Here is a 143,062-nt window from a genome sequence, read left to right on the forward strand (position 1 = left end):
CTATAAGGAGATAGGTCATTTTAGGCTCTCAAGGTTTTTATCACCCATAAGCTGCTCAAATAATAAAGCCACACTAGTCCCTTAAAGGAGTTTAAATCATGAAAATTTAACAAGAGAAGAAAGGAAGCCAATTTGAATTATTGGAGTTGCTTTTTTCCTTTCAGTTTGCTATTCCCATACAGGTTGGAGGCCCCAGCATCTGAAGTCATGCTCAGACTGACTTCAGGCATGGAATTCAGCACAACTAACAAACCAGACTGTCACTGAGAAATCCAGACCTTGGGACTGGATGGTATTTAATTTTTTTTTTTTAAGTAGTAAAAACTGAAGCATAGCAAGGCAAATTCTCTGTGTAAATAGCTCCTCTGAAGTCAAAACCAATTTATAGGAAAAAGAAATATGGCTCATTGTTCTCTCTAATTCATGTTTTCATCCTTTACTGTCCCCAGACTTAGACTAATTATTCTCTCCAGCAGGTTGTCAAAAACCTTCTTATTTCTTCTTGCAATTACTGTTGTACATTTTGATAACTATCTTTTCTGAGCAAATCAGAGACCCTGAGCTATTCATGCCCTGACACCTTGCAAATTCCATGTGGAACAGGATGAATTTTTCTGAGAATAACAAAGTTCTCAGCAAGCAGCACCATGGCAATGAGCTCCAAGGAAGGTGCTCCATGCACCAAGGGATGCTGCACCTCATCTCTAAAGGCCATTAAAAGTACAGACCATCAGCAGCTAAAGCAGGTGGAGATGGTCATTGACCCCTAACTCAGAGTTAAGACCTAAGAGTAAAGCTTGGGATTGTAGTACCATTGTCCTCAATTTGTGTTGCAAACAATCCTAAGTATCTGGTGGGAAATGGATTTAACTCTTTTCTGATGGGAAAGAGAAGCCAAGTGGGGCGGGGTCCCTGGTCCCACCATGACTTCATGGATGTGCATATGCCATTACCATCCATGAGCAACTCAGTTCCTCAAGGACAGGTTAAGCCAACAGGATGCCTTCCCATCCTACCAATAGCCTGTTCTCCAGCAAACACTGGTTTGGGGCCATGCAGAAACTGCCACACCATTTCCCCTGGGCTTTACAGTTCTGCATCTGCAAAGTTCTGACTAGGGAAGGGGATTGGTGAAAGGAATTCCTGTTTTCAGCAGGTTATTACATTACTCGGGCACAGAGGTGCCAACATTATTGCAGCATGCTGGAATTTTCAGCTCTCCTGCTGAGCTCTACCCTGGCTGGGTTTTGTGTTACTTTTGAGTTTAAGAGCAGAGCCTTGCCCAGAGAAAGGGTCTGACTTACCCAAAAACTTCCCGAGTGATCAGAGGCAAAGGGGAGAGTAGAGGACAACTCAAAAAAAAGGGTGAAAGCCCTTCCAGTGGAAAGGAGAAATAATCAGCCAATTACACACAAAGAGAACCAAACACACACCACAGCTTTCCTCAACTTTTCTTCATTTTTGTTCATTAGAGAAATTTTCACTCTGAAGCAGTAATTACTATAACAATCAGACACTGTTCTGTCCTTGACCAGGGCAAATGACATCTGGTAATGAAAGGTGTGTCTTGACACAGCAAACAGTTTGCAGGTAGCACAGCCTGATTATTTGGGTTAGTCTCACAGGCCCTTCTCCAGGTCACACGCTGGATAAGGAGTGTGTTATCACCCTCCCCTCAGCATCAGGGAACTGGGTCATGCCATGCCCCTCACTGGGGACCCACCAACAGGACTGGGGATGGAGAGCTCCAGGTCCTTCCCAGGGGGTGCTGCATAAACACAGATGAGAGGGGGAGCAAATAACTCCCTCTGCCCCAGGAATAACTTAAGGTCACCACAGTTCCTCCAGTGGGCTGAGCCAGAGGGACAGAAGCAGCCTGCTGTGCCATGGGGATGCAGTGGGAGCCCATGGAGGAAGCTCCAAGCCTGGCTGAAAGCTGCAGGCCATGCTACATCCCACCACACTCACTATTCCATTAACTGCCTGCTACCCTGGGAGCACAGCACAGAACACAAGTTTCACCAACAACAGAGGAGCTTTCCAACTCAAAATGAAGAGTCCTTAAGCTCTACATTAGAACTAGAGATGCCTTTATCTCACAAAATATAAATACTTTGTGTGCTTGCTAGGAGTTCCCACCCCTGCCATCTACCCTGTGTTTGTACTGCTGTCAGTTATTTATATTCAGTTTTTGCTGTTGAAAAACCCCAGACAAACATAATTTTCCCCACAATGTTTGACCTGCTTCAAAAACAGGACAGGAAAGCAGTCGATGGACCCGGTGTGCTCATTCCCTTCACACTGGGGCTGCTGTTCCCACACTAACTGTGGGTTGCTCCCTGATTGCATCATTTGTTTATTTTGGGAGTGCTGCAGCCCCCAGCCAGAGCCTCGTGTGCTGATGTAAGGCTGATGGGCATAACATCACCAGAGCCAAGGAATGAGCAGGGGTGAGCCCTCTGCACCACCCAAAACCACCTCAGCACTGAGACCTCCCAGAGGTTCCAATGGATAAAGGGAGCTGCAGCCCTGTACTGCTAAATAAGAGAGTCAAGGACTGAGCCCTAATGCCAAATTAGGGCTCAAGCCCCTGCTGCTTGGGACTATCCCCTCCTATGGGAGATTTGTTTTGAAGAGATCCACGTCAAGATACCCAAAAAGGTACCTGAGTGTGAAACAACAGATCTGTAGCCAGCTGTTCATGCAAAACCAAACACACTGAAGCACACCCGTGGCTGCTGGAGACAGGTGATGCTCAAGGGCAAGAGGCACAAGCCAGGAACACAGACATGGGTTTGGTACCTGGTGCAGCAGCACCTTCTGCTCAGGCTTTGACCAACTCCCTTCACCACTTTGCTCTCCGAAGGTAAAATGGAGAAAATGAAACACTTCCTTTCTCACACAGGGAAACCATCAGGAAAAATGTAACTACTATTACAAGGCTGAATACTACAAAGTTTGAAAGCCTATAATTATTTTTAAAAAGCTCATTTTTTGAGGCTAAAATGGGATTTCAAAAGTATTAGTGTATAAAAGAGCCCTTGTGTGTCATTATTTTAATCCACTTCCCAGCTTAAGGTGATGCCAACATCCCTTTTGAAAGCAGTGCCCTGGCACACAGCAGTTCCTGCTGCTACAAGGCTCTGTAAGCCCTTGGGTAGGTCACACTCATCATGTGCTGGTCAGTGCAAGCATACACACAAATGGCAACTTTTGCTTGCCAAAAGGCTGGTGAAAGATGGAAATATATGCAAATAAAACAGATTGCCACGTAAGCTTTCATGGAAGTGTCAACACCAAAGCTTTTGGAAACAAGCTGATAAAAATCAAGAGGTTCAGTCCAAGGGAACACCCCTCAGGTGGTCACTCACAGACCACAAATAATCATCAGCACAGCCCAAGGAGAGCAGGTTCCAAAAGCAGCTTCTCCACAGGTCTCTGGCAGAATTCCAGGGGAAAAGTTGGCAGAGTTGGTTTGCCTTGCCAAGCCTTAGTCAGTGCTGTGAACCCCCTTCATCTTCAGGAACACAAAGGTCACCCAAACACTCTTTCATAAAGTAAGTGCAAAGTGCCAAGTCCTAAACTGTGACATAATTCATTTCATTAGGTGGAATGTATTTACCTTGGGGGAGCAGTGTGTTGTGTTTCTTCTGAATAAGGGAAAAATTAATCCAAATTAAAAAAATAGAGAAAATGCAACAAATCCTCCTTTAAAGTTAATTGACTGATGTGATCACCTCAGAATGTTACACCTCAGCCTAAAAGGGGACCTTTCTAGAGAATGAGTCATTTTAATTAAGGATATTAATTCCACTATTCTCATTTAATCCCCTTTTTCTTTTTTACCCCTAAGAAATGCATTTCAGTTTCAAAGGAACAGCTGAGTGACAGCCTTTGTTTAACCTTTCCCATCCAGGCCATTGGTGACTGTGCCTTGGAGAGGACCTTGCTGACCAGCAGCTGCCTGGGAGGTCATAAGGAGATGACAAATTTGGTCTTACCAAACATCTTTTACACCTGGTCCACAGACACCTTTCCTAGAATCAAGCATGGCTGATTTCAGTGGCTGCAAAAATAACCCCTGATTCTTCCTGTCCCTGTTTTGAGTCTGGTCCTGCCCATACACGTGTCTGATGAGGGATGGGAGATCCCATGGAAAACCTCCCTGATCATCCCTGGGGCAGGGATTAAAGCAGATCAAATAGTCATCTCTGCAAACTAGATAAACCAATATCAGAATTTGGAGTATTTGGGGAGGAGAATGAAAAAAGGTAGAGGTTAGTGACAGGTAACAAATAGAAATGATCAGCAGGTCATTCCCTCTCCTCTCCCCAAAGTGCAGTTCACAGCCTTCTTTTCAGGCATCTCTAATGCAAGAAGAATTTCACCAAGGAACCAGCAGTTTGTTTCAAAGCTCATCTAACTCATCAACTGGCCCAAGTGCCTGATGTCAGATGAACTGTGGCAATCTGCATTTTTGCCTGTTGAGCTCTGAAGAGCTCTGTGCCAACCAGCCAGGAAACAAGCTGAACGGGAAGAAAAGCAGTGTGCAAGAAACCTCCCATCTGCCAGGAGCTTCCAGGCCCACAAGGACACACGGGAAGCTGCTTTGCTGCTGCAGAGTTAAAAACAGGAGGGCACCTGCTGTGGGTGGTGTTCCAGAAACAATGGCATTCTGTGGCTGTGGTTTGTGAGCCAAGAGTGTGAGTCACACCTCGGTCACACCTCACCTGGCTGAGGACTCTCAGCATCAATTCTCCCCCTGCTCATGTCCTGCTTAATATAAGTGCCTGTCCAAAAAGTAGAGATAGCATAGAGAGCATCATTCTTACTAAAGGACAGCTACTGCCTTTGACAGATGTATTCCACCAGAGCAACAGTGAATCACAGAGAAGCCTTTTAAAGGTAAGTAGAACTGCCACCCCCCTCACCACCTCCAAAATTCAGGGAAAACACAAAGGACCAAAGAACATTTAATTCCTTAAAAGCACTCCACCATACAGCTGCTGTAGAGCAAGGATTATTTTTTGTTTCAAAGCAGAAACTTCTAGGAAAGATGGACATTGAAAGACATTTTAGAATTGTTTTCATAGGAAAAAAGATATCCAGACTTGGAAGAGCTGCTGATTTAAGTTCAGATGTAATTTTATGTCACTTAAATTTAGTCTTTCTAAGTAGCTCTACTTGATTGATTTTTACTTCTTTCTGAGTGCAAGCAGTCAGCTCACAGGTCAGCAGACACAGGTAGTGTGGCATCAAGGGCTGGTGTTGACAGGGGTGGAGGCAGCATTTAAGGACTTTAATTTGCTATACATAAACAAAAACAAATATTGATGAGAAAATACATCACTACTATGTTTTTTCAATATTATCTTGCTTTCCTCTGCTAATACCCACACCACTCAGTCTCCATGTGGTGCTTCCCCAGCAGAGTGTGACATGCTGGTGGGATGCCTTGAACAGATAAAGGCCTCTCCACAGCTTGTATTGACTGAAGCTGCACAAGAGACACTAGAGATAAGCAGTTCTGAGTCCAGTGGGCAGGGAACTGTTCAGAGAGTGGAGCAAAAACATGCCTGAATTCCCAGAGGGCCACGAATGGTCACAAATCGAAGCAGAGTTGAGTTACATTTTCAGCCACAGCAAAGAAGTGACTTTGAGCAAAAGCACAAAACAAACTAAAAAAACCCACATTTACAGCAAAGCCATTTGGGCAGAAAAAAAAACAAACTTCTCAGCTGCTCCTCCAGCGCTTGAGAGCACTTAAAATCCTGCCCAAACATTCCAGAGACCCTCAGAAATCCCAAAAGCCTGAATGGAAACAACACCCTCAAACCCACGACAGAAAGCTCTTCCACTGCTCGAACCAACACCTGCCAGAAGGAAAGGGATTTCCTACAGAGAGGAGAGAACCACCACAACTTTGGGGTTGTGAGGAGCTAAAGCACAGCTATGGGGCTACAGGAAAAAAAAAGAGCAAAGGAAGGAAGTAGTTTCTGGCAGAGCAGCAGCCTCTCCCTCCACACCGGCAGCCTCCACGCACTGAGACACAGGCAGACTGTGGAATTCCTCCTGGCTGCCCCACTCCAGCCTAAGCCACCCAGTTTAAGTAGGTTTTAAGGCCAAAAGGGTGGTGTTTTCATGGCAACATAACTACTAGGCAATAGCAATCTTGCTGTTAAATCCTGGTGGAGTAATGGCAGCTGGAGAGGATTTCCTCTGCTGCTTTGTCAGTAAAACACCAGTTTCCAGTAATATAGGGGTTTTAAGACAGATTTTGCCATTCTGCAGAGTAAAGACCCTGTTTTTATCACTGTTAAAGATAAACCTGCAGAGCAACTGTTCTTTCAGATGTTGCACAAAGACATGACTTTCAGAAGAATTAAAGTAACACTCATTTGGCAACCCCAGCATCACATTCCTTCCTACCTGTGAGCTTCCTTCTCCCAACCCCATGCTCATTCCTTCCAGCCACATCCTTTGCTCTTGCCATCACTGAAATCAGTGTTATTAACTTGAAGACTAAAGCAGGGTACATTTTAAGCCCAAATTCCCCAAAACAGAGTCCCTGTCTTAGTTCCAGCATTGACAATGATGATGAAGGTGAGTTTACCCTGCACAGAAAATAGTCCATAATAAGGCTTGGGAATTCCACGGCTTCAAATCAACCCTATAAATAACACATTAAGTAAGAGTATTAATTCCTAAGTTAAGATAGGAGGAAATTGCACCCTGTTCATATAACACACATGGCCACAAAGAAAAGTGGCAATACTTACAGGTAATAAAACACACTCACAATTTGAAAACAGCTGCACAAACCACTATTGGAACTGTTTCTCTCAAAGTATTTTTCCTTCTATGGAAATAATTTTGCCTCTGATGGTGATGTCTCTCTACTAGACAATTGCATTTCAAGGCTTCATGAGCTGAGAGAGGCACCAGCCCTTCTCCCTCACCCACTGCAGCAGCCAGAGCCCCTCTACAGGGTAGAAAAGGGCTGGTTTTCACTCCACAAAACAGAGGTGACTTCAGGGGGCACAAGCCCCAAGAAGAAGGCCCAGAGAAATGTCAGAAGTACGAGCAATTCTGGGGAAAACTCAGAGGCCTGTGACGTGAGTTGGGTGGGAGATAAGCAGAGACAACATGGAGCAACCTTGGATGCCTAGATGAGAAGATCCCAGAGATTCACAGTATTAAGCTCAACTCAGCCCAGGAGCCCATTCTCCCACAGAAACATGGCAGCATATTTTGGAAGTTTGTACCACATCCAGCCTCCAGAATGCCTGTGGACACTCAGCACTTTTTAGGGAAAATAACCTTGACATTCAGCAAACCACCTCAGTGATGGGAATGCCCTCCCAGGCTCCCAACACAGATTCATCTCCCCCTCTCCCCCAGTCAAAGATTTTTCTCGTCACCCCATTTCTCCTGAGTTAACAATGACACTCAGTGGTCAGGAGGATTCCCTGCAGTCTATACTCATGCTCCAGCATCCAACAGTTAATATTCATTATATACTGCACACAGCAAATGTCCTCTCTGAGTTTCAGGATCCTTAAGGCAGGGCTTAAGCTATACAGAAAGATCAGGAAGGAAAGGCTTAAGAAAAAGGTGAAACCATAACCTCTTTTCCAATTTGTGCAGTGACCTGGGAAAAATTTTCCATTGATCCAAATCCAGGCTATTAAAAAAAAAAAAAAAAAAAAGAAGGCAGACCAGGAGGCAGAGGCAGCTCTAGATCAAATTATTAAATAGAGAACATGTAGTCAGAGCAAGTCACACTGCTACCAAAGAGATCCAAACCACAAGCTAAAGAGTGAGGTACTTATAATGGGAAACCTTTGTTCTGTTCTCCTCTCCCACCCCCAAGGATGGATGCAAAACAACTGCACAAAGTACAGCTCAAAACTCTGCCTCTGGAGCTTGGTCCTCTTGCTTTCTTGACACAATAGAATTTCTCCTGTGTTTTAGTTCTGATAAGTCACAGTGTGATGGATAACCAGGAGAGGATCAAAAGAAAATGCTGTTGTGCGTGGACATGATGAATAATTAGAGTCCATTTCCAAACAGCATTTAATCAGCAGATTTGAAGGACTCCTATGTCTCCAGCATTTGTTGGATGCCTTTCAGTTTTGACCTAGACACAATATAGCTTTCAATGAGTTAAATGTTTAATTTACAATGTTCCTGTGCTGAAAGAAAAACAAGCAATTAGATATCACACTTCAGCCACTGTAACATTTTGTATATCCTAGATTCTCTTTCTTAGTAATTATCCCCTTCCCTATAGTGCTGTGCTTATTATTTTCCAGGAAACAGTCTGACACTTCTTTCAATATATCTGGACTGTAACTTAGGCAAATGCACAAAAAGCAGGAATTATTCTTTCAAATTATTTTACAATGTAAAGCCCAGACAATTAATCTTAAGTGTATTCATACACTGGCAGAATCCTAAGGCATGTATTTTACTCTTTCTAACAATAATAATTCTGTTCTTTTAAGATTGTTCGCTTCTCTAGAACATTAATGTGCCACAAAGAAAAAGCGTTTCCACCTCATTTATTTGCAAAGGGAATTCATTTCAGTCTTAGACAGGGTTCTGTTTTTTCTCTTACCATTGTGGCTTAACTGTTTTCCATCATTCCAGTGAGAGCATCAGTAAGATCTACCTTATTATTAAACATTATTACAGCTGCCAATTCAAGCACTGAAGAGACAGGAAATGCAAGAATTCACATTTGGCTCCCAGCATGTATACATTAAGATACTAACTCTATAATAAGATCTGCCTCCGAGTTCTCTGAGTTTTTTATGCTCAGAACTGCACCCACTGAGCATAATTTAGGCTCCCTAAAGGCACCCCTGGCAATGCCAGCATCCTACAGGCACCTTCAGGGACTAACCTGACTGCACTCAGCAGTTGGGAATGTCCACCACAGACTACTGCTGCAGGAACATCAGCAAACAAGACACCAGAATATCAAACAGAGCCCTTAAAATAAGGAACTGAAAAGCATTTGGAAAAGCCATCCTTTAAGCAACTTCCTCAGCATCTCATCAGAAGTCAGTATAATTTGGAGGGGAACTGAACCAGCACAGGGGCTCCCTGCAGTGAAGCACCCTGAGGTCACCGTGCAGGGACATCCCATGTGCCATCTAGCCCATGGTAAGAGCTACAGAACACTCAAATACATTTAAGGACAGAATTTTAGAGGCTAAGGTTGAAGAAGTCTCCTCTGGGTTGCACATACTCAGAATAAACAAGCCCAGTTCAGCACTGAAGAGCAGATTGCAATGCCCTCACAACCTTTCTTAGCTAAAGTCATTTCATAATTAGCTCCATGTCTTTAAGATGAAGAGCAACGCAGAAATTAGCACCCTTTAGCCTTGCCCTTCCTCCTTGTTTATCATTCTAATGATGGAAGGGTAAATTAAAATGCTCCAGACAGAGGATGCTACCTCCCATAAAACACTAATGAGATTCACTGACAAAAAAAAAAAAAATAGAATTCTGATTATTAAACAGACATTTAAATTACAACTCAGAAGGACTACAGCTGCCAAAATAAGAGAACTCAATTCTGCAAAGCTCTGACACAATAACATAAATCCCTGCCAGATTAATCAGCTCGGGAAGCCAGCGAAGTGACCCAAAGTGGGACTGACACCCCCAGAACTCAGCTCCCCTTGTAAGACTCCTGCAGGACTGGCACCAGTCAGGAATTCAACTTAGAGAGGAACTCAGCTTTTAACAAACATTCACTGGTGGAATGCCCTGCCCATAAACCCACTGCCTCAGTGACACAGGACATATCAGCCAAGAAGGTCACTTTATTCACATGGCAAGTGCTGAGCATTTAATTAAATTGCAAGACCATCCTATGCAGTAATTACAGGCTACTTGCCAGCTAATTATTTCTTCCCTTTCCCCATCCTCAAGCCTGCAGCTGCTACATAACAGTGATCACACTCTGACTTTATTCAAACAACCTACAATAAACACACAGTTAACCAAGAAGTCCAGTTAGTAAATAATAGCTGCTATAAATATTAATAGCAGCTATATTTGCATATTGCTGGGAAAATTATTTACTTACTAAGACCTAGGGGGCTGTTGGAAAGCGAATGAAGGTTTGTCAGAGATTAAACTCATTACAGGACTTCCTTAGCCAAGGTAACCCAGCAAATAGTTGCCTCAAGCTCCAAAACCTCCTGTGCAGGTATTCCATGATGCACCAGATCTTGGGGAACCCACACCTCAGCCAGGTGATTACAACAGAAAAACCCAACTTTCAGAACAATAGAAGCAGGAATGCTCCTAAATCTCCTGATCTCTTCCCCCACCAGCCCTGATGCACAACAGAGCTTTTATCCAAAGCCCAAGCACCATCATACAACCAGGATGTGGGGGGAAATTCTCTCCAACACCACCTTTTTCAGAGGCCCAATTCATGTCCTGAAAATATATCAAATTTAACCCCCTCCCTTCTAAACTATTTTTGAAAACTGCACTTTGGGATCTTGCGTCACATCCGAGGGAAAATAAAGGATAAGCAGAAAATAAGAGAGCATCAAAATAGAAACTCTAAGTGCTGAAGAGGTAAGAAAGGCATATTTTGTAACAGGATAATAAAAAGAATTTATTCCTGACATTTTAACTGGAGAAAACAAAGCACTTCACAACAGTGATAAACATTATAATTCTGTTTACAGCAAAGAGACTGAGGCACAGCAAAGAATTTATCCAAAATCCCACAAGGCAGTAACAGCATCAAGAATTGCATCAACCTCCCAGCAGCGACTCCAGTGCTCCCACCCAACCCTGCCTCATGCAAGGACATCAAACAGCTGAGAGGTGACTAGAAAAACTGAAACACGGGGAATGAGGAGGCATAAAAGGGAGATTTGTATTGTTCAGTCACCCTGCATGACATTGAGCTCTGCCAGCTTTAAATAACTGCAGTAGGTACATCTTCATCAGAGCTATTCAGAACGAGGTGAATCAAGCCCAAGAAGTGCCTTTTTCCTGCCCTCATTCTCAGTGCAAGTTACCTGAGCAGTCCCACTGACGCACACACTGACCCTGCAAGTGGGGCAACTTCAGGGGGTGAGTTTTGTGCCAGACCTCTGTGTTTTTCCCTGGGCTATAACCACACCAAGACAATGACTACAGCTCTCAAAGTCATCCCTATTGAGACAGAACTGGGCAAGGATTTGTCCAAACTCTAACTCTTAGATGTCCATATTAGATACAAAAGGTATCCTCTTCGTATGAAAAATCTCGTTGCTATAGATGGAAAAAAAATATCCTATTTTTCTGGTTTCTGTCAACCAAGGTCTCTTTTTGAAGCAAAGTGTTGAAAAGAGACACTTTTCAGCCAAATGCTACAAAAGCTCATATTTGGCAAAGAACATCCTGCTCTTAGTTCTCTGAGAAGCTACAAGGGGTTGGGGATATGGATTGTCTTTAAAAGTAAAAACATCCAGTACTCCATCAGAAATCAACAGCCCACATTCAGGGAAGTGCCATGTGCTGTCACCCCACAGCATTGTAGTGGGAAGGAAAGTGGGACAGAGATGGGCTGGAGGTGGCACTCACTGCAGGTTCATAGCACACCCAGGCAGGTACACTAACTTGTCTGAGGTCCAGAGCATGGTCTTGGTTACAAAAAAAATCAACTTCTTCTCCATAGGCAACAATCTGTCCTTCAGTCTCTTCAGTGCAGCAACGTGGCCATTTAAAAAAAAAAATAAATAATATATATACATATATGCAGGACCATCTAAGCATTAAAAGCTCTTTGTTTTGACACACAAACACAAGGCTGTGTGGAGCACTGCAAGCTTACACCTATCCAAAATCCCACACACCCAAAGCACCCTCGGGCAGGTCAGGGGTGTCCTGCCAGCCAATGTCACCGAGGAGCCAAACACTGACACCCTCACAAACAAGTGACTCATCTCCCAGGCATCGCTGAGCTCCAGTTGCTCCAACATCATCACCACAGAACCTGCCAGAACATGTGAACTGGCTCGATACAAAGATGATTTCAAGACATTTCTGAACCATCCAAGACTGCTTGCACACCCAGAAGCTCAGTGAAGTATCACTTTACTTTTTCCTTGGGATCACACTGATTAAACTGTCTAATCCCACTCAAGGGAAAAGCTGTTCACACAAGTGGTTCCAGCCGTGGCAACTGCCCAGATGATTATTTCACTGGGGCACTGAGACCATCAGGATGCTGAAGATGTGATCCAGGCTGACCCAAATTTGGCAGCACGTCCAGCTGCCACAAACCTTCCCCAGCTCAGCTTCCTCAAGACACTGGCAGCATCCTCACAGTTTTGTCACATCCAGGTCTGGGCTGATCATTCCTGGACACCCTTCCCCTGTCACACAAACTTATGCCAGGTTTTTTGTAATTTGTAGGAAAAAAATCTCTAGTGGGATTGCAGGGATTTGAGGCAACAAATACAATTCAGTGAGGAAGCAAACATGGGCACAGCTTTATGGCCAAAACAGTGACAGCTTTTGCTGTGGAACAGCGATTAAGCCCAGAAAGAGTTAATTACAGCTGAACTTCCTCACTGCCTAACCTGTAAAGTAAATAACAGACTTTGTGCACTGAGGCATCTCCTGTTACCAGCCTGGAGGGGATTTATATCCTTGAGTTAAGCCATAAGAAGACATGCTTATGTAACAGAACAGTGTACATGGCCCCAAAGGGCTCCAGGCACTGCTCTAATGCTTCATAAACTTCCAGACTATGGGGCACTTAGTATTTACACTCCCCCACTCACTACTTTCAAGACTTCCTGAGATTTTAGCATAGCACTGTTGCATTGTCATTAAAAAAAATCCAAATGTCATTTCATGCCATGTTGGCAGGTGACTTCATTACTTTGTCCAAACTAAAAAGCAATAATGTGTCATGTTCCTGTTCACTGCCTTTGTCATCTATATGAAGTTTCTTTTGTTAAATAAGGGCTGAAAACCACAGCAACCCAGAAGTGGCTGCAGGGCCAACCTCACAGCCAAGTGATGTGCCCTCGTTGCCCCGGGATGTTTTGTCATTTCACTGATTCAGACAAGCAGAGAGCACAAGGCGTAGCTGCTGCAGCACCTCAGGCTCCAAGAACCTGCAGCTCCTCCTGGGCAAAGTGCTCCTGGCTGCTGATCCACCAGTGCTGGCTCTCAGAGCACCCACCAAAACATCTCACACAACGTCTTCTTGTGGTTAAGATGGACTGAATTTGGAAACAATGTGCTTTCAAATGAATCTATGTAGCCCAGTAAAACATTGATGTTATTAGGGCAGCTGCATAACAGACCAAGAACCTCGATTTTAACACTGATGAGGGTCAAGCTTCAGGGTATTTTACCTCTGCAACTGTTCAGTCTTTGACCTCTGAACCCAGTTTTCTCTCTAAATCCCACAACTCTTGTGCTATACAGAGACACATGACCAAAAGAACAGATCTGGAGACCTTGTCTTGGCTGTCATCCAGCAAGGGATGAACAAGGGGCACCTGCTCTGCCTCAAGCATCCCCCCTGCCCTTGGCTGTCCCAGGGCCAGGATCAGCAGCATCCACGTGGCAGCAAGCCCAGATCAGCTCCACATTTACAAACCCACATCAGTCATCTGGGGAAGGATCTCCAAGGGCTAAATGTCATGATGAGAAAGTCTTTGGTATTCATCCAAAACCAAAACAAATCGGTCTCACTCAAGCCAGGACACCTCACCCTTGAATTCCCTCCAGGCAAGATCAGCAGCAGATGACACAGTGTCATGCCTTATAAATGTCACAGAGCAGGGCCAAAACTGCTCCTGCCTTCACTGAGGGAAGAGAGGCTGTTGTGCTCATCTGCCCTGGCCTCCCGTGTTACACAAGCCAGGGAGCTCACCAGGAGTCACTCCAGGTGAAAACTGTCAGGAATTATCCCTTTGCTGCTCCAAAAAGCTTATTTTTCCAAGCTGCTTTCCTTTGGAAAAGGTTGCTTTATTCATACCAATTAAGCATTCTTTTTTGCATCCCTCTGGAGTTTCAAAAACCAGCATTTAATGCTGATGGGAGAGAGGAGAAAGAGTCAGGATTTTTTAATCGTGTCTTGGCTAAAGAGCCCAAAAAATCAACTGCTAAAACACCTGTGGCTTTAGGATATTCCTTTGCAGTTGGAGGGTTGTAGTTGGAGTGGCACAGCTGAAGAAGGAAACCTGCAGTCTGCCTGGGCAAGCAGGAACAGATCAACAAGCCAGGGTGGAACCCCATCATGTGATGGGACAATCCACTTCCAGACACTGGAGAAGAACTGGATGACCTCAGCAGTCCCCTTCCAACTTTACCCACGCTGTGAAATCCTTTCTGCTGCTCTTCAGGTGCTCTCCAGCTGACCTGAGACCCCTCTCCAGGCATCTCTTACTGGCACTGGCATCAAACTAGTAGGAGTGGGATGGATTAAGGTTCCTGTTCCCTGGCAACTTCAAATTAAAGTCCTCTTAGTGTGTTAATTAAAAAAGGTGATATGTGTTTTTAAATGAAAACCACAGGGAAATTGTGCAGTGTATTTTTTTTTTAAGGTCTGAAGCCAATCGAAATTACATCCTTTATAAATGCACATGACTCATTCAGGCATCTTTGTTGAAATAGTGGATTTCTTTCCACTAATTTAATAGCTGAATGAGTTTATCATGAAAAAAAAAAACAAACCACCGTCATTGATATTCACACAGAGAAACAGAGAGATTTCACAAAGTCTACTTGCATCTGACATTTCTCACAGCTTCAAACGACGAGTACTCATTCCATGGGACTGTTTGTTCCTGGAAAATGCAGCCCCAGCTCAACTTCATCTATCAGTTCATCTAGAACAAACATTTTGTACTTGCAAACAACATCCTAATTGGCTAAATGAAAAAAGCAGAACATTCACTCCACATAATTGATGGGGATGCATTTTCTGTGTCTCCTGCCACATTTCCAAAGATATACAGTAGGATGAGGAAAAAAAAAAATACTTGAACACATCGATAAATCCCACGCGTCAAAACTCCACAAAGTAGTCACAGTTTTCATGCCTGGATCTTCACCCAGGTACTGATGAAACCCGACTTTTCTTCTGGCATGAGCAGAGTAGTGTGTCTAGACGGACACAGGCTGTGAATCAGAGCACTGTCACTGGGCTCGTGGGACTCTCCAAACTGAGTTATGATTTAATGCACATCTTTGACTTCACGCCTGCTCCTTAACCCTTTAACATTTTTGTCATGCAAGACACAGCATGACGCACATTTCTGTATTAAAACTCCAAATCTCTTCAGCGCTCCAGGCAAGCCTCTGAAAATTTGCTTGAATTCCAAATTTTCAGCCTGCGAATGAGTTTCCAGTGATGAGGGCAAAAATCATTCTCTCGTCATACCAGAATTTCCAGGTAGCTCCTATTTACTCACAGCTCCCAGCAGAAGTCAAAGATGTTTGAATTAGGGGATTTTTTTTTTAAGGATTGGCAGAAGGTACCAAAGTGTCATTATTAAGCAGCAAAATTAATTAAAGTTCAACAGGCTGGAAAATAATTTTAGACTTCCAGTGCAAAAATGTTAATTCCCAAAAGATGTCATTTCTCAGTCCTGTCCTGGCTTCTTTGCACCAAAATGATCAAGGGTGGAAGCATTTACAGTACACACTTCAAAGTGAAAAGAAGTGCTGAGGAGGAGTCCCAAGCAGTCAAGCACATGAACCAAGAGGTCCCATTCAAAATGGGTCTAACAATGGGAGACACCTCATTCTGCCAAAGTTAGTGACAACTCATGCAACTGAGAGACCCCTCAATTTTAGTTTAAAGCTATTCAGTGCAAAAAGAAAGCCTCTTCACAGTGCAAGTTACACAACTATTATGTTTTCAGACAAAAAAAATTACATTAAAATTGGAGTTCCCTGCCTGGAAGTGTTTTCTGTCCCTTGCCTCGTCTTTTCAGCAGACCTTGGGATGCTTCATTGGACTGGGACAGGTCAAGAAGTTTTCTCCATCACCACCTGCCACTTGCCACTCCCTGGCCTATGCAGGACACCAACTGAGACACAAAGTTATTCCCAGAGCTCCCAATCCCTGGGGCAGCACCACTGATGGAAGTGTCCTTGGGGCCAACTCATCCATCTGACAGAGCAACTGGAGGTGGTTTAATGGAACCAGACAAGGACAGGGCCATGTGGAGCCTTCTTTCTTCCTCCCTCCACATTTCACCTTGGTTTTTGTCTCTGCCACACACCCAATTCCCTGATTAATTATGCAAGACTGACACAGAGCCCTCTTTTTCTGACACTCTCATCACTTTTTTATATACATATATAAAGCACTCTCCAACTTTTATTCATTTAAATGAATAAATTCATTTAATTTATTAATCCCTTCAAAGTACAGCCTCCAAGAGCCTATTCTTGTGTTTATGTTGAAGCACCAAAGCTGCCAAACCCACAGAGCACCAGTGTCCAAACTAGCAGCTATTTTGGCAGTGTACAGAACTGCATGTGATGTATCCAGCACAACAGCAAAAGCTCCAGCAGCTTTTTCTGATCTTTTTGGAATGGAACAGGAGGTATTTTTCTTAAGTGCAAAGCATTTAATATTGTAACAGCCGCTAAACTCATTAAACCAGCCCAGACAATGATCACATCATTATCATAATTCCATTTAGAGCACTTGCCTCCTGTAAGAGGACCCACACAACACAATCATTAGAGCTTTTTTCTGGCATTTAGCATCCTTATTTGTTGTGAGGGTGAGAAGTGAATTGAAGCTTCCTCATTTTTCTTTGATTAAGACCTCAATTAGGAAATCAACGACTTATTGAGGCCGCCACAATATTTCAATGTCCCCATTTTTCCACTGAAGACCACAAAAATTTCACTGGACTTCAAAAGCTGAGCAAATTGACTTCCTTGCTTGTGAGCCAGCAACAACATGGACTTTACTAATCACCTCCCTCCTGTTCAGAATAAAATTCATGAATCTGATGAGCTGTGGGTGTTTTGCAAGTGCAGTAAGAGAATACTCACGTGGTTTCTATGGAATGCAAATGCAACACCTGAGAAGAGATAATCCCTTGCCACATCTCAAACCTGCAGGAAGGCAGAATATTCCCTACAGAGCAGCATGGAAAAGAAACTCATTGTGAAAATCCCATTATACAGCCCTAAGCTGGAGTGCCAGGAATTCACCCCCAGTGCTGCTGCCCTCGTATCCCACCCAGCTCCTGCAGGGAAGAAGTTGCTGTGCAGGTGATGAGAGAGAAAGATCTTTTCTGACAGTCTGACAGCAGACTAAAGCCACCCAAATCTGAAAAATGACTGCCAGAGAACAGGCTGCTGATCAGACATCCAGTGTCAGCTGAACCTTGCATTCATTTCCGACCTAAAAAGACACTAAGTAGCATTTTTTCCATTAAGGAAAAAAAGCTGCCAGGTGAAGGATATCAGTGGATAACTCCATGTCAATGGGAAAAGTAGCTTCCAACCATTCACTGTTTCCTGCAATTCATCAAGTGAAACTGCAAGGCAGAAGGTTTTAAACAAAGATGTGGCAATAAATACTTTCTACCCACAATTGTGTAATTAAACTGGGGAAGGGTCTGTCCCAGCATGATGTGGTCAAGAGCTGGTAAGGAGCCAACACTGCCCGTGCCCACATCTCCCCCTCTCTGATGATCTCTGTGCAGTGATCTTTTTCTCTCTTACTCTTGGAGATCCACACAAGAAAAGCAGTATCAGCTTGATGCCATTTCCTCAGGATCCTACAGCAGTAAATCCAGAAACAGCATGAACTTTATCAATAGAAGATCTCCCAATTTTCAATCTTCTTGGTTTGTCTCACACTAGTGATTTTTCTTTCCTTTCACACAAGAGTCAGGGCAAGAATTAAAGGCTACAGCCAGAGATAACATGGTTCACATCAGCTCACATCATCCCTGACAGAGGAAAAGCTGACAAGCTGTCCTGCACATCACTGGAACACATCCCATGAGCTGCAGGAAGGCACGTGGGCAAATGGCTTTGAATGTCATCAGGAGCTGGAGCAAGCCTTAATCACATGTACATGGCTACATTTCTCTGATTTCAGACTGTGGAGCAGGCTGACACAGAAGATCCAAGGAATAGCATGGAAAGGAATGCAATTAGTGAGCTGGAGAGGCACTGGGAACAGCATGAGTGAAGGGCTAAGGAAGAAATGCAGTCCTAAAACCAGGAGAAAACACTAAGCAAAGAAACAAATAAAACCTATACTGTTAGAGTAAACAAGTACTTCAAATGTTGCCAAAAGTCATAAATCACAATGCCAGAATGGTTTGGGTTGGAAGGGACCTTAAAGATCATCCCCTTCCACCCCCCTGCCATGGGCAGGGACACCTTTCACTAGACCAGGCTTCTCCAAGCCCTGTCCAACATGGCCTTGGACATTTCCAGGGATGGGGATCTCCATTTGCAATGGTCCTGCAGCTCCTGTGTCAGGGTTCTCCTTCCCACCCACCAGAGAATCCAAAGGGGAGCGAGTCCCTGCCTTGTGCCTTCTGCTGCACCAAACTCCTCCTCAAGTTTTCCCACAGCTGGGGGAATCCCTAACACCTCCATCCTTTGTAGATACCTGCAAGCCTGGTAAAACCATGGACTCACACCTTTGTCCCCCCCTCCATGAGTCCTATAACTGGGTTTTCCTCAATTGCTGTTTATATTTACAAACTTGGGATTTCTCAAGTTTATTTGCTTCAGCTGAAATTGGCCAAGGAACTCAAAATTAATGGGGGGAACTGTCAGAAAAGCTGATGTGCACAGAGCAGGCGATCATAAGGGGTTAACTTTCTAATAAAAAACGGCTAAAATGTGCCATTTTTCTGGCCATTGTGAGAACGTGTTATTTCGAGGAGGAGATGCACGATTAATGATCAGAACACTTTGATATTGTACATTCTGGTTCTTTTCCTTCTGGGCTGCAAGTCTGGATAGCCTCAGACGGAGAAAGTGAAAACTGTGATAACAAGTAATCTGTCCTGGGTGTGCTGCTTCCTGCCCGTGCCAGCAGCTGGGAGCATCTGCTGCCAGAGAAATTCTTTTATTAATTTTTTTTTGTTTGCTTGTTATGAATCAGTCTCTCTAAGCTCCTTCCAGAATACACAGATTTCTATTTTGCAACACTTCTCACTGAGGAGTCTTCTCCCCCTCCCATCCCTCCATTCCAGCTGTAAATTTGAAGGCTGTTTAGTTATAGTGGGACTGTCAGCAACAGGGAAACACAGACTGTGCTGGATCATCTGCAACTTAAAAGGACCAGAAAAAAGAATTACTGCTACCTCTCCATACCCTCTACTAAGATATTTTTGTACTAAAATCACGATAAGAACAAAAATTACACTGAAAGCAGCTCAGGCACCAGAGAAATGTGGGAGTTTGTTGCCTCATTACGACTAGATGAACATTTATATAGCAACCAAGATATGCATCAGTGTCAGCAGCAACAGGGGGACTTTTAAGGGAATCAGGACTTGCTGCAAAAGAAATTATGTTGTCTTAGATGAGGAACATGGGAAGGGTTTGCAGGGCATTTTACAGGTGTATCCCCACACCTTGGTGCTCCTGCTTGGGTCTGTCCTACCCTAAATGAGGTTAGTTGGTCTTCACCCAGAGCCTGAAGTTTCCCAGGGGAAAAGCACTTGCACCAGAATTGCACACAGAGATTCTGGGTTTTCTGCACAGAAAAAGGGATGGAATGCTTTTCCTCCGGGTGCAGAGTGGATTTTAATGCAGGAGTGAAGTGCTGAGCTGGGTAACTCCTGCTGGCTTCCCTTCAAGATCCTTCCAGAACGGATTAATTTTTAAAAGATGTTTCTCTCCCTGAACAGCAGTCTAAAAGGAGTGGAAGAGAGGAAAGAAGATGAATTAAAAGCAAAAGAACCTAAGGCACAGCTCCTGCTCTCCACAGGAACAGCTCTGCAGTGGATGGAGGCCATCAGTGTCCTCAAGGATGGAAAGCAAAGCTGGCCCGCTGGCAAATTCCATGGGCTCTTTGCACAAATCTCAAAGCACTCAGAAAAGCAGAGTTTCAGCAAAATATGTGCTTATTGGGCTTTGGTATTTATACAATTCCTTTCTCTGGCCAGACAGAGAATCTTGTCTTAATAGTATCCCATTGGAGCCCCTCAAAACACAACACACACTCACTGACATTGAACTGACAATCTAATGCTGTAGTAAAGGAAAACAGCTGCTTCCCACCAGGTATTGGGGATTGCTGACAATCCTCACTATTAGCCTTAAATTGTTGATGACTGATCTGAAATGCCTATTTAAACGAGGAATTTTTGAATGTCAGTGCTGCACATTTTTCTGATTAATTTAGCCCTTTAAATTTGGACTAGCCAAAAACACACACTTTTAGACTTAATCAGCTTCTACTGGTTCTCCTGAACTGGTGGAAGATTGAAAAAAAAAAATAATAAAAAATCCAATATTTTAATTTCCCTAAAGAGAGTTTTATTTTGAAATTTTGGTCTCAGTATCATGATTTCTTGATCATGATCAAGAAATTTCATCAGATGAAAATGATTTTGTGCAAACTAATTACTCTGAAAAATTCACATGGAAAGCTCAGGTGGAAATTCGAGCTGCAAAAATACTTATATTTTTCTAAGCAAACATTTCCTCACAGAAAACAGATTCTCCAGTGAATTTTCAGAATGATTTTCAAAATCTTTCAAGTCTGCCACCTAAAAACAAGAACACCAACATCTCTAGACAGTTTTTTTTGACATTTGGGCATTGATTCACACAGACAAGTAGTGGCATATACCAAACTTATTGATCCTGTCACTATATTAAAAGCTGCTACACGGCAAAAAGACTAATCCAGGCAAGTCTGAAGTGTGAATTGCAAGTAAACTGAACGAGATTTCCTCACAGGAACCAAATGGTTAAATCTACTCCTCCACTTAACAAAAATCAGATTAAAACCAACAACATTGCAGTATAATTTCTGTCTCCATTCACATTCTTTATCTGACCAGCACAGAGACAATTTAACCCATTTCCCAGGAATCTTGCTGCCTGGCATGGGAATACAAGAAGTCATTTAGACTCTTTCAGCTGTTAAAAAGAGAACATGTCCATCAAAAACATAGTCCATTAGGTCAGAGAGAGAATTGGATTTAAGAGATAATCCTTGTATTGGTGTGTTATGCTTGTAAGTATTCCCACCACAAACAGTAGTCCTTTAAACAAACAGTGAGGATTACACGTGTCATTGCAGTTATTCTCACAGTGAATTTCATGCTGTAGCACGTCCTAATGAAGGATTAATGAGCACAAACAACCATAGGGTGCCACCTTGCCCCAAGCCCACCCAATGTCCTCAGACAGACCTGGTCCAGTCTATCCCAAAACCTGAAATTTAATTCTTGGCCTCACCTGCACTAGAAAAGCTTTGCCATTGCTGTTTTAAATACCCAGCAATCTCCAGCCCTGCAGAGACAGCACATGGCTCTAAGTGATGACTTAGACCAGGGTGTCAAATAAAACCATCAGCCTCACAAAATTACTTTTGCCACTGCAGCCACAGGGAGGGTTCTGGGATCCCCTGCACTTCCAACTCCCAAGAGATGCACTTACACCAAATTTCACTCCTAGTAAAGTTGGCAAGCTCCTGGCATGACTTCTTTATCCCTTTTCAAGATTTCCTACCAGAGCAACCCTACCTGCCCTCAGCACACCCACCCCCAGTCCCACCTCTGCAGGAGGCTGTGGCCGTGCTGCTGGCAGGGACCTTCCTCTGCCAGGCTCTCTCACTACTCCACCATGATAAAAGGAGAACCAAAAATGAGAAATTAAGCAATTCTTTGTTGCTTTTCCCAATTACTGTGATAAATGCCAGAGGGGAGAGATTAAAAACAAATATCCATGTTCCATCACAACACACCCTCCTCCCTCCCCAGAAGTCTCCACTTGGATGATCACCTAATATTTCTTGACCCTGATGTCTAGAAATAACACCTAACATCCATTTCCAGAATACCTGTATAAATTCCAAGTACAGCACACATGCACCCATCAAGGACAGAAAATTAAAAATATATACATATAATTTGAAGCAAATTAAAGATCTCGACACCCTCAGCTGTGTCAGTGGTGGCGACCAGGTACCAGTTCATCTATTTATGTGCAGCAATAGTGCAGAGCTCTCTGCACTCAGACCTTCAAAACCATTAGCACAGGCTTTTATCCACAAAAATGTGCATTGTGCTTCTTTAAAAAAAAAAAAAATCCTGAGAAGCTATAAACTAAAATGGACACATTTCTCAGCAACTGACACCCTCTTTTGCTGACAGGGCTAAAACAATCAGTGCTAACACTTTGTTTCTGAAACACAGCTTCTATTGTCATCACAGTTTGACTCACCAGCACAGAGTATCAGCCTGTAGCTGGCAGTTTTAATTTCCTGCTGGTGCAAACACAGGGCCCTGTTCCAAGCCCACAACTTGTCTACCAATGCAACACGTGAAGTGTCATAAACTTACATTTCAATTAAATAAACAGTCCACGTTCTCTGCTCTCAAGGCCTATGTGATAACCCTGAGTGAAGTCCTCAGTTTTATCATGATGAAATGCAAAGTAAAATCCAAAATGGTGATGTTACAAATTTCATTTTATTGCTCTCTTTTCACAATATAAGTCAGACAGAAGAAACCTGGAGAAATTTGGGATGGTTGCTAAACTGCTGCATCAACACATTTATTCACATGCTGCTGCCACTGCTGCAATAATACTGCAGGTCTTGTGTTTTAATTGCAACAAAGAAAGTGCCTCAAATTCATCAGCCTGGTAGAACTAACTTGCCAGGAGCTTTTCCCTGCACTAATCAGGAATCAACACCATTTCTCCACAAGAGTAGCTCACAGTGCCAAAGGTTAATTTTTAAAGCAATTGGTTAAATGATTAGAAATTACATGTTAACATCATCAACCTGACACCTCAAAGCCTGCTCTAATTAGCACAGAGAGCAGGCAGAGGGCCAGGGTGGGAAAGATCACCTCCTGATGAACAGAGAGGAGGGACCAGGTTTCTGCAACAGCGAGATGCTCAAGTTTCTTTTACACTTCCAGACATTATCTGGCTTGAGATCTACCTTGAGCTTTGACAGAATCCTCATGGACTGCAATACAAATGGGTTTGCATGAAGCTTTTCACACCACCTAGAAGCTGGGGGTTTGTAACCAGCCCCCCAGGAAAGCTTTCTGCTGTGCTAAAGCAGATATTTCCCTCTTGGTGCTGTTAGGAGGCTTTTCTTGCCTTTAAATTGCAGGATGGAAACAAGATCTGTGCAAGAGAGGCTCTCAGGTTCCAGCTCTGTACACCACACAACACTTGGCAGTCCTTGGTTGTGGTGACAAGGTCCCCAAACTGTATGGTGGGACAGGAACAACAGATTAGAGACAGGCTCTTCAGTCTCTAGTCTGGCCTTTGGTGACATGACCCTGTGAGAAAACCTCCTCTTTTCTCTCTCTCAGTATTGTTTTCTGAGAAACAAATAACATCACTGCAGAAAAAGAAATACTCGTGCTCATATATCAAAAGGCAGAGCACTGAGATGAGGCACTTTTCACACTGCCATGCAACCCACAACTCCTCTGTGCCCACAGCTGCTTGGAAACATCACTCCAGCAGCCCAGAAAGCACAAGGCACCACCACCAGTTAATGTTCTCTCTAATGATCTGTACAAGTCCGGAAACATCTGGTAGGTTGAGCTTTTTAATCAGGATATCCTCTGGAGAGCTGTGAGCAAAGGAGGTGGGATGGGATTACCCCTTCAAACACCAAGAAAATGAAGATGTTGTTCCTCCACCTTTTTTTTTTACCTCCCACAGGTCTGTCTAAGATTTTGAGCAGTTAAAGAGGTAAACATTTTGTCCTCCAGGGAGGATGAGGTGATATTGAACCAGCAAAAGGCTTTGCCTTTTCTGTAGATTGATTCTACCTATTGATTTTCAGAAGTTAAAATCCATTTCCCTGGAGGCCTGTTCACAGGCTAATTAGAACCACTTTCCCCCTCAGTTAAAGCTGCCAGGGAATGGCCATCGTGTCACGTGGGAGATGCTTTTTTACATATATTGAACTCATAATCAGCTGCACTGCCTTGGTTTATCCACCTGTTCTGCTGTTTAAAAATGCAGCAGACACAGCACTCAAGTGCCACTGCATGTGCTGCCATCAAATCAGCTCCAGAATCATTTCTCACCTTCTGGAAGATCCTCTTCCATCACAGTCACACTGGGGTTTGACACAGAAATGGAGCAGATCTGCACTCCTGCAGGAAAATGCTGGATGCTGATGCCTGAGCACTGCATCACATAAAAAACAAATCCTGTTCAGCAGTGGCTGTAAGGAAAAAAACAGGAGCAAAAGAGGAGGGAGGAACCCCTTTATATTGACAGCAGTGTCATGAGAAGGCATGTGAGGCATGTGAGAGACGAGGAGACTCCTGGAATTTCAGAAAGGATTTTGTACTCCAGAAGACATGTCAGTCATTGCAGAGAGGAAGAGGAACACAGAGTGCTGGAGGAAGAAAGCCAAATCCAAAGGACCACGAGAGAAGTGGTATCTCCTTAACATTTATGGTTATTGCTTCTTTTCCTTTCTAATCCTTCTCTCCCAAAAAAGTTTGGCTTTTGCTGGGTTGTTTGCTAATAGACCCCTGTAACAAGGAGCCTTGAAGAGAACTATGAGACTTAACAGCTTAATTTAATACCTGAGGGGCAATTTTCAGAGAAGGAGGTTAAAGACTGCAAGTCCTGTATTAAAAAAAACCTCCTGTCAGCTCAGATTGGATTTGGTCTTCAGCATGGACTCCAAGAGAGGTGAGACTCTGCACCCTTAAAAAACACATCTCCCTCCCTTGTCTTCCACAAAAAACAACCAAAAGCAATTTCAAACCACCTTTTTTTTATTATTTTCTTCCAAACCAAAATTCTTTCTCAAAGCATTCTGAGCATCAAAGAACATCACAGCCAGACAGGCTGGTTCCAAAGTTTTTCCTACAGACTTGTCATGCCCATTAGCTCTGGAAACCTCTGCAGTGATGGAGTGTTGACTCCCAAGACCTGAGGTCTAAGATTCTCCAATTCAGACCACCACAGAGCTCCATCATCTAAGAACAAGCAACTGCAAACTACAGCTTCACTGTTTCGGGGCAGTTTGCCACAAAACCTTAGCAAGGTTTTATGTAGCTTTTTACTGCATTGATTAAAATTTGCAAATGCCCATGTTTCAAGGTTTAAACACTAACATTTCTAGGATTCAGAAAGTCACAGTGAGGCTCTAGTGCACGAAATGTTCATACCTTAGCTAAAATAATCTTAATGTTAACTAATTATAAAAACTTAACTGGTTATCTCAAATAGCTTTGCTCCATAAAATCATGGTTGTGCCATAGAAATATTTATATACTGAAGCTACTAGACAGTGGCTGAATTTTTTAATGCCCAGACATTTTGCCATCAGAAAGATGTGGTTTTAGTAAAAGAAATATTTTTACATGGAAAGCAGCAATTGAAAGGATACTAAAAACTATATTCTTAATAAATTAACCTTCATGGAAAACTGAATTGACTTCTGTTTTTAATCTGAGAACATAAGCACTCCCTTGGGGAAAAGGGAAGCAACTTAAAAGGTGAAAGGAGACAAAATCCAGGGAAGGAAAATGGAAAACTCAAAACTTGCAAAGTGGCACTGGAAATTTATAGCAGGCTTTTGTTCAGGAACTGCTCTGGGGAGTGCAGAAGGGGGAAGCATTTGGTCCAAGCTTACAGAGTGTGTCAGAGGATCAAACCCTGGGAAGGCTCCTCTCCACTGGCAACAGCCACCAGGAGGAATCAGCTTCGGAACAGGAAAGGTCTGGAGCCAGAAGTGGTTCCTCTTGCTCAGTGCAGAACTGTTGCACATCAAAACCTGTGCTCACAGACTCTGCCACAGTGGCATCACACACATTCCCCCAGCTCTAAACACTCACCTGTGCAAGCTGGGGGACTGAGTTCAAGGTGGTTTCAAACCCCAAAATGAAAAGTGAGGGGACAAAGTGCACTGATACCAAACTTCTAGCCCACATGGACTCCTTAATGCTCAGAGGCAGCAACACAGAAAATATTCAGACCTGGGCTGCAGTTTCTCCTCACTTCTTCCTCTGAGGGTTCATTTATGCTGGATTTCATCACTGCACTTGGACAACAAGGAGCCAAGCCTTTGGCTCCACTCTAGACTGCACTGCTAAGATTGTTGGTGGCAACAGTCTGGAAACAGAGCAGGGGGGGACCTTGAAAAGCACCAGAACACAGAACACCTCCATGAGCTGCTGCTGTTTATCCCCTCTCATGGGCTCCAGAACGTACTGGCTCAGTCAACAAGAGGGTGTTACAAGCAACAAGCTTTTCCTGTCAGCCCTGACATCTTTGTGGTATCTGTAACCCAAGCTCAGCCCTCCCTCACTTCTAGAACATGACTGCAAGAGGGACAGGACAAATGTGTTCCTAAATACCCCTTAACTAATATTAAAATTCAACCTTGTGAGGTCAAAGTCACTCCCAGTGAGAATGAATCAGCCAGATTTCCCTGATTTGCCAGCCAGGGAATTAGAGGACAGTTCTTGTTTGTACACAGCAAAACAGCAGAGCACAACTATTGAACCACAGTCACTTTTTCCAAGGCAAAACCACACTGATTTCTACATGATGATGATTCTGCCATTCATGGGAGCTCACTCATCCCGCATTCCCACATGGCAGTGCTGAGAATAGCTGTAAATCTTGATACCTGTCCCAGAAATTACTACACTTGACAAAGTGCACACTGAAGTGAAAGGATATCATTTTTCCTCTTTTTCTTAGGATTGTTTTCTGGTTTATCCCTTCCAGGACCAAGTTTCAACAAATCCAAGCATTTCTGACAGTGCAATAGCTCATTTTCCAACCCTGCCCTCAGATTCTTGGTGAAGGTTTCTTTACAAGCTCTGTCCTCCCAGCCTTCTCAAGTTTAAAGAATTTGAATGGAGATGTTCAAATGCACAGCTTTTGGAAGGGGATGGAGGGAAAGAAAAATCAAGAGCTATCTGCTCTACCATTTCCTTTCATTCAGAGACACTGCAACACATAATGAATTTTGAGTATCAGTAACATTGCATAATCCAGCCACCCACTACCAGGCTGCTTAGCACAAATTTGGCATACATTTTTTCCCCTTGCCAAAGTGTTCCTGCAGCAGGCCCCTTAATTGGCAGAAATGCTGCTGCTATTCTGGCTGTAGAACACATTTGAGGGGAACACTTTGTTCCACTGTGTCAAATTTATACTCAGCAAACTCCTTCCTTCCTGCTCATGGTGTTCCCTACTCTGGAAAAAGCCACTGACACCAGAGCGTGCCCAGCCTTGTTCCTGGCTCATCCATCATCCAGTGCCACAACTCCACCACACCACCTTTTGTTGAGAGTCCTGAACAAGCATCAGAGCCCTGTTGATGGAATCACCTGTCCTGAAATATCTCAAAAAAGAGCATGAAACACGCTCAGCACAGGACTCGTGTCACACGGAGGGACAGGAGCTGCATTTGGAGGCTCATCTCCAGCCCAGACTTGGGTTTATTTACAACTGCAACACCTGTGTCGTTCTTCTGCCCCAGTTCCCTCAATACAAACTGCAAATAACAAAGATTCCTGTGAAAGGGGCTTCTGGACAGAATTAATGCAGAGTTTGCTCTAATTTTTTCCTTCCCCTCAGCCCATCAGGCCTGGACACTGATGTAACAACCTACTCTACTCCTTATCACAGAGTGGTTTGGGATGGAAGATCATCTCAATCCAACCCCCCTGCCAGGGGCAGGGACACCTTCCACCAGAGCAGGTTGCTCCAAGCCCTGTCCAACCCTTTGTCCAGAAGGAGACCACGAGAGACAGTAACAAAAGCTTTCCTGAAATCCAAAAACATTACACCAACTGGCTTCCCTTGATCAACCAGGTGGGTTACCTTGGCATAAAAGGAAATAAGTCCCCCATAAGGACAAGGGCAGTTGACTTGGAAGTGTCCTTTAGGTGAATAATTAGACACAGTGACTAAAAAGGCTGCAGGAGGTGTTTTGAACCCAGACTTCTCCAAGGGACAGAATCAGGATTGGGTTTTTTTTTTAACTTATGAGAAGTACCCAATAATTCCACTGATGCTCATTATTCCTCCAACAAAGCTAGAAGGCAAAAACTTAATTACCTCAGTCCTAGTACCAGGCTGCAGGCCCTTGAAATGCCCAACAGAAAAGCACAGTCAAGTACCCCACCCCCAAACTCAGAACTCTTCCACAAGACCAAAACTTGCATTGAAATGAAAGCAACAGATGTTCATTGCCACAGAAAAAAAATGTAATTACACAAGTTATAACATTACCATTGATTATATCTAACTTTGGCTTAAAATCATTACCTTTTACAGCTTGCTTTGTGGGTAAGCACTTTCTATTCCACATGATGTCCTTCTGAATACAAAAGCACTCCCAAGTGAATTTAGCCTAATGAGAGAAGTCTGCAATGACACTTATCATCCATTTATCTTTTGAAAAGAAACAACATAAGTACATTCCCCATACTCACAAATTTGCTTCAAGTTTCTTTGCTGGAGTGAACTCAATCCCAGGCCAGCTCCATTAGCTTCAGCTTTGGTGGTTTTATATTGGGCTTGGTTGTTCTCTGGGGATTGGTCTGAGATCCACCACCTGCTTGCACCAGAGAGCCATGGGACAGGAATTAGCTCACAATTAAGGTCAGCTGGGCTCACAAACCAACAAGTGACTCAAAGGGTGAAGGGGCCACATCAATTCAATGTATCCACAGGGACACTGCCTCAAGGTGATTGATTATCAGTGATTAATTTGTGTGATGAGCTGGCACAACCTGATACAGGCAAATGCCAGATCTGTCCTTCCCTCTCTCGATGGCAGAGAAGGGAGAGACCTTCCTGCCTGATGCATAAATATATAATTCTCCTACTGCATCATCACCCCGTTTTCTGAGCCTGGCAGAACACAAACAGCCAGCCTAAGGTCTTTAAGCCAAAAACCTACTGAGGATGCAGAACTATGTTTGGTATCTACAGTAGTCAAATATTTTAACACCCCCATCATTTTACATGTGTACCAATGGGTGAAGAGTACACTTGTGGCTGCTCCTGATTCTGCCACCCAGACTGGATTTCACCCAGAGCCATCTAAACTGAATTTCTAGTAAGATGGCTTTTCTTACTTTTTAATATACAGCAAAAAAAAAAAAAAAAATCTTGCTCTTAGGAATAGCAAATTTGCATTTCTCTGTTGAGAAATAACATGATCAAGAGAGCAAATAACACCAAACTGAATACCCAGCCTTCCTATTCCTAGTTATTAGGAGGGGGAAAAAAAAAGGAGATGCAGTAACTTTAAAGGAAGCACAGAGCCATTCTGCCAAACAAATGTCTTGACTTGAAAAATTAGAATAATTACTACTCCTCTCTTACCTTTTGATGAAGTCTCAAGTGAGCTTCACATCTAAATTGTCCTATAAATATAACATGGCTTGAGCTCAGACAAGCACCTCAGGAAAACACTGCAAGGGAAGTGCTTGAGCTTAGTTTCATTATATAGCACTGAGGATAAATTGGGTTGATTGGTTCCTGAATGAAACCAAATGAGCTGAAATAATGCATTTAAGGTGTCACCAGCTCCAGAAATTAAAGGTGAAGACCCTGAAAATCAGTGAGCCTGATTCCTAAAAGTGAGGTGGAACAAAGTAAGCAGAAGAATGGAAAGTAAAACTTGAACTATCCTGATGCTGAAACTCTCCTGTGGTGCAACAAGTAACCAAGTTATAGGTACTTTAAAATAGTAGCAAAGCACGAATGTACTTATTCTTAATAAGTTTCAGCCCATTTCTGGGTTGTGTGGAGTTTGGAGACATTTCTTGTGAGAGCAAATGCATCAGAGCTGAGTAACTACTGAAACAACATGAAAGAATTATTGAAGAAGTGTTCATATACACAACAGAGGCTGCAGGAAAACCCTTAATTCTGTCTCTACCAAACTTTTGACCTGGGAGCTCTTAGAATTTTTTGTAAAACGGATTTTTTTCTACTCTATTTCTTAAAATATATATATACATAAAAAATGAGGGGAGAATAATTAGGCATATCCCAGGGACTCCCATATCAGCTGTTGGCAGGACCCAGCCCCTCCATCCCAACCCAGGGAAGCCCAGGGTTAATCCCATCCCTGAAGACAGCCATCAGCTGTCATCCTCATCCCTGTCTGCCAGCCAGGGAACAGGGCAGGCTCCTCTCCAGATGGTTTTGCAGCTGTTTATGGACAAGTGCTGAAACAGGGATTCCAGAGTCCTGGATAAGGAGCCAGATACTGGAGGTGAACGTGCCTTGGGAGCTGCAGACCCTTTTTGGGAACTGTTGGCTTAGGCACTTATGCTACCCCAGACCTCGCTGCCCTATTCCAACTGCGCAACATTTCAGTTCTTAATTATCCCCCTCATTCCTCCTGCTCTTACTCCAGCCCTGGCTTCCCCCTCCTTTCTGCTGGGGACACCAGAGGAGCACCAAGAGCCCAGCACTGCAGATGCTCCTGGGATTTGGGTGGTTGGAGGACATTCCCAGGAGGGTGTCTCAGCCCTAGTCCTGTCCTGGCCTTCCTGCAGTGGATGACAGAGGTGCCTGATGTGGTGGAGCCCAGCGAGAGTGAGTGGGTGCAGAAACAGAGATGCACCTCCTGCATCACCAGATATCTTGCCCAGATCCTGCCTGGCCAAAGCAACTCTTTAATTAGCCTGTTTTTCCATGAAGGAAATAGCTTCCAAGGCAAAACACAATCAAAAGCAAACTCCCAGCATGGCAAAAGTCTGGAAAACACCCCCACAAGCCAAAACCCGGATCTCATGGGAAGTGCTGAGCTGTCCTCAGTCCTCAGGGAGCACAGGACTGCTGTGCAAGCCTGTCACTGTAAGGGTGACCAGTGACATCTGCATTTCAGTGCCCTGCTTGGCTGCACTCTGCAAGCCTTTCCATCTGCTCATTATCAGAGTAGGCAGCAGCAGCACATTCAGCTAATTCAGCTTGGACTTGTCCCCCCCAGGTCTATAACACAGCTCTAAACTAGCAGCACAAACTTATATTACAGATGGAATGCACAAAACCCTGTTTCCCTCTCTGGCAGCAGCAACTTTGAATGTTTCTTAAATCAGAAGCATCAAATCCTCTCAGCCTTTATGGGGGCTTTGATTCTCTTTCACAGAGTTTCTGAAGATAAAGCAATAGAAGACATCCTGCCAGAGCCAAACAGCTTCAGCCTGCACAAAGACAGACAGGGTTTCCATCAGCCTACCTGGATTGCCTGGCTGGATAAAGCCCGAGTAAACCCCTCAACCTCACAGGGTAAAACTTAATAAATTTGCACATTTTGTGATGGTTAAAAAGCAACTCCCCCCAGTGTGAACGGCTGGAAGCATTAATGTGAACTAATACAAAAGCAGTCAAATACATTATAATGATTGCCACTCAGTCAGCAGGAGCTGTGTAATATGAATAAGGAACACATTAAATCTGTTCCAAATAATTGGCACAATGTGTTTATATAGGGCTAGAGTTGCATATTAAAACACACCTGATTTATTCTTCATAAGCAATGAGTATTTACTACATCTGTGATAGCTGTATAGATTCAGATGTCATTTTTTAAAATGATTAATTGGTATTTAATTAGCATTCATTACCATACCAGTTATATACAGCCTAGTTGGGAATGCAAATATAATTCTAATAATTACATAACTGGTTATGCTTTCAAGAGCCTACTACATAATGCAGTGCAGATAGCTTCCCTTGGCAGAGAAACACAGAGTAACATTTAAAAAATGGCTAAATCCTCTTTTCAAAATGGAATTTGATCTAAATCAAGAATTCTTAGGCTTCCTGGTGCTCCAGTGCAAACTTTACGTGCTGCTGCCTTTCCCAAACCTCCTGAGCACTTCTGTTCCTGCTCATGGGTTGTTGGTGCTGTACCTCAGGCTGATCCCACGAGGACCCAAGGCAGGATTCCTCCCCCAAGCACTCCTGTCAGTGCTGTCCAGATGGGCATGTGCAGCCTGGGGCAGGTGGGACCGTCCATCCCACCCCGGGCTCAAACACTTCCTTGGGCATTTGCCTTTCTGCTCACTCCCCTCTGGGTCTGGGTCACAGCAATGGCCCTGAAGAGCTGGGATCCCTGCAGCAGATCTAACTGTGACAGCACAGAACAGGGGGGTTCACAGCTGACAGCCCAAGCAGGAGGAACTAACACCAGTCAGGACATGCTGCTGACAAGATCATTGTGATAATGTTTGACCCCTTTCCTCCCCTGTCAGCGGCAGCTCCTTTTTCAGCCACTTTCTGCGATAAATACACAAACCTCCACCCAGGGGGAGCTTGCCTGATGAGCCTGAGCACTGAACAAGGAGCTGGGAGCTGCAGAGGGGCACTGGAGGGTTGCACTCTGCATTTGTTTTACAGCTTGGACCCTCAAAACTGTTCCAGTGCCTAAATCCCAGTGATTTTAAATCAAATTTGTGACCCTACATTTCTAAGTCCTTTTAAAAGAACAAGATATAGGTTTTTTTAAAGCACATGCAGCAGCTTAGACAGACTTTTGCCTTGACATCTTTCTAGGAGTAATGGAATTCCCTCTCTGAGGACTATCATCACAGGGTTTGAAGAGGCTCTTTCCTTCACCAAGATAGGCCTTTCTTTCACTACTTGCAAAGCAGAAGCTTCTTTCAAAAGCTGAATTGATATGTGAGGCTCTGGAGATGTATCTTTGAATCTCAGCTGAGTAGCAGTGCTGTGACACCTCAAGGACTGAGCAGAGGTGGCATCTCCAGCCAACATGCCCTCACAACTGCCAGACACGAGTCAACATCCCAGCACTTCCCTGGGACACAAACATTCCCACAGTCTCCTTCCCTCCAGTGGTGTGCTAATTCAGTGTCAGTGCAGAGAACAACCCTGGGGCCACTGGCAACATGAAGATTAGGAGAATCAAGTAATAACAGCCAGTGCTTGCATTCATCACTTTACCAGTATCTAAGAGAGTCTTGAAAGCCCACCCTGAATCCCAGTGGGTCTGTCAGATACTCTCCTACCTTCTTTCAATTCCATATTCCCAACAGGGAGATGATTCTGAACAGGTTAAGAAGGGGTGGGGGGAACAAAGAGCTCTTTGGGAAGTGAAGAACAACACATTTTCTGCTCTTTCTCCCACCTGGGGAAGATGCTCCAGCCCACAGCTCATCAGCCTGAATCCTGAAAGAGAAAAGCTGATTATACCCCATAGCAGAGAACCTGTCTTTTACCTGTTTCTCATCCACACTGGCTGGGGTACAATGTAGGGCTCTTTTTCAGCAAGCAAACCTCCCCTGGTGCTGACAGGTAAAACTGCTGGTGTCCCCACACATCCACCCTCTGAGCTCTGAGGAAGGCAGAGAAATCCCGGCCCCTTTTCTGCACTTCAGCAGAAAAATCCACCCCCTAATTGGTGGCTGTGATGAAAACCCATCAGGTCCAACTCTTTACTCCAACACCACCTCCAATCCCTTCTTTCCAAAGTCCCACACCTCACACACAGAGGCTGGTTTTGCAGACCTCGAGATATTTCTATTTCTACCTGTTGCTCAGGGTACAGGAACTCTCCTGCAACACTTGGTAAGACTAAGCAACCATCCTGCAATTTTCTTAACAAGATGAATGCACTTGCTGTGTCCCTACCAGAAGCTACAAACACAAATTTCTGTACATTAGGCCAGAGACACACAACCTCCTCTCACCCTCCGTGCTGTTGGGTGTGAGTTTGCAGCTCTGTGAGAGGAGGAGGGTCCCGGAGCCGCAGGTCTCAGCGTGCCCCAGAGCATCCTACAGCTGCAGTTCATGGGGGCAAAAAGGCTGCATTTGTCACCCTGATAAAAACAAGCCCGAGATGTGGCATTTTCCCTGAGTTCAGTGACTCCCCGTGCAGAGCTTCCCCTCTCCTGAGCAGCCCTTTATCCGGATCGCTTCGCCTCCCACCGGCAGGAACAAAAAGCCCGAAGCTATTCAGCTGCAATGACCAGCCTCCCCTCCCCGGACTCTGTGAGAGTGATGTTTATCTTTCATTTCTCCTGTTGAGCCCAGTGCGGGAAAATCCTTCTGAAGATAAATCCCCTCTTTTTCAAAGGTTGAATTTTAAAGGCAGTAGTTTGTAGTTGATGATTTGCTGATCGCTCGTGAGGAATAATAAAGCCTTTGGTTTATAAACAACTGTGCCTGTATCATCTGGTCTCTCTTTTTGTCATGCCTTGCTTTTGACCTTGAAGGGGTCACTAAGTGCTCAAAAGAACCTTTTGATTGTGCCTGTCCAATGCAGCCACACATCCCCATATCATCACTGAGAGTCATCACCGAGTCGGTGCCTGACCATCACAGGCAGCAGCAAATTTACTGAGGGAAGGGTGACAGAGGGTTGGAAAGCTCTTTATGGGCTCCACACTAGCACTGTACCAGTCACCCAAATGGGAAAAAGGGGGGTTCACCCTATTGTGGCACAGCTGACTCTGCAAATCCCAACTTACCCTTAGAGTTTTGTTCTTCACATCAAACCCACTGCCTGGGGAAGGGTACATCAACAAAGTGTCTCTCCTGGACCTGTCTCAACAACAGCAGGACCACCAATGCTCCCTTACCAATCCCAGGTCATTTTATATTTAAAGGAAGCATTAACATTGCATGCTTTGACAGCAAATACTTACGACTTATTGCAGACAGTTAAAGCAAAGGCACAAATTCCCACCAGGAAGCAAGGAATAGTTTTCACGGCTGTGAAGCTTTGTGGAGCCAGGAACATGCCCACTGCAATGTGAGCTGATCATATGGCCCAGCAGATTTTGACTTTCTCTTTGCCGTGTGTCACGTCCTTCAGAGCTGTCGTGCCAACTGCCAGGAGACAAGAAAAACATACTGTTATTAGGGGAAAATCAAATATTCCATTTTCTGGGCAAACTGTAGGGGCCTGAGCTCTGGCCTGTCTTCAGTAATAAAAGTATTAGCGTTTTTACATAAATATTCTGATCTAGTCCCAGCCTGATTAGCAAAGAATTGCAAATGTACCTGGCTTTCCACAGCCTGCAGGGAAAAAGCTGTGCTCCTAATGCTTAGTTCTTAAGGCTTTGAGTTTCTGAACACTGATTTTCTGATTATCTACAAGTTGCTGTGAGTTTAATAAATTAGTCCAAAACCCCCTCCAATAAACAAACAAACATATCCCTGTGTTTTACCATTCCCCTCCAGTGCTCCTGTTTATCCTCATCATCCATGGTGAGGGTACAGTGAGTGACATGCAGGAGAGAGACCCTGGGGACAAACCTCTGTGTGTCAGTGTGACCCAGGAGCTGTCAGGAGCTGGTGGCACATGGCCATGGCACTGTGCAGCTTCTCCAGGCACAGCCCAAACAAACCCCTCTGCCCCCCCAGGGGCTCAAGTAGCACAGCCCTGCCCTGGCCCTGGGTGGGAAAAGGACTGTTCTGAAGGTGATTTCAGGACTGGAAGTAGAACACACGGAGTAAACCCTCTGCTCCACTTGGTCAAGGCTTCTAAAATCAAGTTTATTGCAAATCTAAAGAGAGACAAATTCTGATCCAAAGGCAATGGAAAAACCAGAACAAAGAGGACTTCACTGCTCTCACCAAAGCCCATGTAGGTACCCACACAGCTGGAGTTTCCACCAGTCGAAATCCCCTTTCAGCAGCAACATCTGACATTGATAGACTGACACATACCCTCACATAATTAAGCCAGAGCAGGATTAGAAAGAAAATATGACAAATGTTTCTCAGCTTCCCCAGAGGCACCAGAATCTGGAGGCAAAAGTCAGCTTCTGGATAAAACTGGTAGTGATGAGATTCCCTGCCTGGTGCTGCCAGGTTGGGGCACAGTCTCCTTTTCTGCAGAACATCCAGACCTGCACCAAGTGCCTCTCTGAGGAGCTCAGGAGGAAGAAACCTCTAAGAGAAGGCAGATAACGAGGAGAGGAATGAGTAAGCAGAGGCTTTGAGTCCCACACAGAGCTATCACCCTCACCCCAAGAGCTGTGCCAGGAGTCAAAGCAGTGCTGGAGAACTCTCAGTGCTGCTCTGTGATGCACCAAGTGTGGTTGCTGCTGGAAGAGGTTTAAATAATCTACCTTTAAAAGGATGCCATGCTGCCAACCTCCAAGGCAGAGTCACTGCTCAGTTCAAACACCCCCAAAGCTGGACCCAGCTCTGTTCTTGTTTGGTTTTTAGTCACTGGCTTTCTCCAAAGCCCATTGAAATGTTCCTGCTGACTCAAGTGAGCTCTGACCCAGACACCAAGCATGAGGCTTGACTGGGAATTGTTTCTTTGGCAAAACAGATTCCTTGGGCTTCCATCCTTTTATCACATCTGTCAAGAGTTTTTATATAATTCTTATAAAACCAGTATGAAAAAACATCCCTTCTATTAATCGTTCCTCCAAAATCAGTGCAGGAGTTTCCCTCTCCACTATGAAGGATGCACCATCCTTGCAGCTCCTCTCACAGTTGCTCTTATGAAATGCAGATGGTTCACCTGAAGGTAATTTCTCTGTGTGGACAAAGAAATATAACAGAAGTCAGGAAATAAAAGAGGGTTTCCAGTATCTTTATTAACAACAGGTTGAGTTGAGGGAATCAGTGTGCTGTAGGTTTTGCATACTCCAAGTGGAATTTAACCTGCAGAATGAGACAATCCCTCTTTGAGGGAGAAATTAGCAGATACAAATGCTGTAATTTTTCCAGTAGAATAGGACTAAAAGCCTTCCCACCTTGAACAAAAACAAACCAAGCACCAAAAGCAACACTGCACTGAGCATGCGACTTCCAGAGCTTCTTCAGCGAGATAAAAGGTAAGTCAGGGTGCCAAATCAAACCTGCTGCTCTCCCTGGCTCTACCCTGTGCTCTGTGGCCCAGATCTCTGCCAGCTGTTTGGCACCATCACTTCAGTGCACAATCTGTGCAGATGCCCTGTTGTATAACAACAAAACTCTCCCCGGAGCCAAGATTGTCTCCTGGACACTTTTATGCATGGTGAAGGAAGAGGATTCTTTTTTTTTCAGTGTAAAGTTTTGTCTTTCAGGGGAGAGACAGAGTTCAAATCAAAGTGTAATAGTGGTTTGAGTTTCCACAGGAAATGACTTGGGGTTATTAGGATGTATTTTTTTCCATTGTAAAATGATCTCAAATGCTTTAACACAAGGAGAGGGACCTAAAAATCCTGCCAGAGCCCGTACTGCTGAAAGTCACTGTAATAGCACACAATTTACATTCTTCCCCTACTGCAAAAAACAAGGACAAAGCCTTTGATCTCCCCATCTTTTCACGTTGCCACTGCAGTCTCTGCCAGGTGTAATCTGCAGCACTGAAGGTCTCGGGCTTACTGCAGCACTCCAAGGACGCTTTGATGACTTTGGATGGAGGAGAGGTGAGGAGCAGATTTTCTGGACTCGTATCTATAACACTGGTGCTTGAAATGACATGGAATTGGACTCGGCAACCCACATGGTGCCCTCCTCTAGCCAGGCTGCAGCTGTCCCCGAAGGGAGATCCCCTGCAGGCGCAAATCCGTGCGGCGCCTCCGCCCTCACGCTGCCGGTGACTCTGCTCTTCCCACACGGCACCAGGGACCACAGAGCAACGCACTTGCTCATGAGCACCGTGATTAAGAGGTACGAGGACAAGCCCCTCCTATGTTCTTTATATCTGGGATGGCTTTTAAAAACCCACTCGACCACATTCCTGAAATAATGCTGACTGAAACCTGTCCCACAGCCCTCTGTAGAGAGTCTCTCCAGTGACTCCTCCAGGACCAGGACACTTGTCTTTCAAACATCTGGGTGGGGAGAGAGAGCTCTAACCTTAAAATAAAGTATACCTGTAAATTTAAATTTAAGGGCACATTCAACTCTACCTATAAACACAGATGTTAACAACACTCTTTCAGAAGTGGGGGATCGAATTTGCTTTTGCTCATAGCTTTGTAGCTCAGGAGTGACCCCACTGCAATCAGTGTGCAAAGTCCATGATTTTAGATAATCCTTTGCACCTGAGTGACAATTCTGGTTCAGAAACAATTTCAAAGAGAGATGAAGCCCTGTGTGTATCGCAGGGCACAAACGTTGTTCTGATGAGATTTGATTGCCAAGCTGCAGGGTTATATATTAGTGTGCTGGTAACTTGAGAAAAGGATCTGCATGGTGCACACTATCGAGTTAGCAACACAGCCAGATCAGTCTCTGGCTGTCCCATGGGATATTATGCTGCAGTTGCTTTCGATACCTCTTTGTCATCCACTTCCACTGCAACACTACGTTCCATTTACAGGCTCTGCACCAACAGATGGTAACTTCAAGCCTCTAAGTTTAGGATTAAGAAATGAATGTGTGGATCTCATCTGACAGCACGTGCTTGGGATCTAACAAACCTCACCCTTGGGCTTCTCCAGAGACATCCCTCTCTGCCCTTCTCACGTGGATGCTGTATCAAGACCCCTCCGAACTTGGCAAAAGCAAAGTACTTTCCTGATGCTTTGGCAAGAGATCAGTTAAGTTTTTCCACTTCCTGCTGAGTAGGAATCCAATGGGAAGAGAGTCATCCACATGGTGATGACAGGGCACAAGAACATCTCAGGAAACATCAGTGCTCAGCTGGCCAGGAAGAACTAGTACAACTAAAGTCCATCTCACCCAAAGGCTGGACCTGTGCTCCACGGCATCACTACACTCACAGCTGACATCAAGGACACATTTCACATGTTCCCCACCCTGAATTCAAAATTCACTCTCAACAATAATATTCCACCCAAAAGGTACTTCAGGAGGACAACAGGTTACAGAGATGGTCCCTAAGCTTCCAAACACTCACTGCCTACCTTTTACCCAGCCAGCACTTAGTTTTGAAGCCTGAATGGAGCAATGAGAGCTGCCTTTCAATTTGCCAAGGCAACAGCCTTCGGCTGCCCACCATATATACTGTGACCTTCACAGCCAGACAAAGCAGTATCAGCTATTCACTGAGATAAACAAGGGGTTTATAAAAAACAGACATTGGACATGGCTGCTCAAACAGCCCTCACCACGTAGACTGCTACTATCTGCTTCCTAACATGAAGACAGTTTTGTTAGGAAATTTTAAAATTAGGCATTGAGCACCTGGGGGGAAAAAAAAACTATTCAAAGCAGAAATAAAATGCCAAATGGAGTCACTTTTTAAGATGGCTGGGTATGGTTTTGTGCATTAGCACAAATGCCCCTGGAGGAGAAATTTTGAACAAGAAGTACATGTGCAAAGAGTTGCCCAGAGAAGCTGTGGCTGCCCCATCCCTGGAAGTGTCCAAGGCCAGACTGGAAGGGGCTTGGAGCAACTTGGGCTAGTGGAAGGGGGTGGAACAAGATGAGCTTTATGGTTCCTTCCAACCCAAACCATTCTGTGATTCTGTTAGTCTATGATTCTACATTATTAATCATTTTCATGTGAATACTTTTTAGAATATTACAAGAAAAACACATGGGGAATAACAGACTTTGAGATTCATAAAAGACAGTTTGATCCTTGATGACTTGGCTTTGTGTGCAATAAGTCCCCGAGGACTTATTCTGACAGTAATTCTGCACTGAGCTCCCTACTCTTGTTTGATGAAAATACATCCTCCTGCACTTGCAGTCCTTACTTAGACATCTGGAGAAATGGAAAATTCACCACTCCTTGTGGTAGCTTGTCACCCACACTGCTGAAAGATGTGTTCCTTGTGTACAGAGACAAATGGGAAACATCACTATTCCAGACTCCTGCATCCCCCCCTTTTTAATTCTGATTGATCACGGTTCTCACATGCTCCAGGCCCAAGTCCACCCGCTATTGAGTGCTCTGCTAATGCTTGTGGGTGTGCAGAAGAGACTCAGTGCATGGTGAGAGCACAGGGCTGGAGGGGAGAAGTGTCTCTTGCTCAGAGAACAGGTTCTGCTGTGCTGCAGAATGACTTCAGGCAGCAAATGATTTTTTAAGGGTTCAACAGGAGTAAGTTCCCATGGGTACATGTGTGTATCCTACATGTTCAAGGAAACAAGTGTCTCACAGACTCACTAATGCCTCATGTTGCTCAATTAAACATTTTTGTGCTGGAAGGAAAAAAGGGAAGTTGAAATCAGTCATTTACTAAACAGATGAAGTAACTCTCTGTCCAGTAGAACCTATTGCTCTGCTTACCTGTACCATCTCGTGTGATCACCCAAAACAAATCAGGTAACAGAACAGATGACAAAAGTATCTGTTCTGGCTTTTTTTGCCTTCTGTCCTGGCCACTAAATGAAGACATACAAAACCAGTGAGAGAACAGCTTCAAAATAAACAGGAGACAGGACTGCAAAAGTTGCATGCAACCTAATTCTCAGAGCTGATCTATTTATGCCAAACCCGGATCTTACTTGAAGTCTGTGGCAGTCAATCCCCTTGACTGCCATGCAGGCAGGATTTGGCCCTCATAAAGTATCTGCCTGCATTCCCAGCTGCTTGGTCCAGCTGCCACAGAGGAATGCAGGGCTACTGAGGGCACTGGCATGGGATGGAGTTCAAACTTCCAGTGAAAAAAAAACCTCCACCTCAGCGCTTGGATTTAAACTTTGTTGGTGCGATGGTTGAATCTGACAAAGTAAACCCCTGCCTGACAATAATTGAATTTAGATTCTTCTCCCTCACCAGCATTCAAATCGTGCTTGAGCCAGCTCTTTATTGAATATAGCTTTAAGCATTTGGAGAGAGACACAAACATCGATGAAGGAAAGCAGAGTTATACCTATGTGTGTGTGTTCATTTCACAGCAAATTACAAACAAGTACTCAAAACAGTATTTTTACGGGGCTGAATCCTGCTCCTACAAGTCAAAAAGACTTTCACCACTTCATAGCATGCCCCAGAGAATTAGTTGACAGTTTGCACAAAAGCACTTTGAGTAGGGATTAAAACAAGCAAATAAACACATGGCACTCATTTTAGCACTCTGGTTTAAACGGAAATGTTTGCAGGCTTAAAAGCCAGTTAATTCCTATTGGAAATCAATGGGAGCTGAGGAAATACAGCACTCCGGTAGTCTTGAAAAGCTGTGCCTTGACTGTGGATTGCACTAATCTCTGCTTTCTCTAAAATAAGATTGAAATGTAAGGTGCTTATCGATTTTCAACTGTCCCCAGATTTCCAACCTAAGGGGAAAAGTTGTCTCCGTGAACCTCATTCATCCCACTCTGTGCTTCCCCCTCTTTAGGAGAATCAGCCGTCACTGACGCTCGATTTTAAACCTTACTACAGCATCGCCACGCTTTTCAGAGCAAGATTCAAAAGAGGAGCTATTGCCACGGCGAGAAGAGGCTGTTCCAGCCCCGGTTCCGCATCCACCTCCCTCTCAGCCCCTCCGGGCGCATCTGGAGCGCCGTGCGCCGGGCACCTGCCGCTGCCTCTGGCTCTCCCTGTTGGCCGCTGACATTTCTTTTGCCTGATGACTTGAAAGCACAGCACCGAACCCCGTCGCCAGCGATGCCACCGGGGGAAGAAGGCAAAGCCAGATTCCAGCGGAGCGGCCAGGAAAACTTTTCCGGGCGCTCCCGCAGCGCGCCGCTGCTCCGCGGGGCTCGTTCCGCGGGGCGCTCCGGACCCGCTCCCGGCTCCCCCAGCCCCGTTCCCGGCTCGGGTCCCCGGCGGGGCTGAGCGCGGCTCTCCTCGCCTCGTTGCCCTCCCCGGGCCCGGAGGGCACCTGCCCGCCCGCTCCGCGCCCCACGGGGGTGCGGGGGTCCCGCGGCCGGTGCGGGGCAGCCCCGGGGCGCGGGGGCGGCCCTTCCCCGGGGCACGGCCCTGCCTCCCGCGGGGCGGAGCGGCCGCCGGCGGGGCGCGGAGCGGCGGGGCCGGAGCGGCTGTGCCGGGGCCGCCGCCGCCGCCCATGGAGCCCAACGGGACGGCGGCGGCGGGGGCGGGCAACGCCTCGGCGGGCGGCGGGGCTGCCCCCGCGGGCGGCCCGCTGCTCATCCCCTCGGCCTTCGGGACGGTGCTGTCGGTGATGTACGTGGCCGGGGTGGCCGGCAATGTCTACACGCTGGTGGTGATGTGCCACTCGGCGCGCTGCGCCGCCCCCATGTACAGCTCCATCGTCAGCCTGGCCCTGGCCGACCTGCTCTACCTCTCCACCATCCCCTTCATCGTCTGCACCTACCTGGCGCAGGACTGGTACTTCGGGGACCTGGGGTGCCGCATCCTGCTCAGCCTGGACCTGCTCACCATGCACGCCAGCATCTTCACCCTCACCCTCATGTGCACCGAGCGCTACCTGGCCGTGACCCGGCCCCTGGACACCCTGAAGCGGTCGCGCGGCTATCGGAAGGTCACGGCGGGGGCGGTCTGGTCGGTGTCGCTGCTGCTCACTCTGCCCATGATGCTGATGGTCACCCTGACCGAGGGGGGCAAGGCGGAGGGCAAGGTGAAGAGGATGTGTGCGCCCACCTGGAGCGTGGATGCCTACAGGACCTACCTGACGGTGCTCTTCAGCACCAGCATCATGGCCCCGGGCATCATCATCGGCTTCCTCTACACACGCCTGGCCAGGACCTACCTGGAGTCCCAGAGAAACCCCCCCCACAAGGAGAAGAGCAAGAGGTCCCCCCGGCAGAAGGTCCTCATCATGATTTTCAGCATCGTGCTGGTCTTCTGGGCCTGCTTCCTGCCGTTTTGGATCTGGCAGCTGGTGCGGCTCTACAGCAGCTCCCTGCAGCTCACCACCCAAACCCAGAAGTGCATTAACTACCTGGTGACCTGCCTGACCTACAGCAACAGCTGCATCAACCCCTTCCTCTACACCCTGCTCACCAAAAACTACCGGGAGTACCTGCGCAACAGGCACCGCAACTTCTACAGGTTCACGTCGTCCTTCCGCAAGCGGGGCTCCAACCTGCAGTGCTCCTGGGGACGGTCCATGTCCTCCAGCAACCAGTACGACTACAGCTCGGAGGCCCTGGGCATGGCCACGCTGAAGGACAAGTGAGGAGGAGGAGGCGCTCCGGACACACCGGGACCAGCAGAGCGTCTGGCCAAGGTAGGGCTTCGGGACACCTTAGCCCTGAAGGGGCCTCAAAACTCATTTCTGGCTCGCTCTCTCTGGTGAGGGGCAAGAAGTTGCCTGAACCTGAGTACTATGAGATGAGCCTGAATTCCCATCTGGCTTAGGGCTGTTGGAGGGGTCCTGCTGGGAGCCAGCAGCCGTTTGGGACAAACCCTGCAGGGTTTTGGGTGCAGAAGTTGAGGTGGATACTTTGTTCAGTTCTGACACAAACTCTTTCCACGCTTTGCTGAGTTTTGCCCGGATCCAGCTCCACACACCATTTCTCCTGTGTGGTTTCTCAGTGCTGTCTTCAGGCTACAGCTGGGTCAGAGCTGCAGAAGTCTGAAATTGGCCCAGTATTGCTTCAGTTTAGCTGCAAGCCTTGGGTTTGCCCTGTGTGTTACCACTGTCTATTTCTGGAGTGTAAAAAGAGTCCTTTAAGCCCCCTTTCCTATTTCCTGTTACATTACGGTGCACTACAGTTTCATCAAGCTTAAAGTCTCTATTTTAAAATTCATTGCAGCAGCACTTCCAACTCCAAGCATTCAAAAACCACAAGGTAAGCTGTCAGAAGCCACAGGATTACCTAAAAAAGACCCTTGTAATTTTTAAAGGTTTCCACCTAAGGTGATTTGAATTTGCCACTGTTTTTTTTTTTTTTTTAAGTTGGTCCCTTTCTTAAAAGTCAGTAGGGCTTGAAAAACCTGAACGTTTACCTTGGAAAGAAAGAAAAAATGTCTTCTAATCCTATCACTCAAAGACCTGAGGCTAAAATAAAAATGACTGAATCCTTTATCAGGAAACTCATCATAAAAGAGACAATTTTTTTCATGACATTTGATCAAAAGCATTTTGCCTCAATGTATTCTACTCATTTTCTCCCTACTTGGCATCTCACAGTAAACCTTCACCACAGATGCCTGTAAGCATTTAAACAATTGTAAAATGTCAGTTTATAAAATAAATGGTGATTAAAGATGGACCATCATCAGGCTTCCCCTCGCCTGGTCTCTTCACCCAGCTCAGGGGGTTGTATTTGTCAGGGCAGAAGCTGCTGTTCCCAGCTGTGGGGATGAAGTTTGGTTCAATATTCCTCTTCCTTGTTCTGGGACAGACTCTGGGGATAAGTAAAGCAGGATATGAGTTGCATAAACCATTGTCAGCAGCCAGTGATGCCCGGGGACTTGTGAAGCAGCAGCAGTGTAAGGAACTGTCATTCCCACTTTTTTATACACACTCCAGCCCCCATCTGCCTGAGCAGAGTCCCACTCCAGCAGGGCCACTGCAATCCCGTGTCCTTGGATGATCCTCTCGTGTCCCACACCAAACTTTGGGGTGTGCTTGTGCCAAAGCAGAGACACAAAGCACCAACAGCGCAGCAGGGACTGGGAGCAGAGAACACGGCACAGCTACACGCTGGATTTTATGCACCCAACCAACAGAAAAATGAAGCCTGCAGGGCACATGTGGGATGCAGAGTGAGGGAGCACATTCCTGTGCCTGGCACCAGGCGTTCTTCTTAGGGGTGCAGTTGCTGGAGTGCTTTCTGGGGACAGGGGAATAAGTAACTCACCTGCTCATAGTACTTTTAGCCCCAGGGCTGTCTATGAAACACTGGGGACCACTTTGTCGTGTTCCAGTATTGCACTGACTACCAAGCTGGGCAGCTTAAATAGACCTAACAGTGCCCACTCCTTATAAAACAGGGGGACTAGCACACAGTTCAGGCTGGGAATTTTTCAGAAAATAGTGACTTTTTAAATTATTAATTCTAAAGTCACTGTTACTTTTCCTTCGGTTCCCATTTCCGAGGCTGGAAGTCACTCCCATATAAGAATAACAAAGATAAGGCTGAGCTCAGGAGGTGGTGTGGGAAGGCTGGAGTACATGCATCTTCTGTGGGGTGTGTTGGGCTGTCCTGCTCCCAGGGAGATGTCCTGGCAGGGCCAAGCATGGCTGCATCCCTTCCAGGTGTTGCATGTGCCATTTGGATTCTTGACACAGAGCTGATGTCTCTTGATGTCTCTTGCTTGGCCCGAGGAGGAGATCCTTGGGAGGTCACTCACAGCATTAGGAGGCTGATAAAGGATGGGGATTACCATGTACAAAATAGTTGCAAGGCACAGGGTGTCTCTCTTAACAGGTATGTCAGGGGAAGCAGATGATGGAAGAGCTGGATAGGTATCAAAACGAGTTTTAAAGGAATGTGCTTTCTGCTTTAAAAAAAAAAAAGTTAAAAACCCATCCAGCCTGAAAACATATTAATAACAAGGAGAAGCTGAAAAGGAATTCTGCATAGAAAAGAAGAGATAAAAATGCAGATCAGGTGAGGTCTACAGTTCTAACCTCATGTGGGCATAAGCAAACAGAAGGGGTTGATTTGGGGGACACGTCCCAAGACACCTCCTCAGCCCCCAGAAAGGATTCTGTTACTCTGCTCAGTGCTGTGAACAGTGTGTCGTGGATGTGCCTTCTGTGCCACATGGTTAGAGCATCAAACATCAAAGGGTTCATGGAGGAGCATGAAAGGCAAAATGCTGGATATTTCAAAAAAAGTGTGCCCAGCAGGTCAGGGAAGGTGGTTTTCCCCCTCCATTCTGCTCTGGTGAGACCCCACCTGAAGAGCTGCCTCCAGCTCTGGAGTCCCCAACAGCAGAAGGATGTGGAGCCGCTGGAGCAAGTCCAGAGGAGGCCACAGAGGTGCTCCAAGGGCTGGAGCCCCTCTGCTCTGGATCCAGGCTGGGAGAGCTGGGGGTGTTCAGCCTGGAGAGGAAAAGGCTCCAAGGAGACCTGAGAGCCCCTTCCAGTGCCTAAAGGGGCTCCAGGAGAGCTGGAGAGGGACTGTGGACAAGGGCTTGGAGTGACTGGACAAGTGGGGATGGCTTTAACTGAAAGAAGGCACAGTTAGATTGGATATTGGGATTAAATTCTTCCCTGTGAGGGTGGGGAGGCCCTGGCACAGGTTGCCCAGAGAAGCTGTGGCTGCCCCATCCCTGGAAGTGTCCAAGGCCAGGTTGGACGGGGCTTGGAGCAACCTGGGCTGGTGGAAGGTGTCCCTGCCCATGGCAGGGGGTGGAACAAGATGAGCTTTGAGGTTCCTTCCAACCCAGACCAGGCTGTGAGTCCATGATACTTGTCTCTCACCAGGTTTTTCAGCCAGTGTGTTTCATCCCGGCCCCATCCCAGCCCTGCTCCTCTCTCCCATCAGGCTCTGATAAACCCTTCCAAGGTTACTCTATCCAGAGAACCAGTCCATTGGATGATGCCCACAGAGCACCTCACTGGGGCTGAGGGGAGCCTGTTTAACACACAGAACTGGCCAGCAGCCCCAGGATGCTGCTGTGTGTGATGAATGATGACTCTGCAGCAGCACAGGGAGCAGGCACAGTTCAGACCTTCACAAACACGACTCCTCAGGAGCCTCTTGTACTCCCGGGGATCAGAGCTCAATTTAAAAGATGAATTACATAAACAACATCCCTCTTATTGTCCCATCAGACCAGTGAAACTGCCAGAAGTCAGTAGGTTTGATCCACTTCATAAATATCCTGCAAGAGCAGATGTTCTAACTGAGTTCCTCTCTGTAACTGGGCAATCCTTGGCTGTTCTTGGTGTGCTCATGTTTTGGGAATGAGGAGACAGTCTTCATGTATCTTCCTTTAAGAACAAAACCAAATTAATCTGGTAGCTCGCTTTGGAAAGGGATTGCTGCTGCCTGTCTGGAGCACAGAGTCCTGTCTGGGGCTGACACAAAGCTACAGGGGTAGTTTTACCTGCTGTGTTTTACCTGTACCCAGAGAATTTTGGGGAGGGTGTTGGTTTAGCTTTGGGATCTCAGCATTCCTAAGCACATTTCCCTGTGTGCAGGCCATGCAAACCTGCTGTAAGGCAGCTCAGGCAATTTCCCACATGAGGGAGAGGTGTTACCTGTCCTCAGCACTGAAAAGGATGAGTCAGGATTCCCAAAATCATGAGATTAGAAACATCTTGTGTCCACAACCACAGAAGTCACAGAAGTGTATAGCAATTGAGATAGACACATAACCAGAATCTGGATGATGAGACTTGGCAAATTCTTTGTATTTTTGTTCCACTTCAGGTAAATCTGAATCATCTCAGGCCAGGACTGAGTTACAGGGTCAGTTGGGCTGTAACTGGACAACACATGGAGAGTTCCTTGAAAACAATTTGACTTTGGCTGTTCTACATTCCAGGAAATCAAGCTCTGTGTAACCTGGGATCATTTGTCATACCCAAATCATTGTAATCCTGTGGTTCTTAATGCTTTGGGGGGTTTTATTACAAATGTAAGGTTGCTGCAGGTTCAGTGACACAGCTGCTTCTTCAGCAACATGGGAGATGGGAGTTTTAGCAAAGGCAACATCCTATTTCTTAATGGCTGTCACTGCAAAACTCCCTACATGCTTTGCAGGAAAGAAAATAGTTTAATCACTAGAAAATATTTTCCAACACCCTTTAGGATTTAGGGATTTATAACAAAAAAAGGAAGCCCACCTAAACTGTGAAAGAAAGGCAGTTTCATCTTGAGTCTGTTCTCTCTTTCTTTGATCTCAGGTGGTATCTGCTGCTGCAATGGCAATTTTTCCACTTTCACTTGAAAAGCCAAAATGCCAGTGCTCTGTGGGACAAGTGAGAATCCATCTGAACCTTATGGAATTGTTGCAGCCTTTACCTTCAGTCACACATTTTCTTATCATCTTTCTCCTCACTTTTTAAAACCAAATTGGCAATCAATGCTCAGAAGCCCCACGTTACAATTCAGTCATAAATCTGAGCAAATAATTAACTTTTTCACACTCCTGTTTTAGCAGGCAATTTTGGTGTTGAGTGTGTGACTAAATACCAGGGAAACCAGTGAAAGAAAGGGCACTTCATGAGCATTTTGTACCTTCAGCTACCAGCAAGATGCACAACTTGCTGCCATTGCATTAACCAAGGAGAACGAGCAGGATGACTGAGTGAATAATGTGTTATAAACTATTCATAATCACCAGTGTGATGAGAGGAGAAAGTGCATAAACCTCACATCAGAGCCCAGCCCTCAAGCCGTGGGAACAGGTAATGCAGAACCTGAGAAAGCCTCAGGGCAGCCCCAGAAAGTCAGGCAGCTTTGCTGGGAAGTTTGTCTGAGGAGAGGGCTCCCGGCTTTCCCGTCGCATTCCGGAGTCCCTCTGGTGGCAGCAGCGATCTCCCATCCCGAGGTGTCGGGAAGACAATTTGCTTTTTAGTTCAGGCTTTAAAACACAACAGTTGCACAGAATCAGGACACAACCCGACTACATAAGAGCATTTAATAGCTTTGAAGTGGAATGTTGCTGCAACTCCTGGAGGGGGAAAGAGTGTTGAGAAGAGAAAAGCTACTTCCAAGCACTAACTTCCCTCTCCCACATTTCTTCCTATGCCAAACCCAGACTAACTTGATTCCTGTCATTTTGCACAGCATCCTCCCAGCCAGCACCCACAGAGACACCCAGAGCTGGTGATTAACTACAGTTTAGCCCAGCTGGGGCTTTTTGCCTTATAATATTGGGTTTTGCTGCTAGTTTCAAGATTTTCTGGGGAATAGAGAGACTCGGAGTTAATTGCTGTGGCTTAGAAGAAATATATTGCTTTGTCTTCAAAATAGTAGCCACAGCTCCACAGGATATAAGTACCCTTCAAAGTTATTGTTATTATCATTATACAAGTTTTTTGCCCTTGTTTGGGAATGTGTCTAAAGCTCAGCAGAGAGAAAGGATGTGTCAGTCGGTGGCAAAGTACTGGGTGGGGTTGGATGGCTCAGGCTGAGCTTTGTGAAAGCAGACAGAGCAAAATCGCTGCCACTCACTCAGCCAAACCTCTGGGATGCAACAAGTTTCTGTCAGACACCCAACACTGGAAAAAAGTTATTAGTACATTAATATTATATTAGATATTGGTTGTATTTCAAAAGGGGTTTTTTAAATCATAAATATTTCTGCTCAGGAATGCAGCTTTCTGCCCACACCGAGTTTCTGGTTGGCATATATCACCTTTGGGGGAGACTGATTTCATTTTAGAAGGTTTCAAATGGTTAAAACTGGGTTTTGTGATCTGTGGTCCCAACCAGAGCCATCTTGTCCCCAAAGAAAAAGTTCCCAATGGAATATACCATAGCAAAACTGTAACATTTTCCTTTAGTTCCCCACCCAAGAAACAATTAAGAGAGTAAAGGGAGAAATTAATCCTGTAGAAGTCTTCTGGCATTTGGGCTCTACTTTTCTGGTTCTCTCCATTTATAATTTAAATTTTAATTTAAATGGAACACTTTGGTAAGCATCAGGAATGCTTCTACAGTGAGAAATGAGGTGCAGAGTTAAGAAGCATTCGTTGAATTTATTAGGGAAGGCTGAACGTCAATACTATGGAAAATCCCACCCAAACCCCTCCATCAAAATACAAGTAGTAAATAAGTTTGTGCAAAATCAAAGCACCAGTGATATCAGCTGTGCTTGGCAGAGGAAACAGTTCTAAAACCAAAGTGGGGCTAATGCTGGAGAAGTAAAATCTGCCAAGTTTGTCCCAGCTTGTTTTGGCCAGTCTCTGTTAGTCTTTCCTTGTGCATTCCCGTTAGGATCTTGAATTAGGCTCCTGAATCCTTAACTAGAACCAAACATGATTTCATCCAAACAAAGCAAGGGAGATTCCTGAAGCTAAATGTGGTGTGTCCATAAACACAGCCTGTTAGAGACAGTTACCCCTTCAGCTGTGTGCTCCTGCAAACCAGGGATGTCCATCACAGTCACAGCAAATTCACAACCCCTTCTATGCCTGTTGTTTTCTTAAGTATCAGCCTGGCATTTGAGAAGCACAGGGCTGGTTCTTGCATGGAGCCTCCTGGAAAAAGGCACTACAATTACTTCTCGGGGTGCACTGAACCCATCTTCCAAATATCTGAAAGAGTGGAGAAGGTAAACTAACTGTGATGTACAAATGCTAAACGAGGAAAGGCAGCAGCACCCCTGGAGACACTCATGGAGAGGACACCTAAACCTCCAGAGAGATGCAGGTCCCACCAGACAAGCTGTGCCCAGCAACAGGCAGCCCCATTCCTGTGCCAAGCTGCCACAGCACCCTCCCTTTGGAGAGCATGGGCTGGCAGCCAGCTCCCAGCATGACACTCCTCAAAATCCCAGTAACCCCCAGCTTTAAGCTGAGTTTCTGCTTTTTCTTTGTAACAGATTTTGTGGTTTTTCCTTTCATTTAACACCGTAGAAGGGAATATCTTACGGAAATGGCATTATTATAAAATCAGCTGGAGCCCTGGTTACCTCAGGCCAGCACATTTTGAAAGCAGCTTTCTGCCCCTGGGCAGTGTCCAGAGTAAGGACTGGTAGCAGGAACACACAGGGAGTCTGCAGCCCCCACCTGCCCCGTGGTCACTGGGGTTACCTGATCCCACTGAAGGGATCAGTTTATCTCCCTTCACATCACCTGCTGGTGGGGGCTCTGAGGGCACTCATCCTGAAAGCACTGACACTGCTGATAACTCAGGCAAGGCTTAGAGCAAGACAGTGAATAAAATCCAGGAGAGATTTACCAGGGGGTTGGTGCTGGAGATGCCTGTCGAGGCAGTGCTCCTGCTGGAGCTGAAGAGAAGGTTCACTGAAATGGGGGGAGCTCAGAAGTCCTGGATTCTCCTAGAAAATGACCTCAGGGAAGGCACTTCTTGTGCTGCTGTTCACTGAGTGCCTAGAAAACAGTGACATTATTTCCACTGTCTGTATATGGGTGTTTTAGGAGGTCACTGATTTGTGTGACAGGTTCTGAAATCCTTGGATGAGAGATGCTGTGGATGGAAGGGAAAATGTCTCCTTGCAGGGATAACTTAGGGTTCAGGTTAGCTGTTCATGGTTGGACAGAGGAAATGTCTGTGCCCCAGAACTTCTCTGGATTTGATTTATGGAGCTGGTCAGTGAAGATGATGGTTCACCCCCAGCCATGGCAGCTGAAATCAGCCTCCTGATAAAAGCATCATCATTTCAGTGCATCGGTACCCCCTCTAAAACCTTCCTCGGGTGAGAAACAATAGCAGCAGATACAGTAGGGAAGCAAAATCTTCCTTCTTTACCTCCTGGGAGCCTCTTCCTCCCCACATTACAGGCTGGGAGCACTGGGGTCAGTGGAGGTAAAAGGCAGAGCCTGTGCCTCAGGCTGCTCTAACAGCAGGTTATCCATGCAGAGGAGGCTGAACAGAAAGAATTATCCCAACACTCATTACCAACTGCTAAACACAACAGAACTTCCCTGTCATTTTGTTGTTGGCATCTTTTTAGAATGATTAAATCTGTCGAGGAACCTCCGCCTGCCTGAGGCACAGCACAATTAATTCCCAACAACAGAAGCAGAGGAAATAACAACTGACTAACTTTGCGTGGCTGCTTCAATGTGTTTGTTTGTTTTAATACAAAGGCGAGTTTATTGTGGCAAACATCTCTCAGACTTCAAAGCTCTGCCTCAATCTTTGCAAGCAACTTCTCTTAGGCTGGATGAGAAAGTGAAGCCCCACAGCCTACAGTGCCCAGTGGTAGAGGAAAAGCTCCTTGCAGATCTGGTTTAAATGGTGGGGGAACCACAGGGATGGGGACAGGGCTGGAGCATCACTTGGGCTTTTATCTCCATCCATATAAATGAGTATTTTCTCTCCTGGGCATTGTGTGCTCTGGGTATTCACTATCTATGTATGTTACTCAGGAAAAAAAAAGTAAGAAGTTTTGGGTTCAGCCCAATGAAAGGCAAGAAAAAAACTTTAAATCTATAACTCTGTGGTGTGGGGAAACTGTTTGTGTCCCCCCAGTTCTAGTTCTTGTGTTCACAGTCCCAGAGGGGCCCATGGGAGCAGGACAAGAGGGGCCTCAGGCGTGGGGAGAAAGGATTCAACAGCTACCTGCAAAATGGTGAAATAATTAACGTGTCACACTGAATTACTCATTAATGAGAGCACAGAGAAATGGCTTTAGGCTGAGAGCAGCCTGAGGAAGGCAATGCTACATCAGCTCCACGCTGACCCTGGTAATAAGGGTTTACACCTGGTGTGGAAGTAGGAGGGGGAGGAGAGATGGGCACCCAAGGGGCTCTGGGGGAAAGCATGTGCCCAGGCACTTTTAGCTGCCCAAGATTTAGGGTTTCCTAAAATCTCACCTCCTATGAGGATGTCGGTGCTGAACCAGCCTTGGTGACAGCCACGTGCCCATTCCAGATGCAGCCAAGCCCCAGCCCGACTTCCTTGCAAGTGCTCCTCCCTTCTTGCCCTATTTGCTGTGCTCACGAGCAAAGCCAGTCACTCCAGGAGCCCCCAAACTCCACTACAAGCACCAAACCCACCTGCAGGGCGAGGAGTTACAGAGGCAGCAGGAGTGGGGTGTCCCTGCCCCTCTGGCAGTGTCAGGGCACAGAATGAAATAGAAAAGCTCACTGGCAGGAGCACATTAGCTTAGAACTCAAAAAAAATCATCAAAACAACATCTAAATAGACATTTTTGTCTCCTGTCACATTCTCCACTAAATGTTTATCTCAGGAGAGCTCCAAGGCATGTGTTTGAGACTCAGTCTGTGGAGGGTCTAGGTACAGTTACAGACCTTATCCCAGAGTCTGCCTGAGCAATGTGCATTCCCATCACTCACTAAAGATGGAATCTCCTGCCTGTGTTGGAAAGAGCTTGAACAGAAAGATCATGGATCAAAAATGACTGTTTAGGTTATTTGTGCAGTAAAAATACGTGTTTGTTTTTAGCATATTGCTGTCTTTGCCATTCTTATTTTAATCCTATCTTTTTTTTCCCTGTCCCTGCGTGTTCAGTCCTTTCTTTGTGTTACGTTTCCTTCTCAGCAACAATCCACAGCCTCTCCCAGGACTCTGCTCCACCCTCGCTTTGCTCCACAGCTAAAACCACCACCCATCACACTCTGATACCCTGGGAGAGTTTCAAGGCTTTGGGGAAATTTCTTACCTCCTGCATTTCAGAGCTGTTTCAGGTTGCCCACATAGAAGGCAGAAGCCTCTACTGATTTCCACAACCTGATCAGAAAGCTGGCACGTTCCTGCAAGTGGGACTGCTATAAGCAAATCCTTCCACTCCATTAGACAAGTTCTGTGTGACAGCCAGGAATATGATTTAGCTTTACTCCACCTTCCACTCCTCTGTCCCCTCAGTGAAGCTGGTACATCTGGTTTCACAGCCTTGTAGTTTTAAAGGATTAAGTCATTTTACTTTATAGCGCTGGGGGTTTTTGGGGTTTTTTTTCCAATCAAAAGTAATTATTTCGTGTCCTGATCAGGTTCCCTGCCCACCTCCAGGCAGCTGAACTGATGCAGTTGATGAGCCGTGAAAAGAAGTGTTTGTGAAACACCTTCAAATGTGTTTTAAAAATCACGGGCGAAAAGCTTCGATACACCCGAGCTCGTTCTTGTTTAACAGACCAGTCAAACCAAGACCTATAAATGGCTGAATTCACAATCCAAACAACTTCTACCCCGCTGCAGCTGGAAATATCTTGTGTTCTCAGAGGGCTTGGGCTTTGCCTTCTGCTTTCCCCTTTCTGGTCAGTGAGTAAGGTGGTGGTTTCCCCACCTAGACTTGCCCATTAGCCCCCAGGGAGGCTCTGTGAGGCTTTGTGAGGCAGAACAACCATCAGGAACACTGACATCCTTGCCAGAGCACCCATGAAAATGTAGTCCTGCAGCTCTGACCCACACTGATGATTATGATGGATCTTCAGTCTGGAAGGGCTCAGCAGTTACAGGCTCAGCATGAGGGAGTTTTCCTTGGACCTGTGGGGTTTTTTCCTGTTCAGTTTTCAATTATTTGACTCACACCTGATGCACTTCACTCCCAGCTGGTGGGTTCAAAGGCTGCAGTTGGTGAGGGCAGTGCCTGGAATGGATGGTAATTATGTACTGAGCTCATTATAATTGTTCAGTTATTGAATAATTTGGAAAGGCGAGCGGGAGGAATATTTGGTTAATTAAGAGCTCGTTTAATCGCTGCTAAATTTAGCCTTCCAGAACAGTGCTCACCTTCCCCACATTTGGAAACCTTTGCCTACCTGCACTGCCAGGGGAAGCAGGAACACTCTGCTCCTCACCTCGTGGTGTCATGGCTTTGTTCCCTGCCAGCTCTGCCCCTCCACATTTGGCTTCATGTTCATTAAGATCCCTCTGAAGCTGCCATCAGTCTCCAGCAGGATGTTTAATTAGAAACAACTCACCTGGAAGTGCTCAGGTACTTTTGGGACCAAAATCTTATCCAGTTTAAAAAATTGACTGAACAGCAAAGTCTGAGCAGGTAACAGAGCTCAGAAAGTGTGAGCAGGAGAAAATCCTCAACATTTTTCTGTTGCTGCTGGTCTAACACAGTTGCTGTGCACGTGTTTCTTCTGTTTGAGGTTTTTGACAATTTAGAGAGCAGGTTTAGCACCCAGGGGATGCTTTCTGGAGCTTGGACTGATTTCCAGAGGCTCTGGGGAGTCTTCAAGACAGTGCTCAAGACAAAAAAAATAAGTGTTTACAGCTTAATGCCATGTCTCTACTATTGTCCCAAGAATGTCAAATATCCATATGCAAACTCAGGGAGGCTTGTAACTGAGGACTTTTGGGGAGAGTTTTGAGGGAAGGACTTAAGGGGGAGGTAGCATTTGACTCAAGACGAGCACAACTTTATTTAAAACAATGACTTAGTGGATTTAAAATAATTCTTTTGCTTTGGGCTTGTTGCTTAAGTGCTTTTATCCTTTACCTTAGATTATTTTAATACATTAGAGTCCTCGTGCACAGTCAGTGGGGTGTTAAGTGCTGCTGCAGATGGGATGTGGCCACCAGCTGGCACATGCTCATGAAAAGGGGACCCTCCTCCCAGCACGGAAGTCAAGGGCAGATGTTCAGAAAGAAGAAAAAAGAAAAAGCGAAGCCCCTTTGCACTCCCAAGTGACAAATGGTTTAAAGACTCCAAGAGGTCACGGCCCCTCCACTCCTGTCTGTCAGAGGAAGGAAGGAAGAGTCTGTTCTGAACCTCATCCTTCATAATACACTTCAGAACAAAGTAAACTTATTTTTTTCTGTTAGGGAGAAGACATTAGAACAAGCCAGATCTCGCATGTCTGGCAACATACCAGTGTTTTTCTGCAAAGGTATCCATGAACAACTTCTATTTTGCTTTCAGTTCAAATGCTGCAAAAAAAAGAGGAAAATAATTTTTAAACGAGTTTTTCAGAGCAGACTCCATAAGGTCAATGCTGCAGAAGAGAAAAGTCATCAAAGCAGGTTGATTTTAAAACCTGACAACCTCGACAGCCTCCTTGCAGCAGCACGGAGCCACATCAGTTGTGCTGTTACCCATGGTTACAAAATTGTTGAATGAAATGAAATGGAATCCAAACCTGTCAAGAGTTGTAGCTCTCACAGAGGCAGGACAAATGATGTGGAATGGTAACTCCTCGAGTACTCCACTGGGGCCTCAGCTGAATATTTTGTCAAACTGCTCTAAATTAACAGAGCTCATCTGTTCTGAGTCTGGGATGCTGAGGAGATGAGGAAGCTCCTGGTGGGATCTGGTTGATTGTAAAAAAATCCCTTTTTCTTAACAAGAGGCCAAGGTATAAGGCAGGTCCTCAAGAGACCCTGTGATTTCAAGTAGAGAAGTGTTACAGGATATTCTCTCTTTGCCCCAAAGGAAAAAGAATCAAGGTGAAGTCTGGGTTAGAATTAGTGTTTTCTCTTCAATCAGTCATTTCTTCTAAATTAATAAGGCAGAGACAGCTGCTTTAGCAAAACAATTATACAGTACATCAATAAAGCAGCTGCTTTGCACCAGGCAAGTGACTTCCCAGTGGGCATCTCCCAGGTTTCTGTGGATGTTGGGCACTGAGGCAGCCACAGACTCCTCTGTTCCCCTAAGTTCTCTGCTGGATTTTGGGGGTACTGTGCTGGGAGGAGGATGACAGCAATGCTGTCAGGATCTTTTCTTCCTGCTAAGTGTCCCTGTCAAGGCATCTTTCCGTGGCACACCAGGGCAGCATGAATTCCCATCAGCCTCCTTTCCTTACCCAAGAAGGGACAAAAAGTCAACAACTACAGAGCCCTGTCAGCAAAGGATGGCTGGAGAAGGGCTGCAGACTGATCTCAACTCTCAGTACTGTGTGAGATGTCTCTACAAAGCTATTCCAGTCTCTGCTGGTGAAGGGTTCCCACCCTCTGCCAAAGTCCCTGAGCCAGCAGTGAGTTTACCTTTCCCCATCCTGTTTATCCATGTGATATCAATTCCTATCAAGTATCATTTGGGATGTCAGACCTTGTTCAGCACTCAGTGTTACCCACATTTAGCATCTGCTCCTTCTCAGCACCTCTACAGCAGCAGGAGGTCTCACCCTTCCCACCACCTGCAATGTCCTGCCGAGTCCCACAGAAAATCCCAAATAATATCTCCCAATCCCCCCATAGGGTCTCTTTCTGCTGCCACCACCTCTTGGAGCCTCCAGATGTGTCCTCCCCATCCCAGCTGTCACTGCCTTTTGTATTGACAGCCGGAGCAAACCCTCCAGCCCTCACCAGACCCCAAACCTGCTCCTGGGGTGGTCCCCAGGCCGAGGGGAGGGAGGGTTTTCTTGGCTGGAGCGGGTGCAGACAGAATTCTTGTAAGCATCAGTTTTACTGTCTCTTCCCAACATAAACTGGACAAATTGATGGAGTCCTGGCCCCAAGGATAAACACCACCTCCAGTGTTTAGAGTAACTGTCTCTGGAGAGGAGCCGTGCGGCTGAGCCGGGAGCATCCCCGGGCACCGGAGGGGTCTGGTGGCACCGCCCTGGCAGGAGCCTTCCCTTGCTCTCAGATGTCCCCAGGAAGGATAAAGACTAGAAAAAGTCTGCAGTTCACCCTGGGACCATAATAACAACCTGAAACTTATTTTGCAGGGTTACAGAGGAGTAGCAGTCAGCACCTGAGGCTCCTGCAGAAATCCCTGCCTGGGCTGGCTGAAGTGCCCAGCACAGTAGTTCCAATACACCAGTGTTGCAAAATACTCAGTTTTATGGAGTTTTCATACTTCAGATTAGTTTCAGCTTTTTAGCTGTTTAGGAATGGTAAATCCTCCTGTGGTTAGGAAGCATTCCTGGCTATTATCTCTAAAGAGAACTTTAATATTTACAGTCAGGCTAGTACGTCTGGAGGCGACTGAGATTAGATAAGCTCATTAAGTCAAGCATTCTTTCCACACCTGCGTTCTTCCCAACAAAATGGTAATTCTGCAATTTCAAGGCTGTTAATTTAGAGACAGATTTTATTTGTCATGCTGATGCAAACCTGAACCCCTGGCACGCTCCATGACTAAAGCTGGCTCAGATGTACACAGGCTTGTCCTCCCCTTTCAGGGCCTTGAACACAACTGTCTCCTCAGTGACACAGCCTGGTGCAGCTGGACTGCTCAGAATGCATTCAGCAAGTGTGGCATCAGTGTTAGAAAACTAAAATCATATTTATTTAATAGATTTGGAGTATCCTAGTCCTATTCCCACCTTTGTCTCCTCTGCAGTACAAACAAGCCCTCATCTGCACTTGGGAAGTAGCTGTGGGTGTCTGGAGCAAGCAGTGACTGAGTCTTCTTCCAGCTGCACATCCAGCCCCTGCACATCCATCCAAGCTGGAAGGAAATAAAACCAAGGTCATTAACCCTGTCCAGCTGATGGGCAGGGGAGAGGCAGACAATAACAATGGTTTTAAAGTTAATTGACCCACTGGCTTATTCATTGCATTTCATTCATTAAAAACAAGGTTTTAAGGCTCAAAGATTCCTGGGGTTTTTTGCCATTCTGTCAAATGGTCTAACAAGAGGCTGCTGCTGTTCCTAATGACCTTGCCCTGTTTGTAACTTTATTGCCTTGGAAGTGCACCCACAATTACAAAACCATCACACCTCCCACTCCAGGGTCAGGCCATCAAACACCTTCCCTTCTGCCTCGCCCAGATCCTACAAATCACAAAGCCTGACCAGAGGACAGAATCATTAATTTAGCCCTGAACATCTCAGAAATGTCTCCCTGGACAACTCAGCTATGGAGAGGCTTTTGATTGCTGCCCTTCCGTGCATGCTTTATGGCTGAAGTATTTAATCTAAGGAGAATGATTAGGAGCACAAGTTCTCCAAAGCCTATGTGAAAATTTAGCTACAGAGTCAAAAGGTGTTTAACTTGTATTGAAAGTGATAATTTTTGCAGGATGCTGGAGTTCACTGCCTCACAGCCATCTGGAGGTGCTAAAAGCATTGAGAAAACAAAGCCCAGAGGTCTCAAGTTCCAGTTGTTGAGGGGAAAAGGCTCAGAGGCAGCAGCTGAGATGATGGAAGACATCAAGGCACTAATAAATGTGACAGGAGTGAGTCTTCATCTCTTCATCCCGAGCTGTGCTTTCAGCTGGGCACTCTGAGGTGGGAACAGCCTTCCTGAGAAACCCACAGGCATTTATTCTGTGCTGCTGCTGAGGCAGAGAAGTGCCTGCTCGTGGTCTGAATGGATCAAGATCTCCATCAAAATGTGTAACTGGAAAGGGAAAATGAGCAGGGACAGGACTGGATTTCCAGGTACTGTTTGATCATGGAAAAGCAGAGTAGAACCTCAGTGGAGAGTACTGAAGAGCAGGTGCATATTCCCTACACCCCAACTAAAGGATTAACAAATCAGTAAAACTCTGTTCTTTTTTAAGAGTTCCAAAAAACCCCAAATCTTTCAAACCTTTTTTTTCGCCCCAAAGAGAAACTTTCTGTAGGTGTCTTTATATTTATTAATTCAGTTTTAATGTCGTCTTGGATTATTTCTTATTTACAGGTCTAAATTCTGCCTAGTTTCAGAAAAAGTAAAATAAATGCTATACATATATCACCTGATGGCCAAGACAAGTAGCTGAAGTAAATGGTACTGAGGAAGAGGTCCTGTTGAAAGTTTTATGGAAGGTTTTACCAGCAAGAGCTTTGCTGCCTCAAAACTCTCAGTTTGCAGCTCTTTGTCTGATCTTCTAATGAAGCAATTCAGCAGAGTGAGGAGGAGAAAATGTCAATTTAAATTGACACAGACATGTCAGTGTTGGAGAAATTTCCTGCAGCTGCTCCCTGCCTAACACAGTCTGAAATTTAACTTACCCCTCTGCTTGACTTACTTCTGTTGTATTTCTGTTTCCATACCAGTAAAGCACAGATTATTTTGATCATATTCATCCCTGTGGAAAGGAATGACTCCCAAATTAATTTCTTATTTTCCTTTAAAATAAAGAAACCAATAAGAAAACACACATTTATGGCCCCTAGTGAAGTCGAAATCATCCAAGTGCACCATCCCTTCTCTCACTGCTTTTGTGTTGAGAAGTGCAAGGACTATAAACAGGCTCAAGGTTTGTTACTTCACAGCAGCCTTTTTAAGTTCTGAATCACCTGGTAAAATGTGGCCTTCTTTTTATGAGGTTATTCAGTGAATCACAATTAAAGCCCTATTATGCAGGGAGGACTCCCAGAACATGTCTCCTCCTCACTAATATAAATCAGAAATAAACACATTTGTCTGCTAGAGGGAATGGAAGGAACCACCATCCAGAGCCAAGACATGCAGAATGACTCCATTAGGACCTGCCTTTGTTTATTCCCCCAAGATTTAATGGTCTGGCTGGCAAGTTAATATGCTGAGGAGGTCACCTCCAAGGTAGGAATCCACCCAGAGACCTTCCCCTGGCAGTGAAAAGCACTCTCAAAGGAAAACAGTAGGATTTTTTTCTGTGGAGTCAGCAGCAAAGTGTCCAGGCACCTACATAAACAGCTTAAAATAATTGTATAAACTGGGGAAAGAGAAAGAGACAAGTCTTCAAGGTGTCTGTCCAGAAAAATCAAGCCTCAGGAACCTAGTTGGTGCTTTTTTTTGGTTGTTAATAAAAGAATAGGAAGGGTATCCATGTCTTTTTTTAACACTGAAGGCCTGTTATAAGAAATTCCCAGAAATAAGTAACATGAGCTCCACAAATCTCAGCTTCTCTCTATAAATAGAATATTAAATAGAATATTTCTTTCAAAAAGAGGTGCTGTGGTTTCAGGCATGTGCTCTTGCTGTGCTTCACATCACTGAGCTTCAGCTTCAAGTCTCAGGTGAAGGTCTCAGTGCAGTTCATTATGAACAATAAATCTGACATGGCAACTCATGGATTCCACCAGTCCAGATCCCTTGGGCAGCCTCTGGATTATCCAGCACTAAACCCAGCTGTTTTGATAGTTTTCCTTTGTTTAGATGCACCTAAAGGTTACAAAAATAAAGGGGATGGTACTTCCAAGCTGCTTTATTGATTCCACAGTAAGAACTATTCAAGCAAGGCATTTCTTGTTAGTCCCAAGCTCTGACCTGCTTTCTGTAGCTTCTGTTTCAGAATTCCTTGCTCACTGCCCACGAGGTATCATGAAAGACAAGAGTGCTCAACAACAGCCCCCTACCTTGTCATTATTTCAGCTTTACAGGAAAACAGGCAGGATGGAAAGAAACATCTCTGAAATAAAGGGTGGTGGTTCAAATATGCACAGTGCCTGTAATGGAAGAAAAATAAGAGAGCAGCTGGAAAAAAATGAATGCTGAATAATGAGAAATCTTAAAAATTGAGTTAGGAATTCTTCTTAAAGATTAATGCCCCACGTGGGCTAAAAGAGTCAGAGGAAAAAGCCAGCTCCTCTTCAGTCCCAGCAAGGCAGTCAATGGATAAATAAGGGACTATTATACCCTGTTCAGTTCTTGCTACACATAAAAGTTGAGCTGTGTTTGGAGGGAAGTGAGATATGAAATGAGGGACTGGAGGGGAGCTGATGCACACAAAGATGTGCACTTTGGAAAAAGGATAGTTATTTTCTTTGCACAGTCCAGCCTGAAGCCACCAACACTCACGTGGAAGATAAAAAATGCCCACACAGATACTTTGGGGATAAATTAAAGATCAGTAAAAGAGAGATGACTGGCAGGTTTCAGCAAACATGATCTAAAATTAGCTTTCAGCTTCCTAAGAATGTTTACAAAAAAACAAGATAAGGCAGAGATGTTACAGCTCTTGCTGGTGTTTTAGAAGGAGCAACAGACACTCACCAGAGGATTCCCCACCACTCCAGGCCTGAGTCTGAGCTGGGTTTCCCAGGATGACTGGTCTGCCTTCCTGAATGAGGCTGAGACCATCCATGTGCCAGAGCCATCTGTGGTTCAGAGAGGAAATAACTCTTCTGCTGCTCTTGGAATGTTTTTGCTTGGATTTCCACACCAGAGACTCAAAAAGGAGAGACAGGAGTTGGGATATATTTTTCTTTTTTTTTTTTTTTTCCTTGAAGGAGGGAGGTTGGTTGTATTTATTCCTCCCCACTCAGAGAGCTCTGACCTCCAGCAGCATCTCCTGGGTTAATTCCTAGAATTTGGACAAAAGTATTGCACAAAGCTCCACATGAGCATGTCAGAGAGAACCAATTCTCCTGTAAACACTGTGCAAGGATATCTGGATGTGGGAGGAACATGAGGAACTATTACATTAAAAACAATGTCATCTTCATTTACCAGGGAAAGGAAAGCTATTAAAGGAGACATTCAAGGGTACTGAGAATTGCAATTGAAGAAACAAAACCAGATTTCCTTGACAGCACAGTCATCATCAATGCCATTTCAGCTACATTTATTTTAATGTGCACATCATTATGTGCTACAGCCTCAGAAAGCACCTGGCTGAGATGCTGACCTTAAAAATAAGTAAGACAGGAAGCTAAATTTCTGCTCTAAATCCAAATTAAAATCTTTTTGTAAATAGATTACCCTTGTAAACATTTCTGGATTGACATTCATTAAGATGGAGCGCAGTTTATTCCAGGGGGACAATCCATATTCAGGAAAATCTCAACGTAAATGTACCTTTCCAAACCTTCAGGGGAATTAAAACCTGTGATTCCACAGCTGCCTGCACAATGAAAATGTTATACCTGAGAAATGCCAGGAGGTTCCTAGAATGCTACAGTAATGCAAGGTAGGTTTACACTGAAAACATCATCCAGTCACACACCTGTTCATTTTTCAAAAGTTCCTGATATTCTGCAAAACCTTTGAATGGAAATTCGTTTTAGAAGCAGCACCACTTCACAGAAGTCCTCAGGAGGCTTCAGTCAGTCCTGTTGTAGGGATTCAAAGGCTTGTTCTTCTGCTGTATTTTCCATTTCACCCTTTTCACACCAGCAGCCTTTCCCTTTCCTTACAAATAATTTCCTTTTAAAGTACAAATCAACGTTCCCAAATACTTGCAGCAGGTACACCTTCAGGTGCAAGGCTCTAATTTTACCATCAGGACTCAGCCCCAGTTCACACTGCACAAGTGCTGACCTTTCTCTAACCACGAGGGCTCTTTGAAAAAGGTCCTCACACAACTGGGAACCATCAAGCCACATTCTGCCATCACCATGTGTTTAATTAAGAGCACTTCTCTGCAGCAGCTTGGCATCAGATTTGTGCTACTTGAACAGAACAAATCCTGTCCTGGGCCTAAACAGAGTTCTAAGAACCAGAGTCCTGCAGTTCCCAGTAGCAAAGGGCAGCTGAACCACAGAGAGGACAGAAAGAAATTCAGGTATTTCAAATGCAGAATTATCTGTCAAGAACCGGGAAGAGAGACCCTTAATAAAAAGGTATTCAGGGTATTTAAGGGGCCTAAAATAAATTAAGCCAAATTGATTTCTAATGATCAGTGAATTCTGCAACTTCCACTCTGCCCCAGGAACATCAGCCTTTCTGCAATTACTGGTTTACTGGTTTCCTGCTGTAGGCTGCATTCAGAAACTTTTAGATTGCATTTTACTTCCTCATTTGCCATTTAAATTCTTCCAAGATCTAGATATTGCTTTTTGTAGTCCAGATATTGAAGCTTCAGACAGAAGAATCTCAGTGGGACTAAAACATACAGCATATGGAATTATTGTGCTTCTTTTCCAAAGAAATTCTCATAGCGGGTGCAGCAGACAATTATCCAGCAAATTCAAGTGACAGGTTTGCTCATCATATTGACCAGATTACTGAAGCTTAAAGACTCCCAAAGACAAATACCAGCTTGACTTTGTTTCTGAATGTCACTCAGGTCCCAGCAGGAGAGATGCACCAGCTGTGGGAGATACCAGGATCTGCCAAAGATGAAAACCCCAGATGAGATGAGACTTCCCCCAGGGTCTGAGATGACCTTGCAGAGCAGGATTTTACAGAGGGCAGCTCCAAAAGTGCCCCTCAAAGCCTGCATGACAGCCAGGAGTGAGCAGCAAACACCTGGCCAAGTGGCACAGCAATTCCAGTGCCAGGGCTGCAATAACCTTATAGTGAAGTAAGGATTTTGGAACGTGGGTTGAATCCCAGTGTGAATCACACAGCTCCATTCATATTTAGATTCCACTGCTGTCGGGTGTTGTTCTGGAAAAGGCACATTTGAATCCCAAAGCAATGTGAGCAATCAAGTTTCAATCCAGTAAAGCAGTTGCTGGTGATCTTGGTCTGCCTTCACAGAGACTTAAAACCTGGGTGTAATTCAAATTTCTTGGAATAAACAGGCTTTGAGGCAAGGATTTCAATAGGAAACGCAATTGACTTTATTGTTTCCTTGCATCCAGCATTTTTAACAATCCTTCCTTGTTAGCACAGACAAGGAAGCCTTTTTCAGGTTTGAGAACAAAGAAATCAAATGACAGAGGCCTAACCTTGCTGGTGTGCCCAGTGAGAGCACTCACAAGGCCAGGTGTCCTGTCACCATTCCCCTTTATACTGATCTGCAGGGTAATCCCCCCAATACTTACTATTTCCATAAAAAGGTAGATTAAGGAATCAAAACTGTATGAATAGAATTTTTTTTAAAAAAATTAAAAATCAAAGCACATTCCCAGATTTTCAGTTTTTCATAGAAATTATACATCCTAGGAATATAACAAATCAACATTTGCTTCAGAATTTGACTGAGAAAAAAATTAGGTTTTCCTACAGTTTATTTATCAATTCCCTGACCCACAACAGAAATCTTTGACTACAGGAAGAAACCAAGGTAGTTGGCAAGATTACACTTTGTTCCTTTATCTGCACTGCAAATCACACAGCTCCTCTTCTTTGAAGCCCCTGCAGTTTATTATCCAGGGAATACCAGTGGTCCCAGTCAACAGAAAAAAAGTCTTCATACTAAACTGAAAAGAGAAGTCCAAAAATAGCTACTGAGAGACTTTCTGAAACAGATAAAACATTGCTTTGGACACAATTCAACTGCAGGTGGACACCAGTTTCCCTCAGAGCCCACAGGCTCAGGAGGTTTTGAGATCCAGCCCTCCAGGCAGCAAGTCAGGCTTTGCAGGACTGAGTCTAAGGAGGCCAGGACGGGCCTATGGCAAATCTCAACAAAACTATGTCTTTTTTCTCAGCTGTTCCCCTCCCAACCCACTGCCCTTCCTGGGCACTGGGTAATGATGAATTCTGAGATGAATCCAGAGGACTGGTTACCTCTGCCCAGCTCTCCTTTTGAATTCTGATTCAATGTACAGGGTTACATGGTCAAGCCATCTCCATGAACAGCTCTTAATAACCCTGATACAGAGCTTCCAACCAGGAGACTGATCATTTCCATGGAGATCCAAAGGAAACAAGGCGAGCTGGGAATGCTGCATTCTGATCAAAGGGATCTAGTGCAGTGACATTCCCTGCACAAAGCATTTGCAATCCAAAAGCAATAGGCTTTCTGGCCAGAGAATTGTATTGCTGACCTTGTATTAACTAGTCCCTGTTTTTAGCAAAAAATAGTAGTAGTTCAGTTAAAACAGAAGTTCAAGTAAGTCCCAGTAGCCAAACCCCAGGTGTATTGCCCACTAATGCCCATGCTCAGGAGAATCCATTCCTCTCAACAGGAAGTGTGTTCAAAATAACACTCACCTTGCTCAATTAACTTAGGTTAAACTTTCTACATCACATGAGTAACTGAAAAGGCTAAAGAATTAAACAGGTAACAGCAGCATGGGGAGACATATCAAGGCATGGCCCAAAAGATGGTTTGTATCTTTTAAAATGAAGAATTTAAAAAAAAAATAGTACTAAAAAAAAAAAAGAATGAAGAGCCCACTCAAGAACTCTTCTTTATAGCCTGTCCCTTTGGGACAGAACAAACCATTTTCAGAATGCATCAAACCTGAGATGGTCCTTACGGAAAAGGTCACGTGAAAACAAAGTGTATTATAATCCATTGATACAGCTGGGCAATTCTGATTGAATGTGGGGTAAAACAAGAGATGTTATCTCCCTTTTTCCTCTCCTCTTGCAGGGCTTCTCTCCTTCCATTTGCCCTCGTGCTCCATCCCCAGAGGAGTCACCCCAGGACTGGGTCCCCGATGCCGTGCTCTGGGTTGCAGGTGAAGGAGATGGTGATGGCAAAGCGAGTGCCCCAGTGAACCTTCTCCACACGGTGAAGGTTCTCCGACCCAGAGGTGAAAAAGGAAACACGGCCTGTAAAGACAAATATTTAATCAGCGACATGGAGTTTGCCTCTCAGCTCTCTCCACACAAGTTTAGCTGTTGTCTCAGTACCTGAGAGCCCACAGGTCATCACACAAACTGTTATGAGCTTATGCTGCACTCTGACAGCTTTATGTACTGTTTAAAACATACATTAATCCTTTGTGCTGTGAAGCTGGAGATGTAATTCCACTGTATCTCATAGTTTATAAAAGGCAGGAGGAAGCCAAAAGCATCTGAAGCCAGTTTTTAGTTGCCTCAGTTAAAAAAGCGCAGCTCTAGTGACTGCCATCGAAGTGTATTGATTTCCTCCCTGCTCCCCTTCTAGTCTGGGCTCTAATTTTAGACCAAAGAAGGAGGAAGTACTAAAGTCTTCAAAAAGTCTTCAGTGACAAAATGCTCAGCAGGTTTACAAGCACCTGTGGCAGTTTCTCAGCATTGTACCAAGTATTTGCTATTGCTTTCTGTGCCTGCTCTGGTCACTCACTGTTCAGTCAGGTTACAGAGTCGTGTATCAGTCATGTACAAATTCACTTTCCTTAGAAAGAGCCACTCCATCAGTGCATTGCCTTGGGAATTGTTTAAGAAATGCAAGTGCTTCCTGCTGTGCCCCATCCTGCCCAAGCTCTGACCATCACCACCTGCCTCGGGGCTCTCCGAGGTGAAGTGCAGTGACTCTGATGTGACAGCAGAGGTACATTGGCATCCCCCTGGATGAGACAGCAGAATGGAGCCCTCTGCACTTCCACATTATTAAACTCTTCCGAGGACAAACGAGTTTGATGTTTAGCAACTGACTCCGAACTGACGCGACTCCACGGGACGGCTCCGGTTCTCCTGAGGAACCAAGGAATGCTCACCTGCACAGCTGCTTCATCCCAATAGCTTGTGTTGTCCCTACTCGGGCTTTTTTCCCACTGTTCAAATTAAAGTTCGTTTCAAAGGTTGTCAAAGGGAACTCCTGTTGCCAATCTAACTGTGCCTGGGATGTGATCAGGCAAAATGAAACACTTAGATGCCTATTTAGAGTCTGCACAAGATAAACTTACCCCATCCAGCCCTTACCCCATCTCCACTGTAAGAATGGGCATGTAGCTGGTTTGCTCTTCTATAAGTGACCCAAAAGATCCAGAAGTTCCTTTGCTTGCACACTCCTAAGCAGCACACGTGGGAGACTGGGACGGAACCAGGCTGGCTTTATGGAGCTCAGTTTACCCACTAATCTCTGAATTCAGTCTTTGGGAGCAGCCCCTGAGTCCCTTTCACACTGGGTTCCAGCTCACATCTAATCCTCATGCAGTTCAGAGTCTTTCACAGCTGCCAAGCACAAGTCATCTCATACTCTTCTGTTCCTGTGGCTGCACATCAATAATGGGTAAAGCTTTACATATGTAAAGAGCAGAGTCATTCATATGCACAGCTCATTTCCACCTTGGTGTCCTGCTTTTCTGGATGAAAGGCTAAATGAAGGCAACATGCTCCTACCCTACAAGTGTTGCAATGAGTGCTGCCCTCAAGGATTTCATACAAAGTCCCTGCCTCATAATTTTTTTTTTCCTTTTAAACCTTATTTCAACATCATCAAAGTACTTTGATATCAATCCCTCACCTACTCACCCAAAGCTTTGCCTTAAACTGACTTTCAAGCTGTTTTGTTTGATCTCTTTCTAGAAGTTGTAGTAATTCAGAGTGGGACAAGGTTCACTGTATTGTTTAAGCCAGTTAAACTGGATTTTTTGGCTACACAGAAGGTCTTTTAAGTCCTTTCTTTAATAAATATGCCTTCATATATATGGTATCTTACAGCTCCTTGTGTATCTGGTCCCATATCCATCAGCTGGGGTCTCTGGGTCACTGAACAAGGCTACAGTCAGTTTTCAAAGATGCTTTGTCCTCACTTGGGAAAAATTTCTTTTAACCTTAATTTCTTTGCAGTTTTTGAAGCAAAAGCACACTTTCTCTATGGTACATTATTTTTAAGAGTATAGTATAAATGTTCAAAGCAAGGGTAAAGAATGTTAATTCCCACCCCATCCAACAAAACCTTCCAGGGGTATCTGACAATATCTTTATCCAGAGACTCATGGGGAAAAGACATGAGATAAAATAAAGCTGTGCCATTAGTAAGAGATCTCTATTTGACAACACCACCTGAATCTACAGCTTGTTTTCTCTTCCTTCCCATGTTTTTTATACTTTCCAGCATTAAATGCTAGAAAGTGTTCAGGATGGAGTTTGGCCAAGGCTCAGCTGATGAGCTGCTGCTCCTTGCAGGCTGCAGAAAGTGTTCTTGTGGTGCAGCTGTTCCCCTTCCCGGGTCATGGATACACCTCCAGCTCTGCTTCTGGACTGGGATTAGTCCAGAGCTCCAGCTCCAGGTGGAGCTGCTTCCCAGTCCCTCTTTTCCATGGCCCTCAGGCATCCACACAAGTTTTAAAATACTTAAGAGTAAGCAAAGGATAAATTGTATTTGGGATGAAAAAACTACTGTCATGGGAAATTCATTGGAATGTGCCACCCTGTGACAGTGACCAAGGACTGGGAACTCCCCACAAGCTCTTACAGGAGGCAAGACTTTAATTGTATCAGTGCTCACCACTTATTCTCCTGATTTTTTGAGAATCCATCTTTGCATTGCTCCACAGGAATCACTATTTATGAAGACATGCAAGTGCCAGTCACAAGCTCCACTGCTATGAATTTTATGTGATCCCAGTTTAGATGAAGCAACACTGTTATTTTCAGGAATAATATTTAACAAGCAGCAAAAGCAACAGACATTTCACTGTGCAGCAATTTTCTCCCATTTAATTGCTCAAACAAAACCACTAGAGGAATATATGTATTAAATATGAGCTTTTGCTTTTCCCTGCTTTTGCTTTCCCAGTTTTAATTCATAATTGCCTCTTAGCAATGAGTTCTTTTCAGATGTACTCAGAAAACATCACCACCACAAGGAGCAGCAGACAGGTGGGAAAAAATTATGCACTCAGCTATGTCACAGTAAAAAATCAGTATTCCCATAAGACTTGCTCTCAGCAGATTTTATCTGTCTTGAATTTTAACATTCTGTTGCACTTCCATAAACAAGCTGCCTTCAATTTGCTACCCAACCTCTCCTGAGAGGCAGCACAGACTGGAACAAAGTGCAAAGGAAACTATTTTCAGTGACATCTACACCCCTGACATGTAACTGTGACCTCAAGGAAACCATTTACTCTCCCATTGGTTTCCTTGTCTCTAAAATGAAAGTTGTACTGACCTATTCTAACAAGGTTTCTGTGAAAATTAATCAGTAAGCACCAGTACAATACTTGGCAGTTAACACACGTTCTCTTTTATAAGTATTATTAAAAAATACCTTCTGCTGTTCTTATTCTGAGGGAAAATTAGTCAGGCACACCAGGTTAAATTATAACAAGGTATAAAGAATATACAAAAAGGTTTTGAGAACCATTCAAATGTTAACACCCCACAATGCTCATAAGAAAAAATGCTACAAGATTATTATGCCTCTAATACTAAACATTCATTGCATAACTTAGGTTGGAAGAGACCTTGGGAGGTTACCTGGTACAATTCCCTTTCTCAAATCAAGGCCAATTTCCAGATTATATCCGACTCCTGAGTCCCACCAGGTTGCCCAGGGCCGTGTCTGACACACGAGTGCAGCATCCACACACCTCCCAGGGGTGTCTCAAATCTTCTGTTACCCCTGTATCTCCTGTGCCTGATTTTTGAGTGTGGGGAATGGAGCAGATGATCTCCAGAGGTCCTTTCCCACCTCAGTTATTCTGATTACACATGGAACAGGCCCTTCACAGGAATATCAGCTTTGGTAATCACTTGTATTTGCAGCCTGTTTTGCCACTGGATTCCAATCCCCTTCATGCTCCCATCCTTCACGTGATATTGCCCCTTCTGCTTTCTTGGCAGCATCCTTCTGGCCCTTCCAGTTTAATTCACTGCCAAATCTCCTTGTAAACTCCTTGGGTCATGAGAACATCAAGGAGAAACTGCAAATTATATGTTAGATTGTCTCAACCATGTAAGGGAATGACAACTGCCCCCCTGCTCTCCTCCTTGGCCTGCTGGGCACCAGGGAAGGGCAGGGGCCACCCCTGCCTGGTGCCAATGCCAGGGAAGGGATGCAAAGCAGAGCTGGATGAATGGAAAGGGTCTCTCCTCCACCCACTGTCCATGGCAACTGGTTCTGCTGCTCAGAAGGAAACGAAGCAACTCATCTGTCTGCTTAAAGGGAGGCAGGAACCATTTATTTGGCACCACAGGTCTGTTCAACATCTTCCATCCTGTGCACTGACAGCTTCGACTGTCTGCTTAACATTTATCAGCTCTAACTGGTACTTGGGAAAGGAGGAGAAACTGCATCTCATCTGCTGAGTGACACCAGGGCAGAAGCACTGCCAGGGAAACTGCACAAACACAACTGTGTTCTTCTCATCCTTGTCATCTGCCAAGGATTAATCACTAATTCATTCTCATATCAAGTGTCCAAGGAAACCCATCAGATCATTAGGCAAAGAACCTGATGATAATACTTTCTGCAATCACACAAAATAGAACTTATTTAATATACTTATTCAGTTACTTATACATAAATGTTGAATGGGGAGAACTTTAGGCAAGCCCTTTAAGCAAACCCCACAAAAAAACATGGAGTGACAGTGTCTGTGACTGCCCTGATATGGGGTGAAGAGAGCCCCCCAGAACAGAGGGCACAAGCTTCTCTGAACAATTTTGCTACATATATGTCAAGCACAGAACAGAAGAAAGAAGCCCATGGCCTTAAAAAAACCCAAAAAAACCTACCTGCAATGGGCATTAAAACCTAATTACCAACTTGTCCTGAAATTACTTGCTGTTATAAATAAAATCACTGATTCACACAGTGAAGTCCTCCCACAGCCACCTTGTAATTTGTAAAACTATTACCAGTACTATCAAAAAAGTACTTGCTTTTAGTTTAAATTTAGAAGGACCTGGCATGAAAACTTCCAAATTACAGTTTTTAAAGAAAATGAATGAATTTATTTCCTACTAAAATGTACATAAACATTTTTAGACTTCAACAGAATCCCTGTCTGCTTCTCTCCTATCAGCACAGTTGGCTGCTCAAAATCTCAAGTTTTTTCTCTGTCTGAAGGTGTGACAACCCAGGGGAGTATTTAGAAGTGAAATTTGTATAACTGCTCTCTCCATATCAGTTATGAGACCTTTTGGCTCCACTTCTTCTCCCTACAGCCAAGAGAAGGACAGGGACATCACCCAGTTCTCCCCTCAGTGCTCAACCTCACCCAGCCAAGATGCCAAGTCTGCTCTGCTCCCGTGTCAGAGCAGCTGCAGAAGTTCCAAACTGGACCCCTAAAGAAAGTTCTCACTCAGAACAAAGTGTTGCAATCACATTAAATAACCTCCCCATCATCTCTTTTCCTTTTCTTGACCATCCCAAACATGGCATGGTCAGTAGAGCTGTGGCCAAATCACATGGATGCCCAAATTGTGGGTTTTGGACTTGTGATAGAGCAGGAATTCCCCCTTACATTTAGTAAATCACTGTAGCACAAGCACAAGGGTAACCTCTGCTGCCCACTTATTAAAAAAATGCCCTTTAAACAAAAAGGCCTCATGATTTCATCTATGGCATATGACATTCACACTCACAAAGCTTAGGAACCAAGAAATGAACTGTCATTACTGAACCACACAGTGAAACACAGCTGAACCTGGGATTTTATTTTACTTTCCATCCTTCCAGTGGCCCAGCCAGTGATACATTTACTGACCACTGCTCTCCTCAGCAACAGCTGCCTCAACCAGACAGTGTATTTATCTGAAGTCATTAATAAAAACACCATGTTAAGTGCAGGTCTGACCTGCACTCCCAGGTATCCATTGCTTTATGGGCCTAATTAAAATAGTATTTCATTTAATGCCATAATTAACCTTGATGACATAATAATGTCATCAAGCACCGCTAGAATACAAAACCAGAGCCTGGCAGCCAATTATCCTTCCACAGGTAACAAAACAGAAAGCAAAAGAAAGAGTTCTATAGAGAAATGAGGAGCTATTTTCTCTGTATTTTTGTCACAGTTGCAACAGCTCCTCCTTTTTCTACCATTTTTCTTTGCAATCACCTCGCAGTCCCTGGTGCAGTTTGTGACGAGTATTGTAAATCCTGGACTTTGCATGGCTGGTTCTTGCTGAGCTGCATTTCCTCCTCACCAGGACTGGCAGCTACTTCTGGAGAACTTTTTAAAAAAATCCTTCTCGACTTTCAGCTGATACTGATTTAACTTCAAGATGTGCTCCAGTTTTTACTGACTGGAGCAAAACTAAAGCTAAGAATGGCAGATTATCATGATCTAGATTGAATCTGGATGATGTGGCTTGAATACAGAGAAAGATCAGATTATCTCAGTGGGGAAGAAGAATGTCCACTGTTCCATGATACAAGATAAATTACTAAATACATGCTTTAAACACATTTTTCACACCTTCTGTTAATGCTGCTGTGGGAGTTCTGGACCTGGAAATCTTACTTTTCATGTCACTGTGCTGCATCTCCTCAGCCTTTAGTAGGGAATTCCTCGAACCTGATTTTTTAAAGAGCACAGTAAGATAAAAATATGACAGATTCCCACCACTGCATCTGGAATACTGCACTTATTATCATGATTCCAGGATTTGAGAGGCATGCAATATCTATCCACTTACCTCAGTGAACGCACCCCACAGACCCCCAAAGCCCATTCCTGCACCATGAGAAAGCCTCGTGTGCATTTGAACATACACTGCTTTCCATCCCAAATGAAAAATAATCCAACTTCCCAAGTTCCCAAATATCTCATACCTTCAAATCAAATGGTTTACACTTTCAAAAACACACTCCTGACAGCTGTGAGAATATGCTAAGTTTGATATTCAAGGAAGAGCCACGTTTCACTCTCCAAAGCACAGAATTCATTTTGCACCGCAGATTATTTTCTTCCACAAACACATTGAAGAAGTGACTGTGACCTTTCCTTCTACCCTTGTATAATAAACAATTTGTATGAGGAACAAATTACCTTGTAAGCTGAAAATAAGTGCAGCAAAACTGACCTTGAAACCAAATTTACATGCAAATAATGAACATAGAACCAGTACTGAGATTTCACCCCAACAGCAGGGTTTCATCTACACTTTATGATAAAGTGAAGTCTGTGTCCTAATATTGTCAGTCCCCAAATTCACACAAGACTTTAGAAATGAAATTTTAAATATGGTTTACACTGACAAGCTTAGCAGCAGCATATACCAATTTTATGGCTGAAAAACATCTTGCCATTTCTTCTTAATCCTCCTGTATCTACTGAAGATTACTAAAACATGTCTCAGACCAGCAAAAAGAAGTTAATGTGGAAAGGTTTCATTTTGAAGGACCTCATTCAAAAGGTTGCTCTCCTGAACAAAACCAACCCTGGTGCAAAGGGTGAAAAAAAAATACCAGTGTGATAATTTTGGCAACAGAATTTCCATAGATATTTAAAAGAAACAGATACTGCTTTAGATCTGTTTCTTTGCACAAAAAAAATGTTTTCTTTTCAAAGTAGTATTTCCCTTGGCAGTAGGAATTGTCTTACTCATGGTACAGTGAGTTTCTTGCAGCAGACAGAGGTCCTGACTGAAGTCAAAAGATACATAGATACTTCTGCAGCCCATCAGGGCACAAGAAAGATGTGTTCCTTCATGCCAAAATTGGTTATGAATTAGCCAAAGGTCTGTACACTTGAACTGGCATCATGGTGCTGACTTGTTCATGTCTGTTGAAAAGAAAATAATCTCAAAAGCCTCGAGGTTAGTAAGTTATAATTTCTCTTTAAAGCAGGAGGTGTTTGTTAGTAACAGAACTAGGGGATGTTAAAGACCATCCTACAAATCAGAGTCTTTCACTGAAATATGTGAGAGTTGGGACTTACAGAGCTCTTAGATAATGCACAAGTGATATATACTGAGAGAAGGGATAAGCATTTTAATTTAGGTTCCACTCCTAACAGAACAGTCCTTCCTGTCCCCCACTGCCTGGCTAACACTGATCCTTACCATTAAAGTGCTGCAAATGCATCTGGAGCAGCAGTGGGACTTGCCCAGGCAGCACTTTCAAACACAAAACATCCCACAAGGTTCTCTTTTTAATTGCTTTTTCCTTTATTTCCAATTACTGCTTTTCTGCTCAGCTGCATCACTAACAATGACTTTTCTGTCCCCTGCTGTAAAGCCTGACACTTGGACAAATAGCTGCTCACAGAAAAAGAAACCTGCCCATTTGGGCACACAGCATCAGGCTCCCAAAATGCAGCCTAAGTTTGAGACAACAAGAAGTGCCAGGTTTTAGTTCTTCAATGCCATTAGCAATACTGAGAAGGTAAATTGGCTGCCAAGCACTAAAACTGAACCAGTGACTATGACAGTGATCTCTAAAAAAGCCTAGATCTCCTAAATGAGAAGCAGGAAAGCTTGTCAACATGTGGTTTTAAAAGTTGGGTTGGAGTGACAAGCCAAGCACCAAGGATCAAAAGAAGCATAAACCAAAACAAAACAAAAAGCCAAAAAGGCAAAAGGAGAGGAAAAAACACTGCAGAGGAACATTCTGAACATGAAAAATACATCAGCTTGTGCCAGCAACAGAAAAGACCCTGGGGTCATTCTCTCCCAAGCCACATTTTGTCAGCAAGAGGAGAAGTTAAGTGCAAGTGCCTTCACGTTGTACTTCTCCTCAGAAGCTTTTCTCCTTTGCTCTCAGGATGTCAGCAGTGCCTCAGGTTGTACCACAGGTAGTGACACAATCATGGACCCCTGACAGCTTGATTACACAGAGGAGTGTAGAAAGAGTTACACAGAGAGTAGAAAGGGGTAACTGGCATTAAGATGAATTTTCTGTTGTGTACATGAAGCACGTTGGAGCTGTTCTTTGCACTGTTTTGTTTCAAAGGGTGTGTGCAACCAGGCCTGTGGCACCCACTGCCCACAAACCACCTGGGAGAGGGAACAGCCACAACCAGGTGCTGTTAAAAAACCCTCAAAATGACATCAAGAGCGAACACCTTGCAGCAGAAAACCTGAAAATGAACTGGATAGGGCTGAATGGAAGCAATTTCACAGTTACAGACTTTTGGAAATTAAGCCAGGGGCACCTTGCATACAGTGCCCCTGCATTGAGCCAGGAGACAGCTCTCCTCCCACACCCAGAACTCAGCTATGATTTCTACAGCTATAAACACATGTTAATCTTAGAATTGCATCTGGCAATGAAATGGTTTCATGTGCTCCCTTTCAAAACAGAGCATTTTGCAAAAGGTGATACTTTCAGCTTAGGGTTTATTTCCAATCATAAAGGCCAAAATAATCAAACATACAATTCTTGATAGCAAACCCAGAATGCAGATAATCTCAGTTTACTGCAGGTGAGCGGATCACTGTGATCCATAATTCAAAAAACACCATCCCAATTTGCAGGCAGCAGTAGTCTAAAGTCAGTTCTGCTTGGGGTAATGCCTGTCAGCAGACAATTACTGAGGCTGTCTTTAAATGAGTAAATTTCCATCTTTTCTATCTTGAAAAAAAAAATACAGAACACAGTAGGAATATAAAGTTGTCCTTGGTTTTTTTTTTCCCTGCAAAAGTGTGGCTGGTCTTGCATTATAAAAGGTAACACTGCTGGAAGCTCAGCACTCACCTGCCAGACAGATGAGCTGAGACTGAGCTCTTTCTCTCTAGACATCCTGCCCCAGAGTAATTCTAGTTCCAAATGATCCACTTCTTATAAAAATCTCAAACCAGCCTCAAAGGCTTTTTCTTTAGGTATAACTGACAGCCATCAGAATGCTCATCCCTGTCAGATCTCCTGGAAGCAGGGATGGACTTATAACCATGTTCCAGCAGGTTAGCAGAGCTGTGGTAATCAATCAGCTTCACACCCAGCCCACAGCCATCTCAGGGGATTAAACCCACCTTGAACAGCAAAGGAACTTCAGGCCAGTCTAAAATAAGTTGTTTATTTTGGATTTGCTGCAGTCACAGCTTTGCTCTTGCTGCACAGTGCCCTGCTAAGCTGTCAGAATTGGATGGCAGTTCCTAAGCCCTACAGCTTTCAAGGAAGTCACTTATTGTGGCCCAGATATGTCAAACCGTGGCCACATTTTGGCCTTTTTTAATCATTACTTCTCATGTCATCAGTGTGAAGACAGAATGCTGCATTATTACCACACACAATCCCACAACATGTGCCAGCCCACCCAGTTAATAAATGGCACCATGAACCATTTCTCCTGCAGGCAAACCCAGGCTGTACCTGCTCGGGGCTCGACTGTCTTGTTGGAATCTGCATCCAGGAAGACAAATCGTCCTCCCCCGAAGTCCTGGGTGTAGTCAGAGAGGTAGAGCAGAGAGGTGTAGTCAAAAGAGCCATAAGTCACCTGGGGGGGAAGACAACATGACCAAAAATTACCAAATTCTGCAGAGCACAAATAATTCAGCAGATAGATCTGATGGGTTATTCTAATTATCCAGTTTTGACACAAATCCTCTGTGTTCATTAGTCTGTTCTGTTACGTGTACACACGTGCTACACACACGAGTAGCCTGTCATGTTTATTATCACAGTTTCCATAACTCCAGAAGTGCTCCTGTTGATTTCCAGCATCCAGGAGCAAAATCAACACAGTGCCAGAAGCTACACCCCTGCCTCGTGTCCAAAGTGCAGCAGAGCTCAGATCTGCTTACACTATTTCAAGATAAAGGTTAATGAGCAGAACAGCCTTTGACTAATGAATCCCACCCATTATCTAACCATGGTTATAGATTTCTGGAAACCTCACTTTTCACTTCTTCACCAGCTACCAGGCAGGAGCTTCGTGGTAATAATAAATCAGACTTTCCAAATAAACACACATTTGTTGGAGGAACTTCTACTCTTTTCCATACAGGTTTTGTTTAAAAACCTTCAAACGTGACTTTCTAAGTCTCTGCTTCTTCTCAGCCTACAGACCAAACATCCCATTTTTAAGTATAACAAAGTGATTTTTCCTTCCTTGTAAAGCATTATTTTTGCTTGATATGTACATTGAAGATGGAGAAGAGAAATATTATATATTAACGCTCAGAGAGAAGCTATCTAAATATTTAACACTGAGTCTAGCTGATTCTGAAAATATTCCCTTTCATATCTACATGTCACCAGCAATTAAAAACATCCTTAAAATCAATGGCTGTATTCTCCCATTTCTTACCAGTAAATCACAGCTCTAGGGTTCAGCATTACACTGTCAAACAGGGAAATGTGCAGCACAGTGGTACTCTATAAACACCCAGCATTTGCAGAGTGTTTTGACTGACCTGGTGACTGTCAGAGGTAGGTGCTACTTCCAAACTTCGAAGTTTTCTAAATATTTTCGGTTATGTTTCAAGTTACATTCATTAGTGCCAGTTAAATTTTTGGCTCAAGAGCAATTGTACATATTATTCTGTAAGGGCAGTGACTGAAGAGAACAGAGCAGCAGATGGAACGGGAAGACATTCTCATTCTTACTCATTTTATTATTTTGACCATAAGGGCTTAAAGGCAGAAAGCCAGATCTGGTGATAAGCTGCACTACACAGCCTGAATCACAAGAATGAGAGAAATATTACAGTGATCCCCTTCCCCCCATATTTTCCCAAACCTTGGTAGCAACACAAGGCAATAAATGGGAATTAATGAGCAAGTGGTACTGCAGCACCTCAAACCAGCCATTCTGCAGCCCTTCTCATGCAAATCAGCTCTGCAAAGCTATTTTCCACTTCGTTGATTTGGTGATAAAACTTCCCATCAATTTAAGGAAGCCTTCCAGCAGCAAAAGCACGAGCACAGTGAAGTTCATTCAGCTCATACCTGCAAGTTTAAGGCATTAAAATTGTTCTTATCAAGTCTTCAGTGGTGCAGCAATCTCTGCTCTCTCAGTGCACTCTCCATCCTCTCCAAGGTGGTTTTACCAATTCTAAACTTTTAAAGAGCTGCCTACAAACCATTTTAGCCTAACCAAACACATCTAATTGCTATAGATGACTAAATGTGCAAAGCAAAATGGCTTTTTCTGTTCCTGCCCTTATTCATTACTAACTCTCAAAAGCAGTCAGGCTCGAGAAATCCAACACTATGGAAAGGAGGCACTAAATTATACTCAGTTAAAATGCTAAAAGTCCTCCCATGTATATCAAATGTATTTGTTACCCTGGTAATGATTTCCAGTACCAGACAGGTTAGTAATTTGAATCAGAAGTTCACACTATGTGAGAAAAGCTGTCATTAAAACCAGGGGATAAGCCATACAGCCACAGCAAATCAATTTTCTCCAGCTCCTTATGAACAACTCAATAGAAAAAATGCAGGTATTTCCATTCAGCCTGATATGTCATAGAGTTAGTGTGCTCCTTTTGAGCACTCTTTACCCAAAAGAGGTCAAACATAGCTACTATTTAATGGCAGATGCTCATAATGATGTTTATATGATAGTTCTTTAAAGGCGATTATTATAAATATAACTGTCAGAATTAGCCAGACACATTTTGCAGTGGCACCCTTGGGTTTTTGAGGGACATGTTTATATGCAACTAAACAGTTTTAGGACTGTGCAAGAGGTCTGCAGTTACTAAGGATATTTAGGACAACATCCTCTGCCTTCCATTGCAGAAGAAAATTCACTTTCCAGCCAGCATCGGTCTAGCTTGGTATCTTGCAGGAAAAAAAAAAGAGTAAAAACTACTCTTTTCTCTATCTATCTACTCTACCTATATCTGTGTAGATAATCACAAAAACAGCCTTGACAGTTTCTCCCAGTGATCTATTTATTGGTAGGAACTATTCAGCAGACAGTGTAGGCCAGCAAATCCCACATCTCTGAATGACAGGGGGCAGGAGTTGAGCTGAGGTGACAGCTCTGAGCAGACACGAGGATCAACCTCCTCAAAGGACAAAGATGATGCTGTTTTAAGGCACAGGGAGATCTCTGGATGTGTTTTATAAATGTGTAACAACATTAGGGGAAGAAAATAAGAGTGAAAAGCCAGACTCAGCAGCCAGAGGGGAGAGGGCTGGGGGGGGTTGGGGACATGGAGAGCACGGTGCAGGTGAGGGGACTTTGAGGTTTGGCTGAAAAGGGATATGATTCCTGCCTTATAAATACATGGGGATGGGAGGAGGTGGAACTGAGAGGAGGGGGAAAATAGCTATGAACGGATCATGGCCAAGTTTAGGCTTAAAAAAAACCCAACCAAAATAACTTTGAGAAAATGTGCACTGAAGTCCTGGAATAGCTCTGATAGAAGAAATTCAAGGAAAACAAGCCCAGAAGGATCTTCTGGCAGAGCCTGATGATTCTGTGAAGGATGGCAGGATCCTTGCCCAGGCAGGGGACTGGAGAAATCTGCAAGTCCCACATTGCTTCTATTAGAGAACGTTCTAAGACTGCACTGCTGACAGTGTGCAACAGCAACTCCATTATAAATCAGATTTTTGACATTTGAAAGCCTCAGTTCCCAACAAATTCCGTCCAAGATGAAACTCCACATCTTAAACCAACACTCTCTTTATTTGATTTACATGCTTATAAATTCAACAAGATTAAATAAGTCATCTGGGTGATTGCAGGGTTTCCATTTCTATGTAACTACAAACCAAATAAATTTTAGGGAAAAAAAAACAACACCAAAGCCTCAGATAGACACAATAAATCTGTACTACTCCATTATGAAGTTAAAAATCTTTAAAACCAAGGAGAGTCAGATTATAAATATCATTGCAATAGGCTCTGCAACACAGGGGAAAAGGCAAGAGGGGTATTTGTGTGCTACAAGAAGCCAAAATCTTTGTAACAACTGTCAGACTTCAAAACAAGAAACGCATCAGATTCTTTTCTCAAAGGCTTAATTTTGCCTTTCTTTTGGAAAGAGGCAAGAGAAAAAATCCTATTGTCTTCTAGGAGTAACCTTCACTAGGTATTTCTGCATAGCAATTAAAAAAGTGACTTGTCCTGTTCCAAGGGAGAAGAATAAATTACGATACAACACAAAAGCATCCAACAAACTGCCAAGTTTTATTGATGTTTCTTCAACTTCCTTGTATTCACACTTGCTTTGGAGGCCACAGAAGAAGACTAATGCTCTTAACTGGGAAGCACTTCCTACCTCAGATCAATAGCAATGGATTTTTTTTTTCCTTGCTTTCACCTGCAGTCTGGAAGTGGTAAGTGAAAACTTACTTTGTTGGAGAAAGTAAAATACAAGCCAGACTGCACTCAAGGCAACCTGTGAAGCTACAACTTCATCCTATTTAGTCTCTGTTCAAACTACTTTTGATTATGAACAAGGTGTTTGGTAGCTGCCCCAACTGGGATAATTATCTCTTCATAGCCTCAAAGAATTATTTAGGCTGGAAAAGACCTCCAAGATCAACAACTGTCATAAATCAGACAACCCACTTATTCAGTATAGACACTATTAAGGTTTAGATTATGCATTCCAAGTTTAAGGGAGCACATTTTCTGTCTGTTTTGGTGTTTTGAAAGCTGAGGGGGGGTTAGAAAAAGCCAAGGCCAATCAATTGATGGATCTGCTCCCTGAACAGCCTGCCTGCAAGATAAACAAAGCATGGACAAACCAGAAGGATAAAAGCAGCAAAACATCTACCCTGCTGTCCATCATGTTCAGGCACTATCAGGCTGTCAGGACAAAGACTCGAGGGAAAAAAATCCTCTTCATGGAAATCTATTTGCTTCTAAATGACAAAATTACTTGTACGTTATAGGAGATATTTAGGTGGAAACACTTAATTGTGAGGTTATCCAACCACTTTATTCATTTCTCAATGCAAAACACATGCAGAAAAGAATAAAGAGCATATTGGCAAGCTTAATGCTTGAGCAGACACAAATCTCATTATAGTAATAAATCAGGGTCTGAAATTCTGAAATATGCTTTTTAGGGGCTGAAACAAAAAAGTGGAGAAAACAGGCATCAGCTGTTGAAATTTACTGCTTTCTCTTCCCTTGTGGCAGCCAAATTTGATTCTCTGAAACTGCAGGGAAATTATAAGGAACTGATGAATTTACTGCACTTCACACCACCAGGATCCCTGGTTTGTTCTGTGTCTCTTGGAAACGAGTGTGAGGCGCTGGAATTCCTGTGAACCCCCCCAGCACAATCTGGTCCCTGCAGCCACTCCCCACCAGCACTAGTCCAGATCATGTGGACCTCAAACCCATCCCTCTCAGCTCTGGTGTCCCACAGCCACTCCTACCCACTGGTTACATCCCAGCTTTTTAAACCAGAAGCCTCCAAACCCGGGCCTTCCCTTTGCTGGGTCAGCGCCTGCAGATCCCACCCCGCCGGACTTTCTGCTTCCAACCAGCAGCTGGGGCAGGGACCAGCACGTTTTCTACACTGAACCTGCTCCTGTTCACGTGACAAGAAAGGGCACAGGAGCTCACACTAATGTTGTGAGCAACAACAGACATTCCACTTCCCTCAGACTGGCTTTTTCCAGGAAACGCTTTCAGGCGAGGAGTATTTCTCTGGTTGATTTTCCCATCTTAGGTGTTTCAGGTCATAGACTTTGAGGTACACTGCCCACTCAGAGATTCTAGCCCTGAGCATAACTTGGATTTTGATGGGCAGATTTTTGTTTGGTTCCATTTTGGGTAATCCATGATTCCAGAGTGACTCATTTATAAATCCTGAAGACATGAAATGTGGGCATTGTGCTGTGGAGCTTCTTTGTTTGGGGGTTTTTCATGTTTGGGGCTTTTTTCCTTTCATTCTTCCATTATTTGTATTCTGCTATACTTCATAGAACCTTTAAATCCAGTTCAATTCAGCAATTAACTCAATACCAAATCAATTAAGTCCATTAAAAATGCAAAGTACTAAGCTCTGAATCTAGAGATAGAAGACTGAGCACTTAAAATAGTCACAATACTTCCATTCTAAAAAGAACACAACACTGAATTACTGAAAGGGGGTACCATACCCCCTTTGAAAAACATACAGTAAAAAAGCCTCAATTCACACATAATCGAAATATAAATGTTAAGCCTTTATCAAAAGGCTCAGATCAACTAACAGCAGTGATCAACTGACCACTGTGAAACCTCTCCTGCCAGACCTGGCTGAAATTCAGGTCAATTTAATCAATATTTCTGACAAAAGAGATTCCTGACTAGTCATTCTCACAATTTATTAATCCTAGAGAAACCAAATTAGAGAAAATAAAATTAAATGGGATGTAATGGCCTACGTTTCTAAAACTCACTTATCTCCCATTAGTTTCATCCCCTGAAGGATTTTTACAATCACCAATTTTCAAACATGTTTGACTGATTGTTTAATGCAAAATGACTTCAAAGTGATCTAATAATAGCAAGAGACCTCTGAATCCCCCCCCAGCCTCCTCCTCACCTTGTCGACGTGGGGGTGCCAGTACTCATCATGGGTTGTCTTGGCCTCTGTGCTGTTCATTCTGGAGAAGAAGGTTGGCTTGGTCAGGTACATGGAGGAAGAGTTGATCCCAAACACCTCAGCAATCCTTTGTTGAATTCTCTGTCTCACATCCCTGCAAAGAACACACAGAGCACAGAATGCTCAGTGACACCTCTCCTGCTGTTCTGAGTTTTCCTTCAGTCCCTTCATTCTCAATTTAGAGCCAAGCTTCTTCCTCAGCTGATAAATCATGAGGAACACATAACCACACTTTCTGATTTTGCCTTAAATAAAGAAGATGTACTACATCCAAAAAAGTGGTTTGGGTTGGGGTTGGTTTTTTGGGGGTTTTTTGATTCCCAGAATATCAGGGAAAAAAAACCTCTTTGTCTCCTGTGGCCTAGGTTTTACAGTTTTTCTCTATAAGCAAGCTGTTTTCCTCACTGTTTATTAACTGCTGAAAACATTTAAGTCTTTCACACAGGTATTTTTAATCCAAAGCAAGTAACTGTAAAGTTGTGCCTTCACAAAGGGTTGCCTCTGAAGAACCTTCAACTGCTTTTAGACTGATTTTGAACCACATGATCAAGTCCCTGGTACCATGAAACTCGGGGTTCTTGATCAACATATATATTGGTATTATAACCAGATCTCCTTTCAAAATGAATGCAAGATGTCTTTCCCAATTATTTTCAAAGATCAGACAAAGTGTTTCTACCTTGGCTATTCCTTGTCTTGGGAGACAAGGAAGAACAGGACAGGGCTTTTATTTTATTTCAAGGTTTTTAAGGTTATCAAAATAGAAAACTAATGGTCACATATGTGATGCTGTACAGACCTGCTGCTACAGCAGCATCCCTCTGTCAGGCCAGGGCATTCTAGAACTGCCCCTCTTGGTTCAGTCCCCAGCACTTTAAAAAGAAGAGATTTGTGCTTAATGAGGAATACCTCTGGCAAATCCCAGTAAACACACTCAGCTAACATTCAACTTTGAGGAAATTTAAAAACCAGCAAAGAATGCAATAACACAACATGATGAAATGAAAACACTGGGGTTCAAGATTTAATCCTGTTTCTTAAAACCTTTGTGTTGTTTTCTCCCAAAATACAGCACGTAACTATTTTGAAAAGCAGAACAAAATCACTTAAGGAGAATAAAGTCACTTCTTAGCCTATAAAAACTCTTCTGTACAGCCTAATTTCCACTGACCTGGCCATTACAACATTTATCAATATCACAACTGCAAGTTTTTCATTCCATTCCCTTCCCTGCTGTTCCAGACACAGCCTATGGAGGCTATTGGCAAAATACTTAAGGACAAATGTGGTGTACTTCATGTGTAAATCAAGATAAGCCAAATTTCAGCTTAAAAGGTGCTATCAAGGAAGGAGTGAGTAAGCCCAGGAACTCTGGCTCCCTTGGATCTGGTACAGCCAGAGCTTTGTTGTTCCCTTATGGACCCAGAAGCAGCAGGAGCCTCCCTTTCCTTCTTGATCCTGGCCCACTGACTCCTTATCCTTCTTCCTCTGTGTCCCCCACATAGGAAAAACTGTCGAGGGAGTTCTGGTGTACTATGGCTGCAAGGAAAAAACTTCTTTATGCTGGAGAATATAAGTATTTGCTTCCATAAACACAGCAATTATTCCCTCATTGACTGCTCAGGGCTCTGAGCAGATGCACTAATAGAGCTCTGCCATGGCAATAAAGGCACAAGTACAGCACCCAGTCTGAAGTATCAGTAACAAATTAACCCCCCCAAGTCTGTCAGCAGCAGGCCTTGTCCATTTGCACTGAGATACTGGATAAAAACTGGATAATAACAAAATGCACAGGCCAGACTCAGGGAAAGGCAGAACAGAGCTCCATGAAAAGAGCACATGACCACCAGATTCTGTAAAAACAGTTACTGAAATCTATTTTGGAGTTAGGGTGATGAGGCAGAAAATAAAACAAGCCAATGAAGTAGCTAGAAGTCCAAGGAAGATACAAGTTAATAAAAAGGAAGTTCACTAGATTGAAAATCACCATTATAATGCAGCAGCAGCAGCAAAAAGGACTAAAAGAGCCACAGAACAGTTTCTGTAAGATACAGGCTCTGCCCAGAAGAGCAAAAAATGCAGTTGGGAGCCACTGCAAAGTGATTCAAGCACGGTGACAGGAACAGTCCGAGTTCAATCCTACACAACTTCCCTGTTATCCCAGTTGTCAGCACCACTGCTCCTCCCAGGGAACAGCCCCAGAGGCAGCTGGAGCAGGCAAGGCAGGGATCTCCTACAGCCAGAGAGCCTGAACACAAATCTAACATGCAGAAAGCAAACTATCAGCTCTTCCCCTGCTCTGTGTCTCTGCTTTAATAAGCTGTAAGGTTTTCACAATAAATCTTTGACAGTGCTGTTTGCTGCTCAAGTCAACCCTCACACCAAACATCCTGATTCAAAGGTCTCCCTTCTGGATAAAGATGCATCTATTCTGTGAAACAAGAGGAACTGCTGTAATTGTGCTTGGCAGATGGTGGTTAAAGCATCAGCCTAGAAACCATAATTGATTCTGAAGCGACATAATTTTGACAGAGACAGTTTAGAAACCATCCCCCTGGCTCAGGATGCCTACTCAGGTCTGTTATTGTTGCAATCAGTAATACTTAGACACGAATTACATTCAGTTATTTCTCTCAAGAGTGTATTTTTAAACTGACCTTGGTAGGTAAGGGAAAGTAATGAAGATAAATGCTCCCAAGAACAGCAGAAAATCATTTATCAAGGCCATAAAGTACTACAATCCATGTTAAAGCACTGCCATTAATATGAACAGAAACATTTAACAATAGATTTCGTTTTAGCTTCATATGCAGCAAACTGAAACATCCCCTATATTGGCATGAAATCCCAGTGGAATACTGATATTCCCAAGCAGCTGTCTCTTCTCACAGCATCAATTCATTAGATTATTGAAAAACTGAATGCTTCTGTTCACGTGAAATAGAAATTATATATTTTCTTTAAGTAATAATCAAGGAGCCATCTCATTTTTGCCATTTTGTGATCAGAAGTAAACATGTTTTAAAGAAGTTTATCTGGAAGGACAATGGTATCTAAAAACAGTTACGGAATAGAAATAAGCTTTAAGTGATTAATATTTTAGTATAATATTAATTAATTACTATTTTAATAAAACTAATAAACCTATTTGACTACTTCAAACTCCTACCACCACTAGAGGGAGGTCAGATTCCTTCATAAAGGCAAGTAAAAAAAAAAAAAAAAAAAAAAAAAAAAAGAGTTAAAGTGTTCAAACCAGGGGCATTCTAAATTATGAGAAACCAGCTGAAATGCATAACTAAAAGATTCACTGTGTCTACTCAACAAAGAATGATTGCTCCTGAACTTTGGCCACACACCTTCACAGGCACAGGGAACTCACTGGGTTTGTTGTCTTCCTTAAGGGTGACAGGGAAGTTGAAAGCACCAGATGCCAAAGCTGTGACATTATGGAGCTACTTGTAAGGGAGATTATGCTCTCCTTCTCCAGTCAGAACATCAGTCATTTAATAATAATAAATCCTGCTTCACCATTTTTAATGTCTTGCTACACTTCACCCCCAAACCCCCACAATCCTGATGTAATAATGGCAGAGAATTGTCTCTGGCCTCTAACACAAGAAAGAGGAGTTCACGAGGAAGGATTTTACATCCCAGCAAATCACCCCAGAACTCAGATAAAGCTCACAGGGCTGCATCAACCCCTTGGGCAGGGAGGGAAATGTGTGATCCCATTTACACCACCAGAACTGCCCTGACATGGCTGATGCAGCTCTGCTCAGAGCAGCTGATGCTGTTGATCAGTCACCAGAAGATCCTCTTATTTCTCTTCCTCGAGTCATCTTATTTCTCAGAGATTACTATTCTGAGCTGCAAAATCAAGTGTATGTATGAATGCAAAGGACAATCCCCTCCCGACCTGCACTCTAAAAAACCCCCAAAAATACAAAGTTCAGGTTTGTGGTTCATTCAGCAGTTATTGGAAGCCTTTACCGATACAATGCAAAATCCTCTTCCGTGAAGATGTCGTGAATTTTGTCCCCAAAGTACCTGAAAAATTAAACAACAGGCTAAAAGAGGAGTTGTTGAATGAGAATCTCTAATACCAAGATGCCTCCTCACCCCACCTGTGATTTGCTCACAATCAAAGAGTGAAAACACAACACAAAAAATCCTACAAATGCTTTTGAGCGTGATGTGCAAAAGCACTGCTAAAAGATTAAATGTTGAAAGATTAAAGGATCAAAATGCTGCAGCTGGTAATGGAATTCCCCAGGCATTAAAAAAAGCTCCCTCCCAAATCACGAAATGAGCACATGGATTCAAATTTTTAAGAGTTCAGCCTACTTGATTTCTTCCCCTGCTGACAAACTAGACTATAACTGTGAAAAAATACTATGATTTACTGGTGCAAGAACCTCAAAATAAAGATAATGGCAGCCTTCAAAGAGCCCAGCTCAACAAAAGATTGGTTTTCAAGCCACAAAAGCTCTTTAACTGGTCATGGAAACCGTGGTGAATCCAAGCAAATTCCACAGTTTCTCATCACTAATCCCAGCCCACAGGGCTTGAGAAATTGGAAGAGGGACTGGGCATGGATGGTGTGGGATAACAAGAGGCAGGAAGCCACAGCCCCACTTTACCTGTACAAATTAACAAAATGCTTCCCCAGGGAAAGAGCTCCGGAGTGCAAGTCCAAAATTGATGCCTGGAAAAGGAAACAGAAGGAAAAATGAGCATGAAAAGGTTTTATCATTATTTAACTATGACCTTTAATAACTGTCCCAAGTTGGCTCTCACTTTCCACAGCCTCCCAAGTAAAAATATTGGTTTCTGGCATTTGGGTTCACAATATAACATTTACTTTACTACTCCAGACCTCTCTGAGATCCCTGTATGGATGCACAGAATATTCAGGTACTTTGAAAAAGGCACAGGACTGCTGTTCCTGAGATTCAAACCTGACAGGGAATTGCCATGGGCTGGGGGTAAAATACTGTGTTCCAGGATTCCTTCTTGAAGACATTTCCCTTCCACACAAAGATGACTAATTTTCCAGTATTTGTGAAGTGCTCAAGTAGCAGCACTAATATTTATCTTGCCCAGCATTTGTTATTAAAACTTCTCCTTCACCCTGAGTTCCTGTACACTTCTCATATTTAATATAGACATAAAAAAGTCTGTTTAAAAGAACAATTAGAATTCTAAGGCTTACTAAAACCAAAGTCTCTTTTCCTCAATTTCTAAACTGTTGTAAAAGAAAACCACACAGTGAAAAGTTTTTACATATGAAAATTCAATCCATTTCTTCATCCAGTTCAAGCCAAACTCTTCTGCTAAGCCCCAGATGAGCTAAAAAGATTAGTATTCAGATTGGCCAGGATGGAGAGCTACCCCTCAGGACTCTAAAATATTTCTCTGAATTGAATAAAGTACACTTTTTATGTCCCTTGCTGTCCACAAAATACATGTTTGGTTTGCATCAGTTAAACAGTATTTAAAAATATCGCTTCTAATAGCAGCCTTTTCTTTATACTGGAAATACCAAATGGCAACAGTTAATTAACCTGCCTGACACCAAAGTAATCACATCTTTGATACACAATATCCAGGCAAAAGCAATCATCTTGGAATTTGTCATTTTTTTGATGCACCACATACCATTCACATTATTCTAACAAAATCCCAGCATTAATAACACTTGTGATGCAGGAAAACACTCATAGCAGTCCCTCAGAAAAATCTCTGCAGCCTCAATTGCTCTGAGCTCCAGAGCTGAATCAGGGGAACCCCACTGACATCTCCTTTTACAGGGGATAGTCTTATTTATAATAATTTTATTTACCCCTTGAAAATCACATCAAGTTTCAAGCTATTCAAGTGGACACAGCATGAGCTTTTCAGACCTCCCCTTCCCACAGTTGTCCAAAAGCTTCAGAGGACTGTTAAGAAAACAAGTAATCTCACACTCAGGCAAGAGCAGTTCTTGTAATAGGCTTTACTCAAGCTTCACAAGCAAAATACTTTCATTTATTGGTCCCTAGTTCTGTACAAAAATATAAGCCACAGCGTGTGCAGCTTCAAAAATATGTTTGTGACTCTAGTTCTAAAGTAGATTAGAAGAAGTACCAAGACACAGCGGAAAAGATGAATTTAATTTCAAACCAATTTGCCTTTCTGACTCTTTCCACATCCTTTTCAAACTCACACATTTCTTCTCAGTTAGGAAGATCCAAAATAACCAAGTGAATCAATAAAAGACATATCCAAGAACTGTAGGTATTTATAACTGAACAGGTAATAACTAAAATATAAAGCCTAGAAAAGCCAGATGAAGACTGAAAAGGGAATCTGGAAAAGAAAGAACATTCTTTGGGGTTGTTTCCAACAGGGGGAAACAACTTAATGCCAGACAGGGACTTGTTTACAGGTGAGCCCAGAACTATTGGTGTAACAGCTACCTGGGAAAGAAACCAAAACAGATTTATTTTGGCCTCTGCCATTTCAGAAAATTAAACATTTTCACCATAATTTCTGACACTGAGAAGCAAACCTTGGTTACTTCAAGCCCAGCTATCTGCCCAAAGGTCAGCCTGCAGTTCAGATCAGTGTTCCCAGGCTGCAAGCTCTACAGAGATGGCAAACACATACCCACAACCCTATTTTGAGAGGCTGTTTGACAGAACTACCCCCATATCCTGGTTTTCAGAACTTTCTGTAGAAGGGAAATAAAATTTCCTCAAAAAAATAAAAAGCACAAATACATGTTCTTTCAAACCTTCAGTACTGTTAATCCCATACTCTCTACCCTCTGCTAAAAGGATTCAAAAAGAACATTCAAGTACTCAGCACTTCTCAGCATATGGCAAAAAGGATCAATTTTCCCATCTTGGGAAGCGTGACAGGCCCTCCCTTTGTTCCTCCCTAAAAGGGATTGCCAAGCATTAAATACCTTTTCACATCTACACCAACTCCTCCAGCCCATAAAAGGTTTTAAGCGATATTTCTAAAGAAAACAGCAGACACACTTCCCAAAGGAGAAGAATGCAAAAAACTTACTTATACTTGTCTACAGAGGAGCTGGCAGCACTCAAAACCTTCCCCACTGCTGCTGTGGGAATGCTCACCTACTCCAGCTGAGAAGAAGGAAGAGCAGTGGAGGTTCTACCTGGCCACCAGCTCCTGGGCAGCACAAACTTGGTGTCACTGCAGGGAGCCCTGCACAGACTCCCAAAACAATCCCACCTTTACATACCCTTCCCTACTTGAAACAGGAGTAGACAGACAAGAGGTATGGTCTCGGGGAAATGCCTCTTAGATTAATTAGGATTAATTAGGAGACACAAGTGTAACCAGTGTGACTTACACATCAGTCAGACTGCTGGAGGTACAGGTTACTGTGGAAGTTAAATGCAATATTTGGCTACTGAGCCCAGGACAACTTCACACCAGATACAGACTGGACACACCCAGTTCCTCTCCAGCTTTCTGGAGCTAAGCCCAGACAATCACACCAGCACACAGCTGGGAGGGAAGTGAAAGACAGGCTGCCAAGTAGGTCTTTCACTCCTCCCAAGTATGGGTTTCCTAAGGGCTGTCAGGAGGTTAACTGGGAAGGAAGAAAACTACACAGTCTGTAGAGGTATGAGGTAGGACCTGCAGGGGCTTTATGTTCTCCTTGGAAAAGGCAGAGCTGGCAGCATTCTGAGGACCTCAGAGTTTGGCTGGGAGGGCTGAAAGCAGAGCAAGAAGGGGCACAGTCTGCAGAACCACTGTCCACATGGGCTGGTGGGCTCACACCAGCACCCCTCGTTTGGCATCACAGCTGCACAGGCTGTTTGCTTCCCCCAGAGATTAATCAATTAATTCTCCCTGCAGAGGGAGGGTAGATGGCCACTCCTGCCAGCCCTCTTGGAATGCAGGACACACACTGCTGAGTGGCTCATCCAGGCATTTCTTTTCTGGAGCTTCTAAATAAATGCCAGGAGGTGTGATGGGAACTGAGTGGTTTCACTTCCACCAGGGAGTTGTTGTGATGGCAGCACCTCCAAGGAGGTGAAAGAACCAGTCAGGACTGGAGGGGTAACACAGGCAGGGGGGTATGCAGGGAAAGAGTAGGCAGGGAAGAATTATAAAAATCAGAGGAGGTTGAAAAGGGAAATGTCATTACTGCTATGTAGAAGAAAATAAACTAAGCTGAGGCAAACATCAAGAGAACAATGGAATTCACCTTCTGTGAGTAAAGAACAGGGTATAAAACAACTGCAGGAGACAGATGCACAAGGGAAAGCAGCTTAGTGGTGGAGAAGATACTCCTGTTTGGATTCTGTTGGAAGTCAGACCAGAAGATTACCGTGGCCTCCTCCAGCCTCACTCTCTGTGTGTGTAAATAAAACTAAATCCAGGAAAAATTACAAAGGAAGATAAGAGAGTTCAGCATGACAACTGGGGCGTGACTCCTGGGAGGCCTCAATAATTGAGGTGTTTGTCAGGACTTTCTCAACATGGAGCAGGAAAGAAGTTTTTGTGCTGTGCTTCAGCACTCCAGGGAAGGGCAGCCAACAAAGGGAGGAGAGAACTGACAGTCACACACTGCAAGTTTAGGTCTTTAAATTAATAAATGATATCCAGACACACAGACACAAACACACTTCTGTGAATTCAAAATACAATAAGTATGACAGACCAAAAAAAAACCCCAGATATGCTGATTAAAAAGGGGCTAAGAAGAAATCCAAGGGAATGAAAATGCAGTCTGCACCCCAGTAGAAATCTGTAGACATTTTATTTGGAATAGCGGAGAGATCAAAGTGGCTAAAGAAAGAATTAAAAATAATTAAACAGCAACAAGGTGTTATTTAAGGTATTTTAAAAGAAAAAATATAGTCTTAGAACAACAGGCATAACTGGATAGAATTATCCATACACTCTAAATTAAAGCAACAAGCCAGACCTAATCCAAGTGGCTTGAAGCTTGAGAGCAGACAGGCAAAGTAGCTGGATGAAATAAGACTGGAAACATTTTGTATGCTATGTAGGTAAGAGATTGGAAAAGATGAAAGGCTCAAATGAAGAAAGACAGTTTCATCTAAACCCCATCAGTTCACACCCAGCAGGATCTAATGATACCTGAGAGCCAAGACAGCACTGTGGGGAAAAGATTCACTCCATGACCTGGGGAATACAAGCTGGCACATTGGAAAAGAGAGAGGAAAATGGCAGAACAGGAGAAAGAGGTATAAAAGAAACCTGGTAAAGAGACTGTATTTAAAGGCTTCTCCTGAACATGATTCTTCTCTGTGAGGGTGGGGAGGCCCTGCCACAGGTTGCCCAGAGAAGCTGTGGCTGCCCCATCCCTGGGAGTGTCCAAGGCCAGGTTGGACTGGGCTTGGAGCAACCTGGGAGAGTGGAAGGTTCCCTGCCCGTGGCAGGGGGTGGAACTGGATGGGCTTTAAGGCCCCTTCCAACCCAAACCATCCCATGATTCTATGATCTCCCAGAAACACTGGTCAGCTCTTGTGTTTAACATCTTTCAGTGTTTATCCACTGTTTTGGGTAAGGCCTCAATGCAATACTACACAGTTTTGTTCTTGCACCTTCCCCTAAGGATTAACAGCACACAAGAACTTCCTCACACTTTCAGCTGCTGAGCCATGTGAGCAGGCTTGGCTCAGAGCCCAGACCTCTCCATGCACATCAGATTCTCAGCAGATTTATTTTATTGCAGTGATAGCATCATCTTCCCCTCTCCCTCACTTCCCTCTTCTCTAAATAAAACCTCTCAATGATGCTTCCACCATAACGTAGATGATGGATTTGTATCTGTCTGGTGCTCTGGCTTGTTGTCCAGCAAAGCCAGCTCAGCAGCCCTGCCCAGCTCTGTGCTTTGGGGCAGAAGGTTTAACTCCCCCTCACATATTTTCCAAGCTTTCTCTGCCTCAGGTTCCCCAGTTCCCTGACCCCCAGCTGGACAACACTTTCTGTGGTCCAAATCCATGAGGCTATCTGAGTTATACCTTACCCCTGTAATCCCTCTTTGTGGAAGTGCAATGAAAAATCACATGTAGGGCCCCAAAAGCACAGGAGAGGAAACCCACTAATGCCAGGAGCCAAGGGGAGGGTCCCAACAGGCAAAGTGGCAAATCATGCAACCACAGAACTGGAAGAAATCCAAGGGATCCCAACAGAACCGAACACAGATTGCTAAATCTTTTAAACATATTGTTTGAGATGGGCAGCACTGCTTCAGTTTCTTGGTTTATGTTTTTTTGCAGGTCTTTCTCATCAGTCACAAGGACAATAAAGTCTTATTTTTCTTCACTGAAACCTTTCTTTTCTGCTAATACATGCCCTAATTCAGCAGAGGCCTAAAGAAGTGGCTGTGCTTGCAAATAGTCACGAAACAGTTTCTGTTTGTACACAAAAGCATTCTGAGAACAAAGACAGGGTAAAGAAATTAAAATAAATGTGCTTGTTAAAGATAAGTGGGATTGTTTTCATTTTAAAGAATACTATTCCAAGGTTTACTTCATTTTAAAGAATACTATTCCAAGGTTTACTTAAGACATTACATGGCTTTTTTGTCACTACACAAAACCAATCTTTACCTGATGCTGTGAACCACTGTAATTTAGTTTCAGAAGTCAAACTATTGTAATTCTGCTACAGTAACTGTTTCCAGATGAAGAGAAAATCAGTTCAAGAGAGGTGCTAGAAATAACTAAACTGAATTCAAGGAAATGGCAACTGTATTGCACAAGTCAGGAGTTACACTGCTAACAGAGGTATTAATGGGAGATAACTTCCTAAACAAATTTTTTTCCAAGTTTGAACAGAAGGAAAAAATTCTCCATCACCTCAACCCCCAGAAAATGCATTTATAATCTTGCCTTGGCAGTAATAGAATGTAGAAAGTAACAGGACACTGCTCACCCCTCCATCAGATCCTCCCAAGGACAGTCCCCTCTCTGCTATTCTGCAGGCAAAACAATAATCTCAGATGAGAACTGAAGTCTGATTACTTTGTCCTTTAATCCTTATTTACAACATGTAACTCTTCAACTGAGTTAACAGAAGCTCCCATTTATTAGAAATTGAATCTTGCAGCCTGTCATAAAAATGAAGTATTTCTTTTGCAGAACATTTCTGAGCTTGCAGCTCCCTCCCATAAATCCCCAAAATAACCCCAAAAACATTATCTTTAAATACACTCTGGCCAAGTAAAGTTAAACATAAAAAACCCCAGATCTTTATTCTTGAGGGCAGTACAAATAAACCTGTACAATGCAGAAATCACAATCAGGAGCCCAACTGAATTGAATCACAGAGTGAACAAAGCACTCAGGAGCTGCACATCCCTTCAAGCACTACTGACACTCCCCACTTACTTGATTATCAAGTGGAAATCACACTCAGAGAGGCTGATAACTTTTCTAACTGCACAATTTGACCCCTACTATTTGATTAAAACTCAGCACTTAGTGCTCACAGAGGACTACAAGGTCAGCACCAGTTCATAATTACCCAGAAAGACTCTGCTGAAAGGAGACTTCTGTGGTTTTGTTCTGCTTTTAAAGGCCAAATGAAACAGGAGGCAAATTGAAAATCCTTTAGAACTTATTTAATTCCTTTTCCTTTTTTTCAGTGAAGCACTCCTGCCCCTCAGAGACTCTGTGAGAGAACTGCCTTCACTACAGCAAAAATGCAGAATGGCTTTAAAAACCCCAAAATTTAGTGTTTTAACCAGTTTAACCCATCCTGCTTAAGCTCCTGAGCTTTGTGCTGCACCTCAAAGACTGGCACAGTGTCATTACAGTAAGTGCTTGGAAAAAAGTTAGAGCTAAAAGAAAAATTACCTACGGATTCTTTCAGCTTCTTCCCTTGTGATTATGGCATCACTCACACCCCTTCCACACCTCCTAGGAGTGCACCCTGGAACACAAAGAGGAAGAAAAAAAGCCACTGAAACCACTTCAGCCACCTGCAGGGCAGGTTTCTGTATGAGATTTTGCACACAAGTGTCTCGAAGCACACAGCTGGGACAGATTTGACAAAATAGTCCCTCAAAATTCCTTGCTAAGAAATCCAACATTAAATTTTAAAAGCTCATGGTAATGAAAACCAGCAGTAAGAATTCCAGGTGAAGAATAAATGAAAGTTCTTAAGGAATTAGAAGTCTGGTCCACAACAGTCTTCAGGCAAGAAGAAATAAGATCAATTCTGAGCCACCAGAGACTTTGGGATGTCACACTTGGCACTTTTCTGGGCAAGATCCACACAGAGATGTAATGCCACAGAAAAGCTGGGCTGAGAGTATTTTCTGCCACCTGCCAATACATGTTCTGCTCCTGCACTGAGTGTCTCTTCACGGATTATTTGCTCCTCAGAACACAAAACTCCTGCAAAGAAATCAATCCATTCACCCATGCAGGTCAAAAGCAGCAGTCTGCTCTAATTAAAAGCAAATAATAAGTATGACCAGGCTGACAGAAGGAGAAGTTTTGCCACAGCACAAGTGCTTTGTAGGAATTTCCACTCCATCTTACTGGATATACCCCAGCCATGTCTCCTGTGGGCTGCAAGGGTAAGCTGCAGGTAGAGAAGAGCAAGGAAAGAGTAAACTCAAAGGATAATTTCAATACTCCAGGACAAACCTGGCTATGGGGAGTTTGCTTTCTACAACATTCTGCAAAACCTTCTGATTTCAGGAGAGATTTGTGCCATTTCCAGCTGCAAACATCAGCATAGATTTTATCCTTTTGGAAAGGCTGGCGCTGGAGAGTCCAAATTTGGCAAAACTACAGGGTTACCTCAGACAATTGTTACGTGTCTGGGGTCTCTGACAAAGAGATGGCAGGAGATGGCAGTGGAGAAGGCAATAGCATAAGCTTTTCCAAATGGAGAAATTAAAAAAAAAACCCAACAAAAAAATCCCAAGAAAAATACAGTCCAGCATAAAGTCGGTCAGGTACCAAGAGCAAGGCACAAACAGTGAGTGAATACTAAGGCAAAATCAGAACAGTCTGTTTGAAAACAATTTCAGCAGCCAGAAATGTGTCATCTTTGTCTCAGAGACCATGGCACATGGGAGCAATGAAGTGTTAAAAGCAATCCCAGAGAACCTGCACTCAGGAGAAATTCAGATTAGTATCACAAGTACCCAGTAGCCTCCACAAATTTATGCCCAGGAGACACAAAATATCCACTTATCCAATAAGGCACCGTCAGCTTTGGATATCAGAGATGTATTTCTTCAATCAAGGTAAAGGAGGAACATACCAAAACATGTAAAACACAAGTAGTGCCTCTGGCCCCTGCTCCTGTTCAGTGCACAGAAACCACAATGTAACACAGGGCTTCGAGTGCCCAAACTGCAGCTTCATCTCCTGCTAAGTGGTATTTGGCCAAGAACTGCTAAGACGGACATAATTCCAATGAGAAAAAAGACTCCATCAAGATGCTCCCCTAATGCACAGAACCCATGGTCTGGGTTGGAAAGGATTTAAAGATCATTTAGTTCCACCCTCCCTGCCATGGGAACAACCCATCTCAAAGCAGGACAAGAGCAGGCAAAGCTTTATTGGCTGCCATCCCTGTAACAGTCTCAGTGTCAGACCTTTTCCTCCACTTTCCTCACAGGCTTCTCTGCTTTCCACATCCACTGACCTAATCTCTGGTAAAGCATCTCAATATTGTCTCCCACACAGGAGTTTCATCAGACACACCAGTAGCCACAGCAGTTTTAAGTAGTTAACCATGTCTCAAGGCAGCAGAAATGGCCAAGATCTGGCCACAGCCTCCAGAATGTAGATGAGACTCTGCTCACACAACACCCTTCCTTCTGCAAATACAATAATTTAAGTGCTTGGCCTCTGAGAAATAGCACATTTCATTTTGTATGGAGCATGTTTACAGGCAGGCAGTGCTATAGAAATAAAACCTGCTCTGCCACCAGCTACCACATCATTTGAAGCAAACTGGAAGCTCAGTTGCACCAGTTCAGTTGGAAGCAGGGGGCAGGTGCATAAATAAAAAGCTCATCTTAGCTGTGGAAACTTCCCAGCCGAGCATCAGACACCAAGTGATGAGAGGAATGTGCCCCCTTCTGACACAGAGCCCGCAGCTGTGGGGGTCAGGCCAGAGGAAAGGCTGGGAACGAGGAGCTATTGAGTGATAGAAACCTGTTTCCAAAGTGGCCAAAGCTCCAGGGCTGGATCCAGTTTGGCAATGACCACAACTGGCATTTTGTGCCTCGCTCCGCTGTCGGTAACACACCGAGCTCGGCGCTGTCACAGCTCATCATCCCCCTCGCGTGGGGAAAAAGCCAAGTGCAGGGCTCATTAGCACAGCACGCCTTCAATTAACCAATTAACAGCTGCTCCCGCGTTTCCAACACTGCTGATCTCCTTCTGAACGCACGGGGCAACACACGTAAAACATCTACTAAAAACGCAAATCAATCCCATACATTGAGAAACAGCAGCAAGCAAACATCTAGTTAGAAAATCAAAATACAAACACAAGGTGCCTCCCCTTTGTCCCTCCTGGGTTGATCAGCAAGTCAATCGTCCTCATAAAGCCAAGAGGTCACACCTCACCCTGCAATCAGCACTTGCTGCTGCTCCACGGGACACCCCCAAGAATGGAGAACACATTCATTCCTATCCCTGAAGTTCCTGCCTTCTTTAAGATAGAAAGAATAACTGATGGGGTGGCCAAGACCGCAAGTCCACAGCTCAGAGAATTCCTCTTGCAAACCAGGGAAGGGAAACATAAGAGTTGTGTTGGTTTGGGGGGTTTCTTTTGATAAGCAAAAGCCCCAATAAGAGAACACAGAGAATTTTAGCCATAACCAAATCTGTGGCAACACCAGCTGCAGTTTTCTCTGGCCTTGCACTATGAAATAAAGCCAGCAGCAGTTTCTCCTCATAGTAATTATGCCAAGTTAACACAGAACGTGTGTTTTCAGGTGCTCTGTCAAAAAAAATCCCCCCACTAAGGAAGATTCCTTGCTGGTGGCTTCCTGACAGCTCTTCATCAGAGAAGATGAAAATCTTCCATTTTTCTTGAAGAACCCATATCAACCCTCCAAAGAAATAAGTGCCAAGGAAAACAAATCCCAATTTGACAAAAAACCAGGCTCAGCTGAAGGACATAAAGGCAGAGAAGTGCTCTGTAGGCAGCATCAAAAGATATCAGCACGTGCACATCTCAAAACAAGCGTGTCACAAACTGGTACCTGTGCAATTACCACATGCTGGTGACAGACAGTGCCCTAAAAACAGTTCCATTCCATACCCTGTATGGTATCGACCAGCAACAAACTCACTCCCAAAGCCGACTTCAGGAATCAACAGAGTATGAAAAGAAATTGGAAGCAGGCTTAGCAAAAGGTTTATTTCACAGAGGCCAAGTAAAGCAGCCTCAGAAGAGAATTACACAGGAATGACAGAGTAACCTCTGGGAACAACTTCTGGGCTGGCCCAAGGGGCACGAACGTTTGGGGCTTTAAGCAACACTCAGTGACCAGGAGTTTGCTGGAAACACGGGAGTTTTGCAGCACAAGTCTGGTTTTGTGATAAATAAATAATTGTGATTCGTGAAACAAATGGGTGATTATATCAAAATAAAACAAACAGATTGTAAAACTTAATTACACCCCCATAAAGAAATAAAACAGACCCTCACAAGGTCAAGAGGCCTAAACCCTCCTTACTATCCTAAGAATAAAATATAGTAGAACTTTAAATCTTTAGGCGCCTGTTCGTCCAAGGATGCATGAATTATGACCGGTTGTAGAGATAACCCTTTAGCTTTAGCTGTAAGAAAACCCATCTATTAAATACTTAGCAAAAACCTGTAGAATGTATATGATATAATTAATATGCATGAAGTAGCTAAGATAAATACTAAATGTACCCTGTAGTAGGGGTGTGCAGATTTGGGAAACTGGTCCCATTTCTGTCACCCAGCCGGCTGCTTGCTTTTACCATATAATAAACTATTATTCGAAACTTATAGAAACTCGAGACTTTGTTTATCACAGTTTCACAGACTCGGCTGTTATGGCCCTCTGAACAGTCACCCCACGTGGGACAAGCCTGCCCGAATACCTTCAAACCGCCTGTGGCTGTCGTAGTCCTCCGAGCAGGGGATCTCCACGAACTTGTCCCGCAGGCTGTCGCTGCGATGTGCCAGCACCTCGGTGACCCCATCCTGGAGGATCCCATCCCCGGAGATCCCATCCTGGGCGAGCAGGCGGCTCCAGAGCACGAGGCCGCCGACGGCCGCGGTGAAGAGGAGGAGCAGGATCGCCGCCTTCGCCCGCCATCCCCGCGGATCCTGCCGGGACCGGCCCTTCCTGGCGCTGCGGGGGGAGCACAGCAGGGCCGTGAGCGACGGACGGGCCGAGCGGGACCGGCCCATACCGGGGAGCCCCGCCCGGCCTTGGTTTTGAGCACAAACACACACAAACACACACATATATTTACAAACACCCGCGATCCCACCCCGCCTCCCACCGCAGCTCCCCCGGAGCCGCGGTCCCACGGCCGGGCCTGGGCACTGCTGCCCCAGGGGCAGCGGGTGGGAGGTGCGGCCCAGGGCCCCCCTGTGCCGGTACCTGCTGTGCCGGCGGCCCCCGCGGCCCGTCCCTGTTCCCGTCGCCGGTCCCGGCCCGCTCCCGGCGCTCTCGGGGCCGCGGGGCAGCGCCCGGCGCTGCGGGGCCATCGCGCCTCCTCCGCGGCGAGCGATGCGCTCGGCGCGCTTCGCCCTGGCCTGCCCTGCCTGGGGAGCGCGCTCGGCCGGGCGGGAGGATCCGGCCCAGGGCCGGGGGCGGCGGAGGGGCGGCTGCGGGACAGCGGGAAACCGGGACAGCGGGACACGGGGACAGCGGGACGCGACCTGGCAGCGCCGGGACAGCGGGGCCGGGGCGGCGGGCCGCAGGCCGGCAGTGTGTGCGGGGCACGGCGGCGGCAGCCCAAAGCAATCGAGGCCGGAGCATGCGGCGGCGCCTGGTGCACCTGGACCTGAAGGGCGCCGCGCCCCGCGCGCCGTACCTGGAACAGGTGAGGGAGGGACCTGGGGCGGGTGCCGGATTTACCAGGCACAGGTGAGGAACATGCCTGGCGCAGGTAAGGGGTGTACCTGGGGCAGGTGGGGAACATACTTGGCACAGGTGAGGAGGGGATGGGGACAACAGGACTCATCCCGGCCCGGCCGCTCCCCCGCTGTCCCCTCCCTCCCGCAGGTGCTGCCGCTGTTCCGTGCCCTCGGTGCCACCGGGCTGCTGCTGGAATATGAGGACACCTTCCCGTATACGGGGCCGCTGGAGCCGCTGCGGGCACCGCACGCCTACAGGTACAGCCATGTACCCACAGGTACTGCCACACAGCCGCGGGCACTGCCATGTACCCACAGGTACCACCTGCCTGGTACCCCCCGGTGCCCTGGGGCACTGACGTGTCTCTCCCCAGCCCCGCGGAGCTCCGGGCTGTGCTGAGCCGGGCGCGGGCGCAGGGCCTGGACGTGGTGCCGCTGGTGCAGAGCTTCGGGCACATGGAGGTGAGCGGGGCAGGGCTGGGATGGGGGAGCAGGGGGGGTGTGCTGAGCCGGCACTGCCTGGGGGCAAGGAGGACAGTGGGATCCTGGGGTGCTTTAGGGAGCATTGCCAGCAGGTCAGGGAGTGATCCTGCCCCCTCTACTCAGCCCTGGGAGGCACATCGGCAGTGCTGTGTCCAGTGCTGGGATCCTCGGGATAAGAGAGACACGGAGCAGCTGGAGCAGGTCCAGGGGAGGCTGCAGAGATGCTGAAGGGATGGAGCATGCCTGTGACAAGGGAAAGCTGAGGGAGCTGGGGCTGTTCAGCCTCCAGAGGAGACACTGAGAGGGGACCTCCCCAGTGTGTGTCAGGGTCTGCAGGGAGGGGGCAGAGCACGGACCGGGCTCTGCTCGGGGGGCCCAGCAATGGGACAAGAGGAACGGGCAGGAAACAATGCCCAGGAAGCTGCACCTGAACATGGGGAAGAACTTCTTCCCTGTGCAGTGACCCAGCACTGAACAGATTGACCAGAGAGGGTGTGGAGTCTCCCTCGCTGGAGATATTCAAAAACCATCTGGACACAATCCTGTGCTGTGTGCTCTGGGATGACCCTGCTCGAGTAGGGAGGTGGGATCAGATGACCCACTGTGGTCCCTTCCAGCTATGATGTGATTCTGTGTTGGGAAATTTCTGATGTAAATCCTGATGTTCCCATTATCCAGCTGTGCCAGCTGCAGGATTTGGGATCAGGGGCACACTGCACCATTTCCTTCACCCAGAGACCCCGCAGCACCATGGGGCACAGCCGTGTCCCCCCAGCCTGTCCCTGGTGTTCATTCACAGGCACTCCCAGTTTTAGCAGGACCTGCTCTCAGAGCCCTGGTGACAGGGGACACTGCTGTGCCCTCGTTCTGTGGCTGCTCCCCAGGCTCTCCTTTCCCTTGCAGTTTGTGCTGAAGCACAGGGAGTTCGCTCATCTGCGGGAGGTGCCGGCGCTGCCCAACGCCCTGAACCCGCACAAGGAGGAGTCTCTGGCGCTGGTCAAGGCCATGATTGACCAGGTCATGGCCCTGCACGAGGGCCTGGAATGGTTCCACATCGGATGTGATGAGGTGGGACTTCTCTTGAGCCTGAAATGTTTTTCCTTTGAGGAGGATGGTAAGGGCTGAGACCCTGTATGGGCCATTCACTTAAGAGCTGGACTCGATGATCCTCATGAGTCCCTTCCAACTCAGAATATTCTGTGATTCTGTGACTCTGCATTTCAGTTTGGGTGGGATTTTGGGGACAGAAAACACAACTCAAGCCAGTGTAGAAAAGTCTTTTTGACACTAAATAATTCCAGAAGCACAGGATGTCATTTCTATTGGTCTGAGTGTAATATCAAAGTATTGAAAGCAGCTTCTTAAATCTAACTCAGCACTTGGGTTTAGGTCAAATGAGTATTTAAAGTGAGATTAAAGTGAGATTATCCATTGGAGCTGTTCATTACAGATGATATGAGTTTTATGTAAGATGTTGTCTCATCGTTCTGGCCAAGTTACTCAAAATAAGCCTTTTTGTGGTGGGAAATGGTTTTTTTTTTTGTCTTGGGAGTTTTTATAAAGCAAAATGCTATTTATGTAGAATAAATGTGTTGTGGGTAAAACCTGCTCTAAACCAACAAAGAGTTTAAATGCATATCCAGCTTAACAGGCCTGAATCCACTCTCTGCATGGACCAAGTATGGGGGGCTGCACTTGGACATGCCCCCAAGTTGCTTTTAGACTCATACAGATGATCTCCTTCCCTGAGACAGGAACCTCGTTTTATATAACTCAGGACCTGATGTATTGCCAGATTTAAAGGTAATAAATGTGGTGAGAGCTGCTCCTAAGAACAAACCTTCCAAAGGCAAATACAGCATTTAAATATTTTAGTTTCTAAAGGAAAATTCCCTTACGATCACACGTAGTCATGGCCACAGTCTCCTGCAGACTGATAGAAAGGCTTGCAGTGTCTTCAGCACTGAGAGGTGCTTTTGAATATGTCCCCTTAGGGTGTCCCATCTGGGCAAAAGGTTTGGAATATTGTGTGACTTAATGATACTGTGTCAAACTCATTTTCTTTTTCTGTGTAAGCAGTCAGGATTCTTTGTCTGATGTTTCAGGTCTACTACCTCGGTGAAGGAGAGGAGTCAAAGCAGTGGCTGCAGCAGCCAGACAACACCCCAGAGAAGCTGTGCTTGGCCCACATAAAGGCAGTTGCCAGTTGTGTGGCCTCATCTTACCCCAGGGTGACTCCCATCGTGTGGGACGACATGCTCAGGGGGATGAGTGAGGAAACACTGGCAGGTGTGTGACCAGGGATGGGCTGAGGCATGTTTTGTGTCATACCAAAAGGTTTATACAACTAGTTAAAGCAGATCTGCTGGCCCTGAAAATAATGAAAACAAGAAGAGTTGAGATATATATATATATATATATATATATGTATGTATATATATAGATATATATATATGTTTGACCAGAGAATAGAAACGCTCAGTCCTTGGCTGTCACAGACTTTCTGTGTGACTGTGGGCCAGTCTGAACACATACACTTAAACAAAATGCTCATCCTGCAGTGGCTGCCATCAATTCTACTTTCTCAACACGTTCAAATAAAACAGCCTGCGGTCCAAGTCTAAATCTCTGTGCCTCTCACCACCTTCTAATGTTTGTTGTTGCTCTGTGCAGCACCTGTTCCCAGTGGTGCAAACACAGAGAGAAGCTGCAGCCCTGTGAACACCTCTGTGATCATGGTGCCCACCATGAGGACTCCGACACTGAATTGTGGGGTAGCTCCAAGACCTTGACATCATGAGTCTTGTTTGTTGAAAAATATGAAACCACTGCTAAAATTTGAGTAGTCTGAGCACAGATGGAGTTCCAGCATTTTCAGAGCTACCTTACACGTGCTACTGCACCAATAATCTGTACTTAGTTCTCACTTTTACCTGGCTGTTTTCCATTACTTAGGAGAGCTCTGTTCCTTCCAGACTCCGGGGTCCCACAGCTGGTGCAGCCCATGATCTGGGACTATGCAGCCGACCTGGATGTGGAGGGCAAAGGTTTGTGCTTCTCTGCTGAGCTGTGTAGAAGCAAAGAGCTGTTTAAGCAAAATAGCCAAAGCAAGACTGTGTCATTAAAACATACCTTAGTTGGACACCAAGCAATTCTATTTTTGTTAAGTTGTTTTTTGTTGCTTTAATGGCATAAACACAGCTCGTTTGATTTCACATAAGAGTTGCTATTACTAATTTCCTTTTACTATTTATGTTTCTCCTATGAAGGACTTGCATTGTCTGCTGCTTAATTCTTTTCAACACTGATGGGGCATTGAGAGGTTTTTCACAAGCACTGTTACATCAACTCTCCTCACACTGAAACCAGTGGGAGCCAATAGCCCTGTATTGAGCAGCTCTGCAAAAGAAGCTTCAAGGCTTCAGACATCTACAGAATTCAAAGGGAAACTCCTAAAGGCTCCAGTCAGGCATTTAACACGCATGAAAATGTTTCTTTGTTGGAAAAAGAATCAGCTGTCAGATGTTGTGCAGGCTTGTTACATGCCCAGGGTTCTTTTAGCACTGTAACAATCCAAGGGAATGCAATACAGTTAACTGGGCACATGAAAACAGGAGGGCAGCCACCAAAAAGGCTCCTCAGAGAAGGTGTCTGATGTCCCATCTTTGGGACCTCATCAACCTGTTGGAACTGGACCTTGGTTCCTCCTCAGCATTTCAGCCAGGGCTGAAAATGGAGAAGACTCATGCTGTGAGTGTCCCTTTGTGTCTCATTGCAGTGCAGCTCCTAGAGAAGTATCGGAGATGTGGCTTCTCCAAGGTGTGGTTTGCAAGTGCCTTTAAAGGAGCCACAGGAGTGAATCAGTCCCTCACACTTATTGGGCACCACCTGAAGAACCAGCTGGAGTGGCTGGAAGTGGCCAGCAGGACCCCCCCTGATGTCCTTGAAGGTATCGCCCTGACCGGCTGGCAGAGGTGAGGAACAGCCTTTGAGATGGTTCCAGGGATAACACGGAGGCAAACTTCCACCCCAGAACTCCCCAGGAGGTACAAGGAGGCTGGGGAGCTGGAAGGGAACTCTGCAACCCTGCAATCCTTCCTGTCAGTCACTGCTGAGCCTCAGAGATCCACTCAGGTGGTACAGCACTTAACCAGCAGGAGCAATTGTTTTGGAGACACCACCACCAGCAGATTGGGTTTGAAAGCTTGAATGTACTTTGTGCCACCTAAACTGCTTATAGAGAACATAGTTCATGCATGGTGGATGTATCTGAATGTCTGATGTGAACTCAAACAGAATGAAGTTGCATAAGAGAGAAGAACTTGTTCATATAAAGAAGGACTAAAAGGTTTTTATGCAAGTCAGGAGGTCTAAGGGAATACCAGAGAGCTGAATTCCAATTTCTCTCTCTGATTTGCCTTGAGAAAGTAATTTCATTTTTATCTGTTCTTATTAGTAAGACAGAAATACTTTGTTTTTCAGGGATAGAAGGTCCCTTCTCTGAGACAGAAACTGATGTTTCTAAAGCTCTTTAATTTTAATGATTGAAATATTAAAACTTCCCATTTATTTAGTATGTTCTGCCAGTAAACTGTCTAATTAATGGATTTTTTTTTACCTAGGTATGATCACTTCTCTGTTTTGTGTGAGCTTCTCCCAGTGGCAATTCCATCCCTGGCTGTGTGTCTGCAGGCACTAAAGAATGGTACAATGACAACTTTATTCTCTCTCAGCTAATGCCTTGCACAAGAGGGAACTGCCCTTGCCCTAAGGTTGGCACAGGCTTATTATATTTTGAGGTGGTTTGACTATCTGCTCATGGTCTGAATTATGAACAGTAAATTACAGTTTGCAGTATGGCAGCAGAGAAGCCTCTTGGCCTAAGTATTTAAAAATAGCCATTGGATACTCATCATTTATTATGTTCTAACCCACAAATGATGAAAAACTTCATGTTTATACTAAAAAATAAATTGAAGAAGCTGAATTGCTTTTTAAACTGATTTGAAACAATACTGACATATAAATTAGATTCATTTAGTTTAGATTTAGATCTTGCTTAAGTATAAAAGTTGCATTGACTAAGCAATTTTCTTAAAATGGATGTAGGAAGGACACTGCCTGGTAAAATACTTCCTGTAGTTCTGGTTTCTTTACAGGCAGTTGTCAACAGAAAGGGTTTTTTTTTTTCTTGCTGCATTTCTTATTTTCAAAATAAAGCCCCACATGTTACTGATTTTTAACTCAGGAACTACAAATATTCAGCATCCTGAATGGGAGGCTCAGAGCTGGGAAGTGCTTTACCAGAAAACTCTGTGAAAGACCATGTGCTCCACTTCCCACCCACAAGTGTTTTTTCCTTCTTCTATTCTCATTGTACCTTTTACAAAATCTCCATCCCGGAAGAACTGCTGAGCCAATGCAGAGTACTCCAGAAAAACCCTCTTGTACGACCATTCTGGTTCCTTAGGCTCCTTTTGCTTATTGCCACTGTCTTCTGCCAGGTGGCTACTCTGAAAAGGTTAAAGAAAATGTGGAAAAGCTCCTGGGAATGTCTAACCTGGAGATTGATACTTACATGAGGTAAAATTCCAGCTGGAGAATTCGGGTGCTTCTCGTTGCGTGGTAAGTTCAGAAACTAATGGATCCTCTTTGTCCAGCACCAGTCTGGGCACCTTTCCTGGGAGCAACATCCTCACCCTTGTGACACAAGTGAGCTTCTACCTCAAGTCATCAGTGGATGAACTTCTGGAAAGGAACAGGTAATGAGGTTTATGTTGATTCCCTGCCTGGCTGCCTCAGTGTTGGAGCTGCATCACCTCCAAGTGGGGCACAATTCCAGCAAAGTGATTTAAACATCAAGCTCTGCATTTCAGGCATCATTGGCACCTCAGCAGAACATAATATTTAGCTGAAAATTTAAAATATTTCAGCAGAATTCCTAAATACTATGTGCTGCCTTATTTAAAGCATCTGGTTCTTTCCTGAGGTACATTTTACTGCTATTTAAAGTTAAAATGAAATTTTTGAATGGTGCAGTTACAAAAAAAGGAGCTCGAAATGAAACTTAAACTGCAGCAGATGATCAGTTTTTATCATCTGCCAAGAACAGTCTTTTACAAGCTAGTTCCAAAGATATATAGACTTAAATAAACTTACTCCTTAAGCATTATCTCTGCTAAAGTCTAAAGTCTTATTACCTCCCTGTCATCCTACAAACACAGATGTCTTTCAAACTCTGCTCCTCTTAACATCCATTTTCAGGTATGTCACAGGCTGGTTCAGCCCCTACCACAGGAAAAGGAAGATTATTCATCCTATAATAATGCACCTCTTCCAGCCAGATGCAGTCAGGTAACACCTCTTGTTTTGCATCACATGGGAAACAGTCTGTCAGATTTTGGGCACTCAATTACAAGTTTTGAATCCTTGCCTCTTTCTGTAATTATCTCAGAAGCATCAGTGGGAGTCAAACAATATCAAGTATTCATAATATGGGTTTAAACAGAAAATGTTGGGGTTGGATTTAGATGATCAAAGTTCCCTTCCAACTCAAACCATTCTATGATTCTAGTTTTATGTTTGCCTGCCTTCTGTTGAATAAGTTCTTTGAATACAAGTACAGAACTGGTCTCCAAAACCCTCTCCCTTGTCCACTCCTGTGCACCTCACTGCACTTGTTGGCCTTGGTGTAGGATTTCACCATGGACCAGCTTCCAGACAGGGATCAGAATAAATCCAGACCCTTTTCCCAGCTCCTTGTCACCATGTGCTGTTCAGAACTTGTCCTACACATTTTGCCAGTTCATGCTGATTTTTTTTTTTTTGCTGTGATAAGGTGAATATCCAACTGCATCTACTCTTTCTGATAAAACCCAGAATTAAATTCCCAACAAGTCTCACAGCAGGTTTCAGTTACACTTAAAATGTGTATAGTGGTTTTCTGAGCTCACATCTCGGTACTTTAAAAGTCATTGCATGAGAAAAGTGCCAGGATTATTGGTACTTAAACAGAAACAGCATCAACCTTTTGCCATCTGAACAAAATCAAGTCCTTTGGGCTCTTGTAATAGATGCTTCTTTTCCTGTTAAAGTCATTTTAAGGACAGCACTCTCTTCCTAAGGCCAGTAAGCCAACCCTCCCCTGAGGCAGAGCTCACCTGCAAATGTCATTGTTCCTCCCTTCTCATTTCTGCTCAGTCTCCTCTCCAAGTGGAATGCTGTGGTGCAAGACCTCCAAGCAGCCATGGAGCAAGTTTTCCACCAGTGTGCTATAGAGGAGTGGATGGAGGAGAACGTCCACCCCAGCCTGCAGAAGCTGCAGCAAGTGGTGGATGATTTAGATGAAGCAATAAAAGCACAAAATTAGGGGCACTTCAATTAGTCTGTCTCATTCCATGGGAAAACACGGCTAGTGGAAATCACCAACTAGTCATTGAGCTGGAGTTTGTCATCTGGAGAGCTGAACTGTGATTAAACAACAGTGACCTGAGGGCAAGAAGGAATTTACTGGTGTAATAGACTTCAAGTCTATTTTAATCTTCCTGTCTTAACATACACTGAGCCTTAATTCACCTGCCCTGTAAGTCAGGTTTGCTGCCCTTGCATAACAGAATGCAGGATCACAACTCTGGAAAAAAACCCAGTTTCTTCCACATTCAGTATTTGTAGCAATAGAGTTTCTTACTTAACAATACCTGGAAAAGTTCTACAAGTTCTACTCCAGTCAGTGCCCAGCATGTCCACCCTTTGCAATTTCTATAAAAAGAAATATTTAGGATACTTACACCATGCTTTAGGTCCTTTTGTTCTGTCCTGCCACTCCTCCATGTGTCAGCTGTGCTGTGTCCTGCCATTCCATCACCAGTCCTTCCACAGCAGGGAGCAGTTCCAGATTTTGGGTTGGATTTTTTCAGTCTTTGAAACACATAAAAGCCTGGGGCTTAAATCCTGCTTTGATTAGCCTGAGGTCAGGGATTAACATCCAGCCTTTTGCAGAGGTCTGAGCAAGGCCCTGTCAGGTGCTGACAGGTCACAGCAGAGGCAGGAGGGGACAGGTTCCATTCCAGGCCAGAGCCAGAGGGAGCTCCAGGAATAGTGACCCTTGGACTTGGAGTGAAAACTGCCAAACAAACATTGGGCTGCTTCACTGGCTGCCAAAGCATCAGTTAACCTCAGCTTAGTCTCATTCCCACAGAAAAGCACCATCCCACTCTCTAAGGCACCTGATGAGCTCTGTAAAACCTGAAACTGCAGGTTTGTCCCAGTTTGAGGCATGACTTGAAGTTACTAAATATGAGGAAAAAATGCTGGTTTATTCTGCTTTAATATCAAACTTTTCATATTGTGTGGCAATATATTTTGTGGACGTAACTGGAGCAATAAGATAAACACCACAGTGGAAATAATTCAGAAGTCTGGTAGTTAAATACATCACCATGAATATTCAAAATATTTACTTGTGCTTCACTTATTCCTTTAAATTATTTTTTTTTTTTAGAAGCACAGGTATTGAAATTCTCTTGGAACAATCTCTAGATTCAGAAAGTACAAGTACAGCATAAGACAAACTTTAACTTTCTCAATGAGAGCCTCAGTGATTAGGTCCACATGCAGATTTTATTCTAAAAACAAGCAATTGCTATGCAGACCTTAATTACAAAAGTTACATGCCTTGAACTAAACAAGATCTTAACTTATTTTCCTTGAATAAATCCTTTGATACTCAAAATGTTTGTGGAAATGTGCTTCTTTTTTGTGTGTGTGGCATGTTGGTTTGGTTTAAAGGAGGGAAGATGGAAATATATTCACCAGTGGAGAGTTGGATCCCCATTAACTCCTCCAGCAGGTCCGTGTCAAGTAGTAATTTAGACAGCCATTAATATTTTAATAATTTTAATTAAAAACAATACAAAATACTACAGTGATGCAAAACAAGTTATCAAAGTTGATTTTATCAATGGACTTTTTTTTTAAAAAAAGACAGTATAACAAGGCCTTGCTGCAATTCTACTTGCAATTTTACAGTAAAAAAAAAAAGGCAATTTCTAAACAGTTTCAAGAAGGATTTTTGCCTCTCAGCAATCTATGACAGTGTCAGGACTAGCACTCTTTATTTACTATTAAGCCAGCTGAGTTTTTGGTATCTGTAACTTCATAAATACAGCCCAAGAGTCAGATATCAACTAGACAGTTTAAATACTTTGATTTTTCTTGCACAATTGACGTTACTTCACTGTGAAATATCCCAATATTGGATTATGCCTTACCTAGAGCAGTGTTCTCCCTCTGTACAGCTTGCACTCCATGCACTCTGGCTTTTGTCACTACAGCACAGTTGTGGTAAAGGACACGACAGAAAGGGTTGGGTTTATGGGGCAGGCTGTTAGGTCTAACCTAAGCTCTGGTTTTAAATAATTTCTAAGTCTTATAAAGTACAGCTGTCCAGGCACAAGTCAGTAGATGGCCTGATATGCAAAAATGACAACTACATCTCCTGTAACACTGTCCCAGGAGTACCTAATTTCCTAACAAAACTAGTCTTTCACATCACTCTTTGAGTCCAAGCCACTTCACACCAGGCCCACCTAAGGCTACATTTACTGGGCCTTTCAAACTGCTGGGCCCAGGAGGAGTGAGGAAAACCATCCAAAAAAGCCTCTGGCAAAATGGTAAGAAGTGGCAAAAGAGGAGGATGAGACAGGACTAGTCCAAAGAGGGAAGAACAGCACCTGTCCTGAGTTAGCACCTGCTGTCCTCAACAGATCAAGCTGCACCACATCACTGAGGAGTGCACAGACACTGCAGAACCAAATCCATGTTTAAGGCCATTTGCAAGTTAAATTTACACACACACAGTTACTGCAAAACATGAAAACGTGGTGATGTCTTCCAGCTACAAAAGATAAAGTTTTTGAGGACAGGAAGCAAACGTGGACCAAGAGAAACAAGAAGCTCCCAAGTGTATCAGACAGCAGTGCCCAAATACACCAGGCAGAACCCACAGTTAAGAGACAATTCCCTCAGTGCTTCCTTTAGCTCAGACTATGGAATTCAGGTTCCCATTGGAGCTGTACTTGTTTGTACAGTGGCAGAGTTGCCCAAAGCCAAATGGAAATGGCACTAGAGGGAATGGCTCAGCTGCTCGGAGAGGCTGAGGAGTCAAAACACCCCTCTCAGACACACAGTGCATGGCAGCTCCATCCCTCTCCTGCCACCACCGCAGGGCACTGAGGGCTGAGGGGGACACCACACAGCACCTTCAAAGAGCTGATCACTGGACATCAACCCAAAAGGCAACTTACTCCACAGGATGTACTTTAAGCCATGTTGTACCTTATTATAGGTCATTCCCCTTTCTGAGGATTCTCAATTTTCCTTACATTGTTTCAGTGTTTGTGTGAGACATTGCATAGTCCATAAGGACATCCATGACTGACACCAGGAATGCAATGCACAGCAAGCTGGATGCACAAGAGCTCAGCAGAAGCAGGACACAGGATGCAGGGCAGGGTCACACCAGCAGACGTACCTTTCAAAAGCTGATTTTAACTGGAAAACTACAGCACGGTTTACATCTTCCATGGAATGTCAGCTCTCATGGGAATACAAAAGAAGCCCAGTATAGCTATGACTGAATGCAGGTAGTTTTTCCTGTTTTATCCATGGTCCACTCCGTGGGCTCAGAATGTAAGTGCAGTGCACACCACAAATGGCCTCTGCACGTCCTTGACTCAGAGCAGCAGTTACCACAGGCTGTGCCTACATTGTACCATTAAATACTCTAGGTTTTTTCAGTATTTCTTACTGGAAGTCCTGAGAACACTCATCATTCTCACTTTACAGTGTCAGGAAAAAAAGAGTTCTCCAAATCCCCAATGTCATTCTCCTCTCTCTAAAACGAGCACCACTTGGGGTATAGATCACAATGGATTTAAATGAGGAGCTCTCCAAGGTGTTACACCCTGCAACATTTAAACAGGTTTGATAACTATGCTCAACCTACAGCTGTGCTTCAGAATAAAGGCCAAATTCAGCTAATTGCCTAATTTTCCCACATTCATACACAGCACCTTCCCAGTTGCAGTGTTGTGGGGTAGGGACTGAAAACCACATGATTATGCCACCGACTCAGAGGACTTTACAAACATGTACTGGCAGAGGTCTGCCTTGGTACCTGATGTGATTACAAGGGTCTTTTCCTATTTAAAGGAAACATCTCCCTGTTGCAGGGAGATTACCTTCACACTGCCAGCACTGAGCCTTTGCCTCACAGCCACATCCCAGGGCTGAGCAGCTGGAAGGTAAATCCTGGTACAACCTGGGTTTGGTCAGAGCAGCAGGTGCTCAGCTCCAGGTCTGTGGAACACACAACAGGACAGGGCTTCTGCTGAAAGCTTTTCAGAGCCTTGTCTCTGTAGAGGTAGAGCAACTTGAAACACAAACACAGGCTCTGAAGTCCTAAAGGAACTGCTGCCAGAAGACATTTGCTGCTGGCCAACCAAAAGCAGACAACAGTTACCTTGTACCCTGTTCACATTTCCTAGAAGTTACTGTGTAAGTATTTTCTAATTCAGGTCTTAAGACCATAAGATTCCTAAATAAAACCTAGGGAACTTCAGTACAAGCATATTTGAAGGAGCTTTCAGTTCTTTACAAGTTTGTTCTTGTACTGACATATTGATGTAGACACGATGGAGTTTTACTTCTAGACAGAATATGTTGACTTAGAGAGGTAGCTTCTACTTCAAAAAATACCTTGAAAAGTTAATATTTTAACTATTTGTGAAATCATTGGTCAGAACAGAGGACACCACACACCTGGAGTAAAACATGGTACAAGTCAAACATGGAATCTACCCCAGCTATCTTAAAAAAAATTATTATTTAGCACTTGGGTATTTCAAGTGAGGAAATACTGAACAACTCTAGGCTACCATGTTGTTTGACATCGGACTTTTCCCTGCCTAAAGTAACAGATGTCCTTGCTTCCTTTCTAAACACACAGTTAAAATAGTAAACATTGAGGTCTAGGAAAAAAAGTTATTCTGTCCTGGGGCAGTCTGTGCCCAGAAGTGAAGCAGAACAGGGTTAATCTAGAACATCCCAAAGACACTGAATCATCAGCATGATCATTCTTCCCTTTGCTATTCATGGCTCCTCAGCCAGTCCAAGGGAAGTTAAAACCACGTTACAGGTTAAGCAACCTGGTGTTCCGAATTCCAAGACAGGTACTCAGACTTAAATTCCCATGGGTATCCAATGGCAAGTCAGTAGTAGAGAATATAAAAGTGCCACTACTCTGCATCACCTAATTGCATATATTAAGCTGCTTAAAACGGATTTAGCAATATATTCAGTCATAACATTTCAAGACAAACCTCAAAACGTTGTGTCAGGAGTTACAAATTCAACTCTTCTACACCTCATGTACTGTACCTGCAGCAGATGTTTGCAGTAAGAGGCTGTTTACACCTGCACCTCCACTTCACTAATGGGAAAGCAATTATTTCATACCAATCCATCAATAAATAATTATTCCTAGACAAGTTTGGTGAGCTGACAAAGTTCAAAAGCCAGCAGTGTCCACATGCAGGAATTAAGGCAGAAGAGCAAATGAAACAGAATTTGCTTTGGACTCTACCACAGCAATTCTTGGAACGTGGGTCTCGAAGCAGTTTAGCACTGAATGAGGTGCATTAAGACAGATTCCTCTCATTGCAAATTGTAGAGAAATGCCCAGGCCAAGGTTGTGAGGGATTTCTTTTTCTGAAGAACAATTGGAGTGTTTTCCAAATGTGTGAGAGCCTCAGCTCATGATGACTGTTAGTATTTATCCTGTGGTTCATCTGCATCACTCGCCTCTGTTTCGCTGCTCTGAGAGAAATCTTGGGGGCTTTCTACTCTGTGCAGCTCCAGAAAACTAGTAATGAGTTTGGCAACTGCTTCCACATCACTGTGGAAAAGAAGAAACAATGGAAGAGTTAGTGGAACTGTGGTGCTGACAAGACAAGAACAAGCACATTAAATCTTGGGAATAACTGCTTGGAGGGACTACTCTATATGACATACAGATCAGGACTGACAGCATCCCACACCAAGCCATTAGCTCCACATCAGAACAAATCAATCCTTTCCCCAGTTCCTGCTGCAAGGGTCCTTATTATCAATGCTTAAAACAAATCCCCTGTTAACTAATACACTGAATGTTTGCAAAACAGAATTAATCCCCTCTGCCATTGCACAGCTGAGGAAGGTAACTCCAGCAGACATGCAGCACTAAAGGGATCTTAGATATCTAAATATGATCCTGATAGATGGTGTTACCCAAACATCTACAACTGAAAACCTTTAAGGTTTAAAAGGTTTCCAAACTGAGTAACACGAGGTCATACCAGCAAGTCTGAAAACTGAGCTTAGTCTCAATAATCGGCACTTATTGACCCATGTGATTGGTATTTCCCACCTTACTCATTCTAATTTAACAAGTCCCCACTGCACCTTCTGCAGCCCAGCACTGCACTCTGGGTCAGGGGGTGTGAGAATCCAGTGACAAAGCGCAGCACCACCAGGTAACCCTTCCCAAAGTACCGCACGGGCTCCTCCTCCACGTTCACGTCCCGGATCTCGCTCAGCAGAGCCACCACTGCAAACACACGTGGAGAACAGGGCAGTCTGTCAGCATTGATGGAAACCCTGAGCACTGAGTGACCTGGGGGACAGGGGCTCTGCTCCTGGGCACCACTGCTGTGACCCCACCCAACCGGGGCAGTCCTGCATCAGCAAACAGCTGCTGAGCCGCTCAGGTAAAATAAACACGTCCAGGGTGTGAGTGCAGCACATCTCAGCTGGTACAGGCCTGAGGAACAAGGTCTACAGCCTGCCAGGGACTGGGGACCATGCATTTGTTAGCTGTGTTTCCCACTTTAATGACAGTTGTAACTATTTTTCTGTACAGAGCAGGTAAACAGGTATGGAGTGTACTGAGACTGAACGAATACTGAAATATTTAACTGCTCAGAGCACCTGCATCCCCACATTCATGGTACCCAAGAGAAATATTTATGTTACCAAATATTACAAAATAACCTCTCAGGAAGAGATGTGCTCAGCTCCCCAATGCATACACACACCCTAAAGAGAAGTTCAGAAACATTAAACATCCTTCTCTCCACATCTCTTATCTTCCACCTCCAAAATGAACGGCTTAAAAACCACTTCAGCCTAAGGACATTCCAAATGTTGCCAGTTTTCTAAGCACACTGAGAGTTGCTCTGAATAAAAGCTCTGACAGGGAAGAGGATCCTACTTTAGTTTGCAACAGAACTCCTGACTACACTGCAGGTTCTGTTAATCCAACAGGAAGCCCAAAAGACATCAGGTACCACATTAAACTGAGCCCACTGAATACGCTGCTTTAATTGCACATTATATACCTGCAGGATGCAACATTTCTGCTTCCATAGATCTAAATGTTTGCCTGCTACCAAAAGCAGATTAAATTACAGAATCTCAAGTTCTGGATGCAAAATTTTAGTTTTTCCACCAGTCCCACCTGCCAAGCAGGGGAGCCAAGGGAAAGGTCAACCTGCACATTAGCATCCCAAAGGAATGGCTGAGATTGCTCTGGAAAACAATGTGCAAGCCCAGCTACCTTGGATTAAATAATTAACAAGATGCATTCAGCACATGCAAAAGGCATTTGGGCCCTGAGAGGCAGATTGTTACATCTGCTGCTTGGGAACAAAGCAGATCTGGCAACAGATGCAACTTAATTTGAGTACAGAACTCCTGAGAACCCATTAAATGGGCACATATCCATTTCTTCTGCTGCTCACATCTTCTACCAGATGCTGCTTTCTCACCTTGTTCATGGCCTCCTTTGGACAAGGTCAGTATTTTTTTGTACAGATTGAATGTTTTTAGGCAGACTGTTCCCTTGTTCTTATCAAATACAGCTTCCTGTAAAATTGAAAAAGAAAAATCAAGCTTTTCTTAAACACAGCATCAATAGCTATGCTTCAAAGTAAAATAAAAATAGTTCTGTGGGAAAATAACTTGGTAACACAGAAAAATCCATTGCTAGTTTAGAGACATTCCTCTATCATTAGACTGTGAAAATCACAATCTTGCTCTTGGTTTTAACAGACTTTACCATATCTCCTGTGTTACCTCTAGGAGGGAGTTAAAACTGGGTTCTTTGCCCCTCTTGCCACATTCCTTGTGTCATAAAAACTTTGCCCAGAATCAAATGTGAACACTAACTTGTAACTCCTGTAATTTTCACTTCTGGTGTCTGCACTTGGCATTCCAGTGCTGTGCTCTATGGGCCAGGCTTACCCCAGATCCCAAATACCCCTGACAGTCCATGAAAAGAGGATGTCTCGTGTGTGAGTTGCACATTCTAACACAACTCAGCTCAGCAAGGTGACAATCCTATATTATGGCTTATTGCTCTCAGTTCCCAACAAATCAACATCCACAGGATTATAAACCAGCTTACACCATTCTTGTCCCAGAGGAAAACAGCTGAGCATCCTGGAAGGTTAGAGCTCCCCTATTTAATGTTCTGTCTATAGCTGGAAGGGCAAGTACAAAATCATGTCGTGGCAGCTGAATGTGCTGGTCATTCACCCTCTTTTATATAAGGCCACAAAACATTTTGGGGCAAGTCTCCCCTTAAAAATACCCTTTTTAGCTTCATGTTTTCATGCTTAAATAGTCAAAGAATTATTGCCCTAATTCTAGTCCCAGTATAGCAACCCCAGAGGGTTTCCCCCAAACCAAAGGCATAACTGGTCTGTTTGGACTGAGCAAGCGTGTGGGGCTGCTGGAACCAGCATCTGCCAACTGCTTCTTACTCCCACCACCTCATTTCCTGAGTTCAGCATCTTACCTCCCACTGCTCCAGGTTCTGTGCTGCCACAAAGAAACACCCAGCCATATAGAAGAGCTTCCATGCCAAGCTGTCTGAACAATGCAAAAAATACACAAATTTAGCTTTTTTTTTCCTTCTTTGTTATTCAGACAGTTCTAAAAGCAGCATGCTCCCTTTAAAGGCAATAAAAGGAAAAAAAGGTTTCTCAGATGGAACATTTTTTTGCCTTTAGTTGTACTACAAGCTATTTTACAGCTCTCAGGATGAAAATAGAGAAATTCTTCACATTTTTTCAGAGACTTCATTCACACTGGGCTTCAAACCACATAGAATTATAAGCACATGTTATTATTGACAAGGTTGTAACATTGCATCTTTCTCTTCTCTAAAAGCAAAGGCATCTTAAAAGGCATTCACAAAACTGCCAACCCGCTGTCAACCACCAAGTATTTGTGCTGCAGAGGACAAGGGTAAGGGACAATGAAAATTCACTGAAGCAAACATGTTTCTGCATAAAAGGAAGCAGTTGGCCCTCCTGACAAACAAACATTTGCATTTTACGTCCTGGAAATGTTTACATACAGCAGCCTGAGCAATTTGCTTACTCGGGTTTTTAGAGTAGAAGTGTGCTCAGGATTGTTTCACAAAACTTTGTTGCAATGTCTTAAAATAAACAAGGCTGGTTTAGCTGGTGGCTCAAGCAGCTTTCACTCTGTTTTGCTCTTTCATTAACAATACATGGATTACATTGGCAGCATATTCCTACACACCATTAAGTTTTAAAATTGGATGTTAACAGGATGCAGCAAGAGAATGACAGGGCAGCTTCCAGGATAAATCCCAGAGATGGAAGGAGAGCTGGCATTTGGTGCAGTCTGCTCTACTGCAGGGGGGGAAGCAGCAGGAGCTGTCTGATCTCTGAAGGTGTCTGAGTAAGCTCTGCCAGTGATGATCTGACAGTTTCCAGAGAAACAGAGCACTTCAGTCAAAGGCAAAGGAATCATTTCATTATGGGGGCAAATAATCGCTGTGTGTCTTCCCAGGAGAGCTGTGAGGACCAGCTAATCACATTTACAAATCACACACAGTACTAAATAGCATTATTAAAAATACTCTTGCAAATGGAAAGGGAGGCTGAGTAAGAAATAGAGCATTAAAGCACAGTAAGTCATGCAGGCAACAATTATTATTGGTTTTAATATTCATGTCACGAAGTGGGACAGGTACCTCCACTGCCTATGTAAGGCCTGACAGAAGCTGCACAGGAGTCATCAGCATGAAAAACAGATCAACAGGAAAGAAACAATCCTCAAAAAAAATTAAAGGGCATTACCTGCACTGTAATAAGCAGCAGCCAAACCTATGGAGGCTATACCTAGGAGGAAAGAGGGGAGAATTAGAACAACAAAAAAGTCTAAAATTCCCTGATGAAAAACATAACTTTTCAAAAAAAGGACAATTGTGATTGCAACATGAATCACTGTATGAAAGTCAGTTATTTTTTTTCTCCAAACCCAGAATAAAAAATCTTGCGTTCTGCAAAGGCACTAAAAGTGCATGGGCCGAGGTCAGAAATAAAAATGCTGTGACACAACTGGGAACAGAACCTCAGAGGGACTCAGTGTAACCATTACACCACACTTCCTCTCAGCACAGCACAGCTTGGAGCCTGCTGACACAAACACTGCAACCGTTATTTGTCCCTTTAAGTGCCCCTTATTTGTCCCTTTAAGTGCCCCGTGGAGCCAAAAGAAAACTTCTGCAATGAAGCTGTGTCAGAAGCTGCCAGCTCCTTTCTCCCAGGGAGGGGGAAGCAGCTGAAGGGTCCCTCGTGCCCCAGAGGCTGCAACTGCAAAGATCTTGGCTCCACATCACTGAAAGCAATGACAACCTCGTGGTGTCACTCAGCTGGAAAGCAGGATATGTCACATTTTCCCCACCAGCTCTTTCAGTACAGCCCTAAGTAGTTTATTTTTTCTGTATATTAGTGTTTATAAAGATGCCTTTCAGAACATCCTGTATGACTTCCCATTTCATACACGGCAGCGTTAAGAGTTGACCACCAACCACACACAAGATCCAACCCCAGCACGGCCACACCGCAGTTTTCCACTTCTGAAAAATGAGACCTAAGAATGCAGCCCCTTCAGAAGCTTCCCATTTATATGCCTATATGGCATCTGATTTTCTGTTCTTGCTCTTTCAGGACTCCCTTGAAATTTTGTTCACGAGCTCCTGAGGTTCTGCAGATGACAGGCTGAAAAACGAGCAGTGTCACAGTGAGACTGCCACGCTGAGGAGGAGACTTCAGACTCGTTTAGTGGTTGTGCTAAAGGAAGAGTTCAAAGCATGATCATTCCTCTTCTTGAAAGAAGAATGCCTGGAAGACAGGCATCTCTTGTTAGGGGCTCTTTCAGGAATTTACTCTATGACCCTCTTCCCTCAAAGCAAGCTCTGAGACAAACAGAGGAACACTTGGTCTTACCAACACAGAGGGACCAGGACCGGATGCCAGGTGACCTCTTCAGATGAAGGAGGGAACTCGTGCGGTTTTCAACCAACATGTACATCTTCAAAAACTCCCAACAGCCCAGTGTGACTCATGAAACCTCACTGGACAAAACAAACAAACAAACAAACAAAAAAGTAAGAACTTTAAATCATTGAAGACTCCACTCCTCTCCCTTCCTAGCACTTTTTCAAGATTTATCAAGTCTTAATCTAGATTATATAAAATGTCCAGGGTAAGAACACAGTGTTTTTGCACAGGAAGAGCAACATGCATACTTAAAACAACCACAAAGAAAAACTGTTACGTGGAGAGTTGCATAACATCAACAGGAATCTGAACTCTTGGAGAAACTTCTCATTTTGAGTGGAAGAGTCTCTTCCTTTCTATCACAACCAGATTCCAGAAGAAAAGTGTGGAAAACAAGAACCAGGAACAATGTTGTTTCTAACTCATGCAGCCCCTCAAACAAATAAAACAAGAGCAGTGGAAAGTTCTTGGACAGCATTTTTCCTGTCAGCTGAAAGGGCTGTGTGAAGGACTAGTCTGGGAGCTGAGGCAGGTCACTGCAGCCTCCTGCACCTCTGACATCGGGTCTCTCAGCCCTGATGACACACCAGGAAGGGGTTACAGCCACAGCCAGGCAGTGCCAGTGTCCCATAATGCCACAGATGGCATTCCCATCTTCTAAACCAACTCAAGAATATAAAAAGGAGCTTCCAACAACAAGTATGTTTGTCTTTCCTCAACAAGACCATGCCTTCAGGCTAGGCAGAAACTAACAGTAGAGATTAAAAAGGTGGGTAGTAATTAAAACCAGTAAGAGCTGGGCAATCCCATGCAGCATTTTCAAGTAAGTTTTTGCTCTTTACAGAATAAAATCAGGGAGTCATTTAGGTTGGAAAAGACCTTTAAGATCATGATGACCAACCATTAAGCCAGCACTGCCCAGTCCACCACCAAACCATGTCCCTAAGCACCATGCCCACCAGGGATGGTGACTCCAGCACTTCCCAGGGCAGCCTGTCCCACAGAACCAGTTCCAGGAGGTTGGCACTGAGCTGCCCTTAGCTGCCCATGATAACAGGTTTCCAGAAGAATGTCAGCATTCATCAGGTTTTGAATAACCATGAAAAACATGTAGAGAGCAGGCCCAAGCACATCCAGGTTCTTACAAAAGAAAAGTATGTGATGTTCAGTCCTTTAGTTATCCTGCTGTCCTTGGATGCAACATGACACTCCTGCAATTCTCTGCTACTTTGGATACAAAGCTCCAGGGGAGAGGATTTAGCCAAGTCCTTTCAGTTAAACAAAAAGCACCTATGACTTTGATTTTAATCTCTTAGCAACACATCTAAGAGCATCTGAAACCGAAAGAGCCAAAACCACTTATGCATAAGACACACTCCATCTCCTCCGGATGTCAAGCATTAAATTTTAATTTTCAAATGACTCCTGTGAGTTGCTCTCAATGTACCGGAAAATACCTCTGCACTTACAGTGCCTTCTCCTGCCTGCCACCTAAAAGATATCTAAAGGTTATCAAATGCACAGAGATCACTGCAGAAATCTGGGTGCATTTCACAAATATGACACCCTACTTATAATTCACACAACTATGAGTTAAATGCGTTAATGCAAACTTTGGTCTCTCCCCCCCATATTCACTAAGCGAAGTCATTAACCATTAATCATATCCATTAACCACGCAAATGAGTCTTGGCTTAATGTTGGACACTCAGGCTCAATGGAATTGTCTCTCACAGGTGGCTGTTTGCAAGAGAGGGGCCTCACGGGATAAAAAGCATCACAGCCGCTTCTTAAATTTAAATTTAATAAATAAATCATAAACTTGGCTTTAAGCGAATACAAAAGTTTAACTAGGAAAATTTTACGATTACAGACAAAGAGGGGGTTTTGGGCTGCTGTTTCAATTCAATTTCAAAACCTCAATTTTGCTTGAATTTGTTGGGTTTGCCATTAAACCGATCTCCACCACCAAAATAAACATTCATATGCTTCCTCCAAGCCCTCGGCTGAGAGCGAGCCAGCAAAAGCCATTGAAAGGAGCACCTTGAAAGCTTCACTGCCAACATCCATCAGGTCAGGGCCACACATCAGGCGAATTTTCTTTACAGAGCGCATTTTTTCTTTACCTCCCACTCCTGCACCTGCTCCCCCCACCCACAGCGTGGGGGAGGCACAGGGGACCCTCCCCACACAGGGAGCAGCGCTGCCCAAATCCACCCAACGCGCGGGTTTTATTTCCCCACGCACCCCGAACCGAGGCCCCCCTTCCCCCTGCCCTCACCCCCGACCCCGCGGTACCTGCCCGGCTCCGGCCGCGCTCTGAGGGACCCGCAGCCGCCGCGACTCCCGCGCCCTCGCACAGAACCCGCCTCAGGGAGGGCCGGACGCGCCCGCCGCCATTTTGGGTGAGGGCAAAGGACGGGCACGCGAACCGCCCCTCCCGGCAGGGCGAGGGCAGCGCCAAGATGGCGGCGCGCTGCCAGTACTCAACATGGCGCCTGTGCCCGCGGTTGCGGCCGAAGTAAGAGTGTCGATGTTTCCGTGGTTATATTACCTTAGCGGTGCTAAAAACGAGGGGAAAGCTCGTGCGTTGGCGGATGAGAGGAGTGCAGTGCTGTAGGGTGAGGCTGGGTGTGCGGGAGAGCCTTGCTGGGCACAGTTTGATAGACCCGCGCTGGGTGAGGTGGATACGGACCCGTGCGTGAGGCGGTCAGGGAGGGCGAGGAGCCCCTGCGGGCTGTCCTCCTGCTCGGGGTGTCCCTGTGGAGGTCGGGGCACCTCTGGGCTCCCAATGGCAGCACTTGGGGCACCACTGTCACAGAGTGCTTGCACTGTGCTGCAGCCATCACAGAATCACAGAATAGTCAGGGTTGGAAGGGACCCCTGGGGCTCCCCCAGTCCAACCCCCTGCCCAGGCAGGGTCACCTGGAGCAGGTGACACAGGAACACGTCCAGGTGGTTTTGGAATGTCTCCAGAGAGGGAGACTCCACGCCCTCCCTGGGCAGCCGTTCCAGTGCTCTGCCACCTCCATGGAAAGAGGTTGTCCTTGTATTGAGGTGGAACTTCTTGTGTCTTAGTTTATGGCCATTGCTCCTTGTTCTGTAACTGCGCACCACTGAAAAGAGTCTGGCACCATCCTCTTTGGCAACCCTTGGATATATTTATATGCATTAATGAGATCCTTCTTGGTCTTCTCCAGACTTACCAGGCCCAGCTCCCACAGTCTCTCCTCAGAGAAATGCTCCAGACCCCTCATCATCTCTGTGGCCTCTCCTGGACCCTCTCCAGTAGCTCCTTGTCATTCTACACCTGGTAATGCTTCTTATCTCTGTGTACGGGCAGGAGGCTGCAGGAGGGTGAGGTTTGTAGTGATTTCTCAGTGTCACAAAGTTGTCTCAGTGTCTCCTCAGAGAAGTCCCACAATGAGACCTGGATTCCCATTGAACTGACTGCTTTAAGTTTCCCAGTCTTCAAAATGTAACTCTTGATACTTGTGAAGGGTTTTGCTCCTGCTGTTGTTTTTTTTTCCCCACTAGTAAATTGTATCTGTTGCCAATATGTTGGTTTATTCCAAGTTTAGTAATACTTGGTATTTTTAAGCCTTAGCTTTCAGCTTTGATAGCTATGATGGTTATAAGAATTGAATGCAAGGTGTTTTCGTATAGCTTTTATAATTGTAAACAGAATCCTCAAAAAATTCATGTCATTGTTCAAAAACTCAGGGGGATTTGCAAAGCAGAAATATCAGTGATAATCTTACAGTTCAACACTGATGTCATTCCCTTAGTGAATTGTGTATCAGCTAAATGTTGGGTTTGAAAATCTGTTGTTTGGAGAGGAAAGTTTCTGGCTCATTTGAAATACTGAGTGACTTTCCTGTCAAGGACAAGTAGGCTAGATTTGGAAAATCCTTTGTGTTTCAGTTAAACATCATTCATATGGAAAAAGCTGTTCCTGTTCAATCCATGTCAGGCAGGAGGGGTGAAGTGCACACATCTGTAGTTTAGTTTAACTTCTTAAATTCCCGTCATGTAAATCAATGTATAACTTCACCTATGAATGATATTTAGTCCTCTCTCCGTTGCACAGGAATGTCCTTCCTGGATGACATCTGATACCAACTGATCTGCAATTTTTGTGTAATTCTGTTAATGGGAAAAGGCACTGAGGAACTGCAGGAATGAATTGGCCTCCTGTGAGTCACGAGGTACCAGCTGCTGGACTTGGATGAAAAATAGGAAGTAATAAGTATCACGTGTCCTCAGCCCAAACAAGCAGCTGACTGAGTCTTCTGGGAAGAAATTTATGTCTAATCAGTTGTCAATCAGTTTTTGTGAGCAGCTGGTTTCTCTGGAAACCAAATATTAAGCCATTTTGAGTGACACAAGACAAAAGACTTCTTGTCTCTAGAGCAAAGTGAAATAAGTAAGAAATTCATCTGTCCCCTGCACTCAGCATAAACCACACAACATATCACTTTGTTTTAATCTTGTTACTAGCTGCAAAAATATTGCAGTTCTGCACTTCTCCAGTTCTGCAAAGGCCATGGGCAGATAACTTGATATGACTTAATTTAATTATGAAGTTAGAGAGAAATTATTTCAACCATGGGAAATGCCACACACACACACTCAAAACTGGAATATGGCAAAGATCCTTGCAAGCTTCTACTATCTGTTAATGATTCTTACAGCATTTTTTCTAAAATCTGGGGGTTTTTACACCAGCATTTTGAAGGAGGTGAGTGGTGTTGTGCCTACCACATAAAAAAAGGGAGACAAAACACATTTTAAAAGCCTGATCTTGGACTTAAAGAATAGCATGAATTCCAAAACGTGTTGCTGCAGAAACAAAAACTATTTGCCAAAATAAACATTCAGGAATATGTAGTTGACTTTTGTAGACTTCTTGCTCGATAATATAAAAATAGATTCTCTGGAAGTATAGAAATGCAATTTGTAGAGTAAATACACTTGTAACTGTTAATTCACTGATCTAAACCCAAGAATGTGCAGATATAACAGAACTGGCCTTTATTTTGCATTAGTTTAACACTATTGTATCTCTGGTCCTTTTTCCTAATTTCAGACCATTCTCCTAAATATTCCTTTCTAGCTCCTTACACTTCTTTTTTTTTTTCTTCCTCTTCCAAGGTCTTAAACTTAGAAATTCAGCTGTGCAATAAGCATGTGATCCCATAAGCATGCCAGGAGAAATTCCCAGAGTGCCTGATCCTCAACAGTTGGTTGGAAGCACCCCCAGACCAGGGTTGTTTTGTGGCTGGACGGAATTGGCTGCGAGTCCCGGTAGAAATGAGCTCATCCCAAGGAGTGAGCTCTGCCTGGTGTCCCCTGACCTCTGTGGGAACAGTGTGTGTGCAGCCTGCAGAGCACATGTTTACCAGCTGCAGCCAAGATTTATTGCCCAATTCTGAGTGCTGTGTGGTGGCCTGTGCAGTCACTGAGGTGAGGAGGCATTTACAGCTGGCAGTGCCTTGCAGAACTGATGTTCAGCCTGTAACAGTTTCTTCAGTTGCTTGCAACAATTTGTTTTCACAGAGAGTGCTTATTTCTCCATTTTATTCAGAGTGTAAATGTTTCAGGCGCAGGGATAAATGTTACATGGAGGGATGGAGGCCAAACACATCAAGAGTGGCCCTAAAAGCAAGTAATGCCTTTAAGTGCTACCATACTGTTGACATAGAAACGCTTTTAGGTGGTGAGGTTTTTGGGAAGTAGCTTTGCAAAGGTGGTAACTGTTACCTCCCCAGGGCACCTTAAAGCAGGATGGTGCTCTCTTGTCTGAGGTTGTCAGGCCTGGTGTGATGGTGGGTCGTGGATCTGGTGTCCTGTGAGAAAATGGCATCCATAGTTAATGGAAAGCAGAGGGTGCTCTTGGCAATAAAATATATGGGACATCTAATTATCTAATGATTAGATAATAATTATTAGATAATAGATAATAATTAGATAAGTATGATCTTATACTGTGCACTGAAACAGAGACTCTTTGCACACTCTTCAGTTTGTATAAGTTTTTGCTCTTTTTGTTTGAATCCTTAAATTGAAAATAATTCAGTCCAGGTATTCTTAAGCTAGAGGATGAAATAGGAATACTTAAGGTTTGTACCAAAGATGTCTTTAATATTTCTGCAAATGTTTCAATTTCCACGCAGTTCTCTGTTTTTCATTGTGAATATGAAGAAATATGGGGGAAAATTTAATCTACTGCCCTTTGATGATGTGCAGAAGCACAACCAGTCCTGTAACAGATGAGTAACTTGGTTGCCCAGAGAGGTTGTAGATCCCCATCCCTGGAAGTGTCCAAAGCCAGGTTGGAAAGGGCTTGGAGTAACCTGGTCTAGTGTAAGGTGTCCCTGCCCATGGCAGGGGGTGGAACAAGATGACCTTCAAAAGTCCCTTCCAACCCAAACCATTCCATGATTCTGTGAAGTAAAAAATACTTTAAATATGATCTGCACAGTTACAGAAAGATCCAAAACTGACATCTCTTTTGAAGAATCACAATATCAATTTTGGATAATGAATATAAGCATAATCATCAAAATGTGAAACAGAAGGATTTTAGCAACACATTCCTAATTTAGAACTTTTTTCTCTGCTATTTCCATGATGGTCAATGCAACTGTGGCTGTTGTGTCCAGGTGGAATAAGCTGGGAGGTTTGCACAGCTTTTTAGTATGAAAATACTCATTCAAAGGAACAGCAAAGAAGATGTCAAATAATGCTGCATTCCAGCATGGAATTGCAAGGAAATGCAAATTCTTAGGTCGAATAGGGATTGCTCTGGAATGGTTGTGGTGCTTTTAAAAAGCTTGGGTTAACATGCTAATGTGAAATGTGAGAGTGTTTTCAATGAAGAGGACAGACACAGAAAATTATTACCAAAGCTATTACAGTTTTTACCTCAAGCCAGGATTTAGTGATTTTTTCCAGGGTATATGTAAATAATCAGCAGCTTATTTCTCTTTAAATGGGCAGTAAGAAAGTTTCTGTTTGCTTTCATTATGGTAAAGGTAAGGAATTCTTGATTTCTTTTACCTCAATGATAACTTGCCTCTAGTCTGTAAATTAAAGAAAAAAACCCCACATTATTTTTACATTCTTGTCTGAGGTTGTCTTTAGTATCCTTGAAATGAAAGAAGTAGTTAGAGCTGCGTCCTTGGGTGACAAACCTCTGTGGCCGTGCCTGTCTCCAGCCCTTGTGCTCAAAACCTGTGTGTGGATTAACGCCTTAGAGTTCCCTGTAACAGGAGGGGATTTCCCGGGGGCACTGGGTAAAGGAAAGTTGCGGTTCAGGCAGGAAATTGCACGTTCGTTGGAAGTTCTGCGGTTTGATTTCTAAAATGTCATTTTACACTAGACAAACTTCCCTGCGCAGCTGTAGGCGTGTGCTGTGCGTGTTCACGGGGGCTAAAGGAGCAGCAAAATGTGGATTGAACCTTTCTGTCAAAGGACCGCAACCCGAGGCTTAGAAAGACAAGAAATCACAAGCGCCTTAATTAATATCTTGGGGCCTCTGAGGCCGTGGGGGGCTGATGTGCCCGTTTAATAACGCTGGACATAAGGGTGTGCAATTGCTGCCCGGGAACAGCATCGCTGGTTACTTGTGTTTTGTTACGGAAACGCGAGACCGCAGCACCCCGGTTAAATAAAATGGTGATGGTGCCGTATTTAGCAACTCGCAGGGTGTCGTTTCATTTTAGAATTAAATGAGAAAACAGAAATCGGGGGAGGGGGGGAGGAGGGCGGAAATAACCCTTTGTGTGATAGAACTGAGGAGCGCGTTGTAAAAAATATGCGGGGACGTGTCGCGAAAGCAGCGGAACCTCGGGCACCGCCGGGCACCACAGGAGGCGGGGGGGCCGGGATTGGGATGTGGATCGGGACGGGGACGGGGTTCCCTCGCGTACGTGCGGCGGCGCAGGTCCGCAATGAGCCCGGCGGGCGCGGCCGGGGCCGGGCCGGGGGAGGCGGTGGCGGAGGCGGGGCCGCCCCGCCCGCTCTGCGGCCACAGGCACAGCCCCGGCGGCAGGTACGGCACCGGCCCCGCGCCCGGGACTGCCCGGTGGGCTGCGCTGGGGCTTTTTGGGGGTATTCGGTGGTTGTTGCTTTTTTCCCCGTGGAGCTGGCGAGCTGCGGGTCGTGCCCGCCCTCTCCGTCGCCAGCCCGGCGCGGGGGGCTCTGAAGGGCCGGGGTGCGGTGGGGGGGTCCCGCTCCCCGTGCCGCCTGAGGGGCACCTTCCCCGGGGGGTCGGCGAGCGGTGTCGGCCCCTCGCCTGCCCGGGGCCGCTCGGTGCCCCCGCACCGCCCACGCGCGGGGGCCGGCAGCGTTTGCGGGGTCACTGCGGGCGGGGGCATTGCGGGGCATTGCGGGGCACGTGAGCGGCGGGGCCGCCCCGGGACCGCCCGGCGGGGCGGGCGCGGCAACAAAGGGCGGCGGGGCCGGGCTGGGCCGGACGGGGAGCCGGGCTGGGTTGGCGCTGCTCGTGCGGGTCTCACCCCCCGCCTCGCTCTCTCCTGTCCCGCAGCCCCGGCCGCCAGGACCGCGCCGCACCCGCGACAGCGCCGGGCTGCGCCGGCCGCGCCGCAAATGAAGTGCGAGAACTGCACCAAAAAGGTGAGTGCGGCGGCCCGGTCCTGCCCGAACCCCTCGGCTGGGGAGGGGGACGCAGTCCCGGGGGTGGGGGACGCAGCCGGCGGGGACTCCCGGGACCGGGGTTACCCCGGGAGGCCGAGCGGCGCTGGCCGCCGGCCCCAAGGTCACCGCGCTCCGCGTCCTCCCCGCGCCGGCACCTCCCGGGAGCCCCCGGCTGCGGCAGGAGCCGCTCCGCTCCCCCTCGGCCTCCCCGGGCAGCCCCCGGCGCTCACGGACCGCCCAGAACTCCAGAACTGATGGACCACGGGTGGTTCCATCGCAGCAATTGCACTTGGAACACAAGGCCCTGCGTGTGAAGGGGCAGAAGGAACGCTGCCAGAACGCTGTAAAGTAACGTACCATTAGTGGTTAATGGTAGCCAGTTCTGCGAAGGTGTGCTCGCAGAACGGTGAATGGGCTTGGCATGATCCCTGCATTTTCTGTTTTGTTTCAGGAATGCAGTAAAAAACAGAAAAATGATGATACACAAAGCACATCTGTTGATGCATTGAGTTCAGACGATGGCTTTGAAGAGGTAATGCTCCTTCTACAAACTGTAATATGCTCTATTTGTATTCTTTTGTTGTTGCTACCCCAAGGGAGGTTATAAGGAGACAACTTTCAAGTCCTAAACATAACAATAATCAACAAGCAGTTGTAAGCAATTTTGAGCTCTTGTAGAGAATGAAAAATCTTTTCAAAAGGTGAAATAAAAGCCCATTTTGAGTGTCAAAAATCTTTAAAACAGACACAGAACTTGAGAGGAATTTTGATAGTAAAAGGGCACAAAATGTCTTTATATCTAAGTTTCTTTCTTCTTGGTGAGCCGCCAATGGTTGTCATAGCAGATGTATGATGCTCTTGATCTCACAGTATATGTTCAATGCAGTTGTAGGACTGTGTTCTGTTTTACCTCGTGGTACAAAGCCCAAGCCATCTTGCTGTTAGAGGGGCATCCGCTTAAAGAGGTTTGAAAGTTCAGGTAAAAGTTTTCTTGGTGCCTTGGTGAGTTGATGGGGACTGTCAGCTCTGCAGTGCAGTGCAAATGAAGTTACTAGAAGGTGGATTAGGGGCTAAATTTAGATCTCTGTTTGCACTTAAACATGTTGCAGTTTCACAGTAATAGCAAGAGCAGAGTCACGGAGGGGATGGAACAAATTATTTTGATTACCTGTAAGTTCCCTTGAATGTTACACAAATGTCATGGGTTGTCTTCTTTAAAACCAGTGAGAGCATGTTTGCCCTTCAGCTGGCTCATTGCAGAGGTCTTGAAAATCATTTGATTGTTATTAAATACTGGTTTACTTTTTTTTCCCCCCCTAGAAAAATGAGTTTGATACATTGGCTAATGCTAAAATACTCCTTAGCGACTGCTTAGCTTGTGACAGTTGTATGACATCGGAAGAAGGAGCCAGAGTTTTCCAGCAGAATCAGAAGGAGTTCTTTCGTGTTCTCAACCTTAATAAGGTAAAGTGACCCAAACAATAACACACAGTTTTCTGTGAGGAGGAGGCAGTTACAGAATGACTAAGCAGCTTGGTTTCCCAAGGCAGATAATGTGAAGATTTGTCAATATATGTTTTTTCCGAAGAGGAAGTAAAAACTTGAAGCAAGATGAATGATAAAGTACTTAAAATCATTTTGCACTAGAGATGTGAGGTCACAGCATTTAACCTAAATGCTGGAAGGCAGTTACTGCACCTGCAGAAGGAAAATTTATTGGAAATGTAACTCCCTCATTACTGTACTAACAAATTAGTCTTGTAGTTCAATATTTATAGATATTCCTACCTTTATTACTAGGACTGTTCTGGGTGGGGTTGGTGCCACTGTATCCACATAACATAAAGTTAGGAAGACATCTTATTGAAAGTAGAATTGTCTTTAATATATATATGACCTGACTATATTTGGAACAGAATTTTTTGTCCAAATTCTTAGCAAAACTTAGAAGTGTTCTATTGCTGTCTCATTTTCTGCTGACTTTTTTTTTTTCTGGAAGCTAGTTGCTAAGTACTGTGCTCAGATTTTTAGGACTTGATACTGAATTAATTATTTTAGTTCTGCCCCAGACTTCTGTGTCCTTACTTGGTGTGCCAAAGCTACCAGAATTGAAGCTTTTTCTTGATCTGTATATAAGTGTCATAATTAAGAGGATTCACTACACAGTACTTAAATTTTCTTAGGAGTTTAATTCTCCATACAGTATGATGATGTCATACATGAGAAAAATGAAGAAAAGGGGGGAAAAATAATCTTTTGGGTCACATTAAGAGAGCCTGAATTGTACAGTAGGGAGGCAGCCATTTACCTTTATCAAACTTCAAGGGTCCAAAGGAGGACAGTGAGCCAGAGGCTCAGCTGTGAGCTCTGAGTTGTGAGCTGTCCTTGAGAGGTCAGTACACAGCATGTAAGTACAGACTGTGGTCTCTGACTTTTGCAGGGTGAAACTTGTCTGTGGCACAGTCCAAGGTTCCACTGGTGTGGAAAATGACCCTGCTAAAACACAAGATTTGTCTTCACCTAAATGCCACAACCATCAGAGCCGTACAGTTCCACACGCCCCAGAGTATTTTCAAAGGGTTCCTCAGTGCCTGCAAACCCTGGTTTGTTGAGGGTTCCATCTTGCTACTTTCCCTCAGCAACTTAAGTGATAAAGACACAGGAGCCTTAACAAAGAATCAGCTCTGTAATTTGCTGGGTTGGATTTACAGCTTCAAATACACCTGCTCCTGTAAACATCAGTTTACTTAATATTTAAACATAAAACTTTTTGCATATTTGGTAGAATCTTGGTAGAATCTTTCATATTGCTAGAACATCATGGGTGCTGAATGCCTCTTAACTTTCCTTATGCCATGTAAAGACCAACCAAAGAATTCCTAGAGGACAGATGGATTATATAAAAGCAACATCTACAGATGATTAAACACTGACAGAATCAGAGGAACACCCTGTCCTGCCCCAACTTGATGGTTGTTTCACAGAGCTTGTAATGATATGGCCCACTGGAGCATAAGATACTAAGGAATAACTCCAGGAGAGGAAAAGGCAGGGAAAGCAAGGAGCCTTACCCTGTTGTAATGACATATCTTTTTTTCTTTTTTTTTACCAGAAATGTGATACCTCAAAACACAAAGTGTTGGCAGTGTCTATATGCCCTCAGTCATTGCCTTATTTTGCTGCTAAATTCAACCTCTCTGTGAATGAAGCAGCCAAGAGACTCTGTGGTTTCCTCAAAAGTCTTGGTAAGTTTGGGGTTTTTATGGTGGTGGAGCAGAAAGGGGGGATTGTTTTAGGTTTTCTGCTTTCTCAGTAGCCTTCCAGTACCTGAAGGGGCTAAAGAGAGCTGGAGAGGGGCTTTTGACCATGGAGTGAAAGAGGGGAGATTTAGATTAGATACTAGGAAGAAATGAGGGTGGAGAGGCCCTGGCACAGGTTCCCAGAGGAGCTGTGGCTGCCCCTGGATCCCTGGAAGTGTCCAAGGCCAGGTTGGAAGGGGCTCTGAGCAAGCTGGGCTAGTGGAAGGTGTCCCTGCCCATGGCAGGGGGTGGAACTGATGGTCTTTAAGGTCTCTTGCAACCCAAACCATTCTGGGACTCTATGCTGTGATATTTTGTTGTGCAGTCAGAAGGTGCCATTGCACAACTTAGTTCAGAGTTTGAACTCCTCACTCTGTGATGTTCCAGCGGGGCACCAGTGACACAGAGCAGTGTCACACATGGATTGGAGACATTCCCTGTTCCCAGAAAGGTCATGGAATAGAAGGACATTGTAGAGCTGGCTCCAAAGCCTCCACTATCAAGAAATGAGGGAGGATTTGCTCATGATCTTCACTAAGATTTCCCTGTATTTTGTAACTTGAGGGAGGAGGGAATTCTTACCCTAAATTCCTTCTAGTCCTTTTGACACATTAAATCTCCACAAGACTCTCAGTTCTGTTTTTTCCCTGTAATTTGAAATTACATGCAAGAACTGTTGTATCTGCCTATTTTATGTTAAAGCTGTATTTCCTTTCTTCATTATGCTATATATAAGTTTGGAATTTTTTTTTTCATTTACTTGAGAGAAGAAAGAAAAAAAGGACAGTAATAAACCCATAAAGTGTTTCCATATATATACATATTCATTTTTCTTAGTTTTTATGATGCATCTTTGTACCCAGTATATTTTCTTCATCTAAAAGCACTGCTAAGTTGTGGTGGGGCCCAGTTTTCTCAGAACATGTTCATTATCAGTGTGGGGATGTGCTCAGTGTTACGTAGGCTTATAGGGAGTGTGTTGCTAAATAAGCAGAGAGCAGGTCTCTGCAGTATTGGTGATATGCTCCTGTACCTCTGCAGACAAATTCAGGAATGGGAGATATAACTGGATGTATTTTTTTGTGGATAATGATATGTGACTTCAGCATGTCTTGAAAAGAACACTCCTTTACAAGAGTCACTGTGAGTCACCCTGGAGTCATGAAATCCCCCTCAATTAAACCAAAAGCAATAGATGCTGAATGGCAAACTCCTCTGAAGGAGGCAGAGAACTATTTGAAGTGTTGCTTGCAGCATTAGCAAGCTGGTGGTCCTTTTAAATTCATGACATAGAAGATAAGTTTTTCAGTGTACGGCTTTCATTTATTTTCTAAAAATTTGGAGCGGGGAAAGAATATACTCATTGATCCTCCAAGATTTTCCATAGGCCTGGAACTTTGAGAGATGCACCATTCCCTGTTCCTTTCTGCTTGCTTCCCCAGGGGTGCATTATGTATTTGACACCACTATAGCTGCAGATTTCAGTATCCTGGAGAGCCAGAGGGAATTTGTGCAGCGGTACCAACGGAGGAACCAGGAGGAACATGCCTTACCAATGTTTGCCTCTGCCTGCCCTGGTGAGAACTGATTTCTCCATCCTTCCTGCCCTTCAGCCTGGTCTCACTGCAACTACCAAGGAACTAAGGAAAGAGTGGCTTCATTTGGGAGCTTTACACAACTTAAGGCATTTTTGGTTTGCTTCTGAGGGATACCAAGCACACAGTACTTGTTCCCAGTATCACTGGTCATCCTCAGTGCCTGGAATTGAGAATCAGAACTGGAATGGAGAAGTTAGTGGCTGCTGCTTGTGTGTTCAGACCACACAGTTTAATGGGGCATTTCCTTATTGAAAAGAACCTTTAAGGAACTTTGATAGGATTAAACCACAACCTCTCTTATCCTAAGCCAAGTTCTGAACTTGCCACTTAAGCCTGGGGGGAAAGTAGCAGGTGACATTCCTTGTAATGACTGTGAGATGGTCATGTCTGACACTCAGAAAGTAATCCTCACATGAAATGTCACAGCCTTGACTCACTAAATGTTTTACTTTGGGAATTTTGCACCTGAGAACGTGTTCTGTATGAACAGAACCTGCACTTATCCCAACTGAATAGATGCAGAACATTCAGTCACTGCTTATTTTTTCCATTTGTTAGCACACCACCATTTCAGTCTAAAAGTTACCTTCCTAAAACAGAAGTATCAAAAAAGAGGTAGAAGTAACTCCTTTGCCTAACATCCCCCTCAACTCTCCCCTAAAATTAATGGTTTTCCTTTTCAGAAGGCTGATAAAAATACCAAAATATTTCTTGCTAACTCTGAAATAACTCAAGTGGCTTGCAGTGGTTAAAGAAATGTTAGTGATGAGAGAGTGAGTGAGAGTTGCAGTTGGTAATGCCCAGAATCTGCTGTTGTCATTGATTTAAAGTTTAAATACTACTGTTTGAATTATATTTAATAATTTAATACTCTGTGTGTTCTGTGGTTGAAGTATCTGGGTTATGCTTTAGGTACTACATATATATACTAGGAGGAAAAGTGTTTTCTTTTCATCTTACTGTTATCTTAGTGTAACCTCTTATCTTTAGGTGCAGGCACACTATATATTGCTTTTTTTTCATGTGAAACCTGTGAAGTTGAAACACCCCCCATTAATTAGGTTGTGCATGGTTTCTGTAAAATTCAGGACCTGAGGATTTCTTTTAGAACTTCTGAGAATTTTGATTTTCTTCATCTAGAAACAGAGCTCAGTTATCTGCTGCTCTTACTGGAAATATTTTAAAATAATTAACGGAGCAGTTTTCTTGTCCTTGTGTGGCCCACACAAAATAGTTTCTGGTTTCAGTGCAGGTTGTGGTGTCAGCCCTCTGTACAGATGTCAGCAGAGCATGGGTGCTTTCCTTTTCTGGGAAACTGAGCCAGAATATCACTGTAAACCCATTTTGAAAACATGGTGTGTTTCTCTGACAGCCCTTAGAGAAAGCAAACATCATGACTAGTCATCTTTAAAGTTCATCATGTGTACTGACCTTAATTGTCTGAGGGCATTTTCTGTTCCTTATTCTCCTTCTTCTCCTTCCCCTCTCTACCCTCAGATTACATAAATTTGTCCCAGAAATGCTGTTTACCGTGTTTATCACAAGATGTTTTTTATACATTTCAGTAGATAGAAGGTCAATGTGAACTCAAGTAGAACTGCTTTTTGCTCTTGTTTATCTTGGGCTGTGACCCTGCTCAGCCCTATCACCCCGTGCAGCAGCCTGGTGTGGAACATCTGCCATGAGCAAAGAGCAGAGCCCAGAGGGCCCAGGACCTGATAAAAAGGTGGATTAGTGTCCCTCTCTTAATTGTTCACCTCCTGCTGCTCCCAAAGGAGAAAGTGAGCTGATGGTTTTGTTTCTTGTTTAAAGTACAACAGTGTAACTACTGATAGTACAGGCAATCACTTGTGTTCCTCAATGTACCAGGCTGGTCAGCAACATGCAGCACGTTTTGAAACAGCCAGTTTTTAATGCATTGCCAACCTCTGTGTACTCCCAGAAAAGCCAAGGGGTTGGGATTTGCAGCAGCAGTAGGAAGAACATAACTATTGAGGATTCAGATGCTTTTGTCCCAGTCAACTAATTGCCTTTTTCAGGAACGGGGTTTTACAGGAGCAAAAGTTTTCTTAGTTTTCTCACCTTTCCTAAAGATGTACAGATACATTTATGGCATCTATCTTTGTGACCTTCTCACAATAACCACTAAAAATATGTGTTCTGAAGTACCTCTGCAAGAAAGTATGCATTGATTTGTAGGGGTTTCTTGCTCTTTGATGCCAACACAAGCCAGCAAATGGCTGAGAATCCGAATGAATTTGTGGAGGGGGTAGGTCTGGGTGGGTGCAGGTGCACCCTGATGGAAGAATGGGGTATCTGAGGCTTCCTGTGCCTGGGGCTCTGGAACTGAGCCCTGGGATGAGCAGGCAGGAACAGCAGTGTGTGTGTGCAGGGCAGAGCAATGCCTGTGCCCCTCACCAAGGCTGCCTGTCAATCAGCCAGGGACTGATGGGCATCAGGAGCTGCAACTCTGAGACACTTGTTCCATCTGCTGCAAGGACAGAAACAACTTCAGAAATTACTTTGGGCAATACCTGTCAGAAATCTCTTGGGATTCAGTGAAATGTCCTTACAGCTCATGACTACAATAGCTGAAACATTCCAGTTTTAAGAATTCATAGCAGGAGTGCTGGGGTGAGTAATGGCAAGTACAAGGCAGAGTGGTTTTTAAACTGTCCTTCTTTGGTTTGAAGCAGTTGTTCTCTTTGGACAGCACTTGAGACTAAGGCCATTTGAGCAGTAGGATGTACCCATGCTGCAGAATGTAATACAGCCTTTTACCAAACACCAAGGAATTAAGTCCTTTGTTGCAGGTACAGTTGAAGGTGGACGTGAGGCAAACCTTCTGTTCAGAGTCTGGCAATTCAGCACAGTCCTGACATGTAAATCTGGTCCTCAGCTTTTCCTACAGCAGAAATGAATGGTTGTTGAAGATGGTGTGTGTCTTTGAGATTTTCCATGGAGACCACTATCTGTTCTTCAGCAAGAATTGGGAATATTTAAACAGCTGGAGGATCCTCGGGTTTTTCTAATACTTTCACATTCTCATTTTCATCAGTAAAATTTTATAACACTGGGAAAACTACTCTGCCATAGAGAGGCAAACAGCTGAACACCGCTTGGATCCCACTTTTGTGCTGCTGTTCTGACTTAAACATTACCAAGTGTTTTTTTACATAAGTGGTAATTCCAAGATTAAAAATTAAGGTACAGATTTTACCCTTCCTGGGCAGCATGTACTGTGCACAGCAGTTTTTCTCTTATGTAAACACTAATTTGCTTGAAGATAAAATATTTAAGTGTGATATTTCTCATTATTCCTTAGCACCAAAAGCAACACACTTCCCTGGAAGGCTGGGCCTAAACCTCCTGCACAGTTTAGGTGTCATGTAGATGAAAAAAGCACCAAACCTTTGCTGTGAAAGATTCTGGGCTGTGATTTCCAGTAAGAGCCTAAGAAAGTGCCTAAGAAAGAATTGCACACCCTAAATACCTCGATTTGCCAGTTCTGTTTTGGAAGGTGGGGAATAATACAACAGCTCTGGATATTGGGAATGGTGTGAATATCCACAGCTTGCCTGAGCTGGCATGCTGAGTGAAGGAGTCTGGTGAGAGGGAGGGGGGTTCTTGAGTAACTAAGGACAGAATGTTGCACACAAAGATTTCAGTTCATTCCTGTGTGTGTGGTTGAGTGTGTGGGTGTTCCTGAAGGTGTGGCTACTCCAGCAATAGTAAAAGAAGCCATTTTTTTCCAGGCTTAATCCATGTGCACCTTGTGATAATGCTTTCATGTGACTCTTCTGTTCCAGGGGGGCGAGCTGGGGGCATGGATACTGAATCTCAGGAAACAGCAGGTTCCAGTTAAGCAGCCAAACAGTGCATTTGTTGTAGTATGAGGTGATCCGAGGGCTGAGGTCTAGAAGGTCAAGTTACTCTTTGTTAGTTGGGGTCCTGTTCTTTCTGCTTTGTTAAATCTGTGCACTAGGAAGGGTGTAACAGGGCACGAAGTTCACAGTGGCTTTAGGTCTAGAGTTAATGACACAGTGAATTATCGATTAAAGCATTATTAACAGAGCCTTGAATTTTCCTCCATTTCCCCTCACCCTGCACAGAAATGTCCTACCTACTGTGAAGGGGTCAGAATTTTTAGGAGCTGTTCTCTGAGTTGTGCTTCTGGGCCACTTCTCCCTCTGACTGTGATTTTTCCTGTCTCTCCAGGTTGGATCCGATATGCTGAAAGGGTGCTCACCAACCTGGTGACCTCTCACATTTGCACTGCAAAGTCTCCCCAGCAGATCATGGGCTCCCTAGTGAAGGGCTACTTTGCCAGGCAGCAGGTAAATAACTCCCATTTATTTTTACCATTATACTCTTCTAAATAGAAAAGTTGGGCTAGTGGGTTTTAATACTGAAATACAGATGTTAGTTATTATTTGTCCTTGTAAAATAAATAGTGCTCTGCTGCTACACAAGTGCCACGATGGGAAGAATGTGCAAAGAACCTCAGTTCATGCAGTGCAATCCTTGCACTCTCAGGGCAACATGGCTTTAGATATTTAAGGATAAAATTAAACCCATGGCAGCTAAAGGGTTTCTTGTGCTGTTCTACAGCACAGCCAAAATAGGAGCGGAGGAGAGACATGTGGAAATTGCCCTGTTATCTGGGATCAATAAAAGCACTGTATCCTGGAAACAAATCTTTGTATCCTCTCAAGTTTGTAGGTTGAAAAAGCTGCTGTTCTTTACATATCACACTTACATGGAACTGCAGCCACAGTCTGTAGGAAATTGTTGCTGTCTGCACATGGATACAGAAATAGAGAGACATAAATGAGTGACAGCTGGAAACCAGAACTCCTGAACTGTATTCATTTTCTAAGGCAATCAAAAGCTACAGAAAACGTGGTGTGAAGGTATAAGTAGGAGTTCCAGCCAGAAGACAGACTTTGGAAGTCTGTTGCTGATGCTTTGTGACTTCTGGCAAATCATTATCTGTGTGTGGCAGCCTCTAAATGTAATGGGTGGGGGCTGATTCCTGGTATTGCCTGCACGGGGTTTATGACACTACTTCTGTCCTTGTCATCCTTCAAGCTGTCTTTTGCTCTTCAAGGAGTTCACTTGTGCTCCCTTCTGTGTTCCACAGAACTTGTCTCCTGATAAAATTTTCCATGTAGTTGTGGCGCCTTGTTATGACAAAAAGCTGGAAGCCTTGCGGGAAGATTTCTACACTGCCTTGTATAATTCATCAGAAGTTGATTGTGTCCTGACATCAGGTGAAATCTTTAAACTTACCATCTATAAATATATAAGTGAATCACCAGTTTTAGCACAGCCTTCATGTCAGACTTGGCTTTTTTCAAGTCTGCTTTAGTCCTAAGGTTGGCTTTTCTCTGCTTAAAAATAAGTACGTCTGTTTTTGTGGGACTGTGAAGGGGATACTTTCCTTCTAAGTTGCTATTCATCTGACATATCAGGTGTTTCTTTCTGTCAGCCTCTCGAGGAAGGTAAAAGTTATGCAAATCTATATTTAAAATGATTATCTGTCTTGTCTGTGGTCATTATTTAATCTCCACTGGGATTATTTTTAACACTCCAAATTCATGTCTTTAGCCTTAATGTCCAAACTACACATCCTGCAGTGTAGAGACATCTTCCAAATTTGCCCTACCATGAAGGCTAAGGATTTAAGCAAAGCTTGGGCAAGCTTGAAGGCCCTTTTCTTTGGGGCTGGAAGTGTCAGGCTTCTCAAGTTATTGGAGGGAACTGACTCTGGGAAGAGCTGGACAATGTGACTGAGCAGGTGTTGGGACATTGATCTCTAAAACAGGCACAGCGTGGGGGTTGTGCTTTGTGTTGAAAGTAAAATGTCTCATGTTTTCCTACAGGTGAAATTGTCCAAATAATGGAACAGAAAAATGTGTCTATGAAAGATGTGCCTGAAGTAGCTGTAGATAGTTTGTAAGTAGCTTTGTTGTGGATTGTTTCCTTATTTTGATCATAAATGACACCTTGAAGCATACTCAGCATCAATGTAAAACTGCTCAGGAGAATGTTTTTTCTTTTTAAAGAAAAAAACCTGCATCAAAGCCTGAATATCCCACAGCTTCATCCTTTATGTGGTGGCCAAAACCACAGAAGTGTTGTCTTAGATGTTCATTGCTATATATAAAAGTAATATGAAACAGATAATATAAAACTGTATATGCTGTCTAAACACAAAAGGGTCATTACCTCAGATTATATGCTACATAATAACTCCTTTAAAATTTATGACTTTAGAAGATTTGTGTAGCTCCTTATTTTTATTTTAACGCAGTAATATTAGATTTGACTGTGCTGAGCTCATGCCTTGCTGGTAAATGTGACTGTCTGGGGGTGTTGACCCCGTTCAGAGCTCTCCTGTGCTTGATCTTGAGTGAAGCCCAGCAGGCTGATGTGCCTCACACAAAGCTGCAGGGACACAGTCGTGGGCTTGACCATCTGCTCTGTGCTCCCCTCTCCTTCACAGGAAATTTCCACTTCCCCAATATGTTCACGGAGAACTGCTAGAAGCAGCACCCTTTCAGGAAAGGGTAATTAACTGGTTTTTATACTGAGGACAGCAGTTAGTTTTTCAAGATTAGCTCAGACTGAACTGTGCTGTGGATGAGAAGCACACAAAGCACTGAAGAGGTTTTGTTTACACCCCATATGCCTGGCTCAGGGAGCACTGTGCCTGGTGGTTAATTCTCAGGCTTAGTTACAGAGGCTGCTCTCCCTGATCTTTGCTCAAGTGTGACAGATGTTCCTTGGTATCTTTCCAGAGGGGTGGTAGTGGAGCAGTAAACATGCTTTCTTGCAGAAAATAGAAAACTCTGTAAGTTTGGAAAAATCCTTTTCAGTTCCAGTTAATATCCTGCTTGGATCTTGTCTAGAGTGGAGGAATTGGAGTGGTGCAGTGGGAACATGTTCAGAGCTGTGTTTCTGGTGCAGCTCCTGTGATTGCTTCTACCAGGAACTGTCACACAATGAGAATTCCACGAATAAAGCTCTTGCAGGCATAATCACATAGAGACAGTCACTTAATTCTGTATCAGCCTGTCCAATGAAAGAACAAGCTGTTATTCAGAATATACCTGGTTTATTAGCTCAGTTTATAGAACTACAGAATCTCCTGAGTTGGAAGGGACCCACTAGTTGGAAGGGATCAAGTCCAACCCCTGGCCCTGCCCAGGACACCCCAGCAATCCCACCCTGTCCCTGACAGCTCTGTCCTTGAGCTCTGGCAGCCTTGGTGCTGTGCCCACTGCCCTGGGGAGCCTGTTCAGTGCCCAACTACCCTCTGGGGGAAGAACCCTTTCCTGAGATCCACCCAACCCTTCCCTGACACAGCTCCAGCCATTCCCTGGGTCCTGTCACTGGTCAGAGGGAGCAGAGATGGATGTTGCCCCTCCTCTGCCCCTTGTAGGAGCTGCAGACCCCGATGAGCCTCCCCTCAATCTCCTCTTCCCCAGGCTGAACAGACCAAATGACCTCAATTTATGTTGGGAGATAATGTTAGCTTTTCAAAGGATTAATCTGATAATACTGATTCAAGCTGAGAGACCTGATGACATAAATTTTTGCTCTTCTGGGGTCTTAAAAATAGATCTTGCAGAGAAATTTAAATAACTTGGACTCTTCTTAAAATAAGTCCCAGCACAGCAGCAATTTGTGATGAAGTGCTTGGTGTTAAAAAGTTCCATGGATAAAGTAATTTGTGTTTGAGTTCTTAACTCACTTGTGTAGCTCCAGCAAACAGCATTTGGCAAAAGTTGGGAGAAACACCATGGAACAAAATCACCTGAGGTTGTTAAAAAAAGAAAACAACCCCAAAAAACCAACCATAAGCTGCAGTAGTTCTTCAGTAGCTGCACTGGTGTGGCATGGAGGGGACAGACATATTTGAGCTTTTCAGTGATTTAGTACTTATTAAAAAAAGTACTTATTAAGTGTAATAACTTTGTTAGTGAGGTGTTTGCTGTGGTAACTCTCACCTGGGCTCTGTGGCCGAGCTCTGTGCTGGGATCAGCTCAGGCAGGAGCTGCCAGTGCCAGGGAGGGGCACTCTGGGTGTTCTGGGAGAAGGGAACGAGACTGCACCCAGAGGGGCTGTTACATGGAAGAGCAAAGCACATCATCTGTCTGTCTGCTGATCAGCCCAGTGTCTCCTCCTGGAAGTGGCATTCCCACCCCCACATGGATTCCTCCTCTGCCAGGAGGGAACAGGAGCCCCCAGAGCTGCAGCTTTGGGATCCCCAGCACGTGTCCCAGCACAGCCCCTCCTGCAGCCACGTGGGCTCAGCAGAGCTGCTCCCAACTGGGGCAGAGGTGAAGCTCCAGGAGAAGGCCATGGCCTTGGACAGGAGCTCTCACTGCCTTCCCTGAGCTAGAGCACAGCACTTGTTTCAAGGTACACTATTCTAACTTGGTTGCAGCTGTACCAGTTCAGTGTTCTGTTGACACACTGTTATAGACTGTGACAAACAGCTCCTGGAGCAGGAGAATTGTCTGTCAGCAAAGACTTGTAACTTTATATTCTCACAGGCAAAAACCTACTATTTAAATAATTTTATTTAAATATTTTCCAAAAAATGTCTCCTGAGCAGTGAATGGCTGTTAACCAAATATTTAGGCTGTGCTGAATGTGCATTCTTACGAATTACTGTTGCTTGAACATGGAAAGCCCTACAGCCTTTATTTTATATATATTTTATTTTATTTTTTTCACAATCTTGCTGCTGTCCTGACCAGTTTACATTTTTTAAGCTGTAATAAAAATGTTAATGTGTTCTTACTTAGTGCTACAAAACACTTTTTGGTGGGGGAGATAGAGAAAGGGAAAAACATACTGCTTGACTGAAGGGAAGGAATGGAATTTCAGAGTTGATCTTCCTTTCTGTTGTTTTCTAAGGTTTGCTGACATAAAGGAGGGAGATGTAGTAAGGCACGATGGGAAGAGGTCTGATGGTTACCTGGAGCACATTTTTAAACATGCTGCAAAGGAGCTTTTTGGCATGGATGTCAAGGAAATCACCTACAAAGCATTAAAGTAAGTCAAGAGTTTTGTATCCTTGTTATGTAGGACTGGCTAGTTAGAATAGAATATTTTCACTTGCAAGGGACCTACAATGATCATCCAGTGCAACTGTCTGAGGAATGTGGGCTGACCAAAATTAACCACCTCTCTGGGGGATTCTGTTCCAGGGTCTGACCACCCTTTTGGTTAGGAAAGGGTTGCTGAAGTCCAGTCTGAACCTCCCCTGGTTTAGTTGGTGCTGCAGTGAATGCAGCTGATATGTTATAAACCTGTAAGTCTGTCACAGCATTCATTTAATTGATAGCTTAACCACACTTTAAAAATTAACTATAGTTCTATTCTGAGTTACACCCCAATTTCTGCTTAACACAGTTTAGAAACTGGAAGAGTTCACCTTGATCTTACTGTTACACTTGTTCTGTTCTCTTTAGAACATCTGAATACAAACTGACACAGTTGGATTGTTCCTCTGGGAACACAGGGGGTTAAAATGTTCTCTGTGTGTTTTGACAGGAACAAGGACTTCCAAGAAGTTACCCTTGAAAAGGATGGGGAGACAGTGCTGCGCTTTGCAGCAGCTTATGGCTTTAGAAATATCCAAAACATGGTCCTGAAGTTGAAAAAAGGAAAGTTTTTGTACCATTTTGTAGAAGTCCTTGCCTGCCCAGGAGGTAAGAATAATTGTGGATCCCCAAACGCTCTGTGCACGTCTTGAATCTCAAAGGAAAGCTGCCCTAAGGCAAGCACTTCATTCCTTCCTAATTCCCTTCTTAATAATCTAAAATCTCATTGTTTAATGAAGGGTCCAGAACACCAGTTACAGGTTGTGGGTTGGCTCAGGAATTGATTGGTTTTTCCAAAATTAGCCCCAGTGTTTCTGGCTCTCTGCTGACCTATCAGTCAGTGCCGGCACTTCCAAACCTCAGAGGAAATCCCTGAAATGGTCGTTGTCAAGGGCAAGAAAGAGAAGATAATTAGGATCATAAAACCACGGAGAAGGCAGGGAAAGACTGTTGATATGGAAACCTCATTTCCATTAAGATGATGCTGATATCAGAGTCACTTTAGGTAAATACAAATTGTAATAGCACTGGGGGCAGTTTATGTAAAGCCAAGTGTGAAAAACGAATTTTGAGTTAAAATTTCTCCTCATATCAAACCTCATCACCCTTGCAGCTTTTTTGTTCCTTTTTTTTTCCCCTAAGGGTGCCTAAATGGCAAAGGCCAGGCCCAGACTGAGGATGGCAAGCCAGACAGAGCCCTGCTTGCCCAGATGGAGGAGGTGTACGCTGCCATTCCCGTCCGGCTGCCAGAAACCAACCTGCACGTACAGAAGGTGTACCAGGACTGGCTGGAGGGCATGGACTCCAAGAAGGCCCAGGAGACTTTGCACACCACATACAGTGCAGTGAATCAAAGCACGAGCAGTTTGGACATCAAGTGGTAACAGATGACAGGGCAGAGCTGTGCTGAGCTCTGGGGTCACCACGGGGACCCTCTATGCAACCACGGAGCACCAGCCAGGGTGAGTGAGGCACTGCCCAGCTGGGGACTGTTCCTGGGGAAGAACCATTGCTTTGCAAAACCACAGAAGTCTCCAAAAGCTCTGGTTCCTGCCACTGTCATTTAACTTTTACTGTGTGTCGTTTCATGGATTTCCTCATTCAAAAACGTGATCTCGCAAGGTCCAGAAGCCCTTTGGGAGTGTAATTCCTGAAGAAGTTACTCCCTGGAGTGAAGCATTCCATTCACTTCACAGCATGGGCTCCTCCAAGAGGGTGAGATGATTTTACTCCTACTCCTAGGTGTGCAATCCCTGTCATCACAGGAGAACAGTCCACAGGAATTTCAGTATTGTTGCAGTTGGTGTGAAGTAACTTGGGATTTACTTGTCTGGCTAAGGAAAAAGCCCTTTAAAAGGACAAGTGAGTATATGAAGAGATGTAATGAATTTCTATATGCCTTGTATCTGTAATTCAGCAAAAAAATGCTCAGTTCCAAACTAGCCACCATTCCTTCCTGATGTAATGTCACAGGATGCTTCACAGAAACTGAACCTGGGAAGCTAATGCTGACTGGTTCATTTAAAATAGCTCCAAATAGGTTGGTTGGTTGGTAAA

General features: G+C 44.4%; 4 protein-coding genes and 1 long non-coding RNA gene across 9 annotated transcripts in view; 2 read left to right on the forward strand and 3 right to left on the reverse strand.

The window, feature by feature from the left end:
- Positions 1 to 42,088: 42,088 nt before the first annotated feature.
- On the forward strand, positions 42,089 to 53,109 carry LOC113985105 (urotensin-2 receptor-like). Its single transcript, XM_027715672.2, has 2 exons — positions 42,089 to 43,235; positions 53,080 to 53,109. The coding sequence occupies exon 1, from the start codon at positions 42,090 to 42,092 to the stop codon at positions 43,182 to 43,184; it is 1,095 nt and encodes a 364-aa protein (XP_027571473.1). The 5' UTR covers position 42,089; the 3' UTR covers positions 43,185 to 43,235; positions 53,080 to 53,109.
- Positions 53,110 to 63,859: 10,750 nt separating this feature from the next.
- On the reverse strand, positions 63,860 to 99,075 carry OGFOD3 (2-oxoglutarate and iron dependent oxygenase domain containing 3). 2 transcript variants are annotated; one of them, XM_027715673.2, is made up of 9 exons: positions 98,950 to 99,075; positions 98,441 to 98,694; positions 94,184 to 94,259; positions 93,261 to 93,303; positions 86,972 to 87,036; positions 86,322 to 86,378; positions 82,269 to 82,422; positions 76,132 to 76,255; positions 63,860 to 65,768 (listed from the first exon to the last, which is right to left on the reverse strand). In XM_027715673.2, exons 1-9 carry the CDS (start codon positions 99,054 to 99,056, stop codon positions 65,632 to 65,634), a joined length of 1,017 nt encoding a protein of 338 aa, XP_027571474.1. In that variant the 5' UTR covers positions 99,057 to 99,075; the 3' UTR covers positions 63,860 to 65,631. The 2 variants fall into 2 exon arrangements, with proteins under 2 accessions (XP_027571474.1, XP_039246234.1); XM_039390300.1 differs by lacking the exon at positions 63,860 to 65,768 and adding an exon at positions 72,153 to 72,394.
- HEXD (hexosaminidase D) lies at positions 98,614 to 108,642 on the forward strand. Of its 4 annotated transcripts, XM_027715675.2 has the most exons (12): positions 99,109 to 99,394; positions 99,577 to 99,686; positions 99,803 to 99,890; positions 100,815 to 100,979; positions 102,017 to 102,200; positions 102,887 to 102,958; positions 103,690 to 103,885; positions 104,534 to 104,616; positions 105,416 to 105,494; positions 105,572 to 105,673; positions 106,176 to 106,265; positions 107,112 to 108,642. In XM_027715675.2, exons 1-12 carry the CDS (start codon positions 99,329 to 99,331, stop codon positions 107,278 to 107,280), a joined length of 1,404 nt encoding a protein of 467 aa, XP_027571476.1. In that variant the 5' UTR covers positions 99,109 to 99,328; the 3' UTR covers positions 107,281 to 108,642. The 4 variants fall into 4 exon arrangements, 3 of the variants coding, with proteins under 3 accessions (XP_039246233.1, XP_027571476.1, XP_027571477.1); XR_005566854.1 differs by having other exon boundaries at positions 98,614 to 99,686; positions 104,534 to 104,683; positions 107,112 to 107,219; XM_039390299.1 differs by having other exon boundaries at positions 98,825 to 99,686.
- A 147-nt stretch (positions 108,643 to 108,789) lies between these two features.
- LOC113985108 (cytochrome b-245 chaperone 1) lies at positions 108,790 to 120,722 on the reverse strand. The gene is made up of 7 exons (XM_027715680.2): positions 120,626 to 120,722; positions 118,274 to 118,401; positions 117,122 to 117,163; positions 115,807 to 115,880; positions 114,776 to 114,872; positions 113,412 to 113,556; positions 108,790 to 112,866 (listed from the first exon to the last, which is right to left on the reverse strand). The coding sequence occupies exons 2-7, from the start codon at positions 118,356 to 118,358 to the stop codon at positions 112,737 to 112,739; spliced, it is 573 nt and encodes a 190-aa protein (XP_027571481.1). The 5' UTR covers positions 118,359 to 118,401; positions 120,626 to 120,722; the 3' UTR covers positions 108,790 to 112,736.
- A 13,619-nt stretch (positions 120,723 to 134,341) lies between these two features.
- Positions 134,342 to 143,062, reverse strand: part of LOC113985103 — a 13,957-nt gene continuing 5,236 nt past the window's right edge. Inside the window, exons 2-3 of the long non-coding RNA XR_005566823.1 lie at positions 139,901 to 143,062; positions 134,342 to 138,962 (exon numbers count right to left, since the gene is read on the reverse strand). The exon at positions 139,901 to 143,062 is cut by the window's right edge and continues 3,179 nt beyond it. This is a non-coding gene — a long non-coding RNA (uncharacterized LOC113985103). The remainder of the gene's footprint in view (positions 138,963 to 139,900) is intronic.

This window comes from Pipra filicauda, unplaced genomic scaffold (genome assembly GCF_003945595.2).
Source record: "Pipra filicauda isolate LSUMZ 115617 unplaced genomic scaffold, ASM394559v2 scaffold80_size11013439_pilon, whole genome shotgun sequence".
Lineage (NCBI taxonomy): Eukaryota > Metazoa > Chordata > Aves > Passeriformes > Pipridae > Pipra > Pipra filicauda.

What these genes read in the sequence shown, in the direction of transcription:
- OGFOD3 (XM_027715673.2), bottom strand. Translation starts at nt 99,056, where the DNA reads ATGGCCCCGCAGCGCCGGGCGCTGCCCCGCGGCCCCGAGAGCGCCGGG. An exon ending in CAGCCACAGGCGGTTTGAAG is followed by an intron (nt 94,260 to 98,440) that starts GTATTCGGGCAG and finishes TTTGTGTTCCAG; the next exon opens with GGTGCACTCCTAGGAGGTGT. An exon ending in GGCACCCCCACGTCGACAAG is followed by an intron (nt 76,256 to 82,268) that starts GTGAGGAGGAGG and finishes CTTCCCCCCCAG; the next exon opens with GTGACTTATGGCTCTTTTGA.
- LOC113985108 (XM_027715680.2), bottom strand. Translation starts at nt 118,358, where the DNA reads ATGTACATGTTGGTTGAAAACCGCACGAGTTCCCTCCTTCATCTGAAG. An exon ending in CAAAGGAGGCCATGAACAAG is followed by an intron (nt 113,557 to 114,775) that starts GTGAGAAAGCAG and finishes GTGTGTTTGCAG; the next exon opens with TGGTGGCTCTGCTGAGCGAG. An exon ending in GCAGTGCTGGGCTGCAGAAG is followed by an intron (nt 112,867 to 113,411) that starts GTGCAGTGGGGA and finishes TCTTTTCCACAG; the next exon opens with TGATGTGGAAGCAGTTGCCA.
- LOC113985105 (XM_027715672.2), top strand. Translation starts at nt 42,090, where the DNA reads ATGGAGCCCAACGGGACGGCGGCGGCGGGGGCGGGCAACGCCTCGGCG.
- HEXD (XM_039390299.1), top strand. Translation starts at nt 99,079, where the DNA reads ATGCGCTCGGCGCGCTTCGCCCTGGCCTGCCCTGCCTGGGGAGCGCGC. An exon ending in AGAGCTTCGGGCACATGGAG is followed by an intron (nt 99,891 to 100,814) that starts GTGAGCGGGGCA and finishes TTTCCCTTGCAG; the next exon opens with TTTGTGCTGAAGCACAGGGA. An exon ending in GAGATTGATACTTACATGAG is followed by an intron (nt 105,495 to 105,571) that starts GTAAAATTCCAG and finishes CTCTTTGTCCAG; the next exon opens with CACCAGTCTGGGCACCTTTC.